General features: G+C 43.7%; 2 protein-coding genes across 2 annotated transcripts; one reads left to right on the top strand and one right to left on the bottom strand.

The window, feature by feature from the left end:
- Nucleotides 1-5,241: 5,241 nt before the first annotated feature.
- GLT8D2 (glycosyltransferase 8 domain containing 2) lies at nt 5,242-61,935 on the bottom strand. The gene is made up of 11 exons (XM_082256498.1): nt 61,802-61,935; nt 61,652-61,704; nt 52,945-52,986; nt 52,749-52,841; nt 42,509-42,674; nt 39,383-39,500; nt 32,482-32,566; nt 24,333-24,445; nt 22,886-23,052; nt 18,912-19,024; nt 5,242-5,448 (listed from the first exon to the last, which is right to left on the bottom strand). Exons 3-11 carry the CDS (start codon nt 52,961-52,963, stop codon nt 5,282-5,284), a joined length of 1,041 nt encoding a protein of 346 aa, XP_082112624.1. The 5' UTR covers nt 52,964-52,986; nt 61,652-61,704; nt 61,802-61,935; the 3' UTR covers nt 5,242-5,281.
- A 9,842-nt stretch (nt 61,936-71,777) lies between these two features.
- HCFC2 (host cell factor C2) lies at nt 71,778-116,583 on the top strand. The gene is made up of 16 exons (XM_082256497.1): nt 71,778-72,038; nt 76,584-76,732; nt 80,745-80,905; nt 82,822-83,030; nt 84,430-84,514; nt 86,214-86,320; nt 86,444-86,629; nt 86,726-86,977; nt 98,079-98,176; nt 99,892-100,042; nt 100,342-100,542; nt 102,088-102,152; nt 102,433-102,573; nt 104,717-104,896; nt 111,808-112,090; nt 115,961-116,583. Exons 1-16 carry the CDS (start codon nt 71,873-71,875, stop codon nt 115,972-115,974), a joined length of 2,448 nt encoding a protein of 815 aa, XP_082112623.1. The 5' UTR covers nt 71,778-71,872; the 3' UTR covers nt 115,975-116,583.
- Nucleotides 116,584-143,350: the final 26,767 nt, after the last annotated feature.

The following is a 143,350-nucleotide window of genomic DNA, read 5'->3' as shown; positions in this document are numbered from 1 at the left end:
AAGAAGAAGAAGCAACTGCATGGTTTTTCTATGTGTAAAATGTTAACGTCTCCTTTAGTTTGTATACTTTGACTTTTTTTACATCCAGACTGTGGAGTTTTACAATGGAGGCCTCATTGGACTAAAGAGAACATATCTGTGTAGAAATATGGGAGCTGCCATTGCTAATACCAGGGTTGGAATCCTTGCTTCGCTATTTGGTGAACTGCCCTGGAAAAAACAAGCAACCTGTCAGAGCAACTGATGTGCATGTATATCTGGGTCAGTGAGTCACTAAAGCTGGCTATACACTAGCAGAATTTTTTTGAAAGTTTTCGCTTTAAGGATGTTCGTTTAATTTCTTAATTGTTAGGTGGGTCAAAATTTATATTTTGTTTTTGGACCAGAGTGACGAGAAAATTCAAAGCGACAGGACAGAAAACTTTTCTTGAGCAAATTTCTAACATTTGTTGTGGCATTTGTTTAAGTTTTAAACAAAAAATTTTATACGACATTCATCAAGCCACTGAAGATGTACTGAGAATTTTCTTACCAATTTTAGAATTTTGGCCAAATTTTCGTTTAAGAATCTATCTAGTGCATGGGTGTCCAACCTTTTGGCTTCTCTGGGCCACATTGAGTGTAGAGAAATTTTCTCGGGCCGCATATAAAATATATACTATAGTTAAGGTATATAAGTAATAAAATGCCGCTGCGCCCTTCACGCGCCGCCACGCCACCCGCACTAATTTAACACAACTAGAGGATGATCAAATGGAATCAGTATACAGAGGTTTACTTCTGAGCGATAATATAGGAACACTCTAACCACCATGACCACTTCAGTGATTTGAAGTGGTCATGGTGGTAGGAGTCACTGCACATGCTCCCCTCCCCCCCCCCTCCCCTCTGAGGCAGCCTCTGCCGTTAGTTGGCAGCTGCTGTGGCCGTGCCCCCGACCTGACTTCCTTCCTCCCCTGCAAAAAAAAAAATTGTCAAGGGGCAGTGGGCCGCATTGCCTGAGGTTCCGGGCCGCAGGTTGGACATGCCTGATCTAGTGTATAGCCAAAATACGAGCCACAGTGCACTCATGCAGGGGGACAGTTCTATAATGTATGGCCAACAGAAGCTTGATAGTAGATCTGATATTCTATTATAAAGTTTGTCCTTTCCTCTCATATCTTGACCCAATGACTTTTAAACGGGCTCCCTGAAAAACGTTCAGAGAAACATTTTGCACTCTTCTATCTTTTGCAATTATTTTTGTGCATGTATATAATTGGGGCTTTTTATCTGAATATAGTAAACAAAAAACAACAAGGATTATGGAGACTAGCCTAGTTCAAAAAAACTGCTTATGTATTCCCGGCTTACACTCAGTCTTAGCCATTTTTTCATTCATTTCATATTTATGTTACTTTCATGTATTACTAAGCTATGTATCTATGTTGCCATGGTACTGTAAAGGCTGTTTTCAGAACATCTTGGTGTGTTATAAATATTTCTTATTAGAGAATAAAAAACACTATTGGTGAAAAGTGCTTTATTTTATTTTTTTTAAGCAAATTGATGTCAGTTAAGTTATGAATAATCCGAAATACTGGAGAAAATATGCTGCAAACAAGGTATCTTGGAAAGATAGACTGGTTTAGAGTATTTTGGTTGAGTGACTTTAAAGACCTGTTATCATGACAATGGAACAAAGATTGATTGTGGAGCAGCTAGCTTTTATAGGGTCAACTATCATCCTGCTTTATAAGAAATTACCTTGAACAGAACATTTGCTTCCAGGTTCTGTGCTGATCAGCTGGCCTGATGCATTGTGAATACAGGTGGTCCGTTACTCGGGACAGTCGCCATTTAGAGAATGCTTTGTATTTTCTGAATGAATGCAAAGAATTCTCTGATTGGATGAAGAGGGGAGCTAAATTTGTACTCTCCACCCCATCCAATCAGAGGATACTTTGCATTCATTGAGAAAATGCAAATCATTTTTTTGAAAGGTGCCCATGCCAAGCGCCCAACCTCCTGTCTTCATAGTGCATCAGGCTAACCACTCAACATAGGACCTGGAAACAAGCGATCGGCTACTTCTGTGCATTCAAGCTTCCAGGGGCATCAGCCAGGCTGGATATATACATATTGGTCCAGCTTGGACCAATGTAACTATGTAAAAATATATCATGCTTGGAATTCATTAAAAAAAAAAAAAACTAATTTTGGAAGCATAGCGATATGCCTTGAAATTTCATGTGAGTGGTTCTCCTCCAAAAATATATGATAAAGATCTCTCTGCTGTGCTCCATAAAGTATTACAGGCTCAAAACTGTGGCCTACATGTTACGAATAGGTCTCCAAAGGCAAACCATATATTGAGAAACGCATGCCGTATAACCGTCAATATTGATATCTGCTTTTCATTATAAATTGACCCATTAGTCATAAAGTGGACCTGAACTCAAAAAGTGAGAATTTTCTATATTATAGGGAACATTTAGAAATGTTATTTGTGCCTAAGCAGTACCTTTAAAACTACATTTGGTCAGAAACTCCTCCTGAGAAACGGGTGCATTTCCTGGTATGTGAGGGTGCCTAGGCATTCGTGTACCAACAGACCATTGGCTGTTTGAGGTCTAAGGTACAAGCTGCCTCTAACTGCTAGGCCAGTGATATTTGTGATGTCAAAAATGTGAAAAGAACTAAGATGGCTGCTTTCATACAGAGACACGGTGTTGAACTAGGCAGCCTCTGGAAGCTGTGCCACAAAATTAGATACAGGGTAAAGGATTAGTCCCCAGCATTCCCTTTGGGCTCCCTGCAGCTGATCTTTTCCCAATTTCTGACTTACCATTCCTTATTCTGTGTCTCTTTATGGAGGAGGCCATCTTGTTAGAGGCAAGGCTTTACTTCCTCATGTCACAACCTCCAGCAAAGAGAACAGTGAACACAGTTGCAACCGTACCAAACTTTACTCCACATCTCTCAAGATTAATAAAGGTTTAGAATCCTCTTCAGACAGCATAAATATGGGAGTAATTATTCATAAAAATGTAAGACTATTCAATTTCATACTTGAGCCCAATCATAACTGGTTCTCTTCACATGTAACACTTTCACTATTTATGAAAACCCAGTACAATACGATATCTACCTCCCCTATCCTATTCACAGTATTTTTTGCCAACTGAACTAAACTTAAATTTCCACTAAAACTGGTAATCTATCAGCAAGAGTATAAAGCTGCAACTAGAGATAAAATATATAACCAAAAGTATTGGGACGCCTGCCTTTATACCTACATGAACTTTAATGGCCTCCCAGTCTTAGTCCGTAGGGTTCAGTATTGTGTTGGCCCACCCTTTGCAGCTATAACAGCTTCAACTCTTCTGGGAAGACTGTCCACAAGGTTTAGCAGTGTGTCTATGGGAATGTTTGACCATACTTCCAGAAGTGCATTTGTGAGGTCAGGCACTGATGTTGGACAACAAGGCCTGGCTCGCAGTCTTTGCTCCAATTCATCCGAAAGGTGTTCTATCGGATTGAGGTTAGAGGTTAGAACTCTGTGCAGGCCAGTCAAGTCCCTCCATCCCAAACTCATTCATCCATGTCTTTATGGACCTTGCTCTGTGCACTGGTCCAAATCATTTGGTGGTGGGGGGATTATGGGGTGGGGTTGTCTTTCAGGCGTTGGGCTTGGCCTCTTAGTTCCAGTGAAGGGAACTCTTAAGGCATCAGCATACCAAGACCTTTTGGACAATTTCATGCCCCCTAACTTTGTGGGAACAGTTTGGGGGGGAGGGGGTTCCTCTTCCAACGTGACTGCGCACCAGTGCACAAAGCAAGGTCCATAAAGACATGGATGAGCGAGTCTGGGGTGTAGAAACTTGACTGGCCTGCACAAAGTCCTGACCTCAACCCGATAGAACACCTTTGGAAAGAATTAGAGTGGAGTCTGCGAGCCAGGCCTTCGTGACCAATATCAGTGCATGACCTCACAAATTTGCTTCTGCAAAAATGGTCAAACATTCCCATAGACACACACCTAAACCTGGTGGACAGCCTTCCTAGAAGAGTTGAAGCTGTTATAGCTGCAAAGGGTGGGCCAACTCAATATTGAACCCTACGGACTAAGAATGGGATGCCATTAAAGTTCATGTGCGTGTAAATGCAGGCGTCCCAGTGCTTTTGACAATATCTTGTATCTGCATATACCTTTATAGAGTATATTCCTGAGGAGCCTTAGGATGTTCATATAAGCAAATCTCAACTTCTGCTCTAACATTAAATTATAGCTGAAAGCAAAACTTTTTTTTTGAGAGATTAGAATGCTTGTCAGTTTTTATTGTTGTCTGTGCCCTTGATATGGAGATTCACCCTCTCTATTTGTCCTGTTTTCTATTATCATTGAAAGTAAAATAAAATCCCAAATTTTGGGTTATCCTGAGAAATGTAATAGAGGAGAAATCTTCCAATGGGGACACTAGTTCTGGTGACCTGGGGATCCCCAAACACTTCCCTTATTTGCAGGGATTTCCTCTAACTTCCTGTCTGGCTATGAGCCAGGAAGTGAAGGAAAATCTCCCCAATGGGACACAGATGGTGCAAAAACTATGCAAAATGAAAAAACAAAACCATTTGCCTATAGTTCTACTTTAAGCTCTTGCACTTGCCCATTTGAAGAGAAGTCTAGGCCCTGTATACAGTTCTGTATGCACAAAGGAACGGGTGTGCACAGGTACCAGTGAGCTCCAAAATGCACCTACATTTACTAGTTGAGTTTGTTTATACACTTTGGTGGACTGTCCACCTTAATGACATTACTGAAATCTTATCTGAAAATGGAAATGGTATTTGCATGGTTATCATGCTGACTGTTGCTTTAAAGTGACATTTAAAGCAATTTAAAAAAAAATAACAAATATGTCAAACTTACCTGCTCTGTGCAGCAGTTTTGCACAGAGCAGCCCCGGTCCTCTTCTCGGGTCCCCCACCCTCTTGTCAAGTTCCCCCAGAAAAAGCAGCTTGCAATGGGGGCACCCAAGCAGGAGTGCTCCCGAGCTGCTGCTCTACGTGTCCATAACCTGCCACTTACCCAGACCTAGATTGTGGATAAGAATCTTTGATGTTTCTTTGATTTTGCACGTTTCCAGGTCAGTGATTTAGAAAGGACAGAATACATTTTGTCAGGATAACAGCCAGCCAACTATAGCATTTTCAGAAGGGCATCTGCAATGACAGATGTACTTTAAGTACAGGTACTCTTTATTGTCCTCAGCAATATACCATCTAGGTCAGCTGTGGGTCACATTTTGTGGATCTGGAACTTTCCTGTGGGGTCTGGAATAAACCATCTCTCCCAGAGTTTACTGTGTGAGCTTGGGATTTGCCAGGGTTTGTATCTTCCATTCCAGTGAAGTAGCTTGGCATCCCTGAGGACACTCTCAGATATCTGATCATCTGGACTCCATCCTGCAAAAAAAAAAAACATACTGCTATCACAGAAACAGCAGTCCACTGAAAGTAATATATTTTATACTACTTATAAATCACATGATAAATGCCAGATACATGTTAAACATGATTCCTATGCTCATAATTGCATAGTTCAGTGTTTCTCAATCTTTTTTTCAGTCAAGACACCCTTTAAAATTAGAAACAATCACGAGGCACCCTCCAAAATTCTGGACAGTCTTAAGGTGCCCCATTCCAATAGTTTTACATAATGCAGCAACATCAATACACTTAGGACACCCAACGTTAAAGGTGATTTATTCTTCAAAGCAAATACACTTTTGCAAACTGGTACTGGCTAGTATTCCAATGTTTCTCTTCTTCCTAAGTTTTGAGACCCCCAAAGCCATTGAGACCCCAAAGTTGATGGAGAGAGGCAAGGGAGGGCCAAACAAGGATGATATGCAGGCAACTGACAGCCTACTTTTCAAATGATGATGCCATTAGTCATTAGGCAGTTGGCAGCTAGAAGGTTGTAATGGTGTACAATGAAAACTAAACTAAAAGACAGGTTTAATCCAACCACTGGCTTGTATACAATTTTTGGGGCACTTTTTAGGCATTTTTTCCAGGGCACCCCTGAAGAAACCTGAAGGCACCCTCATTGAAAAAGGCTGGCATAGTTACAGTAGTCCAGCATCATCAATAGTGTCCTGGTCCTGTGTCAAGCAGTTGCCCCATTGCACACTGACGACAGGTGGTCGCCCGATTGGCACTGCTGCCATTAACAGAATACCTTGTATTTTTTAAATAATTGAGGAGGTTCTTTAATTAGATGAGGTAGAGAGGAGGGCAGTGATGTCACAATCTCCACCTTGTCCAATGTATTTAAAGGGAAGCTCCAGTCGTTTCAGTGTTTATTCAAAGTCAGCAGCTACAAAAAAACCACACACACCCACGATCCAGCGATGGGCTCACTCTTCGATTCTCTCCCTGGCACTGGCATTTCAACTGTTGGAACCCAGCTGTAACAGCTTGCGGCTTCACACTTGGGTGCGCACTGCACCTCCTGAATGGTCCAGTAGTTTTCCTGGACCTGTGACGTGTACCAGAAGACTGCAGGGAGAGAGGGGGTCAAAACTAGGTACCCGCTCTCTCTCCCCCCCCCCCCCATAAAAAATTACATGCTAAATATGGCAGGGGGGAGGAGTACTTAAAGCAGAGCTTCCCTCTTTGGGAGGAGCTCCTCTTTAAGCGCAATCCTGGAGTAAAGCCTTAAAGTGTTACTAAACCCAGGAGCCTGCATTCACTATATCTGGTCTCCCACAGTACACAGAACATAGAAATGCAATTATTTGAGTAAATATAAAAGGATAAATACCTTTTCTCATCAGCTGTATATAACAGCCTTATGATTTCCATCAGTTCTTAGTAAACCCTCTGTCTGGACATGTCTGGACAGTGCTGATTGGCCCTGTGCTGATCACATGCACTCTCCCAAGAAAAAAATAAAAACTCTCTAGCAATACACACCAAAACTGAGCATGTGCAGCCCGTCCACTGGCTCTGTAAATATCAGGTTCATTTTTGGAGACAGTGAAAGAAGGGGAGGATCAGAGAGTCATGATCAAACAGCCTTTATACACAATGCAAAGGATTAACCCCTTAGGTCCCACAATGAGTATAACAAGCATTCTTTACTGCATATACAGACTGATTCGGGTTTAGTAACACTTTAGGCCAGCCTGCCACAAGTATTTGTATTTGTGGGGAAATAAATTCTCTCTTTCTGTTCTCTGTTCAGTGTAAGAAGAGTCCAGTACATGCTTGGCACTGGCTTTGCCATCAAACGGCCGTTTAAAAAAAAATGGTTTTGATATCACTTTTAATACAGCATATGATGGAAAGTTTACCTTTGGTAAAAAGCACAAAATTATCAGTAGACTCAAAGATTTAGGCTTCTGGAGATACATGTAGGCCTTTACTTTCTGTGAGAATCCTTTACTATCCTTTCAAACTTCCTTACTGGTCAGTGGCTCCACCCATCACATCAAAAGTTTAATAGGTTAGGCTCCACTTTTAAAATAAGTCAGGTTCAGATGGTTTTAACCATACCGCCAAACTTTTTGGGATAGAAATGAGGGAAACCTATTAGAAAAAGTATGTAGGCATAGGATACACACACCCCCTGCCACGCCCCTTTAACCTCTTAAAGACCAGGCCTGTTTCTGACATTTGTTGCTTACAAGTTAAAATCAGTATTTTTCCCTAGAAAATTACTTAGAACCCCCAAACGTTATATATATTTATATATTTATATATATATATATATATATATATATATATATATATATATATATATAGCAGAGACCTAGAGAATAAAATGGTGGCCGTTGCAATATTTTATCTCATGCATTTATCTATTTGCGCAGCTGTCTTTCAAACGTATTTTTTTGGAAAAAATAAATTTCAATGAATTAAAAAAACTAAACAGTAAAGTTAGCCCAATCTTTTTAAAAAAATGTGAAAGATGATGTTTTGCCAAGTAAATAGATACCTAACATGTTCGCTTTAAAATTGCACGCACTCGTGGAATGGCGCCAAACTACAGTCCTTAAATAGGCGATGCTTTAAAAAATATTAACAGGTTATGAGTTTCAAGTTACAGAGGAGGTCTTTAGCTAGAATTCTTGCTCTCACTTTAACGATCGCTGTGACATGTGTGATTTGAACACTATTTACATATGCGGGCGTGACTTACGTATGCGTTTTCTTTGGTGCACGAGCACGCAGAGACGGGGGAGCTATGAAAAATGTTTTTTTCTTATTTATTTCGTTTTTATTTTTACACTGTCCCTTTAAAAAAAAAAATCTGATTACTTTTATTGCTGTCAAAAGGAATGTAAACATCCTTTGTGACAGTAATAGGCAGTGACAGGTACTCTTTAGAGAGGGATCTGGGGTCTAACAGACCCCAACCCCTCTCCTCTGCACTTCAAAGTATTCATAACACCAAAATCTGCATTTTTGAGTATTTTACATTTTTTAAAATCTGCGCCGTAAATTGGATCATCCTTTATTGTTTTTTTAATACAGTTGGCCCGAGAATAGGAGGATCGGGGCTGCTCTGTGCAAAACCGTTGCACAGAGCATGTATGTATGACATGTTCGTTAGGTAAAAGGAAAACAATTATGACTTTACAATCACTTTAACTTTAGTGTATTTTTATAGAAATGTTGTGCTTGATAAACCATTGCACAAATATTGTGTAACATATAAAATTGGACCTACAACAATTTTATTTCCCAGGGTGTCTTCTTTCAGATATTAAATAATGTTTGGGGGGTTTCAGCTAATCTTCAGGCATATAATGATTGTTTAAATGTGTGCAAAATTGTATAGAACCCTGAAGACTAGAGTCAAAGGGGGTGCCAAGTAGGACCCTGAAGAGCGATTCACAATACAATACAGTACAGTTCACTTAAATCTATCTTCACTACAGTGGCAAGGTGAAGCAGCGGCCTTGCCACATCCAGTGTTAACCAGAAGTCCCAGCAAATTGTGCATAGTTGGAGTATCCCACCCATCCCTTCTCCTATCCCAGTTCTCAAATAAATCAAAAAAAAAAAAAAAAAAAAACCCTGGACTGTTTTCTGACTGAGCCAAGCACTAGAATATGCTAAATCATCAAGTTGTTGCTATAGGTAACCCAGGTTAACCCGCAACCAGCAGCTCCCACGGGAGTAGTGCTACACCAGTAAACATGGCGCATGCTCAGTCTGCCCATAATAGACTTATTGGGGAAGATGGCAGTCATCCAGCTCCCCCTATTGCTCGAAGAGGAGGCCACAGGTACACCAGAGGAAAAAGGGGGAGACTGAGTCCCCCTCTTCTCATGTCAGGAGTGAGCCAAAGAAAAAAAGAAAGGTCACGCTCTTTGAACAGGGCCAGAAGCAAAACACCTCAGCCAGCTCCTGCGGGCCCTACAATTAAGGTTACAGCGTCTGGGCAGCCTGTTAGCGTCAGGGCTGGATTAGGAACATCATGGGCCTGGTGCTGAGGATTTTGGTGGTTCAGGGCTTCAGGTATGAATGAACACTGTCAGTGATCGATAAGGATCAATACCCAGAGAGCAGGGGGAATCTGATGGACAGTCTGGGGTGAACGAGGGGAGGGGGGGGTGACAATTATAAGCACTGATCTCCCACTATGGTTCACAAAGGAAGAAGCTAAAAGCGTGGGAGGGAGAGGAGGAGAAGTAGTTTTCAGCAGCTTCATGGAGAGTCATAGAGGGATATTGGTGCTTGTAATTGACCCCCCCCCCCCCCCCACCGCACTGATAACCCCCGAATGTCATATTTCCCCTGCTGCAGGAAGTGCTGGAAGCCTCTCATATGGCCCCCTACTGGCCCAGAGCCGAATAGTCAGTCTGCCCCTGCTGCAGCTCCAATAGCCCCTACGTTAATCTGGCCCTGGTTAGCGTAGACACAAATGCTGGTGAGAAATAGGATTTTAATACTTTTTCTGAGTTGGCTAAAATAGTTGGCTCTTTAGCCAATGTACTTGCAAGATTTAATGGTCCTAATAGTGTTGGTAGTGTATGGAATGGTAGTGGCTGTGGTAAATTACCTGCGTCTGGTAAAGCTGTTTTTTCTCAAGGTAACCCTACCAGTCCTGTATGTGTTAATGCAATAAATGATAAAATGCTTTCTAAAGCTGGATACACACTATACAACTTTTGTTGGTAGATTTCCATCAGATTTACCTTCAACTATGTAGTGCAAGAGTTTGCCTGATTACATACAAATTGAAAGTGTTTAGGTCTGACCTCGTATTATATGGTTTTGGTAAGTCTGAAGGAATAAATCGAAAGAAAATTTTATAGTGTGTATCCAGCTTTACAGTAAGTCTTTTATTCCTGTCAATCCTGTATCATCTAATGCTTTGGTTTCTGAAGCTTTTCTTAAGGAGGCTCTCCCTTGCGAATTATATCCTTTAGGTTATCATTTCTCTTCTTCTGCAAAGGAGAATATATGGCGAGGGGAATACATTGACATGTTATGCTAACTTCCATCTTCAAAGGAATTTTTGCTTAAATCTGAGGAAGATAGGAGGAGGGCAATTCCTTGGACCTTCCAAAATTGGTTGCAGGCTTTCTGCATTTTTTTGCGTCAGTAATGGGCAAACGTTTTCCTGAGAAATGTTCTGGATTGTTCCAGCACTTGGCTATAGTAGCTGAAGCATACCGCCATTTTGGTGGTATTTCATGGTTTATCTATAATGAGAGCTTCAGACAAACTTACAGTTCACCCATCACTACCCGGGGGGGGGGGGGGGGGGAGTTAAAGATGTGGGCCTATGGCTCAATTTGATGTTTCCTCAAAGACCTCAATTTCTTCAGAAAGCCTCCCCTAGCACTCAACCTATTTTTCGCAAAGAAGTATGTTATGCATACAATGATTTGCAATGAAGATTCCTAGTCAGAGATAAAATCTTTCAAGAATTACAGGAGGATAAAATAGCAGGACCATACTTTTCTCCCCCCCTTTGAAAATTTCCGGATATCTCCTTTAGGCTTGGTCCCTAAGTAAGAACCTTGTTCCTTCCGCTTAATCCATCATCTATTTTTCCTCATGGCAATTCACTGAATGATGAAATATCTGATTTTGAATCGTAAGTATGTTATTGTAAGAGAGCGTTTGCTGTACAAAGACGTGTTCCCGTTAGGAACCTGACAATGGCTAATGCGCACGTGCGAATTCGCGCAGCCGCGCATGCGTGGACTCGCGCAGCCACGCACCCACGTTCGCGAATACGCAACAAATGGGCTATTTAAACCCAGCCCTTACACTGCTCCAGTGCTGCTTTGTCTTCAGCCTTGGATACCTGTTACCTGTTTACCTGCATCTTGTTCCTAGTTCCAGACCCGGCTTGTCCTGACGATTCTCTGCTCTCCGCCTGCACCGACCATGGCTTGTCCTGTGACCTCTCTTCCTGTCTGCTCCTACTGGCTTCTACGTTACCGGCTCCTGACCCGGCTTGTCTTACCACGCTCCTGTCATTCCCAGATCTGTCCATCCTGCCCAGGAGGCTCTTCAGGCTCCTCCTGTTACCCAGGAACTCCTGCTTCCAGCACCTGCTGCCTGCTCATCACCCTGCTCACCGGACTTCCCTGGCGACCCTCACCAGTGGCCATCGTCCGCTTCAAGCAAACCCCCAGGCGCTCGTGCTACTCTATACTCCGGTGCTCCCTGTCTACACTATCAGGGGTCCCGAGTCGTAGGCGCAAGAGAGGCCTTCCTCACAGTATCAGGCTCATCTCCAGGTACGTGATAGTTATGCTTCCTTTGATGAGGCACTAGTCTTGTTAAGATGTTATGGTAAATCTTCCCTAATGGTAGATTAACAAAGTCTGCATTTCGCCTTCTACCATTCATCCCATGGGTTTCAATTCACTCGGTTTTTGTTTTGACAATCAATTTTATTTTGACAAGTGTATGCTCATGGGTTTTTGCAAGTCGTGTTTTTTTTTTGAGGCTTTTTGACATTCCTGCAGTGGGTCCTTTCTCAAATTTTCTCTCAAGGGGGGGGGGGGATTTTTTATTAATTGGTCCAGCTGATTTTGACGTATGTTTAAATATGTTAAACTCCTTTTTCAGTATCTGTGATTCTTTTGGTATTATGGCACATGATAAAACAGTGGGCCCGGTCACTGTCATCAAATTTCTGGGCATTACAATAGATTCAGTTGCCATGGTATTCCGCTTATCTATGTCAAAAATATAAAGAATGAGACTACTTATTACCAGTTTTTTGTCAAAAAGGAAAGTTTTACTACGAGAGGTTCAGTCCTTGCTAGCCCTTTTCACTTTTGCGTCCAGGGTAATCCAAGTAGTGAGAGTTTTTTCTCACAGATTTGCTTTAGCCACCAAAGGTCTGAAGAAAACTTTCTCACATGTTTCACTCACTCGTTCTATTAAAGAAGATCTGAAGGTTTGGGACCAGTTCTTGATCAATTTTAATGGTTGCACTTTGTAGCAAAATTAATTTATTGAACATTTGGATATTCGCCTTTTTACTGGTGCATCAGGTTCTGTGGATTTTGGTTTCCTTTCTAGATGGACGCTGGTGTGCTGATGAATGGCATGAGTCTTGGAATTCGCCATTCATTAACCGGAATATAGTTATTTTAGAACTATTTCCACTCCTAGTCTCCATAGTCATTTGGCACAAGATTTTTCAGAACAGACCTGTCATTTTGCACACAGATGATAAAAGGTGTTTTTATGCAGTGAACTGCCTATCTTCAAAGTCTGAGTTGGTTATAAAATTAGTCAGTTTTTTAGTTTTACAGTGTATGACATAATATTTGGTTAAAAGCAAAGCATGTCCCTGGGTTTGCTAACGAAATTGCTGATTCCTTGTCTCGTTCGCAGTTCCAGAGGTTTCAAGAGCTCGCTCCTGTCAGGGTACCAGGAAACCAGACCACACGGGGATGCAGGTAAAATAAAGCAGCTTTTTGGGGAAAACAACAATAAACACACAGCAAGAGTGAGGAAGTGAGAGTAGGAACAAGCCGGAGTCAAGTCCAGAAGCAGGTAGTCATCCAAGTCAGGGTCGAGTCCAGGAGCGGGTAGTCTGCCGATGCTGGGTTGTCTGCTGATGCGGGTCGTCTGCCGATGTGGGGTCTAGAGCCAGGAGAGTTGTCAGCCAAGCTAGGTCATACATGGAGGAACACGGAGAACAGAAGACTGCTAGCAGAGATGCACCTTGGAGCGCAAATACAAGGCAAGGACTGCAACCCACCAGGTGATATATCTAGTCAGGTGTGCAACATCATCACTGAGCGATGCCCAGGCAGCAGGCAAGTGATGATGCAAACAGAGTTTCTAAGAGACAGCAGTCTGCACATGTCCAAGATGGCTGCCAACAGGAAGGCAAGGTAAGACCTTGACCGCTCTGGAGGCAGATCAAGAAGGATTTCCATGCCTGGATTTTCTCTGGGGCTTGATCTGGGATTATGTGCAGTTAGGTTAAAGATCTCTGTCGCCCCGAAAATTTGGGAGGATTATGTTCAAGCTTGGTCCAAGTGGTGTACCTTTTGTTCCATAAATAATATTTCATCCAATTCAGTTAGCGATTACTCGGCTCTTTGTTTTTTTTCTTCCTTGATCCAAGCCAGATTTAGCCCTTCTTCAGTTGACAAAATTATGTCAGGCGTTTCCTTTTTTCTTAAATTTTCAGGTTTACCTTCTTTATCTTCCTCTTTCCAGTTAAGCAGGTTTTGAAGAGTTTTAGGAGATCTTAACCTGCGGTGGATATGAGACGCCTGATTTCGTTAGTTAGTTAGTATTGAGGCTCATTCTTATTTTGGAATCAGTTTGTTTTTCTCCGTTTGAAACAGCCATGTTCAGAGCAGCCTTTGTTCTTGCCTTTTTTTGGTGCACTTAGAATTGGGGAGTTCGCAGCACCAAAAAAAAAAACAAAACGCATCCTCTTTTTTTGCTGTACTTTGATATTTTATTATCAGAGGACTCAATTAATATCTTTTTTTCGCAGGTCCAAGACCAACCAATTAAGGAAAGATTGTTGGGTTACTCCTTATAGAGCTCCTTTACAGTGTATCTGCCCTGTTTTCAGGATTTCCCAATATCTCTCTTTCAGACTGCAATTTGCAGGTTTATTTTTTATTCACATCAACCTATCTCCACTAATAAGATTTCAGTGTTCTTCTGTTCTCTCCTCTTGTCTGAAGTAGGGATAGACTGATATAGTTTTTTCAGGGCCAATACCGATACCGATATTATGGTCACAATGTGTCGGTATTAGCAGATATTTTGTACATTTAAAGTTTTGAAAAATAAAGACAATTTTTGACACAAATCTGGTACTGAACATGTTAATTTTTGTTTAATGCCTAATGGCTGGCTTGCTGGCACCCTGTGGTGGGTGGCTGGCTGGCTGGCACCCTGTAGTGGGTGACTGGCTGGCACCCTGTGGTGGGTGGCTGGCTGGCTGGCACATTGTGGTGGGTGGCTGGCTGGCACCCTGTGGTGGGTGGCTAGCTGGCTGGCACCCTGTGGTGGGTGGCAGGCTGGCACCCTGTGCTAGGTGGGTGGCACAGGGGGTGTGGGTGGCTAGCTGGTACAGGGCATGTGGGCTGCTGGCTGGTACAGTGCCTGTGGCTGGCTGGTACAGGGCCTGTGGGTGGCTGGCTGTCTGGAACCCTGTCTGTGGGTGGCTGGCTGGCTGGCACCCTGTGGTGGGTGGCTGGCTGGCACAGGGGCTGTGGGTGGCTGGCTGGCACAGGGGCTGTGGGTGGCTGGCTGGTACAGGGCCTGTGGGTGGCTGGCTGGTACAGTGCCTGTGGCTGGCTGGTACAGGGCCTGTGGCTGGCTGGTACAGAGCCTGTGGCTGGCTGGCTGCCTGGCTCGCTGGTACGATGCCTGTGGCTGGGTGGTTGGTACAGGGCCTGTGGATGTGCGTGGCTGGCTGGCACCGGGCTGCTGTGGGTGGGCGTATGGCTGTGATACACTCCCGCGAGACTAGTCCCGACTGCAGACGAGGCTGTCCAAGGTGAGGGAGGCGGCCTAAGAAGGCAGACAAAATATCGGCAATATCGGCCAGTTCTGGGGCTGATACCGATATATTGGGGAAAGTGCATATCTGCCACCGATATATAGGCTTTGCCGATAATCGGTCTATCCCTAGTCTTAAGAAACTCAATTTATCTGGTTTTCATTTTTCCTCTCAATCATTCCGGATAGGGGCGGCTACTGAAGCCAGCCTTCTTGGCTTTTCTGGTGATGAACTAAAAAAGCTAGGATGTTGGGCTAGTGATAGGTTTAAATTTTATGCTCATCCTGATCTTGTCATTGTTTAATTTTCTTTTAGGTTCTGCCAGACATGTCATTTGGCAATTGGCCATATTATTATTATTATATTCTGGGCCAAAAGAAGAGCTTTAATCAGGAATTCAGAAATTTATATCGGTTTGGATGAAAGACTATTTCACTTTTTATGGTGGTGAGTAAAGGGGCTAAGATGGAGGAATGTTAGGGATCAGTTCATTTATCTGCTAGAACTGTGGCCTTCCCCTTCCATCATTCATGCTGTGGCTAATGACCTGGACAAAATTAAGACTTGGGATCTAATTTGCGAGATGAAAAGGGATCTATCCTCTTTTAAGTTGTTATTTCCATTTACAGAATAGCTATTCTCGGAAATGATCCCTGGAATTCTTTGGTTCAGTTCAAGTAAGCTTTTAGAAAACGTTAAAACAGGACCTTACACAATTCTTTACTCTAGCTTGGCAGTTTATCATACCGTTTTTCAGACCTGGAAGGTTTTCCTCCTGGTATGTAGTTAATAAAATGAGTTATGGTCATTATGTAACTTTAGGGTTAAAATGTATGGCTGAAGATTTATGGATTATTATAATTTTTTTGGGTTACCCCTTAATAAAAGCCGTGGCCATTATAGCCCATAAAAAAGAAATGGCGTTTGTCTCTTTATTTCAGGTTAACCTTAATCCTTTGTACTGTCCCATGCGACTGCCTGCACATGGAGGCACAAAACACCAATGCACCCCGTGTGGGCAAAAATTACCCTTCAAAATGAATTTTAAAAAAAAGTGGAGATATCTGTGCCCAGGTTGGAAGCAATAAACAAGCAGCTGACAAAATACCCTGATACTGATCATAGACATACACTACATTAACAAAGGTTTTGGGACGCCTGCCTTTACATGCACATAAATTTTAATTGGCATCCCAGTCTTAGTCCATAGGGTTCAATATTGAGTTGTCTCACCCTTTGCAGTTATAACAGCTTCAACTCCTTTGGGAAGGCTGTCCGAGGTTTAGGAGTGTGTCTATGGGAATGTTTGATCATTCTTCCAGAAGCGGATTTGTAAGGTCAGGCACTGATGTTGGAGAGAAGGCCTGGCCCGCAGTCTCTGCTCTAATTCTCTGTGCAGGCCAGTCAAGTTACTCCGCCCAAAACTCGCTCATCCATGTCTTTATTGACCTTGCTTTGTGCACTGGTCAAAATTATTTTGTAGAGGGGGGATTATGGTGTAGGGTTGTTTTTTTTTTAGGGGTTGGGCTTGGCCCCTCAGTTCCAGTGAAGAGAACTCTTAAGGCGTCAGCATACCAAAACATTTTGGACAATTTCATGCTCCAACCTTTGTGGGAACAGTTTGGGGATGGCCCCTTCCTGTTCCAACATGACTGTGCACCAGTGCACAAAGCAAGGTCCATAAAGATGAGCGAGTTTTGGTTGGAAGAACTTGATTGGCCTGACCTCAACCCAATAGAACACCTTTGGGATGAAATAGAGTGGAGACTGATGTTACACCTCTGAGATAGAGAAGGGAGATTGAGGACACAGCCCACTGCCTCGGCTGCACAGAATGAAGGGATAGGAATAGCTTTGTACAGAGCTTCCTATTAAATTTACAAACTGAAGCATAGTAAATACAGTTTACTATGCCTCAGCTCTGAATGAACAAAATCAGTGATTAGTTCTGATCACTGGCTCTGTCTATTCAGAGAAAAAAAGGGGCCAATAAATGGCATAATTACCAGGCCCTTCCCTTGCTCTACATCCTGACACATTCCCCACAGCAGCCTGTAGGAGAGAAGAACCCGGCAGCGCTGCAAGAGGGCTAGGAGTGCACACAGGGGACCCAGGGGCAGCAGGACCTGGATAGGAGGGGTGGCAGGGTCAGCACCTAGAGGACCGATCCTCACCACTTTGCTCCTGCAGCTGCTGAATGCTTGCGTAGGGAGAGGAGGAGAAGCAGGCTTTCAGAGGCTGCAGGTGGAAAATGGAGGGCATCAGTTTCTCTATATGCCACAGCTCCTCCTATCCAGGTATACATGGGAGTCGCACAGGTCCCCTGGAGTATGGGGCTAAGTTGCAAATGGTACGCCCCTGCATGATGTTCCTGTACCTTGCTGCCCGGCTGTTGACCTTTTGGTTTGTGAACTGGCTTTGTCCTCACACCTCCTGTCAACACTACCAGGTGTGTTGGCCAAGAGTTGGTAGATGACAAACTGTCTCTTATCCAAAGAATAAACACTCCAGCACTCAACCACGGTGCTCCAGAAGATGCTAGGGTGTGCAATGCATTTTCAGGTGCAGCCATCCACAGTTCGGGAAATCTCTAATCAACTGCAAAAAAAACGCGAGGGTGAAACTCCTCGTGCATTACCACCATACAATTTATTAAAGTCCAAATAAAAAATGGATACTTACAAACATAAAAGATCAACAGGCTTGTAACTTATATGCTTCAGCCTTGGATGGTAAGTCCGGCCACAAAACCATCAGATGCAAAAAACTGTTGATCTTTTTACGTTTGTTGTGAATATCCATTTGTTATTTGGAATTTAATAAATTGTTTGATTGTTTGGTGGTACGAGGAGTTGCGCCCTCTTGTGTGTTTTTTTGCACATGACATACAGTGTAAAAAGCTTCCCCAGATTGCCATTTCGCAACAAAATGACATCTGATTTTTTCCTGACAGTTTAGAAAATCACAGCTGCTGAAAATCAAAAAGAAAAAAAAAAAGACCATAGTGGATTTGATTCTTATGCATATGTATTGTACGTTAGGCTGCATAATGTTATTTGCTTAGTCTTGTGAGTGGTTACTTATGGTTGTACTGTCTTACAGATATCTAACACGTTTACTTACCATGCTTGGTTATCTTTTCTTCCCTCTTTCTATTCCTGACAGGTTTACAGCTGTTGCTAGAGAAATGTCAACCTCATGCCCTTGCTTTATGCAGTCTGCCATTAGATGTCTGTCTAATCAGCATCTTGATATGCCACACCTGTGAGGTGGATGGATTATCTTGGCAAAGGAGAAGTGCTCACTAAAGCCCCGTACACACGATCAGATTATCGAATGATCTGTCGTCCGTTTTTTGTTGCATGCTAGTCTCATGTGGAAAGTGAAGAGGTTATTTTCATATGAAAATTCCCGTACGACAGAATTCTACTTCAGAAGTGATGTCATGTGTTGGAATGTTTTGTGTGTTCTTTCGTCTCTGAGCATGCCTAGTCTTGCTCTTAAGATTTTTTTCAGAACACACACAACAGACTGGCCCTTATTGCTGCACTTTCCTCCCCAACCTGAGCTTTGCTCTGCAGGAGGTCACATCAAACATTTACACTAGTTGCTTTTAAAAAATTTTATCAACTGGGATTTTTTTTTTTTTCTGCCTGGAGTTTAGCTTTAAAGGGTGATTCCAGCCACCCTCTGGTTACACATTGTGGTAACAGGGAGAATTACAAGAGGGGATAAACAAAATGACACATATTTGGGTGGGTAGCATAGTTAATCTATATGTTTAAAATTGAGCAGATTGGTTTAAATTCTATTTAAAGGTATTTGAATTGTGTATAAAATTACAGTTACATCATTTACCTAAATAGCATTCCTGCATAATGAAATGACAGGGTATACTCACCCAGGTGTCTGATGTGCCAGTTCGGAGTGATTGGGGAATATTTATCATGGAAAACGATAAGCATGGGAGGAGTAGCTACACCTCCTCCAACAGTACTGCTGTAAAGATTCTCTCTGAAAGAAAGCACAGTGTTGCTGATAAACTGTCTGGGGTATTATCTTTTTCACACTCACTACAAAGTATATTTATAAAGCAGTGAAATGTGACATTCACCAAACATTCACTGCATAGTATCTTCTTGGGGCAGGTGTTTTAAACAACAGTGATTGATTTACTTGCAGTAAGGGTTTGGTAAATGTTCCATTTAAGTTTAACACTAATGAACACTTTGTGCCGGTTCACACATATGCAATGCAGGAACCCTGCAAATGCACTGCGGGTTCCCGCATCACACTAGACTCGCAGGCAGTTCACACTGCCATATGCAAATCGTTGGGGGTGTCGATACGAAGTTAACAACACCCCCAGATCAGTTTGCATATCGCAGTGCAAACTGTCAATTCGGACATGAATTGGATCGCATAGGTGTGAAAACCCATGCGATCCCATTCTGGTGCGGACCAAAAAAAGGGTCCTGTGCGACTTTGATCCGAATGCAATGCGAATTCAGCCATTCAATCTGTATGGCTGAATTCGCAACGCACAGACATCGCATGTGATTTTCATAGCAGTGTGGTGCGAATTACATGCGGTGTCTGCCATCTCATATGTGTAAACCGGCACTAAGGGCCACTACATGTTTAAGGTGAAGACTTACCAGATAGTAGGACCTCGCATGTATAAAAGGTCATTACTCATTTGTGTCAATAAAGGAAATGCAGGACTCCTATGCCATCTGGCTTCCCACCACCCTTGATCCATAAGGATAAGGGGTACTCTCCCACAACAAAAAATAGAAAGAGAGGCTCCAAATGATGCCCATTGAAATATGCACTGGACTATGTTGATAGTCCAACAAAAATACATTTGCTGCCTTAACATAACACATGACACATAACACACTTAAATAGTAACTAAACTCAGGAAACTGCGCTTAAAAAAAGCAGACAGAGGACAAAGGACTAGTCACTAGTACTGACTGTGTGACTGTGGCAGGAGAGGACGGGGCCAGGGGGCAGGGGGGAAACTGCCCCCCAGGCCGCTTTGATGCCCTGTAAAAAGGCTGCACCGCTTCTGCCACAGACATGCCTAAATGATTCCTGGTGAAAAGAAGTAGAAAATCTCTGTCACTGACCTTCTGAGTGCGGGTTGAAGACAAGGACAGGGCGTAGGCCTCCCCCCAGCATGGATGGTGTAAACTGTCTCTGAGCAGAGGCCGGTTCCATGCCCCACTAGAGACTCTTCTGCCCTGGCCAGCCCCGACCGAGCTGTCCCAGCTCCCCCCAACTGCCCTCTGCTGATCGGGAACCTGGATTCAGCTGATAAGTAGAGAGTATCTGGAGCAGAGCTTCAGCTTGGAATGGGGGTCAGGAGGAGGATTGGGAGAGTGGGAGGGGGGGTGAGGGAAAGTGGGAGGGGGCCGAGTCGCTGCACCATGGGCCTCTGGTTTGTACTTGCCCCTTGGGCCGAAAGTTGCCAGTCTGCCCCTGGACTGTGGTCTCTCTACATCTAATCTTTCCCTATTACTGCCCATGTCTTATTCTGCACTGTGTGTCTGTATGGAGGCAGTGATTTTGGTATAGAGGCAGGGTTCTGTTTCCTCATTTCAGAACTTCCAGGTAGGAGAACAGTGTGCACAGTGGTGACATCACCAAATCTCACTTCAATTCTCCTTAATCTAGCTATGAGAGGCAGCAGTGCCTTAGATCTCACATCGAAGATACAGTATCTCACAAAAATGAGTACACCCCTCACATTTTTGTAAATATTTTATTATATCTTTTCATGTGACAACACTGAAGAAACGACACTGCTACAATGTAAAGTAGTGAGTGTACGGCTTATATAACAGTGTAAATTTGCTGTCCCCTCAAAATAATTCAACACACAGCCATTAATGTCTAAACCGCTGGCAACAAAAGTGAGTACACCCCATAAGTGTCTAAATTTGGCCCAATTAGCCATTTTCCCTCCCTGGGGTCATGTGACTCGTTAGTGTTACAAGGTCTCAGGTATGAATGGGGAGCAGGTGTGTTAAATTTGGTGTTATCGCTCTCATACTGGTCACTGGAAGTTCAACATGGCACCTCATGGCAAAAAACTCTCTGAGGATCTGAAAAAAGGAATTGTTGCTCTATATTAAGATGGTCTAGGCTATAAAAAGATTGCCAAGACCCTAAAACTGAGCTGTAGCACGGTGGCCAAGACCATACAGCGGTTTAACAGGACAGATTCCACTCAGAACAGGCCTCGCCATGGTCCACCAAAGAAGTTCAGTGCACATGCTCAGCGTCATATCCAGAGGTTGTCTTTGGAAAATAGACATATGAGTGCTGCCAGCATTGCTGCAGGGGTTGAAGAGGTGGGGGGGGGGGGGGTCAGCCTGTCAGTGCTCAGACCATACGCTGCACACTGCATCAAATTGGTCTGCATGGCTGTTGTCCCAGAAGGAAGCCTCTTCTAAAGATGATGCACAAGAAATCCCACAAACAGTTGCTGCTGAACACAAGCAGACTAAGGACATGGATTACTGGAACAATGTCCTGTGGTCTGATGAGACCAAGATAAACATATTTGGTTCGGACGGTGTCAAGCTCGTGTGGCAGCAACCAGGTGAGGAGTACAAAGACAAATGTGTCTTGCCTACAGTCAAGCATGGTGGTGGGAGTGTCATGGTCTGGGGCTGCATGAGTGCTGCTGGCACTGGGGAGCTACAGTTCATTGAGGGAACCATAAATGCCAACATGTACTGTGACATACTGAAGCAAAGCATGATCCCCTCCCTTCGAAGACTGGGCCTTATTCCAACACGATAATGACCTCCGAACACACCTCGACCACTGCCTTGCTAAAGAAGCTGAGGGTAAAGGTGATGGACTGGCCAAGCATGTCTCCAGACCTAAACCCTATTGAGCATCTGTGGGGCATCCTCAAACGGAAAGTGGAGGAGCGCAAGGTCTCTAACATCCCCCAGCTCCGTGATGTCGTCATGGAGGAGTGGAAGAGGACTCCAGTGGCAACCTGTGAAGCTTTGGTAAACTCCATGTCCAAGAGGATTAAGGCAGTGCTTGAAAATAATGGTGGCCACACAAAATATTGACATTTTGGGCCCAATTTGGACATATTCACTTAGGGGTGTACTTACTTTTGTTGGCAGTATTTAGACATTAATGGCTGTTTGTTGAGTTATTTTGAGGGGACAGCAAATTTACACTGTTATACAAGCTGTACACTCACTACTTTACATTGTAACAAAGTGTAATTTCTTCAGGGTTGTCACATGAAAAGATATAATAAAATATTTACAAAAATGTGAGGGGTGTACTCACTTTTGTGAGATACTGTATACTGTGTACATCTACAAGGTTGTGGGAACAAAGGATTTTGATTTTATTTATATGTGATTTTAAATATAAAAACATTTTTTAAATTTTGTTTGTGTATGAAAGCTCAACTCTGGGAAACCTAAATATGATCCCTTGCAGTGGGGCTGTGCCTGCACTTGTAAGGGTTAATTGCTCATTTAGGACTAGGGGACATAGAAAAGAAGAAGATCGACTCACCTGGTCCTCTGCTCCTCTGCACTGCTAGACCAATGCACACAACATCTTCTTCTGCATGCTCCTCCGGTGGTCTAAGGTCCTGATATCTTCAAGACTGATGCAGGATCCAATGATGTCTTAGTGACGATGAAGGACAGTCCAACCCCAGAGCATGGGGGAGAGCTGTCAACCAGGGGGGCAGAGGTTTGAGTAAGTGTTTCTCCTCTCCCCTAGACTAAATGAGCAGTTAACCAGTGCAGTGTGGGCACAGCCCCACTTCAAGGGATCATTTTCCCAGAGTTGGGGCTTTTTGGCATGCATTATGTGACTTACTCCACATTTTTCTTCATCCACTTTTCCAGTTTCTTTGTGATATGCTGTTGCCTCCACTCAGTCATGTTGGCTACAAATACTCCTGGGTTAAAGGAACAAGTGCTGGGACTTATGCCCAGCTTCTGAATAGTCTTCTTCCTGTAGTCTAGAAATCCCATGAAACTGTTCTGCAAAAGAAAAACACATGACGAATAGTCACTTTGCTTTGGCACGAAACTTGTTTTGTATCTTTGTCTATAGCCTATCTTTGTCTATAACCTGAATAAATCCTTGCTGCTGCCCATGTACCTCCAGACCTATTGTTAAACCCCAACTTTAGGCAACTAATTAAAACAAAAAAATTAAGAATTATTAGGTCTTCGCACCACACTTTAACATAAAATTAGTAAAATCTGACACCTGTGAGTAGTAAATTGTGTTAATCCTCAAGATGCTACTTTTGCTGGACAGCTTGATCTGGTAAAGGAATGGCGTGATCTACAGGTGACAATAAAAAAAACAAAAAAACAAGTGGAGCCACCAAATGTAACAATTGGTGAGCTGCATTATATTACTTTTTTGTTTAAGGAGGGGATACTACTTTTAAGGGAGTTTTGGAAATGTAAAGTATCCGCCACTCATACTAGCCCAACCTGCAGATCTGAATTAAAGATTTTATCATGTTGAGATTCCAAGATGTACAATCTCAAGGCACCCCATTCTAAAATGTAAAAACTAAAGTAATAGTTCTACATAAGGCAGCAACATCCATAAACATAGGTAACCCAATGTTAGAGCTGATTCATTCTTACTAAGCAAATACACCTTTGCATACTGGTACTGACTAGTATCCCAATGTTTCTCTTCGCCCTCACTCAGTTAATGTGACCCCAGTACTGATGGAGAGGGACAGGGGAGGGTCTAACAAGGATGCTATGCAAGCACCCAATGTCCTTCCTACAACCAATGACATAATTTGTTGTTGGGATGCCAGCAGTTGCAAGGATATAATGGAGTACAATGAAAACCTGCAACTTTGTACAACTTAAAGGCAGGCTTGATCCACTAACTAACTCTAACAAGGATGCTATGCAAGCACCCAATGTCCTTCCTACAACCAATGACATAATTTGTTGTTGGGATGCCAGCAGTTGCAAGGATATAATGGAGTACAATGAAAACCTGCAACTTTGTACAACTTAAAGGCAGGCTTGATCCACCAGCTGGCTTATATACAATTTTGGAGCAATTTTTAGACATGGTGCAAAGGCACCCCTGGAGAAACCTGAAGGCACCCTGGTTGAAAAACCCTGGATTAGCCAACAATGTTTACTTACCCTTAGCAGTTATGTAATAAATAGGAGAAGGAGTGTTTCAACAGTAGAAAGGATGCAATATTAATATGATCATACAGAAGGAAAATAACCTTTTAAAAAACTCCTGTGAAGTTTGGACATTGATCTAGTACCTGTATTCCTATTTTCATGGCAATTTCTTGTAGTGATGGTAAGTCACAATCATCAGAAAATGCAGCAACATGCCCCCTTGATAATTTTGTGTCATAAAGTTCTTGAATATCACCTGCGATTAATAAAAAACAAAAATTTAATGCAGAATTTGTAAGCAAAGTATTTAAACTAATTCTAAAATACATTTTTTTTTTTTTTGTTTAGATGAAAGAATTGATCTTCTGCAATAAATACATGTATTTATCCAGGTGTTCCTGGTATTATTTTGTACCACACCTAAAATAATAAATGTATTCATTGCAGAAGAGTGAGCTGCCAGCTTTCTTTTATATACATATATAGCGCCTCCCCCGCAGGAGCCCCTTAAATAAAATGGGTTTTGCACTCTGCCTCTCAATTGCAAGAACATCTCCGCCCCTCTGGCACACCTGGCAATAGTGTAAGTGCAAAGACCAATGAAAACACACACGTCATGATAAAACACAGAAATTTCTTTACTATAAGTTTTCTGTGTATAAGTAACAGTCTAACAGACAGTAATAGTGTATTCTTGAATGAATTAGCGGAAGAACAATAACTGAGATTAAGAGCAATATAACTCAAAATGTTATACCAGGCTGCTTCTAGGGGATTCCACAACCGTAAATTACCCCAGAAGCAGAGGCAAGCACTTAAACAACAATGGATCACAATATACCAACTTTACATAAGCTTGGTGACCTCTACTTAAATTAGCACTATGCGTCCAGGCAGGAGGAGAGCATAAGAATGACTTTCTCTTATGTCAGACCTCTCTCTTCTCTCCCCTGACCACAGGTCCAACTACAAACACTGTACCTAATTCAGTGCTTAGTGGCTTTACTCCCAAGTCGGACTACACTGCACATACACTACATATAGCCCTCAGTATGTGTGTGCGTGCCCATATGGTACCAGCAACTTCAGTCCCTTGGAAGAAGGATGAGGCCTTGTATCTTCGGCTAGCCACTTTTGTTGGTGCACTTAGAACTCCTGCTTGGCAAAGTGTAAACTGTGGTATGCTGACAGTATCCGCATAGCAAGGCAGACACTGTGACTGCTTAACAGGGCTTCAATAAGACCCAGGTTCTGGCAAGTGAGAGCAAAGTGAAGTAACTTTGTCTGTGTGCAGTGTCAACTCACACTTGAATGCTTCATGGCCGTTGGTGCAGGTGTGCCTGGATATGCACATGGGATTTTCCTCTCTCAGGCTGGATGGCCCAACTGACCATGGATGCAACACCTCTCCCCTGGGTCCAGTCTCTTCTCCTGCCTCCTCAGCAGACAAGATGATGTCCTTCATTCCTTCCTTGCCAGAGAAAGCTGGGGTGTGTAGTCCTGTCCCCAGTGGTTAGAATGGAGCCACCTGTGTTAGGAACTACATGTCCCAGAGTTCTTTGCAGTTCTTTAGTCCTCCCTGCAGTGCTGTATTTTGACCTAGACCAACATGCCCAGGCCTAGGGCGGCACTTTGCAGGGGGGCAGCAAAATAGCAGCTTCTGCCTCCATCTGAGACTCTATTGGCCACTGGCTGCTAGAGCTGCCTGGCGTCTAGCAACCAGTGGCGTCAAGGCCGTGACTCCCTGGCCCTGCCCATAATTCAAAGTGGAGGAGGATTTAACTTCCTCCTCCTCCTCCATGCCTAGAGCTCCCCCCACCTCCCTCTCTCTCCCACTCCCTTCTTCCTTTCTCTCCCACCCCCCTCTCTCTCTCCCACCCCCTCTCTATCTCTCCCACCCCCTCTCTCTCTCTCCCACCCCCCTCTCTCTCTCTCCTACTCTCCCTCTTTCTCTCACCCCCCTCTCTCACTCCCCTTCCTCTCTCTTACCCCCCTCTCTCTCTCTCTCTCTCTCTCTCTCTCTCATCCCCCTCTCTGTAAGATTCTGGTACCTCCGGTACCCTTAATCACCACTTTCTCTGTAATGCGTCCCACCTTTCTCTTCAGGTGGTACGCATATACCTTTAAGAACGATGATGTCACTGCTGAGCGCCGCAGAGCGGCTATTTCAACCGCCGGCGGTCTCACTCACATTGTTCGTTCAACCTGCCTTGTTATCCACATGCTTTCAAGCCTGTCTCTCGATTGGAACCTCCAGCTATTCCCTTTACCTGGAGCAGACCGGAACCTCGCTACTGATCCCTGTATCTCGCTACCGGATCATTCCTTATCTACTGGACCTCTCTAAACTACTAACATTACAAGTGATAAGTACCCCGCAGGGGAACCCTCCATAACCTTATTGCACTATCTACCTATGCACATTAAGGACTGTTACTACCTATCCATACTATCCTATCATCTGCACTGTTACATAGATTGCTAGCTCTTCAGCCTACTACCATCTATCATCTGCACTGCTGCATAGATTGCTAGCTCTCCTGTCTACTACTATCTATCCTTGCACTGGTTTAGTCTATCCTGTATTTGTCATCTGCTGTCCTCACCACCTGTTAGCATACTCAATACTAACCTATCTGCATTCCTAAATACCATCTTGAACTCTCCTATACAAAACCTATCAAGTGATTACCATCCTTGTCACTGTTCACACCTGTCCCTTCAGCACATCACCTTCATACTATCATATACATCCTATCACTCCAGGAACATCTCATTGAGTGTGTATATATCTGTATGTTGAAGCTGACAGGCCCACGGTGATGAGTCCTGGAGAGTTGGATCTGGTATTCAACACATCTCTACATGACTACTGAGTGGAGATTTTGCAGCTGCAAATCCAGCCTATAATAAAAACGCAGGAGCGTTGCACTCTCTCTCTCTCACCCCCCTCTCTCACCCCCTCTCTCTTCCCCCTCTCTCTCTCTCTCACCCCCCCCTCTCCCTCTCCCACCACCCTCTTTCTCTCTCTCTTCCACCACGCTCTCTCTCTCCCATCACCCCCCCTCTCTCCCGCCATCCTTTTTCTCTCTCCCTCCCCCCCCCCTCGTGAGATCTCAGGGGTCCTTGCTGGGACTTAAGAGTCCTTCAATTTTGGAGGGAGTCACATCCCTTAAACAGGAAGGGGTGGGGCAAATTTACAAAGGAGGAGGGGGGGGGGGGGGAGGGCGCCCAATTTTAGTCTTGCCTAGGGCATCACAAAACCAAAATACACCACTGCCTCCCTGGATTGGCTCGCTCCTTCTGCAAATGAGAAATGGGAGGGTACTGAGTGTCTGTGAATTCCCCTCACTCACTGCACAGTGAGAGGAGGAGAGGAAGAGGGGAAATTCCCCCGTAGCTGCTGGCAGGCACTCTCTCCCTTTAGTGAGAGCCTCGGTCAGCTTGGCATAGCCGCGGGAGATAAGAAGCAAACGCTACACATGTTTGCTCGTGTGCTAGGAGAACACTACAAGCCAGTGCACCGACCACTCACCACCTTGGGGAATTACTACAGGTGTTTTCTACTATATGTTTTTGTTTTTTTTAATTTGCAAGTAAAAGAGATTTGCTTGATACAACCCAACTAGTGGAAATAAACTTGGCTGACAGGCAGTGGCTGACAGGCAGGGTATTTACTGTATGACAGAAGAGACCCCATCGGTCTTATCTATCATAATTGCTTACTCCTACCTGTCAGCCATTATGTACACTGAGCCACGCAAGTGCAGCTCAGCGTACATATATGGCCCTGATCTGTGCCGCTGCAATGTGATGTCATCGCGACCCGGCCATTCAAGCGGCTGAAGGCACCGAACATGGAAGGAAGACTGGGTGAAGATGGAAGAACCCGGGACCCGGATTGATCACAGAGCAGTGCTGGATGGCTTGGTTTGACAGGTAAGTGTACCATAATATGCTAATATGCAGTGCATACTAGCACAATATGGCATAACCCACTAGGGGGGCCCCAAAATGAAGAAATGACAGCGGACTTATCTACCGCTTTAAAATGGTATATTTTCTCAGTTTAAAAGTTTGGTTTTCTATTTTTATTTGTGAATAAAATATGTGTATATGAGTGTTTGAAAATCATTGCATTCTGTTTTTTTTTGTAGATTTTACACACCTTCCCAACATTTTTTTTTGGGGTTGTATATGTATTAATGTTTTTTTTCTGTCTAAGGTTTGTAATTTTTTACAAACCATACTCGTTTGGTTATGGGTAAGCGATCATAGTGTCGTGAAACGCATCAACCTATGTACCTGTCCTGTGATGTGTCAAGTCATGTATGGAATTTGTGGTGATGAACAAACAACTTCAATGTTTCTATCTACATCGGAGTGCAGTCACTACTTTTGTGCTTGGAGTGTTGCCTGGATTACGGATCCAAATTGCACCTGATTTATTTTCTCACCCGAGCGGCTTGTCTGTGTTGGACTCTTGACAACACATATAAGCAGGCTTTATAAAAAATGTGGAGTTTCCTCTAGAAAGGTATGGGGTGCAGTAGATATGGATATGGTCCCAAGTTGTCCCATGTAAAATGACCTTGTTTGCATTCAGTGTGTTAGGCAGGAGATAAGAAATAAGTAGCTTAAACCATATGTGGATGGGAGGGACAGGTAGGGCTAGGGTTTTTGGTACCCGTGTGTAATTCCTTTGGCCTGCATGTCCAGTGAGATGTGGTGGGCTTGCGCCCTTATAGATGCTTGAAGCACCAGGTGTGTATTGGGGATTGGGTTGGGAAAGGGACTGTTATAGATAGGAGAAGGGAGAAGGAAAGGGTGAACATGGGTGCTACATAGAACCGGGATGGTATAGTGAAATGAGGTAAAAAAGGGGGTAGGGATGTGACATGAGGGTATATGGGGGTAGACCACTGGCACCCCTGGGCTAAGGTTTTATACCCCCCTCGTGGGTTTCGGGATATTGCAAGTGGCTAGCTTATGGGCAAAAAATACATGTACAGGTTTGTGTAGGGCCCTGAAGTAATGGTATTCCATGTTCTTTTTCAGGTATGGAGAGACGAGACATTATGTTCTAAAACTCGGTCATCTTTTTAATATCCAGCAGGACCACACGGTCAACAGTTCCTGTAGAATATCATTTTTTAGTATCGCTAGTGTGTAGGCGTGCACATTCTGGCAGCATTGATCATGTGCATGGCCAATGCCTTACAATAGTGCATCTGGGGAAAGTGGAGTGGTGAAGAAAGCACTCTGCCCGTATGTATATGTTAAAAGTAGGAATTGCAGAGGTGATACAGTGTACATAAAGTGGAACTAAAGGCATACATATTTACTTATTTCCCAATGGACTGCCGCCCGCAAGGTTCCTCGCCGGCAACATCACCTTCCCAATGGACTGCCGCCCGCAAGGTTCCTCGCCGGCAACATCACCTTCTCCTTGGCTTCTTCGGGGTGCCAGTCTCCAGCCATTCTGATTGGCCAGCATGGGATGACATCACTCCCACTCATGAGGTAGATTCATCCATTTTTCTACACTGCTACTGTGCCGGAAATGTAAACTTAGATGTGCATTTACATTTCTTAAAATGTAAAATGTAGATTCCTTAGCTTAGAGGATTGCGAAAAGACAGGTATGTGCAATTTATTGCAGAAGGGATATTGCATGTCTCGTTTGCTATAAAAGGCCTGCCGTTTGCAATTTTTAATTTTGTACATGTAGTTCCACTTTAATGCCAGAAGTGCTGAAGTTCTAGACATGATCAAGAAATAGTAATCGTGTAGTGTTTTTACCCTCCCCTACATGTTACAAAACGAAAAACAAAGTTTTGGTACTGTAATGTTTTTTAACTTCAAGGATGAATGTATACATTGCATATGTGCCGAAACCTCATTTCCTTTTCTCCCCAAAATCAGATGACCAATGCAATCAGCATTCAGTCATACATTTAGCAACTTGCTGGAAATGTTCTGTTTGTGAAAAAAAAACAAAAAAACACTTTTAATGCTGTAAACTAACTCGGACAGAAGGGTAGGAAGTAGATTCAGCTGTCTTGGTAACTTCAGCAGGAGAGGGGGCGTAAAAAGGGCAAAACCTGCAATATGCTTCTGGAGTAGTCCACAGCTTAGGAAGGGGAGGGGGTGCTAATTTGGCTATTTTGCCTTGGGTGCCAAAGGCCCTTGTCCTGGCACTGAATACAACTCCTGATCACCTAAAGTGAACTTTTAATCTCTCCCATCACTTTTTTTTATTAGTCCACATTTTTCAGACCGTTTCTATATTGCAAAGTTCTGCCACCTTAACCAACCTCTGAGTCACAATGTACATGTACCCAAGGTGTTATAATAATGATATTTCGATTTCCTGTTACAATGCTACCTATAACTCTGACATGAAGCATTGACTGCACAATAAATAATGAGACCTGTGTCATACAAATTAGTCCTTTTTTGCTAGGAACTTTTAGCTTTCCATAGACATCTGAAAGTCTTTTCAACAATTCCAATTTTTTAGGGCAACAAATGCTATTAACAAATCTTTTTAAGAAACAAAACAATCAGGCAGGTTAGAAAATCTTGCCTGATTGCTATTGTTTGCTACGGTACCAAAACTATCTGCATTTGTCTCCCAGTAGGGTTTCTTTTTGTGGGAACACTGGGTCAGGTCACATCATGCATGAATGTTCAGCCATTCTCTAAAGGCTATGGCCAAAATATTATAGTACAACGTGTCTTCAGATGATGTGTCATTGTTTCTTCATGCTATTGTGTGCCATGCCAAGGACATATTTGTAGTAAATCACTAAACTGTCATTTTTAAGTGAGTATTTTCTGCAATGTTTGATACACAACTCAAAAATAAAAAGTCAGCTTTTTTTTAACTGTACTGTATTCCCTCCTCATTTTTTTTTTAGAGAACTAGACATTAAACTGATATTTTAAAGACACCGAATATAAGTCATGTGGAGAAGACAGTCGCTATTAACCACTTAAGCCCCAGCCCTATTTCGGACACTTTTTGTTCACAAGTTAAAACCAGTATTTTTTCCTAGAAAACTACTTAGAACCCCCAAACATTATATATATTTTTTTAGCAAAGACTCTGGAGAATAAAATGTCGGTCATTGCAATATTTTTTGTCACGCAGTATTTGCGCAGCGGTCTTTAAAACGCCATTTTTTTTGGAAAAATGTAGAAAAATCACATTTCACTGCATTTAAAAAATACTAAACAGTAAAGTTAGCCCAGAGTAAAGAGTAAATAGATACCCAACATGTTACGGTTTAAAATTGTGTCCCCCCCGTGGGATGGCGACAAACTACGGTCAATGGAGATCTCAATAGGCGATGCTTTAAATTTATTTACCGGTTACCAATTTAGAGTTAGAGTGTAGCTCTTTTTTTTTTAAATTATTGCCCATGCTCTGGCGATCGCGGTGATACCTCACATGTGTGGTTTGAACAGCGATTTCATTCGCGGCTCGACTTCCGTATACGTTTTTTTTTTGCGCGAGCTAACGGTGACGGGGGGCGGCTAAAATTTTTTTTTTTCTTCCTATTTATTTTATTTTTGTTTTTAACTTTATTACATGTTTTTTAAAAAAAAAAAAAAATCTGATCACTTTTATTGCTGTCACAAGCAATGTAAACATCCCTTGTGACACCAATATGTAGTGACAGGTACTCTTTTTGGAGGGATCGAGGGTCTAAAAGACCCTAGACCCCTCCACTACACTTCCATGTATGCAAAACGCCGAAAATGGCGTTTTTGCATTCAGCCGTTTTTTAAATTTGCCGCTTTTTGCAGCACAGTAACCCGGAAGTGACGTCATGGACGCCGCCTCCGTGTTACGTCATCGGAGACCCGATCAAAGCCGTTTCCAGCATTGATCGGGACTCCATCCAGCCGGCGGACATGCCGGCTGGGTGCTCGGGGGTCCCGGCGGGACAGGAGCCCCGAGCAAAGTCGCGGAAGGCGGCGGGAGGGGGGGCGTCCCCTCCCGCTCACCCGGGTAACGATCGAGCGGCTCCCGAGCCGCATCGGTCATTACTGACGGAAAGCCGACCGTTGGCTGTTAACCACAGTACCGGGATGATGCCTCTAGCTAGAGGCATCATCCCGATATACCCCCGCAAGCTGTGCCGATGTAGGGATCATTCACATGATCATTATGTCATTATGTTTTAAAGACATTGAATATAAGTCAAGTGGAGAAGACTGTCGTCATTAAACACTTAATCATTCACATGATCATTATGTTATTATTGATAAAAAGAAACCCACCTAATACAATGATATCATCATCCAGATAAATGACTTTCTCGTGTTCCTGGGTGAGCAGTGGTAGGTAGAAACGAACAAAGTTCAGCTTTGTGAATAAATGAAAAAAAAAAAACATAAATAATAACATAAAACTGCTTATAATATTACAGTTTTTACAAACATATCACAGCTTCAATTAAAGCTTAGTAATTAAACTTTCTGTAATAGGAGCTTCCGAGTTTATCTCTGCTGGAAATGACGAAACTGAAATCCTCTCTCTTTCCAAGCTACAGCCTCCAGCAGAGTCTTTACATCTAAAACACTCCTGGGTATATTGAATACCCGGTCCCCTGCTACATATAAAATGGTTCATCTCTTTGGCCTTTAATGCCTAGCACACACAATCAGAACATCGGACGAAAAATACTGTTTTCAAAGCGATCGTCTGATAATCAGCTTTCGAGAGCCGATCACAACAGTTCATGCTAAATTATCCGAAGAGACAAACACAAAAAGAATGATTTTAGTTTAATCAGTATATTATTCATCCGAAAAAAACCCGGAAAACCAAGACCACGCATGCTCAGAAACAAAAGACTACATTACAATACAATACAACACATTACATCACTTCCGAAGTGGTATTCTTTTGTACAAGAATTTTCGAAACTTTAGTAACCTCTTTATTTTTTTTTTTATATGAGACTATCATGCAAAAAAAAAAAAAAAAAAGACCATCATTTGTCCAATATTCTCATTGTGTGTACAAGGCTTTAGTCACTACTGTATGCTGCAGTGATACCATTACTGTATCATGTAGTGATGTAAGAGCATCAACACTCACTAAATACACCAAATTATCAGTGACAAAAAAGTCTCCAAAATATTCACATTAAAGTAGAACAATGGAAAAAAAAATGTATTTTGGATGGAGAGAGGGAGGGCTATGTTTTTCCCCATCTGTGTCCCATTACAGAGATTTCCCTTCACTTCCTGTTCCATAGCCAAGCAGAAAGTGAGTGAAAATCCCTTCAAATTAAAGGAATTCCTTGGGGACCCCCAGGTCATCATAACTAGTGTCCCCATTTGAAAATTTTCCCCATATTACTTTTCTGGGGGCAACTCCAGGTTTGGGATTTTCTTTCACTTTCAATGATAATGGTAAACAGGACAAATAGAGAGGGTGAATCTCCCTAACGGGGGCACAGAAAGCAATAAAAACTGATAGGGGTTCTAATCCCTCCCCGTTCTATCCAAAACTAAAAAAAAAAAAAAAAAAAGGTTTGCCCTTAGTTATACTTTAAAATAAAGTGATCCAATGGATGTCCGCAGGTTACATAAATAAATACAGGGTATCCATGTCTTCATTTGCTCTCTGCCTTCCCATGTACAAAGTTTTGCACAACAGGAAGGCAAAAAATGTGGTAAAGTCTGGCCAAGGCTTTCAACCATGGTAGATGTTGGGTGTTCGGTCCATGTCGCAATTATTCTGACAAGATGTATTAAAACCATTCTCAGAGTTGCAAACATAATTTAAGATACCAGTTTTACAAATATCTGTAACTACAACATGCACTGCAGGCTCAACAGCAACATTCTCACCTAGTGTTGTCCACACACCCGCTTCTAAACACCGTATTCACTAAACCAAGTGAAAAAGGAATGATTTCACTAATCTACTCCACCTTGACAACAACAATACAAGTTTCGTCCACCCTGCCGCGCAGGAAAGTTTGGGAACGAGACTTGGGAGTTATTGATGATGAGACATGGGAGATATGTCTGCAATCTGTTCCTTCCGTCTCGGTCTTGCCTTCACATAGATTGTCCCAACTCTTTCCATTACACAGGGTGTATTGTACCTCATGGCAGCTTTATCGTTGGGGGAAAAGGGACTCGCCCATATGCCCAAAATGTTGTGGTGCAGAGGGAACACTTATACACTTGATGTGGCAATGTCCTAAACTCTTCCGATACTGCAGGGGAGTGACAGATACCATCTCTAGAGTATATACAGTATGATCAAGGTCCTATTGTACCCTATTGTCTGTATACAGTGGGTACGAAAAGTATTCAGACCCCCTTAAATTTTTCACTCTTTGTTATATTGCAGCCATTTGCTAAAATCATTTAAGTTCATTCTTCTTCCTCATGAATGTACACACAGCTCCCCATATTGACGGAAAAACACAGAATTGTTGACATTGTTGCAGATTTATTAAAAAAGAAAAACTGAAATATCACATGGTCCTAAGTATTCAGACCCTTTGCTGTGACACTCATATATTTAACTCAGGTGCTTTCCATTTCTTCTGATCATCCTTGAGATGGTTCTACACCTTCATTTGAGTCCAGCTGTGTTTGATTATACTGATTGGACTTGATTAGGAAAGCCACACACCTGTCTATATAAGACCTTCCAGATCACAATGCATGTCAGAGCAAATGAGAATCATGAGGTCAAAGGAACTGCCTGAAGAGCTCAGAGACAGAATTGTGGCAAGGCACAGTTCTGGCCAAGGTTACAAAAAGATTTCTGCTGCACTTAAGGTTCCTAAGAGCACAGTGGCCTCCATAATCCTCAAATGGAAGACGTTTGGGATGACCAGAACCCTTCCTAGAGCTGGCCGTCCGGCCAAACTGAGCTATCGGGGGAGAAGAGCCTTGGTGAGAGAGGTAAAGAAGAACTCAAAGATCACTGTGGCTGAGCTCCAGAGATGCAGTCAGGAAATGGGAGAAAGTTGTAGAAAGTCAACCATCACTGCAGCCCTCCACCAGTCGGGGCTTTATGGCAGAGTGGCCCAACGGAAGCCTCTCCTCAGTGTAAGACACATGAAAGCCCGCATGGAGTTTGCTAAAAAAAACACCTGAAGGACTCCAAGATGGTGAGAAATAAGATTCTCTGGCCTGATGAGACCAAAATAGAACTTTTTGGCCTTAATTCTAAGCGGTATGTGTGGAGAAAACCAGGCACTGCTCATCACCTGTCCAATACAGTCCCAACAGTGAAGCATGGTGGTGGCAGCATCATGCTGTGGGGGTGTTTTTCAGCTGCAGGGACAGGACGACTGGTTGCAATCGAGGGAAAGATGAATGCGGCCAAGTATAGGGATATCCTGGACAAAAACCTTCTCCAGAGTGCTCTGGACCTCAGACTGGGCCGAAGGTTTACCTTCCAACAAGACAATGACCCTAAGCACACAGCTAAAATAACAAAGGAGTGGCTTTACAACAACTCCGTGACTGTTCTTGAATGGCCCAGCCAGAGCCCTGACTTAAACCCAATTGAGCATCTCTGGAGAGACCTAAAAATGGCTGTCCACCAACGTTTACCATCCAACCTGACAGAACTGGAGAGGAATGGCAGAGGATCCCCAAATCCAGGTGTGAAAGACTTGTTGCATCTTTCCCAAAAAGACTCCTGGCTGTATTAGATCAAAAGGGGGCTTCTACTAAATACTGAGCAAAGGGTCTGAATACTTAGGACCATGTGATATTTCAGTTTTTCTTTTTTAATAAATCTGCAACAATGTCAACAATTCTGTGTTTTTCTGTCAGTATGGGGTGCTATGTGTACATTCATGAGGAAGAAGAATGAACCTAAATGATTTTAGCAAATGGCTGCAATATAACAAAGAGTGAAAAATTTAAGGGGGTCTGAATACTTTTCGTACCCACTGTATTGGGAGTAATAGACGAAGAGCTTTTCCCTCCCCACGGTAAGTATCGCTGTGATGAGGCTGCTGTGCCTTGCTAGAAAACAAATAGCCAGACTTTGGCTGTCCTCAAACATTCCCTCTGTCAAACACTGGATAGAACAGGTTAACTAGACTCTTATCCATGAAAAGTTAACTTATCAGCATAGAAATACTAACAAAAAAGGTAGCTTTATTTGGCAGGCCTGGTTGGACACCCCTGGATTAGTCCCAGCTCAGTTGATCATGCGAAGACTTTTTCAAGTCTTAGTAGGTCGCACCTAATAGTCCTCCTATTTGGAGGTAGGTATAGAGCTCTACCCACTATCACGTTATCTTATGGCAATGAGTTAAACTCAGTAAATTGATATACTTGTCTCCATGGGAAATTAAATTTCTTCCATTGTGTTTTGGCTCGTTGGCCGTTGTCTTCTGTTTCTTCCATTGCTTTTAGATTCTAGTGCCATAAAGTACTATCACACTGGTACTTCTTTTTTTTTATATACTCATATCTCACTTATCTTTGATTTAAAGGAGGAAACTTTTCAATATGGTTACCCCTTACTGTAAGTGCAATTTTTTATTGTATATTTTTGGCACAATAAACATTTCTTCTGATTTAAAAAAGAAACAATAGATTAAACAAGTGAATGATATGCTTATCTGTGAGAAGTTAACATATCAACACAGGAATGTCTCCAAAAAATGTTATGCTTTGTGGCAACCTTGAATGGATGCCCAGGACCTTGCACCACACCAATTGGTAATGAATAGATTACTTGAGGGTTGAGGTTCATCAGGGAAGAGAGCTGATCAGTCAATATTTATACATTTGAGGCTAGTCAACGTTTTTTTTTTCTCGTTTTTTTCTCGGTTTTTCCTTTTTATGTTTAGTTTCTTTTTTTCTGCTTTCAATACATGCTACAGTGCACTGTATAATTCTAATTCTGCCAACACTGTAATTTTGTATGATGTTTATATTGTCATGGATCTATGCATGGTTGAAGGACATACATGTTGGTTTTTACTCAATAGAAACTTTTTTTTTTTGATTAAAAAAAAAAGCCTGGCCAAAAGACTGTATGACATTACCTTATCCTATACTATTTGTAGTTTGAATACAATAGCGCAGCGAGAGGGATTGTCCCATCCACATCAAGTGTGGATAGGGGAATCAAGTTGTTTTCTATCGTTCAACTTGCTGGCTGAACAAAGCGAAAGAAAAAAATCATGACTCATGTATGGCCACCCTTGGGCTGAATATAATATCCAATCTGATTGTACAGTCTTATTTAGATGTAATGGAAGGGTCCACCTAACTAGCTACTGATTGATTGGTAAAGTAGGTCCTATTATTACCACTTTTTTTGGTACACGTAAAGTGGATTGTACAGTCAGACTGTATCGTGTATGGTGACCCTTAGTTTGTTACACATGACTATTACAGCAAAATAAAACACATTTTTGACAGTTTGTAATACATTTTAGCTCTAGCACAGCTGCCTTGTAGCAAAATTGCAAGCACTCACCCTTTTTATGCAAAATGTTTTTCTATTTCATACATCGTACGAAGTACAGTGGTGATCGATAGTTTGGGCACCCCAGGTAAAAATCTGTATTAATGTGCATAAAGAAGCCAAGCAAAGATGGAAAAATCTCCAAAATGCACCACATTACAGATTAGACATTCTTAAAATATGTCAACAAAAGTTAGATTTTATTTCCATCATTTACACTTTCAAAATAACAGAAAACAAAAAAATGGCGTCTGCAAAAGTTTGGGCACCCTGCAGAGTTAATATCTTGTACTGCCCCCTTTGGCAAGTATCACAGCTTGTAAACGCTTTTTGTAACGAGCCAAGTGTCTTTCAATTCTTGTTTGAGGTATCTTTGCCCATTCTTCCTTACAAAAGTCTTCCAGTTCTTTGATATTTCTGGGCTGTCTGTCACGCACTGCTCTTTTAAGGTCTATCCATAGATTTTCAATTACGTTGAGGTCGGGAGATTGTGAAGGCCATGGCAAAACCTTCAGTTTACGCCTCTTGATGTAATCCCCCGTGGATTTTGAGGTGTGTTTAGGATCATTATCCATTTGTAGAAGCCATCCTCTCTTTAACTTCAGCTTTTTCACAGATGGCATCAAGTTACCATCCAAAATTTGCTGAAATTTTATTGAATCCATTTTTCCTTCAACTCGTGAGATGTTCCCTGTGCCACTGGCTGCAATACAACCCCAAAGCATGATTGATCCACCCCCATGCTTAACAGTTGGACAGAGGTTCTTTTCATTAAATTCGGTACCCCTTCTTCTCCAAACGTACTTTTGCTCATTCAGGCCAAAAAGTTAAATTTTAACCTCATCGGTCCACAGAACTTGTTTCCAAAATGCATCAGGCTTGTCTATATGTTCATTTGCAAAGTTCAAACGCTGATTTTTGTGGTGCGGACATAGAAGAGGTTTTCTTCTGATGACTCTTCCATGAAGACCATATTTGTACAAGTATCTCTTTATAGTGGAATAGTGTACCCCAACTCCAGTGTCTGCCAGATCTTTCTGGAGGGATCGTGCAGTCAAACGTGGGTTTTGAATTGTTTTTCTCACAATCCTGCGAGCTGTTCCGTCTGATATTTTTCTTGGTCTTCCAGATCTTGCTTTAACTTCCACTGTTCCCGATGACTGCCATTTCTTAATTACATTCCGAACAGAGGATATTGACATCTGAAAATGCTTTGCTATCTTCTTATCTTCTCCAGCTTTGTGAGCGTCAACTATTTTCTGTTTCAGTTTTCTACACAACTGCTTAGAAGATCCCATGGTGCTGATTGTTGGTGCAAGGTCAGATGAGTCTGGGCATTTAAAACCTTTGAGATTGACATCACCTGGTCATCCCAGACAATGATCGATAACAATCTATGACACTGGCAGGTCTCAGCCTTGCAAAGGGGGCAGTGTATGCTATAAATTCTGCAGGGTGCCCAAACTTTTGCAGACGCCATTTTTTTGTTTTCTGTTATTTTGAAAGTGTAAATGATGGAAATAAAATCTAACTTTTGTTGACATGTTATAAGAATGTCTAATCTGTAATTTGATGCCTTTTGGAGATTTTTCCATCTTTCCTTGGCTTATTTATGCACATTAATACAAATTTTTACCTGGGGTGCCCAAACTTTCGATCACCACTGTAACTAAGAATTGGCAGTGTAATGCATTTGGTGTATCGGCTTACTGGTTGAAGAAGTTCTGGGAAAGCTGTATCAGGGCGAATTTTTCCTTTAAGGACCATTGGGTTAAATTCTACAATCTTAATTCTAATGTCAGACAGCTGAGTGCCTTCAATCCATTTCCTAAAACACAAAATCAAATTGTCACAATTAAAAAATAACTGAGTGGAGGAATATATAGAGTCTGTTATCTGGTATGCTTACATTAGCCAAGCTGCTAGAGATCCAGTTTTTTGTTTAGAAATATTTACCATACAAAACCTTGTTTATAGGCTCAATACCTAAAGATGTAGGTCTTGTTCCCATGGGTGTACTTTGGCATGTGGGGGTCACGTTTTTCTGGATGGGATGCACAGGTGTTCCATGCATCCGCGAGTATGCAGTATACAGTCCCATTTAGGTCAGCAGCTGCATGTACATAGAGGCTGCTTCTAATTTGATATCCATGTGGGTGCAGGTGTTTGTCCCTGAATTGAGACAGTGTGGGACACACACCTGCACCCACGCGGATGTCAAAATTAGAAGCAGTGGCTATGTCCGTGATACATGGAACACCTGTGTATCTCTTTCTGGCAAAGGCCCTCACAGGGGTGTACACTTAAGTATGCCCATGTGAACGAGGTCTTACATAAGGATAAGATCACATGCACACTGGTCGTGCAGCCCCAGTGCATCCAATCCTGGCATTTTCATGTGCCTGAGAAGCACATATGCAGCATCCAGCCCCGCTGCCTGCAGCCCTAAATGCAAGTACTGCTTTGTATACAGTAGTATCCAGCCGCAGCATATTTCAGCCTCTCAAAGGCTTTGACAGGTTGCAGGTGTTAGTGGGAGCATGGAAATGCTGGGATTGGATGCACAGGAGCTAAACACCTGTAGCACCCTCTCAGATAGGTGCTAGTGTAGATGTGTATAGTTTTTGGTTTCTCTGCTTAACAGGGAGGCAGCCAGGTAAATATTGGAGTTGTCTGCTTAACAGAGAGCTGTGATTGTTGGATAGAACCTGCCCAGTGTGCTCTGATGCTGCTCATCCTGGCTTGATGTTTCACACTGATCCGAAAGTGATACAGTGTATTGGACTGTGGGAGGAAATCATGCAGATGAGAGCAGGGGATATCTGTACAGCCCTGGCCAATAGGCATGGGAGGTTACCCGCTGCATGCTGGGTGACTGTACTTATATCTGAGGTGCACATGTGGCTCCTGGTATTCGGCTGGAGAGGTGGGGAGGGGGCTACTGCCTCTCCCCAGTGTAGGCTGCCATGCGGCCTCAGGTGGTTGACCTGATGGCCAGAAACAGAGATGCTGAAACCTAGGGATTTTTTTAAGGGCTGACTGAGGGAGGATGTCCACAAGGGCCTGTGAGTACAGACTTCCCACAAGGATCCTAGAGACTGTTGCTATTAAAATCCCCTCTTGGTGCTAGAAAGTCAGCGGGCCGGGTGTAGGCTAAAGGGGACACTGGCTAGTGTCCTGAAGATACAGAGTTCACTGAGTCTTCTGCTAACACAAGCAAAGGACTTATTTTTCCCATGCAAGTGCTGCTATTCAGTCCCACGTAGTGAGGCCAAGTAAGAGTTGTCCTCACCTGCACATAGTTGAATTTGGAGTATTACACCAATCTCTTCTCCTATCCAAGTTACATAGTTACATAGTTTGTAAGGCTGAAAAAAGACATCAGTCCATCCAGTTCAACCTATGATGTGTGTGTGTGTGTGTGTGTGTGTATATTTGCTGTTAACCGTACATTGTATACCCCTGTATGTTGTGGTCTTTAAGGTGACTGTCTAATAGTTTTTTGAAACTATCGTTGCTCCCTGCTGATACCACTGCTTGTCGAAGAGAATTCTACATCCTTACTGCTCTGACAGTAAAGAACCCCTTACGTAATTTAAGGTTAAACTGTTTTTCCTTTAGTGAGTGGCCACGTGTCTTATTGTATTCCCTTTCTCTGAAAAGTTTGTTCCCTATGCTAGGGTCATCCCCAGTTCAGTATTTGTACATTGATATCATATCCCCCTTCAAGCTTCTCTTCTCCAGAGAGAATAAGTTCAATGCTTGTAGTCTTTTCACATAGCTGAGATCCTCCATACCTCTAATTATTTTTGTTGCCCTTCTCTGGACTCTCTCCAGTTCCAGCACATCCTTCCTGAGGACTGGTGCCCAGAACTGGACAGATTACTCCAGATGTGGCCAGACCAGAGTCTTGTAGAGTGGAAGAATAATCTCTTTATTTCTGGAGTGAATCCCCTTTTTTATACATGCCAGTATTTTGTTGGCTTTGCTTGCAGTGGCTTGGCATTGCATGCCACTGCCAAGCCTGTTGTCCACTAGTACCCCCTGGTCCTTTTATATCTTAGATTCACCCACAGGTTCCCCCCCTGAGGAGCTTGCTTTCGTGTTTCTGATGCCCAAGTGCATTACTTTACATGTTTCAACATTAAACCTCATCTGCCATGTAGTTGCCCACCCCATTATTTTGTTCAGGTCCGCTTGTAAGGTTTTCACATCCTGCACAGAAGATATTGGCATGCTTAGTTTAGTATCGTCTGCAAATACTTCTCCAAATATTTCTTCAAATAAAACACCAAAAACGAATCCCCTAGAATGGTAATTGAAGACAACGAGCGAAAGAGTGTGTGTGCACCTGGCAGTGCTTGAAAATACCTGGTATCTGGCAAAAGGATAATCAGAGGGAGACCCAAGATAGTTCTATACTCAGGAGCTCCAGCGAGGGCAATACTATACACCCAATGTGCATGTGGCCTAAGAATCTTTCTTTTAATCATATGACTGTAAAAGTCAAACTTAAAAACTGGGCCTTTTTTAGCCATATTTTATCAATATGCCAAATATGGTGCTGCTATAGTCCGAAACTTTAGTGCCAGGTATTCTATTTTCAGACAATTAGTGCAGACTGTAAAGCATAATCTTATAGGCTAAAGTGGGTTACTACTGCAGAACAAACATTGGATGTCCTCCATAGCCACCAGTTTCTAATCTGCTAGAGTAAACTGGTATTTAGATGGTTGATAGGGCAGCGTCAGTACTTTGTGCTTGCTTTTATAAATGTGGCCCACAGTATTTATTTATTGCTGTTTATTTTACAGTCCAAGATAGATGAGTACTCACCTGATATGAACTAAACTGTTTCTTAGACCAATAATATAAAAGAGTACATTGGCATTAGTGTTGCTGTATATGCTATTAATTGCAGCAATAGTGCCCCCCATCCGGCCTGAAGGTGCACAAATGACAACAGGAATGACGTCCTCCTCTTCCACTTCTATTTCAGGATCTGGTAATAAATAAACATGAATATTAGAAATAATTTGTTGTAACCAGTTACAGTAGGAGACTAGCTAATATACAAATTTACAATTTTACAGTACCTGACACCCAACAAAATATAATTCTACACCTTTCTGTTTCATTAAATTTGTATTTAAGGATTTATAAACATATATGACAGCAAGTACAATTCTAATTAAGGATGGTGCATACACAAGATCAGTGTATGATACAATATTAGTCTGGGGCCAAGGAAGCCATGACTATATTCTCTCTAGGGGCGTAACTACAGGGGTTGCAGGGGTTGCAACTGCAACCGGGCTCCATCATGCTCCAGCGGGGCCTGTGCGGCTCCCCTGTACACCTAGCTAGTAGGGGCGGTGGGGGCAGCACAGCATGTAGAGAAATCACTGTTTCTCCTGTAGCTGCAGGAGGAAATGGAGGAGATTGGTTCCTCTGTATGCTGCCCCTGCCACTCCTCCTATCCAGTTCACTTGTGTTCTGCTGTCTCTGGGCCCCTTTTTTCTCTAAACCCTTCAATATGTAATTTACCAGCTACTTCCTTTTCTGAATGGACAGAGTCATAGTCAGTGACATTGTAAAAAAAATAAAATGATAAAAAAATAATACAATTAAAGTACCAAAAAAGAAAAACTACTGACACCAGTGGGTAAACTTCCAGGATCGCAAAGGCTACATTTGCGACCAGGCCCTGGCATTCCACCACCGTGGGGAGGCCCTAAGATGGCAGGAAGGGGGCCCACTGCAGAACTTGTGAAAGGGTCCTGCTAAGGGACCTTAATAAAGGGCCCCACAATGAGAGTAAAGGTCCCCAGGATCAGTGGGAAGAGCCCCAAGCTTGAAGGGAAGGGACCCGGCCAGGGGTCTGGGGGGCCCTTCATGGTTTCTTGCACCAGGGCCCTGAAGGTTCTAGTTACGCCTCTAATTCTCTCCAATAGAAAATCCCATAATACGCCCTAATTGCAGTAGTGATCAATTAAAGGGTAAAGAGAAGAAAGATAGAAGAAGGACAGTCTGGGGAGGCGGGGTAGGTAAGAGGTAGGGGTCTGCAGGGGGTGCATATTGTATATCACTCATTTGCCAGGTGGGGTGGTCTAGCTAGCTAGATGAAATAGTCAATGATTAAAAGTGAGTATTTAAAGTCCCTAGGTACAGTAAGTAATGTACAATTCTCAAGAGCAACCTAAATCCACGAACATCCATCTTTTAAAATCCAGGCCGCTAACTTGAGCTTCTCTGGAGATGGATGGAGAACTTGACCCTGTGCCACTGTCTGGCAACTGACAAGATTTGTACTAGATGTCTGTGAGATATAAATAGTTTGGTGCATATCCACTGTTGAAGAGAAAACCCTGAAATGGGTATCTTCTTCACTGAGCCATTCAACACCAGAACAGGAGAGACCATGGTCCCGATAGTCACCAGACATGTAGACGCTGATAGGTGAAGAGGAACACTAGGACAATTCAGTATCTTACCACCGGTATGTTCTCTAGCAACAGAGAAAGGCATACTTTGAAACATGATTAGTCAGGCTTCTAATTACAGAAGGACTGTGTAGGGGTCAGATTACCCTGTTCTTTATTTGCTAACTGCCAACTCAGACATTAAAGGATAAATCCAGGCAAAACCTAACTAAGGCTAAACCTGCTCTGTGCCACATTTTAAACCTAATCTGTTTAACCCTCTAAAGCAAAAATCGCTGTACTTACCTATTCTGCACCCGATCCGGTCCGGTCTCCAGCGACAGAAGCTGTGTGCAGGAGAGGACCGACAACGGCTGTGAAATGAATGGAAAGTGACATCACCCATAGACTTACTATAGGGCTTCCATTGTCGAGTGCCTCTCCTGCACCCACTTCTACGCTGAAGCCACCTCTGACAGCTCAGCATTGGACCAGACTGGATTGGCTGCAGAATAGGTAGGCACAGTGATTTTTTCCTTTACAGGGTTAGATAGATTAGGTTTAGAATGTGGTGCATAGCAGGTTTAGCATTGGTTTGCCTGGACTTATCCTTTAAATTTGAGGCAGAAAGCCAGACTGTCCACAATAACAGAACCTTGCTGTCTGTCAATTTAAGCTTCATCTTCTATGGACAAATGTAGTGAAGGAGTACTTCCTTGAAGGCCACATCATCTTCTAATGGTAAAGTATTATACCTGACCAATCCCATAAGGGACACATTGACCAAAAGTAATGACTATAAAAGCTGAACTCCTACCTGTTCACAAGGGCATAACTTTGACATCTGCTGTGAAAACATGCTTTTTGCAACATTCTTCTAGCATTAGCTGTAATTCAGTCACCATATGGAAATTGTAAAGCAGTCTTTGGAGGCACTTGAAATACTTCCACTGCTTTCCTTCTGTCCTAAGGCATCTCCTCAGCCTTACAAAGGAGGGCTCATGATCTGCATCTTCTTTCTTTGGAAAAGTCTGAAGAAGGTTGGTTGTCCTGAGAAAGCTCTTGAGACCAGTTGTTGGTTTTGGAAGGAAAACTGGACCTTAAAAAAATAGATGACTCTTGCACAAGGGGAGTTCAAACCACTTATTTAGAGGGTTTTGACCACATGCTTAATGAATTATCTCAACCTTATGGTCCTCGTCATCTTCATCACTGACCGCTTGAACAAATCAGGATTCATTCAGTCATGTTCATCCGCTTCCCCCTCTTTGGAAAAGTCTGAAAAGGGCTCTTTGCTTAGAAAGCAGATAGGCACTGTTACCTACCTTCTAGTGCTGGTCTTTTTTTGGGGTTGGCATTTGTTTTTGTGCAGAAGCAAAAGGCAGGCAAAAAACATTGAGCTTGTTCAAAGACATTTAAGCAGCAGTGCAGTGCCTCATCCATAAGGAAGCTCAGTATCTCTGTAATATTAGGGCAAGTGTCCACTCCAGCCATGATATTGCACTGCTTCCCCATTGAGAGTGATTTACACCTCATATGCCGCTCCAGAGACCAGCAGAGGGTCTCCCTGAAAGATGATGCATTTAGCATGTTAACACAGGGACCACATCCCAGCATAGCAGGATGGACAGCCCAAACTTTATAGCTAGGGAGGAGACATGTGCCAATTTCCTGGATTCTGTCCCTTCATGGGGTGAGTGGAAATGACTCCTTTAGAGTGTATTGACCACATGTTTAATGAATGTGACAGCCTGTTAGGTGGTGTCATCTTTATTCTTGGCTGCTTGAACCAGACAAGATTCACATAGTCATTTTCATCTATATCTTTTCTTTGGAAGAGTCTGAAGAGGATTGTTTGCCTAGGAAGGCTTGCAGACTGCTCATTGCCAGAATAGGTAGACCCTTCACAGGGGGAGTGGAAACACTCCTATAGAGTGTATTGACCACAAGCTTAATGAATGTGACAACCTGTTTGGTGTCGCAATCTTTATCCTTGGTTGCTTAAATAAGGCAGCATTCTTGCAGTCATGTTTGTCCGTATCTTCTCTTTGGAAGAGTCTGAAGATGGTTGTTTGCCTGGAAATGCTTGGAGAATGGAGACTGCTCATTGCCAGAATAGGTAACCCTTTCCCTGGGTGAATGGAAACACTCCTTTAGAGTGTATAGCCCACATACAGGGCTTGCTTGCCTAGGCATGAGTGACACAGACCCATTTTAGGCGGTGCATGATGCCTGCCAATCCGGGGGGACTCACTGGCAAGAGCCCATAGTTCACATCCCATACACCTGAAAGAAAAAACTCCTACCTTAACAGTGCCCCTTACCTTCTTTGCAACGACTGGCTACTAGGATGAGGCGACACTCATGGCATTACAGCAAACCGGCAGTAAGAAATACTGTACAAAAAAATACAGTACAGTGCACAGTTTTACTGCTTACTGCACAAGGAATTGTCTCAGTAAAAATCAATCTCTGACAAGCAGGGATACTGAGCAAGTCTAAGGAAGAACTCCACATTAGGAAAACAATATAACATGTACAATGCTACCCAAGTTATCTGGTAACGTAAGATAACTAAGATGTTTAAAAGTTACCCCTCTACTTCAAATTACAGCCCTGCAGACTAAAAAAGCAGTACAAAAACAAATTTAATGCAATAGGAATTAGTTTGCTTGGAAATAACCCGCTAAGGCACATGTGTAAAACACAAGGCTCGGGGGCCGAATTCGGCCCACCAAGCCATTTTATGTGCCCCTCGCACTTCTTCTGCAGCTTTGGCACCCCCCTCATCTCCGCTCCCACCTTGTCTCAGCAGCTGGCAAAAGAGAGGAGGACAGAACTCCTCCTACAAATCCTGCACCTCTCTATGCTGCTGCAGCAACCCTCTCTGCCTCCCTTGGTCTCAACATTCAGCAGACTCTAGCAGCTGGCTCGAGGCCTCCTTTGCTTTTCCTCCAGATCCTGCACTTTCTGCTTCCCAGCTCCACCCCCAGCATTTTTCTGGAACCCGAACAAAGTAGGGGGGTGTACTGTGTTAAAAGGGAGGGTGGGGGACTCTTGACTTCTGATGGGGGGGGGGGGTGCTCTGGACATCCAGTCTTACAGATACAAACAGCCCTTTGAGAGCAACCAAAATGCTGATGCGGCCCATGAAATTGAGTTTGATACACCTGATCTAAGGGGTTAACTACTGTTAAGAAAGGCTAAATACTGCAGCTTCCAAAACCAGAGCTCAGACATTGACCAGGTGATTTGTTCATCAAAGCCAGTCATACCAGAAGCGGGACAATGAAAATTTTTTGTTCAGGACAGAAACAAAAATGTAGGACTATGTAACAGATTATAATACTATCCTGCAATGTGCACAGATCACCCAAGGGGATAGTAAATACCTTCATTGCACATTTTAACAAAAGTGGAGTACACTTCAATAACCCACAAACAGGTGCCATTATACAACCTCAAGTAGATGTGGAGGTCAAAAAGCATCCCAGCTGCCATATGGGGATTCATACATTCTAGAGAAACAGCACTGAATGAAGTAAGATGCAGCATGCATCACAGAGACAAAAACACAATAAAATCAGGCAGAATTACATACCAGATTGCTGCACAGCCATGGTGTCACCAGGGCCAGCGCTACCTATAGGCAAGGTAGGTGTCGGCCTACAGCACACATTAGTCGGGGGCAGCAGGGTGTGCTATGTTTAATTAATTGGTGTCTTTGCAGTTTAACTAATTCCTGAACCTTGCACCCTGTACAACGCACTGCTGAACCCTACACCCTGTACAACGCACTCCTGAACCCTACATCCTGTACAACGCACTCCTTAACCTTGCACCCTGTACAACGCATTCCTGAACCTTGAACTCTGTACAACGCACTTCTGAACCATGCACTCTGCACAAATAGCACTCCTGAACCTTACATTCTGTACAACGCATTCCTGAACCTTGCACCCTGCACAATGCATTCCTGAACCTTGCACCCTGTAAAATTCACTCCTGAACCTTACACCCTGTACGAAACGCACTCCTGAACCTTGCACCCCTCACTATACACTCTGCCCCCACCCCATAGTACTCTGCACTGCTCTACTCTACAGAAGCCTGAACCCCTTACTATACACCCTGCCCTCAACCCATAGTACCCTGCACCCCTCACTATAAACCCTGCTCCCAACCCATAGAACCCTGCACTCCTCACTATACACTCTGGTCCCAACCCATAAAACCCTGCACCATCACTATACACCCTAAGTTATTTTAATTTCAAGTTTTTGAGCAGTCATTAAAAAGGTGGGGTACACATTGGCAGGGCAAAGGGGATGGAGTCAGGGGCAGAGCCAAGGGGGGAGGGTGGCAAAATGAGGTTTCGCCTAGGGTGTCAAAAATCCTTGCACCAGCCCTGGGTATCACCTTGGGAATAGCCCTGCATTTAGTGGGGCATCAATCCCAATGCCAGCCATAACACAACCACATGAAGCCTATTTAAGGGTCCGCACGGGGGGGGGGTCTGCATCTTAGGAGCAACAGGTGGTCGGCCACAAGTTTAATGCAGCCAGGTAAGGGATGCTGCTTGGTCCTACGAGGTGAGGAGGAAAAGTGGTAGGCTGACATTAAGCTGTCAGGAAATATTGTTTTTTTTTTGTTTATAGCACTTAAAATAAAAACCAGAGGTGATCAGATACCACCAAAAGAAAGCTCTGTTTGTGGGGAAAAAAAGGACATACATTTTATTTGGGTGCATCATCGCACAACCGCACAATTGTCAGTTAAAATAACGCAGTGCCGTTTCACAAAAAATTAGCTGGTTATGAAGGGGGGTAAACCTTCTAGAGCTGAAGTGGTTAAAGACCATACATTTTACAGCTACAATTATACTGCAATTATTTATAACATGAAAACTGAAAGAATAGATCCTATCTAATTTAACAAACTATGTGCAAAAAGTACAACAGTCCAATTTAGCCCTTGAGACTTTTTCCTGAACTCAGGCCTGTGACTAAGCTTCTTTTACAGCGGTAATAAAGTCTTATTTTTTTTTTTCTTTTTTTTTTTTTTTTCTTTTTTTTTTTAAGTCTTATTTTTAACTTGTACCTAAAGGTAAGCCTATAATAAGGCTTACTTGTAGGTACAGTGAATATCCTAGCAGGTTTAGGAGATATTTACACTACATGCAGCCGGTAATATCACCGGCGCATGTGCTCCTAAGGGACAGCATATCCGTGTGATCCTTTCAGAGCTCTGTGCCACGCCAACGACCATCACGGCTCAGCCAACATAAAACAATTATCGCCCAACCTTTTACATTTTTCTTGCTGTACACATACAGAGGGTTCTTCCTGTAGAATCCTTGCATAGTAGAATCCCAGTCTCTGAACTTCAATAGCTAGAGGTATAACTTGAACTCGACCGCCACCTAGCTTTGGCAAAAGATCAATCCAGATTGTACAACTAGTGAAAACAGTTCTTAGGCAACAAATTTGGTCTTTTCACTTGCAGAAATGCAGATCTGGCACCATAACCATCTTTATATCAGCATCAATGACAGTAAGGCCTCGTTCACACCATGGTGTAGAGACATCAGTTTTGCACAGAAAAAAACTGACATGAAATCAACATTGGTGTGAACAGGGTACATAACTGACATGCACAAAAACCGATGTCAACACACATGAAAACTGATGTAAACTAATGGGAAATTGATGTTCAGTTTTCATGCACGTTTGGCGTGAATGAGCCCTAATGCTCCAGTCTTGACCCCTGCATCCAATTCTCTTGAGTATTACCTTGTCTTTACCAGCTCCAATTTTGCCGGCAACTATTATACTTCTCCCAATAAATGGAAGACTCCTTGTTGTGATAAAGGATTGAGTACCCTTAGATACTCCCTCATATTGTTGTTGAACCACAGTTGTCTTTCACTCTCTATCTCCTCCTTAACATCTTTAGGGTCCTATAATTACGCTCATCCACATTCTAATCCATTGCAACCTTGACAAGTTTGATAGCTCTATTACATTTTCCATGCCTGGGAACACACAAGGCTCATTTGAGGTGCTGTGGGTCCGACTGTGCAGGGGCACTTCAGCAAGGGTGTAAAGCCATGAGGCCTTAAGTTGTCGTTCCTTATATATTTTTTTAAGATCCATTATTAAATCCAATGTTAATCTTTTTTTTTTTGGTTGCCTTTGTTGTTGTTTATTGTTAAAACTTCAAAAATAAAATCTGAATTAAAAAAAAAAAAGAAAAGACCATGGGCACAAGTAAGAGTCTGCATAGCAGCTTTACACTGGGCAGATAAAGGGGTCTCCTCTGAAGTCCCTTGCAGCTTCTCTTCTACCATCTCCCCCTAGGAGTATCCAGGGAAGGATAATGCCTCTGTCTCCCCCCTTTAACACCTACAGCAGGGCATGGAACCCACTACAGACCCCCTCCGGTTCTGTTTTTGGTGATTCTAGGTCTGATTGCCACTACCAACCGCAGAAGCCTCACCCCCCAGCAGAGATGTGGTTTTGGCTGAGCTGGCAAGGTCAGGGTTTTCTCAGCTCCTCAGTCAAGGCTCCTCTGCTGTGGCTGTAGGAGTAGCCGACTGTAATGAATTCAGTCTCAGTACCAGCAGGTACAGATAAGGTCACTTGAACCATGGGTATTTTACAGATAGGTCGGTTAATTTGTGTATAGATATAAAAAAAACATAAATACCTTTTTTTCCCCCCCTTTTTTTTTTATAAGTGATCACATTCCCTCAGTTCTCAGTTGCATAAGAGCTGGAGGAAGAGAAACAACAGTACACTGATTTTCTAAGTGTAAGGCTGTGTAGGAGGGGTGTGTCAGGACAAGATTAATCATTGGAGGAGAGCAGGCCAAGTTCGCAGCACAGTTAGAGAACTGACCAGGGTGTGTTCCCCTGCCTAGTGTGGTAAGTTTTTAATAGGAAAGCAGAGGGACTGGCAGGAACACCAGGAATTTCACACAAAGAAAGCAATACAAAGAGATCAGAATACTTTTTCATACAAGTACATGGTACAGCAGGCACATATCAGGAATATGACATGTTGGGTTTACATGCTCTTTAAATAGCTTTGCTTCACACACTTCCAGTCCCATCTGTCTGGATACCTTGTGAGAACCATTGTTCTTAATTTTTATGGATAGTCTACTGACAGGAATGGTGCCAGCTGATTAGAGTAAAGCCAAAGTGGTACCAATATTAAAAAAGGGCCCAGATATATCCCAGGGAACTATAGGCCGGGTAGCCTATTATTAGCAGTCTGCAAGATTTTGAAGGGGATGATAAGGGACTAATATACAAGACTTTAGTAATTAAAACGGTATTATTAGTAGTAATCAGCATGGATTTATGAAAAATCTTTCTTGCCAGACCAATCTATTAACCTCCTATGAAGAAGTAAGTTGCCATCTAGATAAAGGAAGGCCTGTGGATGTGGTGTATCTGGACTTTGCAAAGGCATTTGACACAGTTCCCCACAAACGCTTACTGTACAAACTAAGGTACGTAGGTATGGGCCATAGGGTGAGTACCTGTATTGAAAACTGGCTCCAGGATTGAGTCCAGAGGGTGGTGATAAATGGGGAGTACTTGGATTGGTCGGGTGTGGAAAGTGGGGTCCCCCAAGGATCTGTCTTTGGACCAATCCTGTTTAAGTTATTCATAAGCGACCTAGAGGATGGGATAACCAGCACAATCTTGGTATTTGTGGACAATACTAAGCTAAGCAGGCCAATATCTTCTATGCAGGATGTGGTAATGCTACAAGCAGACCTGAACAAAATAATGGGGTGGGCAACTACATGGCAGATGAGGTTTAATGTTGAAAAATGTAAGGTAATGCACTTGGGTTTCAGAAATACGAACGCAAGTTACTCGCTAGGCGGTGAACCTCTGGGTGAATCTAAGTTAGAAAAGGACCTGGGGGTCCTAGTAGACAACAGCCTTAGCAATGGCATGCAATGCCAAGCTTCTGCAAGCAAAGCCAACAGAATACTGGCATGTATAAAAAAGGGGATTCACTCCAGAGATAAAGAGATTATTCTCCTACTCTACAAGACTCTGGTCTGACCACATCTTGAATATGCCATCCAGTTCTGGGCTTCCGTCCTCAGAAAGGATGTGCTGTAACTGGAGAGAGTCTAGAGAAGGGCAACAAAGATAATTAGGGGAATGGAGGACATTAGCTATGAGGAAAGACTACAAGCGTTGAACTTATTCTCTGTGGAGAAGAAACGTTTGAGAGGGAATATGATATAAATGTACAAATACCGTACTGGTGACCTTAGCACAGGGAACAAACTTTTCAGAGAAAGGGAATGCAATAAGACTCGGGCCACTCACTAAAACTAGGAGAAAAGCGGTTTAACCATAAATTGCGTAAGGGGTTCTTTAAGGTAAGGAGGTAAGGATGTGGAATTCTCTTCCACAAGCAGTGCTATCAGCAGGGAGCATCGATAGTTTAAAAAAAAAATTAGATGGGCACCTTAAAGACCACAACATACAGGGGTATACAATGTACGGTTAACAGCAAACACACACATCATAGGTTGAACTGGATGGACTGGTGTCTTTTTTTCAACCTCACTAACTATGTACCAAAGTATATGTGGCTTAAAAATAACATGCATTGTTTTACCTTCATCTTTCGTGATAGTAGGCACCTTATAGATGGTGCTATACCATATGCCACAAATTGTCAACACAAGTAGAAGCAGCAGTATGTGATTAACTGCAAAATCATAAAAATATTTTGGTTACATAAGCAGAGAAAATCACAGTTTGTCTGAATCATATACAGTATTTACATGGGGTAACAACAATTAGCTACTTACGTTTCCTTAGAATAGCCATAAAGTTGAATGTTGTAGAAGCACCTACAAAACATAAAGCACATTTAAAAGCATTCAATAGTATTAAAAACTGCTATTCATTCTCTTATATAATAATAATAAAAAATAAAAAAATGTAGGATTCAGTAGAATCAGGTAGCCCAGATTACTTAAGGTGTCCATAGACACCAAATACAGCTGCCTTGCTATCTATCTGGTTTTGGATGACCAGTAAGCAGACAGTTTAGGTTTTCAGGGCTGACTGCTATTGTTAATACAAGAATAGACTGTTATAGTCTACTAGGTGCATAACACACGCAGATACCAGCAGGCACATCTATGCTAGTGTAGCACCCTCTAGGTAGGTGCAGCAAACGTAAGGTAAGGTAAGGTAAAAGCATAGTTTGGCTCACTGTAGGTAGGTCTAGGTCAGCTCCATGTGCTCTGCTGCTGCCAGTCTGCCTGATAGCACCCTCTGTATCCAGGTAACTTGAGAAGTTTCTGGATGATAGATGTGGAGCTATGCAGAGGGCAGCATGAATATTGATGCAGCCTTGGCCTGACCCTGGCTCTGATGGCAGGCTGGGAGACTGCATATGTAGCACTGCCCCCCGCAGGGACTGCTGGATATTGACTCTGCGGGCTCCCCTAGTTGAGACAGAAAAATATGACCGCACTCCGATGTAGATCAAAATTGGAGTATGTTTATTCCACGTCAAACAATAGACAAAGTTTAAAACATCACACTGTGAGTGCAGGACAGAAAAGGTAGACGCGTTTCACGATTAGAGATGTCGCTTACTCATTACCAAGTCCATGTTTTAAACTTTGCCTATTGTTTGACGTGGAATAAACATACTCCAATTTTGATCTACATCGGAGTGCGGTCATCTTTTTCTGTCTCATACGGCTTTGGGCTCCCCTAGTTACCAGCACACTGTTATAATAAGATAAAGTTCCTCAATCCCTACTTGCTGCTGTTGGCTCTTCACAGAAATAAACAGTCTAGGGGTGTTGGTTTTTTGTTGTTTATTTTGTAATTGGGATAGGAAAAGGGATTAGTGGGATTCTCCAACTGAGCTATTCACATAGATGAGGGCTTCTATCTTCAAAACTTCTTTAGTACTTAGGAACAGCTAGACTGCCACAAGTGTAGATGGGGTTAAGTCTCTTTCTCTCTTTACTCTCTGACAAGACGATTTGGCGAACAATATCTTATCTTCAGGATACTCTCTCTCTCTCTAGCATCCCCTTTCAGCTGACATCTGTCCACTGACTATCCTAGGAGCATGGGTGGCCCCCCTCAGGTCAGGCCCGTTGACACAAGTTTTTGTACTCGCTGCACTGCAGAGACAGATCCTCCAGTGACTCCCCTCTCAGTCAGCTTCCCTGGACCTCTAGGTTCAGCTCCTCACTGTTGCTCTCCATGCCCTCAGGATGACTCCCCTGAGGCCGCATGGCACCTCTACAGAGGAGAAGGCAGCCGCCCCCTCCCTCCCGAACTCCGCTCCCCAATGAAAGACCTCAAGCACATGTGCTCCCGGCTTTTATAAAGTATCCCAACATGTACCGAGGCAACTTTCCCTCTGCCAATCATCAGGACTGTATCAAAAGCCTGTGCACCCATTCGTCAGGTTTCCTCTCACGGTCCAACATGCTTCCCTATTGGACCAGTGTGAAACATAGTATAGACAAAATGAGTTGCACTCTGAGAACAATGAGCAGACTTCACTAACCGATCCTACTCTCTGGTAGGCAGAGAACAATATAGAATTACCTGCAGCTCTTCTGGTAAGCAGACAGAGCACAAACTATATTCTCTTACTAGCACCTACCTAGTAAGGGGGCAGTCCACACACTTCTCCCTGACCCTCTCCCCACCCCCTTCCATGACTCACCCCTCCTCATGAGATGCTGGAGATCGTGTGAGAAAATTCCGCCCTGCTCTATCATATAGGAGGAGCAAGGGAGGAGACTCGCTCTCACACTGATCTCTGGCTCTTCTGCCAGTGTCACTGAAGCCTCGGTGCAGACTCAGTGGAGATGCCGCGGCTGTGCGGGACACCGCTGTGTTAGGCAGACGGCGACAGACACCCTTACTGAGTCTGCACTCGGTGCGGATCGCACCTCACTTGTTACAGGTGGCGGCGGCGCCCCCTGTCAGCAGTGCGCTCTAGGCCGGCGCCTACCTCGCCTATAGGTAGCGCCGGCCCTGGGTGCTACACATATATTCTGGGAGCACACAGAGCTGAGGGTCTTTTCCCAGAGTGGATTAGTTCAGCCTGGGAGGGCATGCTGCCCTCCTAGGCAGATGCTGCTGTTGGCAAGGCCTCAGGTTCGGCAACCTGACAGGAGGAATGCTGAGACCCAGGTGTGAAGGAGAAGCTGACTGAGAAGACCTGTCTGTCAAAGAGCTGTGTGGCATTACTGGAAGGTGTCGTTTGGAAGATTAGAAGGAGGTTAACATCTGTCCTTGTGAGTACAGACATTCAGAGATCTTGGGGACCTTGTGTTCTAGCTACCCCTCTTGTGCCTTATAGTTGGTTGTGGGTCTGTTAAAGGGGACACCGGCTGGTGTCCTGAAGAGCTTTGTCTAGATAATCTCCTACTTGAAGGGACTCTGCTCTTGTAGCTCTAAATACTACTTAAGCAAAAGTCTACTGTTTTTTTTACAAGCCCTTCATTATAGCTTGCTCAGAAAGGAATACCAAGTCCTCAAGTTGCTCATAGTTCTTATCTTTGGAGTATCCCACCACTTCCCTTAACCCTATCCAAGTTCTCCAAAAATAAAAAAAACACAAAAACAACATCCTCTAGACTGGTCCTTGAAGAAAGAGTCAATGAGCCTGTTGTGTGCCTGACTGCGAAGCAGAAGTTTTGGAAGACCTGGACAGTAATTCTGCGGCTCCTATGGAAGTAGCGCTACACCAGTTTGAAATGTATTGGGACTACAGAACACTTCCCCTATCCCATATGTGTCAAACACAAGACCCGCGGGCCGAATCAGGCCCTCCAGGCCATTTTATGTGGCCCTCGCACCCCTCCTGCAGCTGCAGGAGAGTTCTAGCCCTCCTTTGGTCCTCCTCTAGACCCTGCACTTTCTGCTTCCCAGCAATGCCCCAACTTCTTCCCAGAAGCTGTGCAAAGTAAGAGGGGTGTACTATGATGTAAGGGAGGGTGGGGAGCTTTTGACTTCTCATGGTGGGGGGTCTTTTGACATCTGATGTAGGAGGGGGTGGGGTGCTCTGGACATCTAGTCTTACAGATTAAACCGGCCCTTTAGAGGGCAATCATAATGATGATGCGGCCCGCGAAGAAATTGAGTTTGACACCCCTGCCCTATCCCAATCTCCAGTAAAGAGGAAGTAATCCCTCCTCTGCAACTTGTACCTATAGGTAAGCCTATGATAAGACTTACCTATAGGTACTGTAAATATCTCCTAAACATGTACCGTTTTAGGAGATATTTACTTTGCATGCAGCCAGTGACATCACTGGCGCATGTGCTCTGAAGGAACGGCCGCTTGTGCTGTTCCTTCAGAGCCCCCCACGACCATCGGCTCCCGCGCGCATGCACGGGAGTGACGTCATTGCGGCTAGAGCCAATCAGATGGCCGGATGCCGCAAACCCGGAAGAAGGGTGACCGAACATGTCACCCATGGGACAGGTGAGCTACGGCACTGCGAGGCTTCGTTCTAAGGTAAGTATTTCATAATGAGCTAGTATGCAATGCATACTAGCGCATTATGTGTTTGTCTTTCAGGTGTTCATTTTTTTTTTTTAAATATTTCTGAGGTTTACAACCTCTTTAATGCAGGGAAGGTGTTCTGTAGTCTGCTGGGCAGGACCCATAATCGATAATGCTGATACATAATCGATAATGCTGATACATGCAGCACAGACAGAGTGCTCAGGAAGTTACACGCTTACTTGATTTCTGGCATAATCCACAGATGTTTTTTGCACTTATCGAACACATATAACAAAATGCTTTAAATTGTATATTTAACACACCAAGAGGGAGCAAATAAAAAATTATTGTTAGGGTTTATACACCCTCTAATATACAAAACGAAACAGGGCCTGTCTTGTGACAGCTGTGCATAATTTTTAAATCTAGCTGCAAATATCTACTTGTAAGTCCACATCTGTTCTCATTTATGCGTGCAGAAGCACCTGCACTCACAGGGCACAGTGATACCCAATGCGTTTTATCTTTTTGTACTCAGCTTAGACAACTAGATTCATTGCAAAGGTGCAAAGCCTATTTGTTGTAAAAAAATTGAGATTTTCAAATGAGGTATTATCTTATTATCTGCTAGGAAGTAGGCAGACACAGGACAGTTTTCATAGACATAGATGTTGTATGTAACAAAGTGGGTTTGGCATGGTATTTTGTCCTTACCCTGGCTAACCCATATACAGCTTTATTCCTGTCTGTGACCTTGCTGAGGATAGCTTACCTGTCTGTCCTTGTGACAGCAAGATAAGAAATGGGTATAACAGATGTCAATGGGACAGGACTTTTTAGTCCTGATAGAGTTTCTAGCTCTTCTCTACTCAGTCCAAAACAAAATATCATGGTCCCATATTAACTCCAGGATAAGCAAATGTTTTCTAAATACAAGAGCCAATAGAATTGATTTACTAAAGGCAAAAAGACTGTGCACTTTGCAAAGTGCACGCCGCCGGGGGCTCGCTCCCGCTGTATTCAGTCACAGCAGGAGTCGGGCCAGGGGAGGAGCAGCGGCAATCGCCGCTGCTCTTCCCCGATCGTCGGGGATCTAGTGTGGAGATCCGCCTGCTGGTGTAAACAAAGCGGGCGGATCTCCTAAGTGACAGGCAGGGTCAGATTGCAGGGTTCAGCATAGCTGAACCCTGGATCTGTCCTTGTGTCACACAGTCACCTCCCCCCACACACGTCAGTAAGCACCAGGCATACATTAACCCCTCCCTCTCCAATAAAATTAACACCTTCCCTGCCAGTGTCATTTTTACAGTAACAGTGCATATATATAGCACTGATTACTGCAGTAATGTCACTGGTACCCCCAAAAGTGTCAAAAATGTCAGTCAAGGGTCCGATCTGTCTGCCGCAATGTCGCAGTCCCGCAAAAAAAATCGCAGATCGCCGCCATTACTCATTAAAAAAAAAAACTCCAAAAATGACAGAAATCTTTCCCTTAGTTAGTAAACGCAATAACTTTTGCGCAAACCAATCAAAATACGCTTATTGTGAATTTTTTTACCAAACATAGGTAGCAGAAAACAAATTGGCCAAAAATGTAAAAAAATTTTGATTTTTACATTTTTTGGGGGGGAATTTCATATAAAAAAATGTGAAAAATATTGTTGTTTTTTCTAAATTTACGCTCTTTTTTTGTTTATAGCGCAAAAAGTAAAAATCGCACAGGTGATCAAATACCACCAAAAGAAAGCTCGGTTTGTGGGAAAAAAATGAGGTAAATTTAGTTTGGTTATGGCGTCGCACGACCGCGCAATTGTCAGTTAAATTCGCACAGCGCCGAATCGCAAAAAGTGGCCCAGACGTAAGACAGCAAAATCCTCTAGTGGTAAAGTGGTTAAGCTCTGGAGCAACTGCACTTGCAGAGGGCAACTGCACTTTGCAAAGTACACAGTCTCTTTGCCTTTAGTAAATCAACCCCAATGTATTTTTCCTTTTTAGTGTTCTTTGTTTATTTCCTCCAAATCTGTGCAGTAATCCAGTGTAAATATTGGCCTCTGTGCAGGAGCTTCCTGTAATAAAGACCTTTCGCTGCTGCTCTCTTCCCTTGTGCAGGGTGACTGGTCTTGTATCCGCCCCTTCTGTAGCTTTCTACAGGTAACCTGTAGTGGGTGGGTCTGCTGGGCCCGCGCCCACAGCTCTGTTCTCTGCACAGGCCATGTACAGCACAATGATGATTTAACTCAATGATAGATGCTATTTTAACAAGCAATATCTGGGTTTGCAAATTAATTTGATGCACACATTGCAGATTTATATTGTTCCTGAAAGTTTTTGTGCCTATAGTTGAGCTTTAAAATAAAGCCTATTACTTGCATTATACTACAGATGCCAACATAATACATTTTTAGTCAATTAATGTTCTAGTGTGCATGGTGATCTATACCTGGATTAAAGGATTTCAGGCAGAGGTGTAGACATAGCAAGTGTATTTAAATGATAATTAATAATTTAAACATTGATCATAGTTACACATACTACTCTGCAAGTGCTTATATACCAAAAGGACAGATAACTGCCTGGAGATAATGAAAGACACATCTCAGTCTCATCTGGAATTCTAATTTTATATATGGTTGTTATGTTGAATGTATCTATTCGATAAGATTTTACCCCCTTCCTGACCAGGGGTTTTTTTGCGATTTTTTACTGCGTGACTTTAACGGACAATTGCGTGGTCGTGCGACGCTGTACCTAAACGAATTTCATGTACTTTTTTTTCCACAAACAGAGCTTTCTTTTGGTGGTATTTGATCACCTGTGCGATTTTTTTGATCATGCGCTATAAACAAAAAAAGAGCGTAATTTTTGCAAAAATAGCAATATTTTTCACTTTTTTTATATGAAATTCCCCCCAAAAAAATGTAAAAATCAAAATTTTTTAACATTTTCGGCCAAATTGTTTTATGCTACATATGTTTGGTAAAAAAAATCTCAAAAAGCATATTTTGATTGGTTTGCGCAAAAGTTATCGCGTTTACTAACAAAGGGAAAGATTTTTGTCATTTTTGGTGTTTTTTTTTTTAACGAGTAATGGTGGCGATCTGCGATTTTTTTTGCGGTACTGCGACATTGCGGCAAACAGATCGGACCCTTGACTGACATTTTTGACACTTTTGGGGTTACCAGTGACATTACTACAGTAATCAGTGCTAAATATATGCACTGTTACTGCAAAAATGACACTGGCAGGGAAGGGGTTTACTGTATTGGACAGGGAGGGGTTAAGTGTGTCCTAGGGGCGTGATTCTAACTGTATTGGGACATGGCTATTGGTGTAAAAACAAAGATCAACGGTTCTACATAGTAGAACCGTCTGATCTCCATTTTTACACAGGGGAGAATGACAGGCGGCTTGTTTACATTAGCCGCTCTGCCTTTCTCCCGCTGTACCGACAATCGGCGAGTGACCGGCGGACATCGGGTCCACCGGTCACACGCCCGCTCTCCTCCCTGAACGAGCCTCAGCGGGCGCGCGCCTCAGCGGGGGCGCGCTCGCCCGCTATTGGCTCCAATGCCAGTGACAGGCGAGTGACGTAGATCTACGTCACTCTGCCTGGCCGGGGCTGACTGCCGCAGTAAATATACTGTGCGCAGTCGGCAACCGGTTAAAGGTGGTGGCATTTTAACTCTGCACGCTTCAACTTGGATCTGAACACTCCATGGTTGGACTTATACCATATCACTTTTGGACTATTATTTTTGCTTAAATATCACTAGTTTGGTGTTTGTTCGCATCACGATTTTTTTCACAATCACTTTTTGATTTCAAGTGTAGTGCAACTTATTTTTTGCATATGGTTTTAAGTGTACAGTAAACCCCCGCTCCATCGCGGTTCAGTTTTTGCGGTCCCGGTATATTGCGTTTTTTTTTGTAATGTTATTTTACTATATAAATCATTAAAAATGAAATATTTTTGTGTTTTCCATCGCTCTTGCTATGTCTCTCAGTATCTTTTATGTGTTTAAATAAGTTTCTATTGTTTTAAAAGTGTGTTTAAAGACCTTAAAATGCTTTTACACATACAGTGACAGTAAAAAAAAACATGCCTACAATGCATTTTAATAGGGTTTTTCTATTTTGTGGATTTTCACTTTTCGCGGCTGGGTCCGGAACGTAACCCCCGCAATGGAGGGGGGTTTACTGTATATCTCACTGTTAAGTTGCAGCTTATTTTAGTTTTCTATTTAGCACAGTTATTTGTGTGAATTATTGTATCTATTCAATGCCTTTACAGCTGGTTAAAACAAAACGGTGTCTGTCTTCATTTCAGGCTTCGATGCAACAAAATGTGATTCTTTTAAAGGGGAGTGATTATTTTCTATACCCACTGTATTTTTATTGTGGTTTGAATTTTCACTTACGATTTGTGACACAGCGCAGACAATCTGATTTTGAAAAAAAAAGTGGTACGCAAAGAGCAGCACCCAATCACAAATCACCTTGAGGTAGTTGGATTATATATAGGTTCTGGTAGCTAAGTACTTTTCACTTAGGAGTTAACTTCTATGTAGTAAGCGTAATAAAAAAAAAAACAGAACTATGACTATGCTTTTCATTTTTTTCTTTAGTACTGCTAAATGAAACACGTTGCACGTTTAAACAAGTGACGTGGTAAATATAAGAACTCGAGTGCTGAAAAGGTTAAGGCAGCTAGCAGACGATGACAAAACGTGATTGTTATTTCCTGTGCCCGGAGACAAAAAAACTTCAATCTAAGTTTAATTTCATGCGATGGAGGCCGTTTAGGAACTAACAATATAAAAAGTCTTCCTGAAACGGTCCTTTTGTTCTGAGTAAGCTATGTGGCTATTTTGCACAAAAACTATAGTTTCTTTATGACTTTTCTTTTACTATTGCACACTTATATTAAAAATACGCCATGTAAGCAATAACTTGCAGTCTGTTATAGTTACATTCAGTAAGAAAACATTGGGCAATTAACCAGGTAAGTTTTACATACCAAGGCGAGAGTGCTTCAGGCCGAGTTCTCACCAGACATTTCAGGGGAGTGGGCTAAAAAAAAAACAAAAAAAAAAAAATCCACATTAGTTTGTAATTATTATCAGTAATCCAAGCTGGGAGTTATCTTCATCTGTAAATGTAGGTGTACCAGGATAATATAGGCATTGACTGCAACCCAGGGCTTTTCCTTTGTCCCATCCAGTGTGATAAACTCCTCTGTAAAATGAAATGCTACATTTGCTCACAGAGACAGAAAGGAATGAGTTCCAGATGGGAGTCTTTCCAACATCTGTAAATCTCTCTAGTGTTCTGCACAGACTGGAAATTAGAACTCTGCAGCTAGAAAGCCAAACAGGCTGTACTGTATACACAAATACAGGGACAACAGCAGACCAAGGCTGTACACATAGACATTTTATTTAATCATAAGGACATCATTTTTTTTATCTTAGTAGTATAGAATGCTTCCTACAGTATCTTACAAAAGTGAGCAAACCCCCACATTTTTGTAAATATTTTATTACATCTTTCCATGTGACAACACTGAAGAAATGACACTTTGCTACAATGTAAAGTAGTGAGTGTATAGCTTGTATAACAGTGTAAATGTGTGGTCCCCTCAAAATAACTCAAAACACAGCCAGTGAATATGTCCAAATTTGGCTCAAAGTGTCAATATTTTGTGTAGCCACCATTATTTTCCAGCACTGCCTTAACCCTCTTGGGCATGGAGTTCACCAGAGCTTCACAGGTTGCCACTGGAGTCCTCTTCCACTCCTCCATGAGGACATCACAGAGCTGGTAGATGTTAGAGACCTTGCGCTCCTCCACCTTCCGTTTGAGGATGCCCCACAGATGCTCAATAGGGTTTAGGTCTGGAGACATGCTTGGCCGATCCATCACCTTTACCCTCAGCTTCTTTAGCAAGACAGTGGTCATCTTGGAGGTTTGTTTGGGGTCGTTATCATGTTGGAATACTGCCCTGCAGCCCACTCTCTGAAGGGAGGGGATCATGCTTTGCTTCAATATGTCACAGTACATGTTGGCATTCATGGTTCCCTCAATAAACTGTAGCTCCCCAGCACTCATGCAGCCCCAGACCATGACACTCATATCAGCATGCTTGACTGTAGGCAAAACACACTTATCTTTGTACTCCTCACCTGGTTGCCACCACACATGCTTGACACCATCTAAACCAAATAAGTTTATCTTGGTCTCATTAGACCACAGGACATGGTTCCAGTAATGCATGTTCTTAGTCAGCTTGTCTTGAGCAAACTGTTTGAGGGCTTTCTTGTGCATCATCTTTAGAAGAGGCTTCCTTTTGGCACAACAGCCATGCAGACCAATTTGATGCAGTGTGCGGCGTATGGTCTGAGCACTGACAGGCTGAACCCCCCCACCCTTTCAACCTCTGCAGCAATGCTGGCCGCACTCATACGTCTATTTCTTAAAGACAACCTCTGGATATGACGCTGAGCACGTGCACTGAACTTCTTTGGTCGACCATGGCAAGGCCTGTTCTGAGTGGAACCCATCCTGTTAAACCGCTGTATGCTTTTGGCCACAATGCTGCAGCTCAGTTTCAGGGTCTTGGCAATCTTCTTATAGCCTAGGCCATCTTTATGTAGAGCAACAATTCTTTTTTTTAGATCCTCAGAGAGTTCTTTGCCATGAGGTGCCATGTTGAACTTCCAGTGACCAGTATGAGTGAGAGCGATAACACCAAATTTAACACACCTGCTCTTCACTCACACCTGAGACCTTGTAACACTAACGAGTCACATGACACCAGGGAGGGAAAATGACTAATTGGGCCCAATTTGGACATTGTCACTTAGGGGTGTACTCACTTTTGTTGCCAGCGATTTAGACATTAATGGCTGTGTTTTGAGTTATTTTGAGGGGACAGCAAATTTACACTGTTATACAAGCTGCACACTCACTACTTTACATTGTAGCAAAGTGTAATTTCTTCAGTGTTGTCACATGAAAAGATATAATAAAATATTTACAAAATTGTGAGGGGTGTACTCACTTTTTTGAGATACTGTATATTCTCCTGGAAAGGTAAATACAAACAGGAAAAGGGGGAAGCAGCAGTATGAGCATAGCTCCCAACAGTCCCTGATTTAAAGGGACTGTCCCTAATTCGGACTATCCGTGATTTGGAACAAAGTCCCTCTGTCCCTCTTTTCTCCTCATTTTTCCCTCATTTTGGTCTGATCTACAAACCCGATTCCAAAAAAGTTGGGACACTGTACAAATTGTGAATAAAAACAGAAAGCAATGTGGAAATTTCAAATTTCAATATTTTATTCAGAATACAGCATAGATGACATATCAAATGTTTAAACTGAGAAAATGTATCATTTTAAGGGAAAATACGTTGATTTTAAATTTCATGGCATCAACACATCTCAAAAAAGTTGGGACAAGGCCATGTTTACCACTGTGTAGCATCCCTTCTTCTTTTTATAACAGTCTGCAAACGTCTGGGGACGGAGGAGACAAGTTGCTCAAGTTTAGGAATAGGAATGTTGTCCCATTCTTGTCTAATACAGGCTTCTAGTTTCTCAACTGTCTTAGGTCTTCTTTGTCGCATCTTCCTCTTTATGATGCGCCAAATGTTTTCTATGGGTGAAAGATCTGGACTGCAGGCTGGCCATTTCAGTACCCGGATCCTTCTTCTAAGCAGCCATGATGTTGTAATTGATGCAGTATGTGGTCTGGCATTGTCATGTTGGAAAATGCAAGGTCTTCCCTTATGGGAGCATATGTTGTTCTAGAACTTGGATATACCTTTCAGCATTGATGGTGCCTTTTTCAGATGTGTAAGCTGCTCATGCCACACGCACTCATGCAACCCCATACCATCAGAGATGCAGGCTTCTGAACTGAGCACTGATAACAACTTGGGTTGTCCTTGTCCTCTTTAGTCCGGATGATGTGGTGTCCCAGTTTTGATTCGTCTGACCACAGAACAGTTTTCCACTTTGCCACAGTCCATTTTAAATGAGCCTTGGCCCAGAGAAAACGCCTGAGCTTCTGGATCATGTTTAGATATGGCTTCTTTTTTGGCCTATAGAGTTTTAGCCGGCAACGGCGAATGGCACGGTGGATTGTGTTCACCCACAATGTTTTCTGGAAGTATTCCTGAGCCCATGTTGGGATTTCCATTACAGTAGCATTCCTGTATGTGATGTAGTGCCGTCTAAGGCCCCGAAGATCACGGGCATCCAGTATGGTTTTCCGGCCTTGGCCCTTACGCACAGAGATTGTTCCAGATTCTCTGAATCTTTGGAGGATATTATGCACTGTAGATGATGATAACTTCAAACTCTTTTTTTTTCTCTGAGAAACTCCTTTTTTGATATTGCTCCACTATTTTTCGCCGCAATAGGGGGAATTGGTGATCCTCTGCCCATCTTGACTTCTGAGAGAAACTGCCACTCTGAGAGGCTCTTTTCATACCCAATCATGTTGCCAATTGACCTAATAGGTTGCAAATTGGTCCTCCAGCTGTTCCTTATATGTACATTTAAATTTCCGGCCTCTTATTGCTACCTGTCCCAACTTTTTTGGAATGTGTAGCTCTCATTAAATCCAAAATGATGCCAATATTTGGCATGACATTTCAAAATGTCTCACTTTCAACATTTGATATGTTATCTATATTATATTGTGAATAAAATATAAGTTTATGAGATTTGCAAATTAGTCCATTCCTTTTTTACTCACAATTTGTACAGTGTCCCAACTTTTTTGGAATTGGGTTTGTATAAAGCTTTATATAAAATGCACTATTTATCTTTCAAAATGTGTTTCCCAGTGCTAAACCTTTCATCCAATTTCTAAATTGCTGCATCTGTAAATTTTAAAAGCCAATATAAAGGAATAGTAGTGGTTAAAAAAAAAGCACTTGTGGGTTTGACTAATACTTTTTTTTATAATTCTCCTTTAAGGGGGAGTGACATGGGGCTTTGTCCTATGCCTACATAGTTTTGCTAATAGGTGTCCCTCTTTCCCATCTCATACCTCTTGGGAGGTATGGTATGAGAACTCAGGTGTTATAGCACTACATTGCTGTCAGCCTATGACAGTATGACTGGAAGCTTGCTGACAGGAAGAGTGAGAAGCTTGATGACTATATCAGTAAGTTGTTGATCCCTCCAAAGCCCCGCTTAACAAAGGTGCCTGCCGTTCCATCTAAACAGCGAATTGTTGACTAATCCTCTGCTAAGTCAGATCAGAAAGGCAACAGATATCATATATGTGACATCCGCATCCATTACGTTTTTCTTTACTCCTTGCCTTGGAGGAAAAATGTACCCGCGTAATCCTTATGGGTGTAAAAACGGATGGTGCATTTGCCTATGTCTACCCACATCTGGTCAGGTCCATGAAACCAGACCAAAACTTTTTACTTTTGGTCTGAAGGGATAGACATCTGCTTACATCTGGTAGCCTATAGAAAAACATTGCAATCTATTTTTGATTCATCTATACATGGTTCCTTCAAAGGTCCGATAGACCTGAATGGATGGACATCCGCTTACATCCATCAACCTATAGTAATATTTTGCAGTCTGTTTATGATCCACCTAATCATGGGTCCATCAAGGGTCTAATGAACATGAATGAATGGACATCTGTTTACATCCAGCAGCTTGAAGCTTCTAGTAATATACTGCAGTCTGTTTATGATCCATCTAATCCTTGGTCCATCAAGTGTCTTATGAACATGAATGGATGGACATCTGCTTACATCCATCAGCCTATAGTAATATATTGCAGTCTGTTTTTGATCCATCTAATCATGGGTCCATCAAGGGTTTAATGAACATGAATGAATGGACATCTGCTTACATCCAGCAGCCATTAGTAATATACTGCAGTCTGTTTATGATCCATCTAATCCTTGGTAAATCAAGGGTCTGATGAACATGAATGGATGGACATCTGCTTACATCCAGCAGCTTTTAGCAATACTGTACATTGCAATCTGTTTTTGATCCAAAAAATCACTGGTCCTACTCCTTCATGGATCTGATGAACCTGAGTGGATGGACATTTGCTTACATCCGGCAGGCTATTGCAATACATTGCAGTCTGTTTCTGATACATCTAATCAGGGGTCCTTCAGATCTTTCTGCAAATTACCCTGCAGCTAAGAAATAGAGCCTGGTCTAGGACTGCTCCAACCTTTGAATGGACAATGAAAAAGCAGCATTTAGATTACATTATCTCTCTGATCCCTGCTCCTTTTAGGAAACTGTCACTATAAAAAGAACAGCAAGATGCCAAGCTGGTTACATTGCTGACCCTTCATCTCTCCAAACCCAAAGCTCATCTCTAAAGTCTGCCATAGATGGTTCAAATCTTGGCCGGTTCAGCGGGAATCAGCCAAGATTCAAACCATGTATGGGCAGGCGATCAATCAATTTGGGTACAAGCAGCCTGTCAGATGTATCATGCGATTATTGCCAGCAGCTATAGTTACTAGCAATAATCACTGTGTTCTCCCAGCAGGGACAGCTCTAATCCGAGTCCCAACCCCCCCCCCCCCCCACCCCAGGAGAACACAATAGCTCCACTAGAGGGATTCCTCCATCAACATTGACTGTGTTTGTAGCACTGCCCCCTAGAGGACTGCTGGACATAGCACTTTCTGGATTCCTCTGGGTTACCCATAGCTACTGCTTGCAGATACTTATAACTTTAAAGCGGAGTTCCGGCCATGAAAAAAAATCTTTCAATAAAAATACCCCCGGGACAGTCAGGGCTAGTACTTTACACAATGAATAGCCTCTGAACGGTCTCTGGTCGCACTTACCTGCAAGAAGAAATACTTACCTTTAAAATTTCTTCTCCAGCGTTGCCATCTCGGATGTGGGCAGCTGAAACCAGCGCGATCCTCTTCTGTGTCCTTTCTGTGTCCTCTTCTCCTAGAATGCGCCTGCACCGGCCCTGCTCGTCACTTCCGGTGCGGCGCCGCATTCCTCCACAGCTTCTGGGCATGCCCAGAAGCTGTTTAGCAGGGAATGCGGCGCCGCACCGGAAGTGACGAGCGGGGCCGGTGCCGGCGCATTGATTCCTGGGAGCGATAACGTTCAGCTCCCAGGAATCATTGCAAACCGGAAGTGACGGCGTGGGCGGCCGCCGAGGGAGGAAGTGGAAGAAAGGTGAGTATATTTTTCTACAATAACAAAGTAAGTAAGTAAAAAAAAAAAAATCGTAACTATCCATTTCTTTTTCAGGTGACAAATAGGAAGCGGATGGCCACAAAATCGATTATGCCGATTTTGTGGCCGGAACTCCGGTTTAAGTATTTGGCTCAGTCAATGATCAGTTCAGGGGATGTTGTTTTGTAGTTTTATTTGGAACTGGGATAGGAGAAGGGATGAGTGAGATACTCCAACTAGTAACTATTCACAGTATTGAGGACATTTGACTGCTGCTTCACCCTGCCACTGGAATCAAGGTATTTTAAGTGTTCATGCTTGTAATTATCTTCAGGGTTCTAACTTGGCACCCCCTTTCTCTCTTTCTGTGCAGCTGACACCTGTCCACTGACTCCCACACTCTGGAGTGGTCCCCTTCCTGGGCAGACCCCGGGCAAGTTCCTCTGTATTTACGGACACTTTTTTTCCAGAGTCACCGATGCCCCCAACTCCACCAGTCAGCTTCTCTTGGACCTCCGGATTCAGCCACACACTCTGGTTCACCAGGCCGACGGCCTGTGACCACCATACACTGCTGTAGAAGAGGAGACAGCCGTCATCCTCCTTCTGGGACCTGGCTTCCCGCCCAAAGACCCCTACCTTATGTGTCCTTGGCTTTATATACCCTGTCCCATAATGCACCGAGACAGCCAGTCTGTGCCAATCCCTGGGGCAGTAACAAAGGCTGTGTGTCACTGGCTGGGTTTCCTCCACTGTCCAATGTGCCTCCCCATCGGACACAGTGGGGACACTCCCTCAGCCCAGATAAATCACACACTGGACACATGGAGCAGGCCTAACTAAGAAATCCTGCTCCCTGAGAAGCAGGGAGCATATAAATTTAGCCTGCTGCTCTGCTGTTAAGCAGACAGAGCCAAAACTACTCTGCCTACCTAGCACCTATCTAGGAGGGTGCTACATCTTGATGGGGAAATCTAGCAATTTTCTTTCCTGAAACCCATGGATTCATATAATGAAAATCGCACCATCTATGGTCGGTTTAAAGCCTCATGAATACAGACGTTTATCAGCTTATGCTTGGGGACGTGTAAGCTGAATAACGTCCATCTGTGGCATTCACTTTCAGTCACAATCTTTATTCATTTCCATTTGTCAGTATTATGTACAAGGTACAGGGGTCAGGATTATGTATACATAAGGTTCAAGGAGTCAGGAATATGTAATGTACAGAGTGCAAAGGTCAGCAGTGTTTAAAGAGGAAGTATAGTCATTTATTTTTTATTACCTGAAAAGTAAAGGCATAATGTGCTAGTATGCATCGCATATTAGCACACTATGTGACACTAACCTCCAAACGAAGCCCTCATCGTCCCCGCTGGAGGCCGCATCTATCTTCACCCGTCTTCCTTCTGGGTCCCCAGACTCCGGCTGTGCTACAGCCCGGAGCTGTGTGACGTCACTCCCGCGCATGCACGTGGGAGCCGCTGGTCACGGCACAGGGCACTGAAGAAATGGCACTGACAGGCTTTCCTTCAGAGTGCATGTGCCGATGACATCATCAGTGCAGTATACAGTAAATATCTCGTAAACTGTGCAAGTTTAGGAGATATTTACAGTACCTATAGGTACAAACCCACAAGGGGGGTTTACAACCACTTTAACATAGAGATTGCAAGAGTCAAGAGTATCTAAAATGCAGAGTGCAGGGATCAGGAGTGTATAACATACTGAATGCATGGTGTAGGGGTGAGGAGTGTGTAACATACAGAGTGCAAGGGTCAGGAGTGTATAATGTACAGGGGGCAGGAGTACACATCACACAGAGTCTTGGAGTCAGCGATTTGTAGAGCACAGAATCTAAGTGTAAGAAGTATGTAAAGTACAGAGTGCAGGGATCATGAGTGTATAACATAAGGTGCCAGGAGTGTGTAATTTACAGAGTGCAGGGGACAGGAGTACACATCGTACAGAGTCTTGGGGTCAGCGATTTGTAGCGCACAGAATCTAAGTGTAAGAAGTATGTAAAGTACAGAGAGCAGGGATCATGAGTGTATAACATAAGCTGCCAGGAGTGTGTAATTTACAGAGTGCAGGGGACAGGAGTACACATCGCACAGAGTCTTGGGGTCAGCGATTTGTAGCGCACAGAGTCTAAGTGTAAGAAGTATGTAAAGTACAGAGTGCAGGGATCATGAGTGTATAACATAAGGTGCCAGGAGTGTATAATTTACAGAGTGCAGGGGACAGGAGTACACATCGCACAGAGTCTTGGGGTCAGCGATTTGTAGAGCACAGAGTCTAAGTGTAAGAAGTATGTAAAGTACAGAGTGCAGGGATCATGAGTGTATAACATAAGGTGCCAGGAGTGTATAATTTACAGAGTGCAGGGGACAGGAGTACACATCGCACAGAGTCTTGGGGTCAGCGATTTGTAGAGCACAGAATCTAAGTGTAAGAAGTATGTAAAGTACAGAGTGCAGGGATCATGAGTGTATAACATAAGGTGCCAGGAGTGTATAATTTACAGAGTGCAGGGGACAGGAGTACACATCGCACAGAGTCTTGGGGTCAGCGATTTGTAGCGCACAGAGTCTAAGTGTAAGAAGTATGTAAAGTATAGAGTGCAGGGATCATGAGTGTATAACATAAGGTGCCAGGAGTGTATAATTTACAGAGTGCAGGGGACAGGAGTACACATCGCACAGAGTCTTGGGGTCAGCGATTTGTAGCGCACAGAGTCTAAGTGTAAGAAGTATGTAAAGTATAGAGTGCAGGGATCATGAGTGTATAACATAAGGTGCCAGGAGTGTGTAATTTACAGAGTGCAGGGGACAGGAGAAAACATTGCACAGAGTCTTGGAGTCAGCGATTTGTAGAGCACAGAGTCTAAGTGTAAGAAGTATGTAAAGTACAGAGAGCAGGGATCATGAGTGTATAACATAAGCTGCCAGGAGTGTGTAATTTACAGAGTGCAGGGGACAGGAGTACACATCGCACAGAATGTAAGGGCACATACACTCACACCGACTTACATACATGCACAATAACACACACATAAGCATGCCAGCTACTGCTTCCCTTTCTCTCAAGTGCCTCTACTGGCATGGCTGGCTGTTCCTCGAACCCCTTCTACGTCCCTGCTCCTACCGGTGGGAAAGTCCTGAGGAGGGGTGACATGTTGGCTGTGCCCTGTTTAAGGCTGCTGTCCTTGTGTGTGTGTACAAAGCAAGGCCCATAAAGACACGGATGAGAGAGTTTGGGGTGGATGAACTTGACTGGCCTGCAGAGTCCTGACCTCAACCCAATAGAACAGCTTTGGGATGAATTAGAGCGCAGACTGCGAGCCAGGCCTTCTTTCAATGCCTAACCTCACAAATGTGCTTCTGGAAGAATGGTCAAACATTTCCATAGACACTCCTAAACCTTGTGGACAGCCTTCCCAGAAGAGTTGAAGCTGTTATAGCTGCAAAGAGTAGGCCAACTCATGACTGGGATGCCATTAAAGTTCATGTGTGTGTAAAGGCAGGCGTCCCAATACTTATGGTAATATAGTATCTTTGATGATCTGACAGGGTCTTGTCCACCCTGCCCTAACTGGAATAGAGACATGCACAATCTTTCTATTGCCTCCATGTGAACCTGAAGTGAAGGTTGTGTTTGCTGAGGGACCTTAGTGTTTGTACTTGGTGACTTCTTCTGCCACTGCAGTTAATCTCTAATCATGACAGGAATGAGGACATGACTGGACACCTATGAGGGCCACCTGCACCATCCCTATGGAGCCCCTTCCCTCTTTCTCTATGAGAAGTACAGAGGTTCCTGAGGGAACACTTCACATGCAGCCGCCGATTGGGTACATCCCGGCAGAGAGCTCCGCCCCTAACAAGTCTCCTCCGTGCCACAGGTGGAGTCCCCAGCCAACCCGTACTGGTGACAGTCCCCTCCTCCCCCGCCGCTGCTCGCCCTGCTGGTGACCCCGCCGCCCCGCTGCATTATGGGATGGGGGATCGGAGGAGGCGGCTCGGGATCTGATGGCGGCGGACCCCATCCGGTTAAACTGGAGGCAGGTGACCTCGGCCAGCGGTCCGGTCCCTCATTCCCGGCACGGGCATCGCGCTGTGGCAATCCGGGAGTTGATGATCATCTTCGGTGGCGGAAACGAGGGCATAGCGGAGGAGCTGCACGTCTATAACACAGGTGAGAGGGGGGACTGGGATCAGGGCCTGAGCATTTCCCGTTATCTACAATGGCGGAGAACTATGCACAATGAAGTAGTCTGCAGGTATACCTATTTATACACAGAGCTGAGAGAGGACATACGACTGTATGAGAGAGGGGGTCCCTGTGTATGAGAGGGGGTCCCTGAGCCTTCCCTATGTATGAGAGGGGGGTCCCTGAGCCTTCCCTGTGTATGAGAAGGGGGTTCTTGAGCCTTCCCTGTGTATGAGAGGAGGGGGTTCCCTGAGTCTTCCCTGTGTATGAGAGAGGGGGTCCCTGAGTCTTCCCTGTGTATGAGAGGGGGTTCCCTGAGTCTTCCCTGTGTATGAGAGAGGGGGTCCCTGAGTCTTCCTTGTGTATGAGAGGGGGGTCCCTGAGTCTTCCCTGTGTATGAGAGAGGGGGTCCCTGAGTCTTCCCTGTGTATGAGAGGGGGTCCCTGAGTCTTCCCTGTGTATGAGAGGGGGTCCCTGAGCCTTCCCTGTGTATGAGAGGGGGTCCCTGAGTCTTCCCTGTGTATGAGAGAGGGGGTCCCTGAGCCTTCCCTGTGTATGAGAGAGGGGGTCCCTGAGCCTTCCCTGTGTATGAGAGGGGGGGTCCCTGAGTCTTCCCTGTGTATGAGAGAGGGGGTCCCTGAGTCTTCCCTGTGTATGAGAGGGGGGGGTCCCTGAGCCTTCCCTGTGTATGAGAGGGGGGGGGTCCCTGAGCCTTCCCTGTGTATGAGAGGGGGGGTCCCTGAGTCTTCCCTGTGTATGAGAGGGGGGGGGGTCCCTGAGTCTTCCCTGTGTATGAGAGGGGGGGTTCCCTGAGTCTTCCCTGTGTATGAGAGGGGGGGTTCCCTGAGTCTTCCCTGTGTATGAGAGGGGGGGTTCCCTGAGTCTTCCCTGTGTATGAGAGGGGGGGGGGTTCCCTGAGTCTTCCCTGTGTATGAGAGGGGGGGGTTCCCTGAGTCTTCCCTGTGTATGAGAGGGGGGGGGGTTCCCTGAGTCTTCCCTGTGTATGAGAGGGGGGGGTCCCTGAGTCTTCCCTGTGTATGAGAGGGGGGGGTCCCTGAGTCTTTCCTGTGTATGAGAGGGGGGGTTCCCTGAGTCTTCCCTGTGTATGAGAGGGGGGGTTCCCTGAGTCTTCCCTGTGTATGAGAGGGGGGGTTCCCTGAGTCTTCCCTGTGTATGAGAGGGGGGGGGGGGTTCCCTGAGTCTTACCTGTGTATGAGAGGGGGGGGGGTTCCCTGAGTCTTCCCTGTGTATGAGAGGGGGGGGGGGTTCCCTGAGTCTTCCCTGTGTATGAGAGGGGGGGGGGGGTTCCCTGAGTCTTCCCTGTGTATGAGAGGGGGGGGGGGGTTCCCTGAGTCTTCCCTGTGTATGAGAGGGGGGGGGGGGTTCCCTGAGTCTTCCCTGTGTATGAGAGGGGGGGTTCCCTGAGTCTTCCCTGTGTATGAGAGGGGGGGTTCCCTGAGTCTTCCCTGTGTATGAGAGGGGGGGGGGTTCCCTGAGTCTTCCCTGTGTATGAGAGGGGGGGGGGTTCCCTGAGTCTTCCCTGTGTATGAGGGGGGGGGGGGTTCCCTGAGTCTTCCCTGTGTATGAGAGGGGGGGGTCCCTGAGTCTTCCCTGTGTATGAGAGGGGGGGGTCCCTGAGTCTTCCCTGTGTATGAGAGGGGGGGGTCCCTGAGTCTTCCCTGTGTATGAGAGGGGGTGTCCCTGAGTCTTCCCTGTGTATGAGAGGGGGGGGTCCCTGAGTCTTCCCTGTGTATGAGAGAGGGGGTCCCTGAGCCTTCCCTGTGTATGAGAGGGGGGGTCCCTGAGTCTTCCCTGTGTATGAGAGAGGGGGTCCCTGAGTCTTCCCTGTGTATGAGAGAGGGGGTCCCTGAGTCTTCCCTGTGTCTTCCCTGTGTATGAGAGGGGGGTCCCTGAGTCTTCCCTGTGTATGAGAGAGGGGGTCCCTGAGTCTTCCCTGTGTCTTCCCTGTGTATGAGAGGGGGGTCCCTGAGTCTTCCCTGTGTATGAGAGAGGGGGTCCCTGAGTCTTCCCTGTGTCTTCCCTGTGTATGAGAGGGGGGTCCCTGAGTCTTCCCTGTGTATGAGAGAGGGGGTCCCTGAGTCTTCCCTGTGTCTTCCCTGTGTATGAGAGGGGGGTCCCTGAGTCTTCCCTGTGTCTTCCCTGTGTATGAGAGGGGGGGTCCCTGAGTCTTCCCTGTGTATGAGAGGGGGTCCCTGAGCCTTCCCTGTGTATGAGAGGGGGGGGGGGTCCCTGAGCCTTCCCTGTGTATGAGAGGGGGGGGGGGTCCCTGAGTCTTCCCTGTGTATGAGAGGGGGGGTTCCCTGAGTCTTCCCTGTGTATGAGAGGGGGGGTTCCCTGAGTCTTCCCTGTGTATGAGAGGGGGGTTCCCTGAGTCTTCCCTGTGTATGAGAGGGGGGGTTCCCTGAGTCTTCCCTGTGTATGAGAGGGGGGGTTCCCTGAGTCTTCCCTGTGTATGAGAGGGGGGGTTCCCTGAGTCTTCCCTGTGTATGAGAGGGGGGGTTCCCTGAGTCTTCCCTGTGTATGAGAGGGGGGGGGGGGTTCCCTGAGTCTTCCCTGTGTATGAGAGGGGGGGGGGGGTTCCCTGAGTCTTCCCTGTGTATGAGAGGGGGGGGGGTTCCCTGAGTCTTCCCTGTGTATGAGAGGGGGGGGGGGTTCCCTGAGTCTTCCCTGTGTATGAGAGGGGGGGTTCCCTGAGTCTTCCCTGTGTATGAGAGGGGGGGGGGGTTCCCTGAGTCTTCCCTGTGTATGAGAGGGGGGGGGGTTCCCTGAGTCTTCCCTGTGTATGAGAGGGGGGGGTCCCTGAGTCTTCCCTGTGTATGAGAAGGGGGGGTCCCTGAGTCTTCCCTGTGTATGAGAGGGGGGGTTCCCTGAGTCTTCCCTGTGTATGAGAGGGGGGGGGGGTTCCCTGAGTCTTCCCTGTGTATGAGAGGGGGGGGGGGGGGTCCCTGAGCCTTCCCTGTGTATGAGAGGGGGGGTCCCTGAGTCTCCCCTGTGTATGAGAGGGGGGGGTCCCTGAGTCTTCCCTGTGTATGAGAGGGGGGGGGGTCCCTGAGTCTTCCCAGTGTATGAGAGGGGGGGTCCCTGAGTCTTCCCTGTGTATGAGAGGGGGTCCCTGAGTCTTCCTTGTGCATGAGAGGGGGGTCCCCGAACCTTTAACCTGTGATTTGTCACAGCATATACCCGATTACTGGGTCTCAGCCAGTGATTGACCGGCTCTGTGCTTCACCAAACACAGCTCTGTGAATGTAAACCACACAGAACTGTGTTCAGTGAATGGGGATCTAGCCATTTTTTCTTTCCCTGCTAAGCAGGGAATGAAAAACCACCCCATCCCCCAGTAAAAGCTGCACACAGTACACACACAAGCACTTGTTAGGCACATATTTAACCCCTTGATCACCCTAGATTTTAACCTCTTCCTGCCCAGTGTCAGTACAGTGACAGTGCCTAATATTAGCACTGATCACTGTAATAATGTCATGTCAGTTGCAGTTAAATCCTACTTCGTGTCAGATTGCCCGCCTTCCCGCTATAAGTTGCTGATCACTGCCATTACTAGTATTAAAAAAAAAAAATGCTAGAACTTTCACACAAACTAATTAATATACATGGATTGGAGTTTTTTCTTTTTTTAACCAAAGATGTATAGCAGTATACATTTTGGCCCAAATTTATTAGAAGATTTTATTTTTTATGGGATATGTTTTATGTTTTTTTCAAAATGGTTGGTCTTTTTTGTTTATGTAATAAAAAATAAACCCACAGGTGATCAAATACTACCAAAAGAAAGCTGTATTTGTGTGAAAAAAATATGATATAAATTTTGTTGCATGACCGTCCAATTGTCAGGTAAAATAGCACAGTGCCGCATAACAAAAAATGGCCGGATCATGAAGGGGGGTAAAATCTTTCTGGCACTGAAGTGGTTGAAAAACTGCATTGAAAGTGGAACTAATGTGCTGTCATAAACCGTGAGCAAGCATGCCTTTTATTGCAAAAGAGACATACAGTTTGACGGATGGTACGTACTACAGCTTGTGATGGGGCAGGCAACAGGCTGCTGTGCAGGAACAGGGGAGTTAGGAGACTTGACTGTGGGAAAGTTCCTTCTCTTGCCGGATACTGTGGGTATAATTTTATTTTTTAAAGAAACTGACAGTCTTTTAGGCTGTAGTGTTATGAAAATGTCTATTTAGCTTTTTTGTGACAAAAACCTTGCTCTTGATCCTGAAAACCCAAAGTGCTTGTAGTGTTTTTTGTTTTTGGTAATTTTTGTGATCTCTTCATTTTCCCTCAAAGCTATACAGACCTTAAAATGTCAAGAGAGTTCTGTTTTAACATGATGTATAATATAATACTATAACAATGCTATGCTTTTAATGCATAGGCAGTGTTGTCCACGAGGTTACTGTAAAGGCTTCTACTTCCCAAGACAACAGATTGTTACAGCTGGTAGAAGCATGGTACAAGATATGTTTTTCCTAATTATATGCATTTGTTTCTCAACAGTTACGAATCAATGGTTCCTCCCAGCAGTGAGGGGGGATATTCCCCCAGGTTGTGCTGCTCATGGATTTGTCTGTGATGGGACGAGGATTCTGGTTTTTGGAGGGATGGTGGAATATGGAAGATACAGCAATGATATATTTGAGTTGCAGGTAAGAGAAGGGTATAGTTTGCTGTGCCTAAGAAAAAATCTATAATAATAATATGCAAGTGTCTCTGCGTCCGTCCCTGTGTCCGTGGAATTGCGCTACTGCGCATGTGCCCCACAGACAGCCGTTGGGACTCACACACCGCCGCGGGAAAATTGCTGTCATGGACGAACCAAAGGTGCTGGAGACCCCAAAATTGTATCGCAGGTGGCCAAGACACTCCCCTATAGCTCATAAAAAAATTGGGGTTTTGGGGATGAAAGGGCACGGAGCAGTGACCCCGAGAACCTGGCCTCCCCCCGCCATAGACTCCAATGTTAAACCTGGTCACCTCGCGGTTAGGTCACGGTCTCTTTGGGGAGCTGTCAGGGGCGTATATGTATGTGTGTATATATATATATATATATATATATGTATGTATGTATGTATGTATGTATGTATGTATGTATGTATGTATGTATGTATGTATGTGTGTGTGGGAGAATTAGAACTCTTTATAAAGTCCAAGTGTCTCTGTGTCCAGTCCCTGTGTCCGTGGGATTGCGCTACTGTGCATGTGCCCCACGGACAGCCTTTGGGACTTGGAGCGCAGACTTCAGGCGGCCTGGGCAAAACTGTTGAAGCGGCGGGTGCGCGCTCGCGTGGACTTACTGCTAAGTCTGTTTTTACAAATGTTTGACCACATATGTTCTAGTGCCTGTTAATTTAACGGGCTTAATGTCTAGTATGACTATAATATCTCCATTTTCATTATTGGTTAGTTGTCTGGGTAATCTATTTGTGTATTTCAGGGTTGGTTCACACCGAGACTGGCACAGGAGCACACACATTCACATGCAGTTCTGTGCAGTGCGATTTCCAACGCTTTCATTTTGAATGGGCTGAAATCATACCGCATCAAAAGTAGAGCGTGTACTACTTTTGGAAACTCACTGCAAAATAATTGCATGGTACTTCTGTACCATGCCATCCAGTGCAGGCAAGCTAAATATGTTTGCGACCTACCTTTGGGGCAATATTGACACCCACTGCAGAATGCATCTGCAGTGCATTTTGAACACGCACGGAATGCGGGTTTCCTGCACTGCATTCTGGTGTGAACATGCCCTAAAAGAAATCCCAGAAAGTATATTACAGCTTTAACATTCCTTAGATATCTGCATTTGTTTTCCTTTTCTCAGGCTAAGTACGCTTTTTGCAAGTACATAAAAATGCTTGTTGATAGAATTCTAGTATGCTTGTAGAAGAGGGGGATGTTTTGTCGTCAAATTAGGAATGCAGCAGAAGGCCATCCATACACAGTTCAGCAGGAATCGGCCAAGATTCAAACCGTTAATCGGCAGGCTGCATGTACGAAATTGATCGATCAATCAACTTGGGCACAACCAGCTTGCCAGATTCACTTGTGATTATCACTAGCGGCTGCTGTAGCGATTATCACTGTCTTCTCCTGGCAGGGACGGCTTCCCTCCCCCTACCCCGCCAGGAGAAGGCAATGGCCTGGCAGGAGGGATTCCCGCATCAACACTGTCTGTGTTGATGAGGAAATCGAGAAAATATCTTTCCTGCAGCCCTTGGTTGCAGGAAAGAAATTTGCACCATGTATGGCTGGCCTAAAGGTAACAATGCAGTTTCTCCATAAAAATATAGTAAACGTTGTCATCCTAGGATAGGGAATGATGCAATCGCTGCCTTTTTATGTGCTGTATACCATGAAGAGAAACCATGTTTTGCGCGTGTAGGGCAATGCAGCATGTCCACTTAACTGCCACCCTCTCCAGCTGCATCTACTCCTCTTTCCTTTGCTCAATTTCCACCCTGTTCAGACTCTGGGATTGAACTGACATATTTGGTACTTCCAAGTTTGGCAATTATGTCACTCGCTTCCCCAACACTCATGTGGCAGGTCTGCTGCGTGACCACTCAAGGACCCAGACAGAAAGTCCTTTTCCAGTGTAAGCTCCATGTTGCAGTTTTGGAGCATAAACAGGCCTTACTCATTTCCTTGCTTCTGTTGACTGGCAGGACAGTGAAAGTAAGGCGAGTATGTACAGTTGGGGAGGGCCGCCTTTTATGTCAATCTGTTGCTTTGAACAGCATTGCAAAGCTATCAAGCAATTGTTATTGTGAGTAGTTGTACAAACATTTGCATGGGGTGAGGAGAGGGGAAGCACTGCACACTGGACTGTGATGAAATAAACCTGCATTTGGCTTGGAAAATTTGTTCTGGCTAATCAGTGTTTCCCCAATGCTGGCTTCACCATCAGGCATTAGAAGGGAAAAGGTCTATAAATATACAAACTCTCTATGATCTGACAATAAACGCCTGAATTCTGTGAACATTCTTTAAGGCCTTTTGCACACAGGTTTCAGCTTGTATAAGAGCAATGTAAACAGCAGGCTTTGACAAAGCATTTGCAGAGTTTTCAGCAAGCTTTGTTTAAGTTTCTAACAGCTACAGTTTGTAAACTTTGAATGCAGACCCTTGTGGAAGTGTTGATTGCCATTTTATGCAAGCTGCTAGCAGACTTTTAGCAGGTTTTCAACAAGCTTCTAGAAGTGCTGAAGCCTGCTAGTGGCTTGTTTAAAGGGGAAGTAAACCCTCCTCTGCAAGTTGTACCTATAGTTACTGTAAATATCTCCTAAACATGTACCGTTTAGGAGATATTTACCTTACATGCAGCCAGTGACGTCACTGGCGCATGCGCTCTGAAGGAACGGCCGCTGGTGCCGTTCCTTCAGAGTCCCGTGCCGTGACCTTCGGCTCCCGCGCGGGAGTGACGTCACCGCGGCTCTGGCCAATCAGGTGGCCGGATGCCGCGATCCTGGACGGCACGGCGGGGGCTCGTTCTAAGGCAAGTATTGCATAATGAGCTAGTATGCGATGCATACTAGCTCATTATGTGTTTCTCTTTCAGGGTGAAAACGAAAAAAAAAAAAATTGAGTTTACAACCTCTTTAAAGTGGCAATCAGCACTCCATTAGGATCTGTGTTTAACATTTACAAACTGGAGTTGAATGGTATTTTAAAAGCTTCAACAAAGCTTGCTGAAAGTTCTGCAAATGCTTTTGTCAAAGCTTGCTGTTCACGCTTCTTATACAAGCTAAAGCTTGTGTGAAACAGGCCTAAAGGCTTAGTTCACCTTTATGAAAAATCTCTTCATGCTGCTCCATATAGGTAAAGCCACATAGTGTGCTAGAATGTAGGCCAAAACCGTATTAAAAGGAAGCCTTAAAATTTTCCACAGACTGATGATTCCTTTGGACTGGAAGGTAGGTTTACCACACTATGCTTCTATACCCATATACAGTAGAACAACATAGTGTTCTTTTACAGAATCCAGGCAATCACAATCAGAACAGAGTGTTTTGTAAGTTTATCGATTTTGCTTTTGGGTAAAGGTGAACCTACACTTCTGTGGAGTTGTGATGTAACATATACAGTAATTGACCATACCTTCTCATGCTACTTGTAATATGATATAAGTCCCAGTTCACATTTGTGCGATGCGGGAACGCTGAGAATATACAGCGTGTTCCCGCATCGCATCCGCACCCCTGGCAGTTCACACTGCCATATGCGATATGCTGAGGGTGTCAATTAAAAGTTAACGACACCCCCAGATCAGATCGCATATCGCAGTGCAATCTGAAAGTTCACACAGAATCGGATGGCACTAGTGTGAACCACCATGCGATCCGATTCTGCTGCGGACCAAAAAAAGGGTCCTGTGCGTGTTTCAGTGCGATTGCGGTGCGAATTCAGCCATACAAACTGGCTAAATTTGCACCGCACAGAGATCGCATGTAATTTTAGGAGCAGTGCGCTACCGAATTACGTGTTATCTCTGTGATCGCACAAATGTGAACCGGCACTAAAGGTTGACCCTAGTAACTTAAATTTTTCAATATTGTTATTTAAAAAAAAATATATTGCCACATTTTGTTTTCATGCAAAATGAAATCACGCTTGTAAAATGTGTTTGAGTAAATAGAATGTTGGTTTACTCTTCAGGCAAGTCGCTGGCTATGGAGGAAATTAAAGCCTCAGCCTGCATCTAATGGATCCCTGCCTTGTCCTCGACTAGGGCACAGCTTTTCTCTCCATGGTAATAAATGTTATTTGTTTGGTGGCCTGGCCAACGAGAGTGAAGACACCAACAACAATATACCCAGGTAAAGATGTTTTTCTAATTCGCATAGTTGCAGACAAAGTTTTATTCTGGAATGAGGATTTAATATTTAATTGTATAACTTGGGCCATAATCCTAGGCTAGTAATGCACACCCTGACCTCCGACGTATGCTGAAGATATTCAGTTATTCTTTTTTGTTTTTACAGTGCTGTTTAGGTTCTGCTTGCTGAGGTTTATTTTTTTTACTTCATACATCAATAACTGATTTTTTTATGTGTCTCACTATGCAGTATGGAAAAAGTATTTGGTTTAACTAAGTTCATTTAGTCTTAACTATCTCATACATTTTACTGTTAGGCCATTTTCACACGGGGTGGAATCCGTCCAAGCAGATCTGCCTGCTCAGCGGGGGATCTCTTTTATGAGCCCGCTGAGCAAGTGGATGACAGGTCTGTGTTGAGCAGCCACAGACACAGCCGCCTGTTCTCTATGGGGTGGTCGGGTGGAAAGGGACTGAATGTTCGTTTTCATCCAATTGTCATCCAATCTCCCGGACAGATGGCGAACGTATCCCTATCAGTCTGTTTTTAGGGGACCGGATCAGATGCTGCCGGTTGACATGTCCGCTGACATCCACTGCCCCATAGAGAATAATTGGTGGACCGATCGGGTCAACCTGAAAATTGGATAGGCAGACCCAGTCGGTCCACTGGTGTGAAACTCCGGGCTGTTCTCTCCTGTGCTCTCCCTCCCCCAACCTGCCTTTTAACTAATTGCTGGCATGAAAAATAAAACTTCTCTAAGTTCCCTTTTTGCTCAAATCCATAGTCCTGTAATATTCAGCTTTTTCCAACTCTCCTTGCATAGGAGGCAGGGTTCTTCTTTGGGTGTCCCTGCCTGCAGTACAAGGACACTTTCTATTGACTTCCCTCTCAGGATCCAGAAGAGAATCTGTAGACTAAGTGGACACAGTCTGTGTTTAGCTTATGCAAAGCGCTGGATCGAGATCGGGCTTAGGTAAGTATTGGGGGGGGGGGCTGTACACAAAGGTTTTTTTTTTTACCTTCAAGCATAGAATAGAAAGTTAAAAAAAACTTCAGCCTTTACAACCACTTTAATGATTTAGGGAGAGTTAGAGGGAAGGGGTAGGATAGAGGTTCTATTTTGCCCAGAGTTGGCCTTTAATTTTGCTGCTTTTGAACATTTACCAGTCAACTGTGTGACCCTCTCACTGCAAAACAGCCACCTGTCAGAACCCTAGTGCTAGTGCTTGCAGCTTTGTTATATGTTTAGAAAGGGACTTATTTTGTTTTTTTATAATACTTTTTCAAAGCAAGTCATTTTTTTATTTGCTGAAGCTAAAGCAGGGTTTCACAACCAGGGTTCCTCCTGAGGTTGCTAGGGGTTCCTTGAGCAATGGACAATTTCTGCCTCTCCGTTAAGTTCCCAATGACACCATTGTTCATTTTAGCTATCTGTAAGGGGTTAATTCTTCCCAATAATGACAAGAGTAAGGAGCATTCTTCCCACTGACTGTCACACTAATGTGTCATGAGTTGTAGATTTTTATTTTTAGCAGAGGTTCCCTGAGACCAGAAAATTATTTCAAGGGTTCCTCTGTGTTGAAAATGTTGAAAGAGGCTGAGCTAAAACATCATCCTCTGCAAAATTATTATTTTAACTTCTGAAAGTTGATGTTCTTTCTTAAACCTTCCAATATATAGTGCTACATAGCATGAGAATATATACTGACTTAGCAGAGATTGGTCAGGCAGCAGTAAGTACGTGTACATGATTAGGAAAGAAAAAAAGTAATTGAAAGCTTTGCAGGTGCACTTTTGATTTAAAAAAAAAATAAAAATAAAAAATTGTAGCTTTGTGAGGAGCCTACAAATTCATTTTTTTCAAATTTTTATTTTTATATATGTATTATATTTATTTATTTATTACACATTAGGTACCTAAATGATTTTTATGAACTTGAGTTACGTCCAGGAAGTGGAGTGGTTGGCTGGAATATTCCACAGACCAAAGGAATTTCTCCATGTCCGCGAGAGTCCCATTCAGCTGTCATATACAGCAGAAAGGATAATCGGAAACCTAAGCTTTACATCTTTGGAGGAATGTCCGGATGTCGTCTCGGCGACCTGTGGGAGCTCGATATTGGTGAGCTTTGAAACATTTTCTATTCAAATATTTTTTTTCATATACAGGAAAATGCCTCCAGGAAGTGACCTTGCTGGAGTTCAATGTACAAGTCTAGAGTCTTCAAATTAACTTCACCTAAAGAAGAAAAGGCTTCAGAAAAAAAACTACATTTTTAGATGTAAGCATGTAATTGAATAGCTCTCCAGCTAGGTTTTTATTAGGTGGCCTTTGCTAAACCAGAGCACCTATCTGTGGATAATTGTATTTCTTTTTTTAGTTACTGGGTCTCAACAGTGGTAGACGTAAATTTCCCACAGATGCATTCTAGAAAATAGGAGCATGTAGCTCAGTCGGTTCATAGCCGGAGGAGCACAAGAGAGGGCAGTCTTGATAAGGCTGGCCATACATTGTACAATTTTCCTTTAGATTTACCAAAACCATATAATATGAGGTCAAACCTAAACATTTTCAATTTGTAAGCCGTCAGACAGGCCGTTGCACTACATAGTTGAAAGCAAATCTAAAGGAAATTGAATATGAATATTGTATAATGTATGGCCAGCCTTTAGTGTTTTGTCTTCCTCTTCCTCCCTTTTTTAGCTTTCAGCTTAACATATAGGCCTCATTCACAGTAGTAATCCTGCATTTAGCTTTTCTAAAGCCAGCCATAGAGAGTTCGATTCTCGGCCAGTTTAGCAGGGACCTGCCAAGATTCCAAACATATATGAGCAAGCTTAATGTACCCAAGTTAATCGATTGATCAACTTTGGTACAAACAGCCTCTCAGACATTTCATGCGCTTTATTGCTAGTGGCCATAGCCGCTAGCAATGATCACTGTGTGTTCACCCGGCCGGGACGGCTTTCCCTGTAGGGAGATCACAATAGCTCCATGTGAGGGATACCCCCATCAACACTTGACTGTGTTAACAGGGGAATCAAGATTTTTCTTTCCTGCAACCATGAAGAGAATCGCTTCATCTATAGCCAGCTTGGGTGCAGGAGAAGTCATCTGAGAATTGGGAACAACTTTTATTCCTCCCAGATCACTTTTCCTGAGTTTAGGTGTTATTGCTTTAAAGCAGGTTTAGGTGTGCTTAGAAATATTCACACTTCCTGACCTGCGTTTAGCCAAATCTAGAGTGTCTAGTCAAATCCTGGTTGCACAGAATTTTATTTTCGCTAAACTGACCGCACTTAAATGTAGGTAAATGCACCTTAAAAATCATTACATGCATTTATATGCTTGTAGAAATGTCCTACAATGCAGGTTTGACAGTGCCATGGTGAGTGAGCGCTAACATAGTAACAGAAAGTAGCATTTTACTGCACTCCACACACAACTAGGTAAATAAGGCTACATAATTGCAATTTTTGTTTTCTTTTTTTACATTTTATCTTTAATTTTGTTTTTATAGAAACTATGACCTGGAATAGTCCAGAAGCTAGAGGGGTATCACCTTTACCTAGAAGCCTGCACACAGCTAATGTGATAGGGAATAGGTATGTCCCTTTAATAATATATATATATATAATTTTCTTTAATGAAATTATACATAAATGGCATATGACCATGGTATAAATACATATTCATACATCTACAATATGGCCTAAAGTATGTGGGTAGCCTTCATATTATGGAGTCGAGATGCACAAAGCGAGGTTTTATAAGGACATATTTTTTTATTTGCTAAAGCTGGGGAGTGCAAAATCTCACGTCTGCATAGAAACCAATCTGCTTCCAGGTTTTATTTCCAAAGCTTAATTGAACAAGCTGGGGTTGGAAGCTGATTGGTTTCTATGCAGACGTGAGCCTGATTTTTGCACTTCCCAGCTACACAGAGCCTTGACCTCAACCCTATTGAGCATCCTTCAAATGAACTGGAACACCAACAGCAAGCAAGCCTGTTTTGTCTTCTAACATCAGTACCTGACCGTGCAAATGTGTCTTTGACAGAATGGGTGCAAATTCCCACGGACATTGAAGATCTTCTGGAAAGCTTCTCTGGAAGAGTAGAGGCTTTAAAGGAGATGGTGGTGGGGGCATGGCAACTCCATATTAATCCCATGTTTTTGGAATAGAATCTCTAACCAGTTTATATGTGTGATGGTCCAAGGTCCACATATGTTTGGCTCTATACTGTGCATACCCACACATATTTTGTCTGGGTGACTCTTAAAGCAGAACCACACTCAATAATTTAACTGTTTGCCAAAACCGCCACTACCAAGGCATGTTATGAATGATAAATGTCATGCCGTGAATGATACACTTGCTTGGCACCGCTGCCATTTAGAGAACTCCTTGTGCATTCTCTGAATGGACAGTTGTCTTGTGTGTTCCCACTCCACCTCCCTCTCGATTTCCTTTTTGCCTCCTTGTCCACTTTACTGCAGCTAACATTCATTCCACCCTGGACACCTTTTGCAGAACACTTCTACTGATTTTAGCTGCAGTTGGAGCCAGTGCACTTAATCACTTGCAGGGATGCAGGCAAGCTGTGGCCTGAGGCTTGGCTCAGAGCGGCATCTCATGCCTCCGAGTGTTCACCTGCACCCCTTTTAGAGTATATCCCTCTCCCACCCTACCCCTTCCCCATTCAAAAATAATTCTTTCCTCAACCAAAGAGCATTCCTTCCCACCCACCTTACCATCCCATTCACCTCACAACTCATTCCTCCCCACTCAGGGTGCGTCCCACTCTGCCCACCTTAACCCCTATTCAGAGCACACTACTCACTGGCCACCTTAGCCTTCGCTTATAGGGCATTTCCCCGATCCCATTAGCCCTTGTTCAAAGTACATCTTTCCCCAGTAACCTCCCTTTTCTCCCTGGTCTCATCTCACTTTGGTCACATTGTTCCTCAACCCTTTCAGTGTATCTGCTCTGCCACTCAGCTCTATTCTTCCTATTCTGAAGCAGGCACACTTTGAGCTAGCTATTGTTTGGTAATAATTCAAAATGGAGATTATGCAGGTTAAATAAGGTTATGTAACTTGAAAAGAGAAGCAAAGAACTGTTTGCCTAATTTCATTGCAACTTTGTATCTTTTGTATTGTGTTTTTGTCTTTTGTTGCTCAATATCTTTAAATTTTGATCTGGTTTCCTTTGGAATAATCTGTTTGATGGAAAAACATAGGATAGTTCTTGTGAAAAGTGTTATTTCTTTCTATCCTAATGCATAGTTTGATTTGTTTTAGAATGTATATATTTGGTGGCTGGGTTCCACAAAGTGAAAATGGTGACAGCTCGTCTACTCAAGAGACTCAATGGAAGTGCACTAACTCTTTTTCCTACTTGGATCTTGGTGTGTATAAATTATTTTCATATAGTTATTGGTAGCTAGATACAGTGTACAGCATGGTTTTATGTTTTTATAATTGCAAGTTGATTTTTATTTTACTATATGTGTCTCCCTTTTGTTGAGCAGACTCCATGGAGTGGACCACATTAATGGAAGACAGCTCAGAAGAGAAAGTTAACTGGCCAAGACCCAGAGCAGGACACTGCGCAGTCACAGTTGGAAAACGCCTGCACATTTGGAGTGGAAGGGATGGTTACAAAAAGGCATGGAATTACCAAGTGTGTTGCAAAGACCTTTGGTACATTGATACAGGTAGGACACACCAGACTGATAAAGGTTATCTTGTAACAATGTACTTTAAAGTCCTGGATCCAAGCACTTTTATGTATCTCTTCTTTTTTTATTTAGAGAAGCCGTCTGCATCCTCACAAGTTCAGCTAATACTGGCTACCACAAACTCCTTTCATGTAAAATGGGATGAACTGCCAACTGTTGAAAGGTATCTTCTGCAGCTAAGCCCTGAATTACCAGTGTCTTCATGTGCTGGAAAACCTGCCCACCTCAGTGAACTTTCAACACAGAGTTCTTGTATTTCGCCATACGCGGCTCCATTGCACTTACTTCAGAGTGGACTTTCATGCCCACAAAATGTGGAAGAAAGTAAGTTACTGTCTGAGAAAGCTGTTTTAATAACATGTAAAAAGTAGTACTTCCCTTGCTTCAAAGGATAGGTTAAGCTCTAGCAACATGTTACACATTGCACCCATATTTGAGATGTAACATGTTGCTATGTAGCCCCCCCCCCCCCCCCCCCTTTCACCACCTGAGGCCCTCCCCTACAAGTCCCATCTGCCACTGCAGCAGACTGCTTGTAGTTCTCAATGAACTACAAGAGCACTGACCAGCGCCATCCTACTTCATTGACATTTCCTGCAGCTGAGTAACTGTCTGCCCATATGATGGTATGGGCAGAAAGCTGTAAGAAGTGTCTGCACGAGCCTGACATTGCACTCCTGATCCACTGATTGCAGGTGCAGTTCTTTGCCAGTTGCTGTGTGTAAAACAAAAAAGTACATAAATTTAATTTTCCCCCTTATTTTACATGAGTACTGCTGAAAATGTATAGATAAGTGGATGGTAGATTTGTTGCAGAATACTCTTTCAGAATCCTGAAATATAATGGAGAAAGCCATAATTTTGACATTTTCAAGATACAGAGTCAGAGGCTTACAAAAATGGAATATTTTGCAGCTTACTGGTCCTTGCTTGTATGTGGTGGCTGCATTTGTTTTCTGTTTTTTTTTTTTTTTTTTTTTTTTTTTTTTCTTTTCAAGCTTCTCCCTTTAATTCACCTGGTATTTATGCAGATAAAAACTTCTGTGCCTTTGTGGCTACACTCCCCTCTGCAGTGTATTGATGGAGTCAGTCATTGTTGTCACACTGGCTAGCCTCTAGCCTTTGAACACGTTTGCCTTTCGTTAATCTCCATTATTGAAAAGATTGATGGGACTAATCGTTTACAGAAGAAAGATAACATTGTTTTTGCTGTTTTTTTTAGCTCACAGAAAATGACAAGGGCATTGCATTTTTGGCAAGATCAACTGATATATCGTAAAGTAGAACTATAAGGCAAAACTTTTTTCCCCATTTTTGGATGGAGTAAGGGAGGGTTATAACCCATGTAAGGTTTATTTTGGCCATCTTTGTCCCATTGAGGAGATATACCTTCACTTCCTGTCCCATAGCCAAACAGGAAGTGAGAGGAAATCCCTGCTAATTAAGGGCACCTCTTGGGGATCCCCAGGTCACTAGAACTAGTGCCCCCATTTGAAGATTCCCCTCTATTGTTTTTCTGGGGACAACCCAAAATTTGGGATTTTCTTTTAATTTCAATGATAATGTTAAACAAGGCAAATAAGGTGAATCTCCCTAATGGGGGCACAGGCTGCAATAAAAATTTTTCAGATGCTCTAATCTCTCTCCACTCTCTGTCTCTAAAACTAAAACAAAAACAAAAAACCTTTTGCCTTTTTAGTTGTTTTTTAATACAGTATAGGACACCGTAATTGATTCTTAGACCGTGGGTTATGCTTCTACTTTTAGGTGATAGGACGCTATCGAAAGCTTTGTTGGCACCACTGCTTAGTGAATCCATATAACCCCGCTCACTCCGTGAGGCTCCACTTTTTAGTTAGTATCTTTAGGTGATGAACCGCTTCTCCCATGGTGAGATTTTTATTTTTTCACCAGTTTTACCTTCTATCAAGGAAAGATTGTTTATTGACTTATGACTCGTTAGTTGTTTGCAGATTGGTTTCCCCAATGTACATTTTGGGAATTTTAAAACAGCAGGGCCGGTGTTCCGTGAAAAAACCATACCCGTGAGAAAACCATACCCTCGTTACTTCCGGTTCCGCTACGGAGGGTATGGATTTCTCACGGTAGTTAAACTTGCGGCGGGTACATTAAAACACTTCGGGTGCAACATAAATCATGTCCTCTCCTATCGCTGTAACATCCCTCATCTCCGGTAATAAATATAAAAGCGGATCACGGAGCCGCGATCGCCGTCACATTTACGTCTCATACACCCGCCGCCGCTTTTATATTTATTACCGGAGATGAGGGAAGTTACAGCGATAGGAGAGGACATGATTTATGTTGCACCCGAAGTGTTTTAATGTACCCGCCGCAAGTATAACATTAGAGACAGTGCCGTGATAAATTCATGCCCACCGAGCATGCGCACTTCTCAAATTCTTTCTTCTTCAATCACGTATCCGGGGCTCTGAGCATGCGCACTACTGCGCTGCTCAGCTGTTTCAGACCGGAAGTGACGAGGGTATGGTTTCTTCACGGGGTATGGTTTTTTAACGTTACACCGGCCTGTAATTTTTACTTTGGACATGTGGTGCAACATGGGAGTTAGTCACCGGGCCCTATATACAGTTGCATCCCATAAAATTAGAATATCATAAAAGTTAATTTTTTTTTTTTTTAGTAATTCAATTCAAAAAGTGACACTCATATATTTTATATAGATGCTTTCTAAACAGAGTAATATATTTCAAGCATTTTATTCTTTTAATTTTGATGATTATGGCTTACAGCTTATGAAAACCTAAAATTCAGTCTCTTAGAAAATTAAAATATTACATAAGACCAATAAAAAAAAAAAATGTAATACAGAAATATTGGCTTACTGAAAAGTATGTCCATGTACAGTATAGTATGCACTCGAAATCTTGGTCAGGGCTCCTTTTGCATGAATTGCTGCATCAATGAGGCGTGGCATGGAGGCGATCAGCCTGTGGCACTGTTGAGGTGTTATGGAGGCCCACGTTGCTTTAATAGTGTCTTTCAGCTCATTTGCATTATTGGGCCTGGTGTCTCTCTCATCTTCCTCGTGAAAATACCACACAGATTCTCTATGGGGTTTTGGTCAGGTGAGTTTGCTGAGCAATCAAGCCCAGTGATACCATGGGGGGGGGGGGGGGGGGGGGTGGGAGGAGGAGGGACCACAAAAGAGGACACCCTTAACATATGGACATGTATATCCAGTACCACATCCTATTAGAGAAGTTGCAAAAAAAAGAACCTATAAGCTAAATCAAGGACTTTTAACAGTACCAATTGATAAAGAAAAATGTCAAAGATTTATTTATACAAAATTTAAAGTCATAAGGACATATCATAACACAATTCCATGTACAAGGTTACATTTATACTTCATAATGTGAAAAATGGATCATCAATTCTTATTGGATCAAGTGATGAATATCTTTCTGGTACTTGGGACGCAGTTGCATTTCACTGGTCAAAGCCCACTTCCTCAGGAAAGCAAATTACAGTCAAGCTCTCAGTATATGTAAACATTGGTATAAACAATGTCAAACATCATTCATCCTACGTCCAGCTGTTGCCAACTCCCTTATTTGATGGGGCAGTCCAAAAGGGGCCTCATCCGTAGGTCATCTAGGATTAAGTCGCCAACATACGTCTTTGCCCCCCCCCCCCCTCCTATGTCAGCATGAGGATGTGATCCTCTCATCCTCGCGCTGACAGAGGAAGGGGACACAAAACCGCTCATTGTTCCCCCCCCCCCCCCCTCCCCCCATATCACCAGCTGACTTACCATACCACCCTGGGATGACACCGACCACCCTACATAGACTTTTTATATTCGATAACTAACCACAAAGACGTATGTTACCCCTTTGAGGGTTTGCCCACTGTGATGGGCAAAGCCTGGACCCTGGTGGGGAGTAGTGATATGGACAAGGTAAGACAGGGTTTACATTTACATGCTAGTTCTGTGCTTCGCTGTGTCTTGTTGGATCATTACTTGGATTTGTAGTAAACACCATGTCCTCTCTTTCTTGGGCTTCATTGCCTTCTGTGTTATTCTCACTATTCATGTCCCTCCCTGAATGCATGTCAAACAATTTGATTTACCATATGAGAAGTGGGGTGAGAGCTGTCATCCTACCTGCAGTGGCTATGCCTACCTGCAGTGTCTTCCCTTGGGAAATAAATGCAAGGATGTGAAGTCACCGGCACTCCAAATAGATGTTTCTCATGTTTATTGTGAACATAGCATCACATAAGGCATAGGAAAAAGTAGTTTCTTATGTCTTTTTGATGCTGTCTTTACAATAAACATGTGAAATACTTCTATTTGGTAACTTTGCATCTTTGCATTTGATCCTGGCATATTATTTATTGCTTGCACTTCAAGCACCCAATATCACAAGGTCCAGTACTGTGGGGAGTGTAGTTTCTATTGGGACTTCCCTTGGAAATTGACCACTTTTCTCTTACCTTACAGGGTAGTTCCTTCATGGGGCACCTCCCTCTTCCACCTGGCTGGGTGGTTATTTTGGGGGGGGGGTTTTGTTTTCTTTTTCTAGAGCAGGCCATACATGGATCTTAATTCAGGCAGTTCAGCAGGGACCAGCCAAATTTTGATCCATACATGGGCACCCTGGTTGTACAGAAGTCAATCTACCGATCGACTGCTGTACAACCAGCCTGTCTGATAAATGCTGCTCTATCAGCACAACTTGTTATACCCAGCAGCGCTGACTAGTCCCTGCTCTCATAACACAGTTGCTCGGTGGGGAGGACTCCCCTATCCACATTGAGTGTGTAGATGGGGAAATCGGGGCATCCCTTTTATTTTTTTTCTCTTTCAGCCTGCTGGTTGAAAAAAAAAAGAAGCATCGATGGGCTGCCCAGGGCATCTACCCTCATGGAATGAGCCCCCTATGTCGGTTTTCTTGGGCTTTTCACAGCATCTAGCATCTGTTGTGTTTTTTTTTTTTTCTCACAAAGTTGCATGGCCACCACTTTTGCCTTTTTTGTTCAAGGTTTCAAAACTGTTTTGTTTTTTAAACCAGGTGGCTGTTTGAGCATCTGTTGACATGTGCTTCTGTGGTCAACTGTGTGTTTGGGTCTATTGACTGACTGACCTTGTTTTTTTTCTTGCAGCATGTCGCTGCTCTTTTGACTATTTTGTTGTCCACCTCTTGAACTATTGTTTGGGGACATAATATGATGTAAGAATCCCTGCGTTCTTTACTAAATGATTATAAGTGGAATTTTATTGTACTTGTTAATTCCATATCTTAGAGTAACAGTACATGACACGGCTCCCTTCATTCTTTCTCTTGCTAAAGAAAAACTGGAGCCTCATGGAATAGGAGGAGGTATATGGATACCTTGTGGGGCATTCCCAGCAAAGCTTTTGCCAGGATACAATCACTTGAAGATAGTGGCATATAACCAGACTTGTATAAAGTACTCGAAATTTCTACTTGAGTAAAAGTACAAGTGCTCGATCAAAAAATTACTTGAGTAGAAGTGGAAGTGCTCGCAGAAAAAGTTACTTAAGTAGAAGTACTAAAGTATTCAACATTTTTTTTACTTAAGTATTGCAAGTAGTTTTTTCAAAAAATTTGCTACTTAAGTACTAAAAGTAAAAAGTACCAGTAGTTTTGAAAAAAAATTTCTACTCAAGTACTGAAAGTAGAAGTACAAGTACTGTGTTAAAGAAAGAAGTCAAAAGTATGAACATCATATTGTTTTTATTATTTCAAATGATTTATTCAAATGATTAACCTGTGTTTGTTAGTAGTTTCTTGATGCACTTTAAGCGCTGTAGCACCATTTATTTGTTTGTTTCATATTTTCTTTTTATTGGAAAGATTTGGTATAGCAGCTTTTATTATACACAGCCTTTATTTTCGTATGCGCTGATTTACAAATGACATTATACACATTTTTTGAGCTTTATGAAACCTGCCATCTACTGTTCTGGCAGTGGTAATTTTTTTAAAAGTAATGAGTAACTATGCAGCACAAAAAAAAAATACTTGAGTAGAAGTATCGAAATCATCGAAAAAATGTAGTGAAGTAAAAGTAGAAGTAGGAGAAAAAAATTCTACTCTAGGAAAGTACAGATACCGCATTTCGGTACTTAAGTACAGTACTTAAGTAGTTCTACTTCGTTACTATACATCTCTGCATATAACCCATGGTCTAATAATACATTTCAAAATTCCTCTTTTTCTGTAATTACCGAAAATGTTCCTTTAAAAAAAAAAAGAAGAAAAAAGAAATTAAACCTAATGCAACCACCACATCGAAGGACTGCAGTTTATTACATTATTGTTTTGGGTTTAGATACACTTTAAGATAAATGTAGTAATCTGCCTGCTGTGTTTAAAATTATTTTTTAAAGTTTTACATTTAGCTATTTTATTTTCTGTTTTGAATCTAATAGGGAAGGGTTAAACCTCCTGTCTGCTTGGTGGTTTGTTTTTTTGTTGTTTTTTTCATATTGATGGCAGCTGAAAAAGTTTGGACTTCCTGTCTCTCTTGGTGGCAATGTTCACCAGTACACCTACCTAGTGGGGACACATAAAAATAAAAATCTCTCTACTGTATCCACAAAAATACTTTGGCTATACAAGCACTTTAACCCTTTTGCTGCCACCAACATGACTATTATTTCGGAGGCAGCACTAGCATATACACATAGTTACATAGTAGATGAGGTTGAATAAAGACTATAGTCCATCCAGTTCAACCTGTGTAGGTGTGTGTAGCTGTAATCGTCTTGCATAGCCCTGAATGTTCTGATCCTTGAGATGTACGTCTAAGAGTCTTTTGAAAGCCACCATACTTCCCGCAGAAACCACCTCTTGTGGTAGAGAATTCCACAATCTTGTAGCCCTCACAGTAAAGAACCCCCCACGTTGCCTGAGGGTTAAAACGCTTCTCCTCTAATCGCAATGTATGCCCTCGAGTACTCATGCAATCCCTTCGACTGAACAGCTTTTTTTCTAAGCTGAGATCCCCATTGAGATATTTGTAAATTGCTATCATGTCCCCCCTCAGGCGTCTCTTCTCCAGGGAGAATAAATCAAGCGATTGCAGACGCTCTTCATAATTATGGTCCTCCAATCCCCTAATCAGTTTAGTTGCCCTTCTCTGGACTCTCTCCAGCTCCAACACATCCCTCCTGAGGACTGGCGACCAGAACTGGACAGAATACTCCAGATGCGGTCGGACCAGAGTTTTATAAAGTGGAAGGATTATAGTCTTATCTCTGGAATACATCCCTTTCTTTATGCATGCTAATATTCTGTTGGCTTTGGCAGCTGCCGCTTGACATTGCATGCTATTGCCTAATCTATCATCAACCAAGACTCCCAGATCTTTCTCCATTTTTGATTCCCCCAAGGGTTCCCCTCCTAACGTGTATTGTGTTTTTAGTCCCCTAGTGCAAAACCTTACACTTCTCCACATTAAACCTCATTTGCCATGTGATTGCCCACTCCGTTATTTTGTCCAGGTCATTCTGTAGGATATCTGCTTCATGCTGTGAAGTTATTGCCCTGGCCAATTTTGTGTCATCTGCAAAAACTGATATCAAACTACTGACCCCGACCTACTTCCAACCATTATAAAAGCTGGGAGTTTGATTAAATGTTTACATTTAGATGCCATATAGAAGTGATTCGGTGTATATAAAGCTACTCGGTTACTTACATAGAAACATAGAATGTGTCGGCAGATAAGAACCATTTGGCCCATCTAGTCTGCCCAATATATCTGAATCCTATGAATAGTCCCTGGCCCTATCTTATATGAAGGATAGCCTTATGCCTATCCCATGCATGCTTAAACTCCTTCACTGTATTTGCAGCTACCACTTCTGCAGGAAGGTTATTCCATGCATCCACTACTCTCTCAGTAAAGTAATACTTCCTCATATTACTTTTAAACCATTGCCCCTCTAATTTAAAACTGTGTCCTCTTGTGGTACTTCTATACACTTTTATAACGCTACACCTTTTTTGGTTGCAAATTGTAGATTTCTTATCGAGACCCTGTCAGTAATACAACACTGAATGGTTGTTATGGGTTGATCATGCAAAGCTGTCATTGAGAGTTTTTGGCTGCCCCTTCCTCCCTGTGTCACACAAATCTCCAGAGGATTTCAGTTTAATTATGTGGGTGGATTTTTATACAGTGCCTTGAAAAAGTATTCATACCCCTTGAAAATGTCCACATTTTGTCATGGTACAACCAGAAATGTAAATGTATTTTATGTGATAGACCAGCACAAAGTAGCACATAATTGTGAAGTGGAAGGAAAATGATAAATGGTTTTCAATTTTTTTTACAAATATCTGAAAAGTATGGGGTGCATTTTGTATTCAGCCCCCTTTACTGTGATACCCCTAACTAAAATCTAGTGGTACCAATTGCCTTCAGCAGTCACCTAATTAGTAAATGGAGTCTACCTGTGTATAATTTAATCTCAGTATAAATACAATTGTTCTGTGACACCTTCAGAGGTGCGTTGGTGAATAAACTGCATCATGAAGGCCAAGGGACACACAAGACAGGTTAGTGATTAACCACTTGCCAACCGCTCACTGAGCTGGTACTGCGGCAAAGTGGCTCGTTATCGTCTGGTGACGTAGACCTACATCACCAGACTCTCCCCTCTCTCAGCGGCACGCGCTCCTGCTGTATTCAGACACGGCGGGAGTCGGGCCAGGGGAGGAGAGGCGGTGATCACCGCCTCTCTTCCCCCGATCGTCGGGGGTCCAGTGAGGAAATCCGCCCAATTGTTTAGGAGTGTGTCTATGGGAATGTTTGACCATTCTTCCAGAAGCACAATTGTGTGGTCAGGCACTGATGTTGGACAAGAAGGCCTGACTCGCAGTCTCCACTCTAATTCATCCCAAAGGTGTTCTATCTGGTTGAGATCAGGACTCTGTGCAGGCCAGTCAAGTTTCTCCACCCCACACTCGCTCATCCATGTCTTTATGGGCCGACTCCATATTGAACCCTAGGGACTAAGACTAGGATGCCATAAAAGTTCATGTGCGTGTAAAGGCAGACATCCCAATACTTTTGGTAATATAGTGTATAATATAGTGTATATGTGATGTGTGTATACAGAAATAAAAGTGCTAATAGTTTATTTTTTTTAGACCTTAACAAAATGGAAACTGAAGAGAAATCCAAATCAAATCAATATTTGGTGTGACCACCTTTTGCCTTCAAAACAGCATCAGTTCTTCTTCTAGGTACACTTGCACACAGTTTTTGAAGGAATTTGGCAGGTAGGTTGTGCCTAACATCTTGGAGAACTAACCACAGATCTTTTGTGGATGTGGGATGCCTAAAATCCTTTTGTCTCTTCATGTAATACCAGACAGACTCAGTTATGTTGAGATCAGGGCTCTGTTGCGGCCAATCCATAACTTCCAGGACTCCTTGTTCTTTACGCTGAAAATAGTCCTTAATAAAGTTGACTGTGTGTTTGGGGTTGCCCTGCTACAGAATACATTTGGAACCAATCACACTCCTCCCTGATATAACACTATGGATAAGTATCTGCCTATTTCTCTGCATTGAGAACCCCATTGATCCTGACCAAATCTTCAACTCTATTTGCAGGAATGCAGCCCCAAATATGCAAGGAGCCTCCACCATGCTTCACTGTTGCCGGCAGAAACTCCATTATTGTACCACTCTGCAGCCCTTTGGGGGAACAAACTGCCTCCTGCTACAGCCAGATATTTTGTCAGTCCAGAGCACCTGCTGCCCATAGAGGAGACTGAAGGGTCCGATCAGGTTCGCCTGAAAAACTGACAGGTGGACCTGATCCGACACCCAGTGTGAAAGGGGCCTTCGGCTCCATGGCATGACAGGGAGAGAATGAAAAATAATAAAAGAATTTTCAGGAAAAAAAAATAATAATAAAAAACAGTTTTTCATCTTTGTGAGGTTGTAAATGGAACTGAGGCCGTTCCAACCAGCTGCCTCACATTCCCTGTCCACTCATCTGTAAAGATGGCTCCAGATCAAGCCCACAACACCTTCAAACTCTTCTCTTTGGCAAGAGATGGGCGGGCAGTGAGAGCAGGCAGGGAAAACCCTCAGCACTGCCAGTGATTATTTGTTGCAGCTCTGGCCACCACAAGAGGGCGCTAGTTCCCCATTGTAAGCTTCTCGTTCCAGCAGGCCGCAAAGCCGCAGCATCTTGAGTCCGCACGCCCGTGGGCGGGGGCTGCATGGGGAGAGGACACCTGCCTGGGGGTAGCCCAGACGCCAGGCCGTTAGTTCTAGTCACCAATGCGACCTGGCGCCTTGGGTTTGTTGAGCGCTGCTCTAATACATAGTCTGGTTAAAAATAGACCGAAGTCTGTAGTTCAACCAATAAAAGGGGGGAAAAAAAAGATACACTCCTTTACCTACAGTTGATCAAGAGGAAAGCAATTCTACAAAATCCCTGACTTTTTGCAAGTGTACAAATAGTGCAAGCGTGAGAATTGGTGCTGGTTTGAACCCAAAGGATAGTCGCACCAAATATTGATTTGATTTAAATTCTTCTTCTGTTCGGCCACTTTGGCATTTTGTAAATTGAAAACAAACAATTTATTAATATATATTTTTAAAGGCATTCTTGCATTTCTTCTCATCTGCCTAAAACTTTTGCACAGTACTGTGTAGGTGTGTATATATAATATATACACTGTTATTGCTCAACTTCTGAGAGTATTTCTAAAATGTCCTTGCTAGCTCAATTGGCCTCATGCTTGAGAGTGCCAGATCTTCCTGACTTGACATTTCAGTTGGACACATCAGTGTACTGCAGTATGGCTTAAAGTGCTACTAAACCCTCAACCGTAAAATCAGTCTATATATGCATTAAATCATGCTGGTTATACTCTCTGTGGAACCTAAGGGGTTATTCCTCTGCATTGTGTATAAATGCGGTTTGATCCTGTCTTCTCAGATCCTCCTTTCACTGTCTCCAAACAATAACCTGATATTTACAGAGCCAGGGGATGGGCTGCACATGCTCAGTTTGATGTGTATTGCTAGATTTTTTTATTTTTTTTTTCTTGCGAGCGTGCATGTGATCAGCACTGTTCAGACAAAGGATCAGGGGAGAATGAAAACTCCTACAAACTTTGCTAGAAACTGAGACAAGTCTGCTATATACTGCTGACGAGAGAAGGTATTTATCTGTTTTATATTTACTAAAATAATTGCATTTCCATGTGCTGTGGGTGACCAGATATAGTGAATACAGGTTCTGGGTTTAGTAACACTTTAAGTCAACCCACTTCACGGCTTATGGCTGCTATATTGTATATAGACTCATGAGACCATATGTTTTACATGTAATTTAATGTTTATAAAAGTGACCATATCCCTGCTAATATTATAGATGCAGATAGCCAAGTATCTCCTGCCAGCTGCATATTTCCTCCTGAACATAAAGTAGACACTTCTCACCAGAATAGCAGTAGTGGACCAGTAACCCAGGTAAGTGGCTGATACATTTTTAATATTTTACACGTATTAGGCCATATCTTTATCGGTGCCGTGCCACTAATTTGGCTTTGTGCCAATGTTTGTATATATGGGGTCCAATAAAATAGAATATATGTACAAAAAAAAATTAACCTGTTCAAATGTTACGAAGTATGCTTTTTTTTGTTTTTTATATTTTTCAACGGTGCCAATAAAATGAATCCAGGGTAGAATACATAGAAATAATTAATATAAATACCTCATTTTAATTTTTTTTTTGCACTGCGGTCATGTGACGCTGTTTGCCTACTCCACACCACACTGTTCAATAGGTGGGCCGAGCCAGTAGTGAACTCCTCAGTCTGCAGACTTCACAAACTGAGAGCTGCCCTGCAAGCCTCTATTCTGTGTCATGTTAAGCGGCTCTCAGTATAAAGCATCAATTCTGTGGCTCCACCCTGCAGTAACGTCAGCACATGTGGGTGAATAGCAGGGAAGAAGGGGAAGATACTGCCATAGAAATAGTTGAAACCTTCCCATAAGACTATGAACAAAGCCATGTGGTAGCAGCTTGAGGAGAAAAATTAGGAAGTGAGAAGCCTCCTAAAAGACAGACTGTGGAGCAATGCGCATTGTGAGTGGCAATGCAGTACATAGAGGTTCAACTGCTATTTTGTTGCCACTGAGGAGAGGGGATGTCCATGAAAAAGATAGGATCAACTAGGTATTTAAAACAAGTAAAACTAAACATTAAATTGGTTGTAAACCTCCGACATGAAAAATGAACAAAGCATATATCTCTTTAGGCCCGTTTCACACTTGTCTGATTTTTTTCCACGACTTTGCTGCGATTTTGGATGGACTTGAAGCAATGCTAATACTGAAAATCATGGGGTACGACTTGTCATGTGACCTTGCAGTCCTAAGTCGCAGGACAAGTTGCACAAGTGTTAAAGGGGTCTTCGTGTGTACTTGTCCCAATCCAGAGCATTCTGTGTAGTTTCTCTCTGCTGCCTTGTTCCTCTGTTATCTACATGAATCTCACTTCTGACCAGTTTTTGTGACAGCCTGTGATTGACCGCTATATATATATATATATATATATATATATATATATATATATATATATATATATATATATATATATATATATATATATATAATAATTATTTATTTATTTATTTTTTTCTTTTGGTGGTAATTAATCACCCCTGGGTTACTGCTAAACAAAAGAAGAAAAAAAACTAAGTAATTTTTCCATCTTCACTAATGTGCGCTGATCACTGATAGTGATCAATGATAATCCTCAGTGCCCTGATTATCATTGTAAATGTCCCCTGTTACAGAAAAGCTGGTTATCCGCTTTCCTTTCCTCAGTGACAGCGTTGAGGAAAGAAAATGCCGATAACCGACATTTGTTTAAATGTGATCAGCTGGAATTGGACACCGCTGATCCCATGGTAAAGAGCCAATGTTGTTGGCTCTTTACCTTGATCGGTGATGCCCTGTGTCCTGGGGAAACAACTCCCCACCGATCCAGGGGGCACGCATACATGGAAAAAATAGGACGTCATATGACATCCTCCTAGAACAAGAACGGTCCCTTCCTGACGTCGTTGTACAAATGTGCAGGGCAAAAAAAACGGTTAATGACACTTTAAGCACTTTTACACTTATTAACAAATATTTCCTTTTGTGTGATGGCATTTCTTTTGTCACTGAACTAGAATTCCACATCCAGTTGTTTAGTAAAGTCCACTGCTACTGACCATGCTGTTATTGGAATGAAGATAACCTTAACAGAGAAACAAGCACTTTCCAGTGGAACTGTAGAATTAAATGGCAAATTACAAGACTCGTCTGGGCCTAACACAGCAGGTGAGAATAATGTATTGGTATGTTCTAAGTGCAAACATTAGTCCTCTGTAATGTTTCTGTATTAAATGCAGAATCAAAATTTTATCTTGCATATGTTGTATAAAATTTGATATTCTGTATTCCTGAGTAAAAAGTGTAAAGGTTCTAGATGCTGAGTCAATACCATCCTTTTGTGACCATGGCTTGGTGTAAACTATATAGATACAAAAAGGTTTTACATTGCGTTGTAAATGGTCAGTTTGAGAATTGGGTAGATCCAAAGACACTTTTAATGGGTTGTCATTTACTTTGTGTCCTAGGTCCTCATACATCATCTAATTTGAATGATGTGCATGCCTTGGACATAGGAATTTTAACACCTGAGGTTTCAGCATCCTGCATTGTCTCCAGTGCACAATCTATGGTAACCCAGCAGAGCATTAAAACTGAGACATCACGTACAAATGGGGCACTTGTTAGAGATGAAACTTCACAAACTACACTCAGTACGCAACATGAAGGTTTGAAATGAGTTTCACATACTGTATTCTCAGCCATTTGTCTGTCAAAGCAGTTTGCAGAATTGCAGGGTGGACATTAACATTGCATGCGTATTCAAATGTGAATAAAGGTACCAAGTAAAAATGTTTGCATGACCTATCAGTATTTGCAGTTAACAGTATTTTTTGTTCAGCACATCAGCTATTATAGTTGATGTAAAATGTATGGTTTTTACCACCTCAAGCAGAGATGTTCCCAATTCCCATTCTCAATTTGTAATATTAATGAACACGACATTGTCCTACCACCTGCATATGATTAATGAAACATTATTACATGTCATTGACTGTTACAGCAATGGTCACCTCCACAGAAATGTTATTTTTAATGGTAATTATTTTTTTTTTTTGGGGGGGGGGGCTAATGGGATAGGCGATCATGGAAATAATTGTAAGACTAGACTAGCATTCATCAATATAGAAAACCAAAAATACTCTATTGGAGGTTTGGTAATAAATAATAATCCTGGATACACATATTCATACTGTTCTACAAAGAGCAGTTATCTATGGCCACCAATCTGTAGACTTCTTGTATCTGATTAAAATACAGTATAATTGCTAAGATATAAGGTATTAAATGTACCTCAACCTGAAATATCAGATATGGACTAACCCGTGGATAGGCCATATTCTCCTCGCCTCCTATTTGTCTTTAGAGTTTCACAAACAATGGGGAATGTGCTTTAAAGCAGTGGTCCTCAACCTTGGCCTACAGGGCTCACTAACAGGCCAGGTTTGCAAGATAACTGAAATACATCCCAGGTGATATCATTTGCTGCTCAGTGATTGCAGTACTCTAGTCTGCATCTCCCCAAGGTAATACTTAAAATCTGGCCTGTTAGTGGGCCCTGAGGACCGGAGTTGAGGACCACTGCTTTAAAGGATAAGTTCACCTTTTAAAAAAAACAAAATAAATAATTGCACATCTTTTTGCAGGAGCCTGGAAAAGCCTTGCACCCACGATCACCAGATCATGTGCCACGCGGGACTTTGCAGACTTGTCAGTGTATCTATCTACTCGTACCTCGTATAGCCAGGGAATTACACACTGACAGTAAGAGACAGTGCACTACCAGAGTGCTCAACAGTGTCCTGGTAGCTCATTGAGAACTATAAGCCAACAGCTGCAAAGGCTGTCTTTGGGTTCTCATTCACAGAACTTTATTTTTTATTTTTAGTAGGGACAGCGAGTGGGGGGAGAAGATCGCTTGCTGTCACTAAATGCAGAGGATCAGGGAGATGTTGCAGGAGTGGAAACATGTTCTATGTTCCACCCTAAAAACAAATGTGTGGAATGTGTAACAAGTTCCCAAAGGTGAACGGAATTTGTGGCAACCCATCAGGAATCATATGTTGTATATGTTGCTGAAGGGGTCCACAGTAACTGTATGTATGTATTTTGGTACACCAAAAACTAACCTCAGGTACAGATTGAAGTTTGGTACACTTTATATACAAGTAAGTTCATCTATTTGATAATTACTGAGGCATTTTTCTTTCTAGCTACAGGCTCCACATCGGCTTCACATACAAGTGAGAAAGTGATGTCCCAGTCAAAGAGCTCGCTAGTAAGTTTTACCTGTTAACAATAGAGAGACAAGTACACATCAGTATACAGAACTGTTGTTTTGACTCTTTTTTTAAGGCAAAATTTAACTAAATTAAACCCAGAATTACTGGTTACTGATACACTGGAAAACTTAAAAAAAATAAATAAGTTTTGCTCATTTTTGCTTCCTGCATTCTGGAGAATATGCCAATTTGCATAACACGTGCATGTATCTCTTCCTAGAAATGGATAATAACACTTCTGTTGGGTAAACTGAAGAATTTTTACTTTGCTGACAGGCAAATGGGCATGTTACAGAAAAGTCTGCAGTAAAGAATGGACAGAGGAAGTGGTATGATGTTGGGATCTTCCAAACCAATAGTGCTGTTGTCAGCCACTTCTTTGTGCTTCCAGAAGCGAACCAGGGCACTTCAGGCAAGGTAGTGTGTCTACATCAGATGTGTACAGTTTCTGTCTTTTAAGTTAGGTGTATATCTCAAAGGTATATCGGCAGTGTTACTTTCGTCAACGAAAATCTTTTCAACATAGTTTTTGTCATATGCATGTTTTCAGGGACAAACTCAAGGTAAATTAAGAATTAAGTCAATTGATGAAAATGAATTCCAATTAGTTGACTAAATCTAATGAGTTTAGTGAATTTGTTATGCATTATGTTTTCTCTAGAATTGTCAAACTCCTTGTATACTCCTGGAGTAAAAATATATTCATATGTTATTATTTATGGTATTCAGGTTTGAACATGCACTACAGACACAGATTTAGCCATTGGGATATAGAACGTCTTTATAAATCCACATTTAATAAACAAAAACTTTACTTTAAAAAAAAAAAAACAGAAGTACAACTTTAAAATATAAAAAATGGGGTGGGGGAAGTAAGAGGGGAAGTACACAGGGCAGAGAAATGGATGGTCTGGGGAGGATGTTTTGCACAGGGCTAAGCAATGCTACCTTGCTGGGAGGGGAAACACTCACCATTTCACATCCGGACAGATACAAATCCAACAGAGGAGTTTCTCTTATGTGGTTTGCAGGGCATTTTTCCATAACTCGCAGGCAGATAGAGGGAGGCCTGTGTCTCCCAGTCAATACAGCTTGCCGATTAGTCAGGGGATGGAGCTTTAACAGACAGACAGAGCGCCAAGGAAAGCAGAAGTTCAGGTGGGTACTGGGAATTTAGGTCCACTACAATGCAGTATACTTCGATTTTTTTTTTTTGTATGGATTAAAAAATGTATTGCCATTATACAATCTAAAGTAATACAATAAAATGCAGGGACACACAGTGGGGTTTATTTACTTAAGCTGGACAGTGCAAAACCAGACTCACTGCTGCACAGCAACCAGTTGGCTTCCAAGTTTTATTTCCAAAGCTTAAAGGAGTTGTAAAGTCAGAAGGTTTTTTTATTTCAATGCATTCTATGCATTAAGATAAAAAGCCTTCTGTGTGCAGCAGCCCCCTTAAGGCCTCATGCACACGGGATGTTTTTACAGCTGCTGTTTTTTGTGTCCGACTTTTTTTCTGCAGCCAGTAAGCTCCCCAGCATGTTATCCTATGTGTCCAAGCACACACAGGCTGTTATCAGCAGTTTTTGGCAGGAGCATTTTCTGGCTGGGAAAAAAAAAACTAGTGGGTTTTGAGAGGATTTTTTTTTCAGCTGTAAAAATGCTCTAACTCTGAGAAAAGCTTAAAAACATAGAAAAACACGACTATTCTGCGTTTATCAATGTTTTTGAGCCATAAGCCTTTGTGGGAGTACAATTTTGCTAAAAATAGCTAAACACTACAGCTGCAAAAAGCGCTGAAAACTCCTTCTACGGCTACAGCTTTCTACTGTCATTTTGATAATGTCCAGTGTGCATGTGAGGCCTAATACTTACCTGAGCCCCCTCTCTATCCAGCGATGTCCACGAGTGCCTCAGCCGTCCGGGATTGGCTGAGACACAGCAGCAGCGCCATTGGCTCCCATTGCTGTCAATCAAACACAGCCAATCGGGGGGAGAGAGGGGATGGGGCTGAACGGCGGCTCCATGTCTGAATGGATACATGGAGCTGCAGCTTTGCTCGGGTGCTCCCATAGCAAGCTGCTTGCTGTGGGGGGCACTCAACAGGAGGAAGGGACCAGGAGCTCCAGCCAGGGACCTGAGAAGAGGAGGATCCAGGCTGCCCTGTGCAAAACCTTTTCACAGAGGAGGTAAGTATAACATGTTTTTTATTTTAATAGGAAAGAAACAAGACTTTACAATCACTTTTATTGAACAAGCTGAGATTATAAGCTGATTGGTTTCGATGCAGAAATGAGCCTGGTTTTACACTCTCAGCTTTAGTAAACAAACACTATAATGAACACTACACTTTTAAGAATTTAAGATACCATAACACTGCCACATAGTGACCTATAAAATCGACATGTACATAAAACAATAGATATTAAAATGTAAGTCCTGTCCCTACACTACCCTACCCTACCCCATACTTTTACATTTTTTTAATTGTAAACTAAAGGACCAAATATGCAATCACATTCTAACAACTGAAAAACTCTTGGTTTTCTACCTCCAGGATGCTGATGCACCTTGCTACACTTTGTTAAAGAAACATGGACTTAGTCCCGGGAGTGCATACAGGTTCAGAGTTGCAGCAATTAATGGATATGGAATTGGTTCTTTCAGTAAAATTAGTGAGTTTAAGACTTGCATTCCTGGATTTCCTGGAGCTCCATCATCTGTAAAAGTCACTAAGGTGAGACTAAGAAAATACTTGCAAAAATGGCACAAAATGTATTCAGACCACACATATGAAAAATTATTTGTTGGTTTACAATAGCCTGCAACATTTACTAAGCATGTAGTCTTTAGTTTAGCAAACCTACCTTGATCTAAGCATACCGAGTCCCTTTTACAGTACATTACAGTGTCTAATAATAGCTAGACTGTTCTTTCACTGAGTACAACAGAGAGAGACATATGCCTGAGCTAGAATACATCACTGGCATGTGCGAACTACCCTACTTCTCTTCTTTTCTTGATGATTGAAGTCCCCTTTTTCTTGAAGTGTTTGCTCCATTCTTTCATATAACACATGGATTCTACCCAGAACATTTAGTCGTTGCTTGCAAGAACTGTCTCTTGTATAAACACCCTAGTTAATGAATAAAATACAAAAGGAAATGTAAAAAGTAAATAAACAAAATTAAAAAATTTATGATGGCAGATTAGTCCTTGATGGTCTGTGGCAATGCAAAATTCCACCTAAAGCACAATGGGAGAGTAAAAGACGGCCTGAGGAAGTTATTCCCAACTTTACCTTGGTAGATTGGGCCTAATGCTGTTTGCTGGGTCAGATGTACCATTAGGCACAGTAGGTCTGTGTCTATAGAATATAGTATAGAGAGTAACGGTGCCTCCCTTTTAACTGGAATCAAATGTGTATAGTGAAGCTGCCTTCAATTTAAGTACAATGGAATTAAATAAAATGAGGGAAAATGTTGAGGCGCTAGCACATGAGTATAACCAACCGTAAATATTGATCACAATAAATGGCAAACTCAATAGAACGTAATAAAAATATATCACCTCAGTGTGACGTGTATCAGTGCCAAACAAACCAAATAAGAAAATAAAAATAACAATTACAACCTGGATCAATTCTTGCCAGTGCATAAAACAGAAACAGAAAAGGGAAAAATATGATGACATAGATGGTATAAAACTTGTGTAATAATTACTTCCAGGCTCAATACTACTGGTACCGTGGGTGTGTGTACCAATAGAAAGGATTTATATTAGTGATGGAGTGCTACATGCAATAAACTGTGTCAGACAGTCTCCAGGATAAAGCAAACCTATAACTAAACTGTGAATTAGATATATGTGAATGGGTGCTGAACACAGATAAATATGACGGTGACAACAATCAAATTTAATTAGTAAAAAAATCCATATCAAAATAAACTATTCTAAAAGTAGTTAATTTAATTAGCAACAAAGTCCATATATAATTGAAAAATTCTAGGTGGAGTGGTGACAAATCTTGTGCTTTTACTCTGGGTTTCTTTTCTCTGTGAGATTTGGTGTGACATAAAAATGGCTGATCCTTCACCCAGTGAGCTGAGGTCACTTACCAGTGGCACTAAGGCCTCTGAGGACCTATAGTGCAGGTAGAACTTTGTATCTTGCAGCGACATTCTCCTCCCAGGTGAAGATTCAGGGGTGTCTTTAAACCTGTATTCTCCTATATGGGTGTCTCAGATCCCAGATGGCTCAAAAAATACATGGAGGAGAGGTACTCATGGTACAGTACTTTTATTTAAACATTAAAATCAAAAAGCAGAAAGAAACTCACATTTAAAAGTGTCTCTTAAGACACTATGCAGAAGGCAGTGGCTAAAGGTCAATGGGAACCGCTAAGCAGGATGTAAACTGCATTCCACGCTTTGGAGTCCCGCAACCTAGAAGCGACGAACAGAAATGACGTACTGGACCCTCAATGCATTTTGCCGTTAAAGCATCATCAGGAAGTTTAGTTTTGCGATATTTGTTTCTTCATGTCACTACCTCTCCAGTATGGTTTGATTCTGTCAATGACCCAAAATCTCAAATTTGATGGATCTCGGTTATGTTTCTCCATGAAATGTTTGGACACGCTATGGTTTTTGAAACCAGTTTTTATCTTGTGTGTGTGTGTATATGTATATATATATATAATGTTCATTTATCCTCTTATACAAGCATCTGGTGGTTCTACCGAAATATTTCAAACCACATGGGCACATGAGCAGATAGGTAACCTATTTAGTACCACGGGTGATGAAATCTCTGATTTTATGTTCTTTGCCATCAGATCCTCTGATTGTGGTGGTTCTTCTCTGTCTTTTGAGTAACCCTGCAGCCCTGGCATCTTCCACATTTAAAGAAGCCAGCTCTGTGTAGAGAAGTTTTTGGCTTTGGAGGATTATGATAGGCCACACATTTTTTTATATTCTTTATAATACAGTTCATCTAAGGTTTTTTTATACACTAACATTTCTTATGTTATGTTTTAAACACAACATAAGAAAAACACCCCGCTGGGACGCACACACCTGGCATGCCAGCGTCGCAGCATGCCCCTTGGCCGACAGCGCTCTCACTGCGGTGCAGAGGTAGTCTGTCAGGATGGACGCCCACCCTCAGCAGCGGGGTCTGGTAAGTACAGTACAGTCCCCCCGTCTGGTTAGCGGGCCTGGGGCGGACGTAGGCTCCTCCCATAGGTAAGTAGGACCCTTGGGTACCCATACCTCCTACCACCCTCCTCCCACTAGTCACCTGGGACCTTCCCCTCCTACCCTGGTCTCTCCCTACCCTGGGCTCTGGACCCCGGGGACATTTTTAGGGGGGGGGGTCCCCTATGTAAGTTGCTTCAGGTGCTATACCGGGTAGTGGACGGTGGGGGTGAGGCCTCGGAGGAGGGTACATGGTTGCGCCTCATACCGCTACCTCGGGGGGGGGGGGGGTTTCATCCGCCAGGATGACCCCCGCCAGGGCCCCCAGGCCTGTTAATAGGGTAGGCCTCACTAGGCCTGAATCACGTGCTCATCGGCGCGAAACTGCCATTTTGCCGTGGCCTGCAGCCTTAACAGGCCTCAGCAGCCTGCCTGGGTATCATTATCACTGTAATGCTGGTGGCCATTTTGCTGGATCCAGGGACAAAACAGCACAGGAGCTTCTGGCTCTTGTGGGCAGGGGCGTTTCCTTCTACCTTCTCTTCTCCATGCTGCTGATGGACCTTGCTGTGTTCTCCATGTGGTAACTGCTCTAGAGGAGTTTAATTAACCTGGCCTTCACCTTTTCATCTTCAGAGGGGTTTCAGGCCTTTAGGGGGCTTACGGAGCCCCCGGAGTAGCGCTGCGTGCATTGCGATCACCTCTTAAAGGCGCAGCGCACGCCAGTAACGTGGCGTTAATATTTGGCGATTGGGCGTGGATTGCTCCCTCTTAGGCCATTGCTCCTGTTTTCAGGAGAAGCTTCTGTTTAACCTCTTGCGGTGCAGGTTCCGGTGTTTCCCCGTTTCCCTGTCTGCTCTTTACATTCTTACTGTGCAATCCTTCTGTTTTGCCATATGTCTAACATGGATTCCCCAAGTTTGTCTGCGACCCCGATGTATTGTTGGGGCCCGCATCTGATGCTCATGATGTGACTTTATTGTCTGTGATGCAAGAAATGTTCAGAAAAATGGACAGTTATTGCGGCAGCATTTACTAAGAAACTCCTTCGGCCCTCGCCTGTCTCATCTCAGACCTCGGATTCTGAGGCGGATATGGTTGCTGACGACGCAGACCCCCTTTTCTGACGCGGAAGAGGATGTTTCCACACCTGCCTTGGCACAGGAAAAGGCGCTGGTAGAAGCTTTGATATCCTCAGTGAGGGACACCCTAAAAATCACGGATGCGATTTCTAAATCGCAAGGAGCCTTGGTATCCTTTTGATCCCTCAGGACAAAGAAATCGGCCAAGGTTTTCCCTTGTTTCGAAGTCTTGTCCGCCTTGGTGGAGGAACAATGGCGGCGACCTAATCGCACGCTTGCAATTCCCAAACGTTTGGCTAGACACCACCCGTTTCAGGAAGAGATCCTAATCAAATGGACGGTCCCCCCTCCGGTGGTCCCCCAGATATGCGGTATTCCCAAGGCCATGGTTTTACCGGTGGCAGGATCTTCATCTTTCCCTGATCTGGTTGACAGACATTTTGAGGTCTTATCCCGACACCTGTATACGGTAGTGGGATCTTTTCTCAGGCCTGCCCTGACTACCATTTTAGTCTCTCAGACTATGTTTGAATGGGTAAAGGCTCTGAGATAGGCACTGACGGTAACCCCATTACGGTCACCTGCACTGGAACTCGCTGACCAATTTTTGCAGACTGCAATTTATATGCGATGCTAACCTGGACGTTCTTGCGCTTGCGGCCAGAGCGTCAGTGGTAAGTGTGCTCATCAGACGTGCGTTCTGGCTAAAGTTCTGGTCGGCCGACCAGGCTTCTAAGGAGCTTTTGGCGTTACCGTTTTGTCTCGCCTCTGCTCCCAGGGTCTTCACCAAGGTGTCAGCCCCTGTCCTGGATTTGCTACGGCAGAGAGTAATAGTGATTCTGGGGTACCTGGACGATCTAAAAAATAAAGTCAGTTTACAAGACATTACTTGTACCATGTATATCTTTCTTCCTATCCATGTGAGCCATCCGTGAGGGATAGGAGCACCCTGACAGCAAAAAGCAAACCCGCTGTGTACATTCCCGGCGTAGACTATTGGCAGGCAGACTACCTGAGTCGTCAAACCCTGGATCAGGGAGTGTGGTCCCTGCATCCACAGGTGTTCCACCAGCTTTGTCTCTGGGATCCCGGATGTGGACCTGTTTGCCTCCAGACAAAACAGGAACGTTTTAAAGTTTGCTGCTCGGTCCAGAGATCCTCTGGCCGATGCAGTAGATGCCCTGGTGGCTCCCTGGAGCCAGTATGGGCTAATTTATGCATTTCCTCCGCTGAAACTTTTATCTCGCCTGCTATGCAGGGTTGAGTTGGAGGGGATTCCGGTAATTCTGGTGGCTCCCTATTGGCCCCGAAGATCCTGGTACACCGTGATTCAGCTGAAGGTCGCAGGTCCATGGACACTTCCTCAGCGGGAAGATCTTCTATCTCAGGGTCCGATCTTCCATCCTGCTTTACAGTTGCTGGCTTTAACGGCTTGGCTGTTGAGAACAAGGTGTTAAAGGACAGGGGTCTGTCCGATTCTGTGATCCCTACCTTACTCAAGGCTAGGAAGTCCACTTCTCGGAAGATTTATCATCGTACGTGGAAAGCGTACATTGCTTGGTGTGAATCGCTTAAGCTGCATCCTAGAGCCTTTGCTATCAGCAGGATCCTGACCTTTCTGCAGAAAGAGGTTGACCAACGTTTGGCGTTGGGCACTCTTAAGTGTCCGATCTCGGCCTTGGCTTTGTACTTCCAACGCCCTTTGGCTACCCACTCTTTAAATCCTACTTCAGGGGGTTTGCCATATGGCTCCCCCCCAGGAGGTCTCCGTTACCTGGGACCTTAATTTGGTTCTATCGGTTCTTCAGAAATCTCCTTTCGAGAACATCAGAAATCTCCTTTCGAGAACATAAGACACATTTCCTTGTTCGCCTTGTCGCAGAAAGTTGCCTTTTTGGTGGCTATCACCTCTGCGCGCAGGGTTTCTGAACTATTGGCGTTATCTTGCCGCTCTCCTTATCTGGTAATACACAGGGATAAGATAGGGTTACAGCCTAACCTTCCATCTGAACAAAGACATAGTGCTTCCATCACTCTGTCTGAAACCCTAACATCCTAAGGAAATTGCCTTTTCGTAAATTGGACTCTGTTTGTGAATACGGATGGATCCCGTAAGTGTCAGGCTGCCCTAAGGGCAAGGTTCCTCCTTTCCCGGTCACGGCTCACTCTAGGTGGACGTTGAGTGCCTCTTGGGCTTTCCGCCATCAGGCGTCATTGATGCAGGTTTGCAAGGCAGCCAATTGGTCGTTTGTACATACGTTCACCAAGTTTTACAGAGTGGATGTGTTGGCATCCTCGGATTCCGATTTAAGGAGCAGTATACTTTTCCTTCTCCTTTATGGTTTTGCTACAATTGAGCCCCAGTTGTTGCTTGTTGGGCTCCATGTTATATAGTTGACTATGTTAGCCTTGGGATTGGCATTCTTTTTAAGTTTGTCCTTTCCCCACCCCTCAGTGGTTACTGCTTTTGGACGTCCCATCCATCTAAGATTTAAAGCAGCAGCTACGTCCGTTGGTGGACGAAAGAGAAAATTGGATTTTTTTACTTACCATAAAATCCATTTCTCTGAGTCTACCGACGGACGTAGCTCCCACCCCTCTTTTCTCTGAAGAGTTGGGTTTTGGTTAGGATTCAATGCTTGCAACTAAACTGAAGATACAACGGTGAGGCCCGAGGTAATAATCCAGGGACCCTGCCCCCTGGGCGTGTCAAAGCCTTCACCTGGTCACTCCAGTGGGAGGGGCTTATTACCCATCCATCTATGATTTAAAGCAGCAGCTCCGTCCGTTGGTGGACTCAAAGAAATTAATTTTACGCTAAGTAAAAAATCCCATTTTTTTTTTTTCTCTGTTTAGTGGTAAATGGCTACACTTTTTTTTTTTTCCTATCAACTCTAGAAATGCAGTTATCGTCACTTCTCTTTTTATGCATCGGTAGAGTATTCTAAGCCAGATTAGGACCGATAAAACAGGAAAATGCTCTAGAAAAATAAGACAATCCTAGCAGAGTAGTGTTGCCTTAGCCACTAAAGTTTGTGTGTACATATTCCAGTGATGGTACTCCTGCCCTGGCAGTTAGTAAAAGTTTCAGCAGTAAAAATGGATGCCAGGAAAGGGCCTAGGTGCCAGATTATCTCGTCCTTCATGAGCTGTTTGGGTCTTGCACATGTTCAGAGCACCTCACCACTTTCCTCTATAGTGTAGTGTGGGGCTTCTGATCTGCTCAGGCTGCACAGGGCCTATCTATCCCCACAAGCTTAGAAGTTTCTTCCATGACATTGCCCCTGTACATTGCACCTTGTTTGCTTGATTGAAAGCTTTCCTGAATTTAGTCTGGTTATCTAATGTAACGTATGTAATCATTTCAGAGTGCAGACTGTGTCCATATTTCATGGGAAACGCCTTCTTCACCAACGGGAAACATTTTAGAATATTCTGCCTTCTTAGCCATACGTACTTCACTTCCTGAGGCTCAGAACCAACTGGCGTTCATGAAGATTTACAGTGGTGTGAAGACATCCTGCACTGTAACCTCTGCTCAGCTGGCAAATGCTCATGTTGACTGCAGCTCCCGACCTGCTGTTGTTTTCAGGATTTCTGCAAAGAATGAAAAAGGTTATGGACCAGCTATACAAGTGCGCTGGCTTCAAGGTAAGCACAGGAACGATTGTTATATGAACCTTATGCTGCCACCTTCAGGTGAATGGACAATGTACAAAAAAGATAGGAATCTCCACAGCTTTACTAATCCTCTGTTATCTCTCTTGTGGGCTCGGTTTCCATAAATGATGGCCTGTTCCATATACCCCTGATGGAATGGTAAACTTCATTCAGAAAATTTTTTACAACCAGCAGGGCAAGTGGGACTGTACCCAGACCCCAAATACAAGAGCAGGGACGGCCTGTTACATCTGCTGGTTGGTGTTGGATCCTGCAATTGGCGATCTCTGGCATACAGTGTACTCAGGGACCTCCCTGGCAGAATGATATACAGGTCCAGGGCAGAGATCCTCTTGGAGGAAAGTTGAACCTGTGAAGGCCCTGCCAAACATGAGTGCCTTTAATTGATGTGGCAGATTCCTCCGAGTGTTTCCTATGACTTGTCAATTTGTTTTTGATTGATTTGTCTTGGCAGTGCTTGAGGTGCAATATAGCAGTAGCAAAGTACTATATGGGCAGCTTGTCATTTTCAGCTTGTCCCGTGTACTGTATATGTGCATTTTGGGCTCTGAGCTAACACAGCATGGGATACTTTCCTTCTCCAGGTACAGTAAGTAGTGGGACATTGTCTACAGGGGGTGACTGCCACTCAGGGCCAACACCCTCAGTGGCTGAAGCCACTTCAGCAAGGCATGGCTTCATGGGGTGGGTGGGGGCGGGGGGGGAGCGCGAGGCAAGGAAGGATGATGGGATGGGCTACTAAATCCCTAGGGTGGACCCTCTGCAAAGTTTGCCTTTCAAAGGGGCTCCCTCAGATACCACAGATAATAGATTAGAAGCTCTCCTCTAGGTTTCCTCTCTGGTAGCAGTGATTCTGCAGCCTGGGATAACTGCAGTGGGAAATTTGCAAGCCCATTTTAGGCAGCTCCTATTAGACAATCTAAGAGCCTTGAGCTTCTGGGTTGATTCTTTGGAACAATCCATACCAGAGCTTTCTAGAGTGAGCAGAAGGGCTTTCGGATCCTATGGCTCAAATGATTGTTGGTAGGTAGAACTTCTCTGCTAGAAGTAAATTGAGTGGCTGCCCTTTGAGCGCGATCACTCTTTGCCCTAAGGAGAAGGCAAAGGTGACACCAGTGGAACCTTCAAAATTCAGTAAGAGTTCCTTTTTTAAAAAGCAACAAGCCTCGGGTTCCAAGCAGAAGCCTCCATCCGAGTTAAGTGAAAAAAAACTAGACTCCCAAATCCTTTCTCTCCCTCTTCTTTCCAAATCCTCCTCACAGTTTAGGAGCGCCCTGCACTTGCATTTGAGGGAGGCTCTTATGGGCCATGATAGCTGCTTGGAGTCAGGAAGTAACAGATGACTGGGTCTGCAGTGTTGTATCCAGAGACTGGATACTGGAGCTTTGCTTCTTCCCCCTCTATTCTTTATACATTCTAGGATATCTTTGGATCCACAATAAAGAGTATTTTCTTTGTGATCCTGGAAAGACTTGTACCAGGGGGTCATCACTCCTGTGCCAACCAGAGAGAGGTCTCATAACTTTTATTGCAACCTGTTAACAGTTCCCAAGCCAAACGTAGACTTCCAGGCTATTCTGGATCTCAAGGGTTTTAACCAGTTCCTGCAAGTACAGAAATTCAGGATTCAGTCAACCTGATCTGTGATTTGCTTTGCTCTATTAGAGGACTCCCTAGTGACAGCAGATATCAAGGATGTCTATCTTTTTATATCCCAGTTTTCCAGCCCCTACAGCGGTTTCTGTCATTTGCAGTGGACGATTGACACTATCTATTCGTGACATTAGTTTTTGACCTGTCCACAGCACCAAGAGTGTGGGCTTCAGTTCTCGGGTTAGTAAGGATTAGCGATTATTCCCTTTGGGAGATACCTGGATGACCTGCTGCTCAGGGAACATTTGACTCAAAAACTGACTTCACATGTCCAGCAGACATTACTAGAAGTCCTAGAGATGTTCGACTAGGTGCTGAACATCCAGAAGTTGGCATTGCTTTAAACACAACGTCTGGAGTACCTAATTTAGTGCTGAACATGGAGCAGGCAAAGGTGCTGCATCCACAAAAAAAATGTCTAGGTAGAGTCCCTAAAGAAAAAAAAAAAATCCCTCAATTCAGACCTGAATCAAGGTGCTGGGGAAAATGGTAGCTGCCTTTTTGATGCAATCCCCTATGTCCAGTCTCATTCCTAAGCTCTACATCTCAATTTTCTGCCAGTATGGGATATACCTCAGGAGTCCTTGAATCTACATATGCATCGGACTTTCAAAACCATGTTGTTTCTGTGGTGGTGGATATCCACCCAGATGCTGGATACTGGGAAATCACTCCTTCCCATTACTTGGAAGATCATGATGATGCTTGTCAGCCTTTTGTGCTGGCAAGGAGTTCTGGAGAACCTATCTCCAACCTTCTACCTTCAGGAGCTTCCCATCAGGGTGCAGTTGGACAATGATGATCAAAAAACAGTATTTCTCCTGCGCTCAAGTTGTGTGCAAGAAGGTGAGGGGTCTTATGGCACCACCTAAGGTCTTCCTGCCCCCTCAGGACCAAGGGTATCCAAATACACTGAAAAAAACAGACCTCGTGCATTACCACTAAAAAGGTTTATTAAAATCCAAAAAAGCAACATACATTGTAATCCCAAACGTATAATTGCACACATGCAAAGACAATGGAACCAATCGCTTTCAAGATAGCCAGGTATAACTGGTAGCACTTTTTGGCTCTGAGGAAGAGGGTCCTCCCTCGAAACATGTCAGCCAGACATAGGCGGATACCATCATGTCATCCAGCACCGTAGGAGTATCCTGGCTATCTTGGAGGTGATTGGTTCCATTGTCGTTGCATGTGTATCATACGTTTGGGAGTACAATGTATGTTGCTTTTTTGGATTTTAATAAATCTTTTTAATGGTAATGCATGAGGTCGGTGCGCCCTCCCCTCTCTGTTTTGATGTATACTACAGTCATAGCATTGTCCAACTGCAACTGTCAAGGAGGAACATGAAGTTGCAGACATGATCTTCTCTTGGACAAAACATCACATTCCAGGTCTCTCGCTATGCACATTACTGGCATGGAAAATTGGCAGGAGCGTAAGGGGCCCCTTCTGCCATTGTGCTGCCTTTTCTGGGCTTTCCTGTCCTACTGGGGAGCCTGGGGCTGCTGTGGGCAGTTGCACCTGCTGGTGCCAAATGGGTACTGTGTATCGACAGATCTGGGGTCTGTCCACTGTCCATGTTATCACAAGGGATGTTGTTTATTCCTTGTAATGACAATAAAGTTAATTTAAAAAAAAAAAAAAAGACAATAAAGTTAATTTAAAAAAAAAAAAAAAAAATGAAAGTGTCAAAATTTTCAATAAAATAAATAAAGAAATAAAGCTCCCTGAACACGTAGGCCCTTTGCGCATAGGTAACTGTTGATAAACATCAGAGTGAGAGCAATAGATTTAGCACCAGACCTCCTAAACTGGTTTCCTGTAAAGTGATATCTGTGGATAATGTATTGTATTGTAGTTCGTCACCACATGCATGTGCAGTTTTATAGCGTGACGTGTTGGGTATCTTTTTTTTTTTTTTTTTTCTATTTATCTATGTACCTTTTTTTATTGTGTGCAACATCATATTTTATAGTTTAGAAAAAATAGGTATTATATTGTTTGTGGACTAAAAATTCATTAAAATTCAGCTTTTGTTCTTAATCTGCATTTTGAAAATTGCTGCACAAATGTCATTAAAAAAAAAAAAAAAATGCAACGACATTTGGGGGGGGGGGGGTTCCAAGTAATTTTCTAGTAAAAATACGCTTATGTTAATTAATACATTATGGTTTGTTACAGCAGAGAAAACGTGAAATGTCTTGTGGAAGCGCCTTGACAAGATTAAGCAGCAAAGTGCCACTTCCAATGGATGTTTGCCACTAATGTAACTGAAAGGAATCATTTTTATCGTGTACTAAGTGTAGCTGTATGTTTTACTTTTTGTAATATTTTGTAAATCTCAGAATGTTTATTTTTACATTATGCTACCTGTTGTAAAGCGATACATAATCTAAATATATACCTTTTTTATTCATGTTTTTTTGCAAAGGATTAGTGACGTACTCAGGTGGGACTACACAGTACAGTTTCTTTGTACTGGAAACTGGCTTTGGCTTCCATTTTTTTTTTTTTTTTTTTTTTATTACCACTTAATTGTATTTGTGAGTATCTAGTTTTGAGCAATAAAATAGAGTAAAAGGGATGGACAGAAGGTTACAGTGCAATACTTTAGGCACAATGCACTTCCCTGACTGCAGGGGCTCCGTGCCTATACTTCAGCATGGAATCATTAAGGAATGTGCAAGGGGAATTGTAGAAGGTTAATTTAGGCATTTTACTTTTCTAGAAAAGTGTGTGTTAAATGACTTGCACTTTTTAAATAGCCTTTTTTATGAAATAAGTTGTATGCAAAAAGAAATGGTAAATTTATATATAAAAGAGCATCAGTCTGGTCATTCAGTATACTAGATTATTCTGGTAGTTGTACAAACCAATGTTCCTAACTAGGTTTTACTGGACTGTGCAGTTTAAAAAGGGGTCTCCGACCAAAATAAGAATTTCTAATGCTTCATGACAGATCTCAGGAAAACCCCAGTGTGATCTCCATCCATTTAGAACGGCCATTTACACAAGATTGTGTTTACTTTACATTCTTGAATGGCTGGTGCAAATAGAATCTGAACTCTAATCTTTCCATCCTGGTAAAACCGAGGAGAAAGGGCTTTCTTGCAGAATTTTCAGAGAAGTTAGAAGCAGGTGTTAAACACTTTTTTAGTTTTTCTGGAAAACCCATTTATACGGAGTAGTATCTTGTAGAAGCAGTTTAATCGCCATATCTGCACTGATCACAGGTCAGGGAAAAAACAGATGTCCTATATAATCTAGGTAGGCAGTCAATTACCTAAGCTTAGTGGACCAATTTGCTTAGCAGACAAACTTCTTGGTATGTTGTGCACTACACTGCCCAGCAGTACCTTTTTGTCAGATGAAGCGCATTTTTAAATGAATATTTTAGGGAAAAACATGTCTGCTATAAAAAATTGCAGTAAAGTGGGTTTTGCTCACTATAAGGAATGCTATATTCACCAGAGGTGCTTTAGCGCTATCGGCGTACCACAAACTCTTGTAACTTTAGGTCCATATACATGGTACTGAGCTGCTTTTTCACAGATGCAGCTGATATCTACTAAAAATGACAGTATTGACCCATGTTAGGGTAAACCTAATGCTCATTTCTCGAAGTCAGGCATGTCAAACTTTTTATTATGGGCTGCATGACGCCCTCAGCGGTTTAAAGTTCAAAACCAAACTACTAAATAAATGCACCCCTAACTGTTCTCAGTTTATTAGTTACTTATTTACATAGCTTTGTAGCTTAATCCTTTCCTATGGCCCTTTTCTTTGTGATTTAAATATAAATTGAAAAGCTTACTATGTAAGGTTCTGAAGTGTCAAAATAGTTTTCAGGAGTTAAAGGATATGTTCATCTTTCAGGAGAAAAAAATAAATGCACATATTTTTGCAGAAAAAAATAAATAAAAAGTCAAGCTTCTGCAGACATGTCCTCCAACTTTCTTGCCTGTACCTCCTGCATGGGTTTTCTGTTAGAAGCTAGAGGAAGAGTCAACCCAATACGAGGGTGCTCATCTGTTCCCTTGCAGTCCATTGAGAACCACAAGTTTGTCTGCCTCGGTGTCAGACTGGATTTGTAGTTTGTTCATTTACAGATCCCTGTGAATGAATGAGACGGCTCTGCGGGCAAATTTTTAATGTGTTACAGGCTGCAAGGCAGAAGAACCCTTCCGGCTGTCACGGATGAAGGGGGGGTTGCTGGAACATGTTACACCCTATATACAGGTGTAACATATTTCAAAAGGTGAACAACTTTTAAGTAGGCGCGGCCCCCTTTGAAGATTTAGGCCTTACAATTGTTTTATCGGAGTTTGACATGCCTGCTTATGCTGTAATACATAGGACAGGTCAGTGCTGCCATGAATTCTGGAGGTGATCTCTTGTGTCTGCCAAAGTGCACAGTAGTGCGTACTCCATTAATATGTAAATAGGGGTTGTTGTATGCCCTTCAAGAAGCAGCTTGATTTGCCACCTGTGTGTATGCGCTCTTAAGTTATACTTGAAACTTTTAGAAGTATTTGTAAGATACAGATGTAGTTCCTGTAAGCAAATATAATACTTTAAAAAAAATGTTACCCCTCTCCTTCCCCAAGATATATTATGATAGGGCCATTTAAAAGTAAGATCTAGTTAGTGCTAGGAAAGAAATCACAAAACTATATAGCAATATGTCACTCGTCCTGAAAATACAAGTGCATTAAATTTGTGGCATTATGGATTATATATTTCTACTTCTTTACTTATAAATACATATTTAAATCTATAACGTGTTTTTTTTATACAGGTATAGATAATGCATAATTTCTGATAACTGTTAATGACAGAGAACATTATAATTGTATAGAGAGAAGGCAAAATAGTGGATTTCCATGCCAGTATTTTGGAGGGTGCATCTTTCATGTGGAAGGGCTTTTTCTGTACTTTATTTATCTTGGTGTTCTTAAAATATTGGGGTAATTGTGTACATATGTTATTAGTAACATGATACACTTGGAATTGGATTTTTCCTCATTATTTGAAGTACCAACATGCTTTTTAAAAACGCTGCTTAGCATTTCAAATGTATCACTGCACTCACTCCACACCCATAGTTCATCTTAAAGAAAAGCTCTCCTGAGAGAGAACATTCATTGCTGATTACAATCTGGAAATCTGCATGTAACCTAATTACTTTTATACAGGCTGAAGTCTGTATGTACTAGACAAGTATTCAGCAAGCTTCAAGCAGATTTGTTGAAGCTGCAGTTTGGGGGGTAAATATAGATCTTAAAGTGGTTCTAAAGATGGCATATTTTACCTCGATGCATTCCTTGAGTTAAGTAATGTCCCAGTAATTGCATCGACCCCCCCCTTCCCTAGGGAGCGGGGGTGGGGCCGAGTCGGGATGTGTGTGTTTATGGACACACACTGGCTTGGGAGCAAGCCTGCAGGTGTGCCCCCATGGCAAGCAGGTTGCTATGGGGGCAAAAGAAGAGGGGGAGCTGAGAGTGCTGCTGGGGGACCCCAGAAGAGGTGGGTCAGTGCTACTCTGTACAATACAATTGCACAAAGCAGGTAAGTATAACATGTTTTTTAATTAACCAAAAAAAAAAAAAAAAAACCCTTTAATGCCAGTGACCACTGTCATTTTAAACAAGCAAGTAAGCTTTAGTACTACTTTAAAGTCATTGTAAAGGGAAAAGTTGGAAAAAAAAAAAGCTGAAAAACCATTGCACAGAGCAATGCTCCTCTTCTGGGGTGCCCTTCTGCTATGTCTGAGCCAGTGAGAGAGAGAGCAGCGATCTTGCTTTTGTGCTGGATCGACATTGGACTTGGGTAAGTATGGGCAGGAGGGAGCTGCAGAATTTTTTTTTTTTTTTTTACCTTTAATGCATAAAATGCATTAAGGTAAAAAACCTTACTTTAGAACCACTTTAAGCTTATTAAAATCCTCCTGTAGTCTGCTAGAAGCTTGTTCAATGAGACAGCACCCAATTAAAGCATAAGCAAACCACACAAAAAAAATCACAGCAGGGTAGGGTCTATTAGTAAAAAAGCATTTACAAGTCTCTTCTCCACGAAGAAAAAAAAAATCCTACTTACCTGCTAGTAGTGTTTTTTTTTTTTTTTTTTTTTATATATATAACTTTTACGCTGACTGCGGCGTATGCACAGTAGCCTGTACAGTCTTGCCGTCTTACAAATGGATGCCAAAATAATGTAACTTCAGTGTACATGCACGGGAGTTGCATCATCACAGTCTGCCTAATGGGCAAAGCAACATGACAGCAGACCAGAAAGAACAAGATGATAGCATGGCACTGGGGTGGACGGAGACTGTGGGGATCTCACACCTAAAATTGCTGCAGGAGAGCACATCCAGAAGTAAATGTGTCATGATGTGCACAAATGCTGACCATACCCACCATGGTTTTCTTCTTTCTTCCTTGAGAGCCATTCCCTGAAGTTTGCCCTAAAGGTTTTAACAAATCTACTGGAAACTTGCTGAAAGCTTTGCAAATACTGTGTAAGCCCTGGTTCACACTGGTGCAGCTTTGAAATCACACTATTTAGTGCGATTTCAAAGCCGCTGATCAGTGCAATTTGCACCTACGACTTCATTGTGGCTTGCGACTTTGTTTAACAGAGGTCTATGCAAGTTGAAAAGAAATCCGCAAAAAGTAGTGCAAGAACCTTTTTCAAAGTTGCTGCGACATGGGTTGCGGCAGTGTGAACAGTTCCATTGCTGACAAATGGAGTAATGGAGTGCGACTTTCGATTTTAGAACTATCAAAGCGCATTGATGTATACGGGGGGCTAAAAGCAAGCTGTACATACTGGTCTTTCACACACTGAACCCCATATATGTACAGGCCCTATAGATTTTGCAAATTTTCCAAAACAAATTGAGGAAATTGCTAGTCAGATTTTACATAGCTTTAGAAATGAAGTCATTCTAATACACAATTTAAATATTGTATATTGATACTTTTGTGATTTTTAATGTGAATCATTTTGGCATATAGATTATAGAATTAGTTTCCATTTATATGCCTGAGCATGAGACATTCTGTTGGACATCGAACGCGCATACTGTATCTTCTCCACAGTCAGTTTAGGGCAGATCTTGAACACTATATAGGAAATCTCCTCTGCAATAATAAAGTTTTATGTGAGGTCTGTAAATGTATATTTTATATTTACACAGAGGTTGTTTTCAACGTAGCCATTTATATTGGCTATGGAAAATGTATTTTTGCTTCCAAGTTTTGTAAACATTTGTAAAGTATATATCATAGCAATATAGATTTGCTAAAATGAGATCATGTGCTCAATGTTTGGTTTTAAAGACAGACTTGGCAGATCCTGACTGGTATGGATATGTAAACATTTTCAGGTTAATATTAGATAAGTGGACAGTTATATCATATGGGTCCTCTTTCCCCATTTCACTTGGTCGGCATCAGCTGCATGGGAAATCCGGGATCTCTTGCCACTAATGCATAAAAAGCTTGCTTGTGTCCATAAGTTACTGGATAGGAAAGTGTTAGCCCACCAAGGTCATATGAATGGCTTGGCTGTGGGATGATGGGGACTCCTGCATGTTACTTTATAGACTAGTCGTCAGTGGGTTAAAATGTCTGACCTATTTTTTTAAAATATGCACTTTTCACTGCTGTTTTATTGCCAGTGTTCCATCTGTACAGAAGCTTGTACTCTTGTTGTTTAGTGCTACAGTTGAAGTGGCTTAGTGATTGCAGTACATACTTCTATATTGTACTAGTTGCAATGTGTACCATGCTGCCTCTGTTCTGTAGTCATGAATGCAAGCCTTGCTGGTGAGCCTTATGTGTCAGTGTTTACAAAGCCATCTTTACTCCTTATACTGAGGGAATGTTGTTTGCTACTAATAGGTTTAGCGTCAAGCTTGCTTTGCACTTGTATAAATGTTAAGCTCCCACATGTGGGCTTTTTATTTTACAGCACTTTACAATTATTGTCCATTCATCTGATTTTAAGTAATCACGTCAAGGAATTTTTCATAAAGTAATTATGCAGTAGCATCATGTAGTTGTGTTCTATGTATGTATGTATGTATGCAATTGCATCTGACAGTGTTAAACCCTTATGTACAATCAGTGTGGCTGCTGTTTTTAAGCACACAAAATTTCTAGACTGCAAAACAGAGCTATACATTTAGGATAATTGACCATTTAAATGTGCAATTTCAGTTGTGGTTTCATTGTAAAGTTAGGAATTTTTGGTCTTCTGTTTGTGATGATGGTTGTGATGTGTGTCTATTCAAATGAACATGGGAAGTAAGGAATTTGATAATTAAGACTGTTAGGGCTTGTGTAGATGGTAAAATAAAGCATGCTGGCAGGTGCTTTCATGATCATTTAACCCCCTTCCTGCCTGCCTTGGCGTTCCACATATATGCGGCGTGTGGGCAATAAAGCCCAGCATTTTCCCGCCGCACATATGGGTTACTGGGGCGTCAAGGGGTTAAAGCGGAACTTCAACCAAAATAGGAAGATCTGCTCTTCCTCCTCGTGTGTGTGTGTGTGTGTGTGTGTGTGTGTGTGTGTGTGTGTGTGTGTGTGTCTATGTGTATATATATATATATATATATATATATATATATATATATATATATATATATATATATATATATATATATATATATATATATATATATACACATTATGGATTAGAACCTCTGGGGAGAGTTTTTTTTTTTTTTTTACTTTCTGTTCCATCTGACCCTTGCAGGAAGGGAGAGGGAATCTCCACTAGGGCAGTCAGAAATACAAATTCAGGGGTTCCAACTGTTCCCTACTCTGTAATAAACTATAAAATAGGTTCAAGTTGGGTTTATTGTGTGATTTGCTGCTATGGGCATATGGAGAACAATTCTTCACCTTGTACAAAGCAGCCAATGTATCTAAGCATCAGATCACTGAATAAGGGTATTTTGGAGGTATATAGTAAACCATATTCCTTACTTGTTGCTGTATGTTGCCTTACTCCTTTTATTTTTACTTTTTGCAGGGTATATGTAGTTATCATTTACTGATTGGCACTTTCAATGATCATGCATTTCAGAGAAAAATATGCTTTTATCAAGCTGACAAATATTTATATACAGTTGTCATTTTTTTTTTTTAATTTGTTCTTCATATGACCAATAAATGTTTTAAGATTGATACTCATTTGCAAAGTTAATGCTTGAAATATTATGCCATAATTGTATTAAATAAACTTGCTTTATATTGTTTACGTGATCACAGTGTTGAAATATTTTTTTTGTTTCCATCATATGTTTAAATAATAATTAAAAAAAAAAGATATTTTTAATACATTTAAAAAAAAAAAAAAAAAAAAAAAAAAAAAAAGCAGCGACATATTAGGCAATCAAAGTTTTCATGGCAGCCCAACCCAACTGACCTGTGTTGTGGACACCATGCAGAGTTGGCTTGGTTGAGGTAAAGCGTCAGTGAAATGGAGTGACAATGTGGAAACTCCACCTAGAGGAAAAACCTTGTTTTTTTTTTTTTTCCTCAACAAAAGTGATCTGTGTACATTGCAAGGATTTTTATGTTTCAATGTATTTATTGGTTTATTGATACAACGTAAGAAATCAGAAGCAAGCATATAAGTCGCCAGTGCATGGGGCTAAAGAATGATCGGGTATTAGAGGAATCCAAAAGGAATACAGATTGAACAATCGTTGTTGAAAACCTTCATGCAATTTGGATGATATTGAAGTTTAATGCAAAATGGAAAGGGGGAAAAAGAAAAAAAAAAAAAAGGGAGGGAAGGCCACACACCACACGCCATGGCCTACTCAGTCATCTCAGGAGTGGCCCAACTCCTGAGACCAACCCTAAAGGCATCTGTAAGACAAAAGAGCGAGAAAAGGGAAGTACCAGAAAAAAAGTAGGAGGGAGTAAGGGAAAGGAGAACTCAGACAGGCCGTTGGAAGCATTTTAGAGGAGGCCTGAACAAGCTGGTTGAAGTGAGGGAAACTCATGGGAAATCCATGGTTCCCAGACTTTGAGAAATTTAGGATGTGAGTCGTACACGATGCTAGACATCTGCTCATGGAGCATCAAGGCAGTCCTATATGACCCTCACATACTGTACGTGTGTGTGTGTGTGTGTGTATATATATATATATATATATATATATATATATATATATATATATATATATATACCGTATTTATCGGCGTATAACACGCACCTAAATTTTAGGGCAGAAATTTCATGAAAAAAGCTAAAATTTAAAATAAACAGCTTTGAACTCAGAATTTTTTTTGTAAAATTAAATATAGTCTTACCAGTGCCCACGAATGCAGCCTCATCAGCGCAGTGCCCATACATGCAGCCTTGCCAGTGCCCATATATGCAGCATCGCCAGCACCAGTGCCCATATATGCAGCATCGCCAGCACCAGTGCCCATATATGCAGCATCGCCAGCACCAGTGCCCATATATGCAGCATCGCCAGCACCAGTGCCCATAACTGCAGCCTCACCAGTGCAGTGCCCATACATGCAGCCAGCGCAGTGTACATACATGCAGCCTCGCCAGCGCAGTGCCCATACATGCAGCAGCGCCAGTGCCCATAATTGCAGCCTTGCCAGCACCCATAATTGCAGCCTCGCTAGTGCCAGTGCCCATACATGCAGCTAGTGCCAGTGCCCATTCATGCAGCTAGTGCCAGCGCCCATTCATGCAGCTAGTGCCAGCGCCCATACATGCAGCCTCGCCAGCGCCCATACATGCAGCCTCGCCAGTTGTCCAGAAAGCAGTCAGCGCGGAGAGGTTGAAGGGGGCGGCCGGCGCCGAGAAGAAGGAAGGACGCGCTGTTATCGGAAGTCCCGGCGCCTATGATTGACGTCGGCATAGGAGGCGGGACTTCCGATGACAGCGCGTCCTCTCCTCTCTTCTCCTCGGCGCCGCCCGCCCCCTTCTACCTCTCGGCGCTGACTGCTTTCTGGACTTTTTTTTTTTTTTTTTTGTTATATCGGCGTATAACGCGCAGTACTACTTTTTCCTCCATTTTTAGGAGGAAAAAGTGTGTGTTATACGCTGATAAATACGGTATATATATATATATAATGTTAGATGGATAATCCATAGAGCAAAATACAAAACTTACATTACCTAAAGAAGCATATTAAAAGCAAAATACAGAGAATAAAAGATAAAAAGAAGGTTCGGGAATTAATAATAAAACAATTAACGTGCCAGTCTACACTTAGGCTGCATTCACACTTGAGCGTAGCGTTTTACCGCGTTTTTTACCACGATTTTCAGGCGTTTTTGGAGGCAGGCATTGACATCTATCAAAAACGCTGGTAATCAGCCCAAAAAGAAGCTCATGTACTTTTTTCAGCTATAGGCGTTTTGCAAAACGCTCAGATGTGAACAGGGGCCATTAAAATGAATGGGGTTTTACTTGTTGGGCGTTTTTGGAACGTTTTTTTGAGCGTTTTTGGAGCTGAAAAACACTCAAACGCCCAGGTGTGAATGGAGCCTTGACCATGTGGAGTATAACTTTTAAGAAAATAAATTCACTTAGTTTCTATTTTGGATAATTCTTATACTTTGAGATTTCCTCTCCTATGGGAAGTGTAATGGTCAATTCTCATAAAGAGGGTCTTGGCTATCTTTTAAAATACATGCATTTCGGTCTGTGGCCTTAACCACTTAAGGACCAAGCCTATTTCTGACACTTGTTGTTTACAAGTTAAAATCAGTATTTCTCTTACGTCCTCTGACAGCCGTCGCCGCTCTTAATTCATTACGATTGGGTAATGGCTGTGCAGTCTAGGAGTAAGCTAGGCAGTTATTAAAACCACCTCAATACCGGCCCATAGTACAAATACGTCCTGAGTTTAAAGCTAAATACCGGTGTTATGGCAGCAGATAGCTGCCATAACCCTGGTATTTTTTTAAACTGCAGGCGATGGGCTTTCCGATAAGGGTGGTCCCAGCGGCGGATTCGCCGCGAGATCACCCTCCGGGATGGCGGAATGGGTGCCCCCCCTCCCGCCACGTCCCGGTCCTTTTCCCCGCTTACCGGACGCGCCGGCAGCGGGGAAAGCGTTTGGGTCCCGGATCCTCACAGACAGGATGTCGAGTGAGGGCAAGCTTGCCCTCACTCGACTCTATTGTCTTGGAGGACCGGAGCGACAACAAACGTCGTTAAGGTCCCTTTTTTTTTTTTTTTTCTTTCTATCTTTATTAGTGTACTTGTGAGATCTGAGGACTTTTTGACCCCAGATCTCACAAAAAAGAGGTCCTGTCATGCCTATTTCTATTACAAGGAATGTTTACAGGGCACCCAGGGTTATGGCAGCTTTTTTTGCATCACCTGATTAGAGCCAGAGGCTCTAATGGGGCGATGCAAAGGGTGGACCCGGGGCGCAGAGCAGTGCGCCCAGACTTCACCCATTGTGTGACAAGAGCGAATGAAAATTCGCTCTTGTCACACGGATCCTCCTCCCGGCCAATCAGGGAGCGGGTCTAATACCAGATTCCTGATTGGCCGCAAGGCAATCCCCATGCCATTGGCCGAGGAGGAGGGCGGGAGCGGGAGGACCCGAGGAGACGCGCTGGGGGACTGAGGAGAAGCAGCGCCGCTGCTGATGATCCAGGTAAGTGCACTGGATTGAAGGGGGCACGCATGCTGGTCTCTGCATTGAAGGGGGCATGTACGCTGGTCAATCCATTGAAGGGGGCATGTACGCTGGTCTCTGCATTGAAGGGGGCATGTACGCTGGTCTCTGCATTGAAGGGGGCATGTACGCTGGTCTCTGCATTGAAGGGGGCATGTACGCTGGTCAGTGTTTTGAAGGGGGCACGCTGGTCTCTTTGCATTGAAAGGGGGCACACTATACCTTAATTACTGAAGGCCCCTTTCACACTTTTGCGACCTCAAAGTCATGCAATTTTTTACAGCGTTTTTTGCCGCAAAGCAATGCCTATTACATTTTTCTGTTTGCGCCCCCCCAAAAAGTTTGAGCACCAGCCGCCACTGATCAAACTTAAAAAAATTAAGCAGGTGCTAGAGCATCTATATGTAAAACCCCCCATAAAGCAGTTGCATAAAGAATTGTAACTGAATAATGAGCACTATATGTATTGGGTCTTCCAACGTCGGCGCGTTTTGCCAAATACTTAATCAGGGCTGCAAAGACCACATCGTACTCATCTCTAATGACAACTGCACATGTACATACTCTCTGGGTGGGTGTGGGGACCACGAAAAAGAACTCAAACAAGGGACACCCATCTATATAGCAACCCTCCCATATGGCCATCTATTTAATCAAATTGTCAAAGTGGTGCGATTATTTGTAGATAACTGTATCCAGATGGGAAGGGAATCTCCTTAATAACGCTGTCTGTATCCACTCATAGATGCCGGCACTGGCGGACCCTCTGGGGGGGCATGTTAGTGGGACCGCCCAGCATTTGCCTTTTGAGTCTGTGGGGCTTCATTCCAGTATATGGGTGGATACAGACAAGAGTTAAAAAGGAGATTCCCTTCCCGTTATCTACAAATAATCGCATCGCTTTGGAATTTGATTAAATGGATGGCCATATGGGAGAGTTTCTATATAGATGGTTGTCTCTTGTTTGAGGTCTCTTTTCGTGGTCCCAGCGCCCACCCAGGGAGAGCATGTGCTGTTGTCATTAGAGAAGAGTACTATGTGGTCTTTGCAGCCTTGATTAGGCAAATTATGTATGCTCCCTTTTTTTTGGACCTGCACAGTCCGATATTTCTTTGTTTTCTCTTTTTTACTTGTATATAATGCAGATGATGGCCATAAATGTCACAGTTCTTTTTAAAAAAGTATTTTATATGGACGCACCAATACCAATTTAATAGCCTGTACACACTATCCAACAATCGTACGAAAAAACTGAATTTTTGTAAAATCTTACCTGTAAAATTCCTTCCTCTGAGTCCGCCGACAGTCGCCTCCTCTCCATATTCGTCACTATGGGGTTATTGACCTTTGCTCTGTAGGAGTAGCTAGGCAACAGAATATGTCAATATTAAAAGCTTTTAGCATATCCCACCCCCAGGGGGTGGTCCCCTCAGTCAATACCCTCCTGCTTCCTGTATCCATACCTCAGTTTCAGTAGAATAGCAGTACATAAACAAACCCCAAAAGAGGGGCGGGGGCGGCGACTGTCGGAGGACTCAGAGAAAGAAATTTTACAGGTAAGATTTTACAAAATTTCCTTTTTCTCTTACGTCCTCCGACAGTCGCCGCCTCTCCATATTCGTCACTATGGGGACGTCCCAAAGCAGTGCATACATGAGGGGTGGGAAACGCAGCCGCGCCTAAGGCAACGCAGGACCCACATCGGAGAAAGGAACCTTACCAAAGGAAGGAAACCAGCTGGGCAGCATGAAAAAAAACTTTGCTCAACAGGAGCAACAACCCAGGAAGAACAAATAACCCAGGGATAAAAACATCCCAAACAGCCAAGGGCCCAAAAATAAGGGACCCTAAGGTACTGCCGCACTAAGAACCTTGCGGCCAAAGGAAGCATCTGCCGATACCTGAACATCCACCTTGTAGAACTTTGAGACGGTGTGAACGGATGACCAAGTTGCCGCCTTACACACCTGGGCCACAGAAGCCCGATGATGACAGGCCCAAGACGTACTCAGAGATCTGGTAGAGTGCGCCTTCACAGGCATAGGGGGAACTTTTCCCTTCAAAACATATGCCTGCTCAATAGTCTGTCTGATCCATTTGGCGATGGTAGAAGCCGACGCCGCCAAGCCCTTCCGAGGCCCCTCAGGAAGGACAAATAGAGAATCCGTCTTGCGAAAGGATTTAGTCGCTGACAGGTAAACCCTGATCGCCCGAACAACATCCAAGGAATGTAAATCCACCTCCTTCGGATGCTTAGGCTTCGTGCAAAGTGAAGGCAAGACAATGTCCTCATTGAGATGAAATTCCGAGATCCTCTTCGGAAGAAAAGAAGGGTTAGGTCGCAAGACCACCTTATCCAAGTGAATCACCAAATACGGAGACCTGCAGGACAAGGCTGCCAGCTCCGACACTCTGCAAACCAAAGTGATCGCCACCAAAAAAGCGACCTTCTTGGACAACAGAGGCAACGAGATCTCCCTGATCTTTTCAAAGGGAGCATGTTGCAACACAGGACAGAACGAGGTTCAAGTCCCATGGAGGCAAAGGCTCCCTCCTAGGAGGGACCAGGTGTCGCACCCCTTGAACAAAAGTGCTAACCAAAGAATTAGACGCCACAGGGAGTTGAAAAAGAATGGCCAGCGCAGAAATCTGACCCTTAATCGTGGCCAATGCCAAACGCTGGTCCACACCAGTTTGAAGGAAAGACAACACCCTAGACACCGAGTATAAGCGAGGGGAAAACCCCCTGGACTCACACCAGGCAAAATAGGCCTTCCAAGTACGGTAGTAAACCTTCCCCGAAGAAGTCTTTCTAGCGTTGATCAAAGTATGAATGACCTCCGGGGAGAGACCCCTATCCCTCAGGACCTCGGTTTCAACAGCCAGGCCGTCAAAGCCAGCGACTGTAAAGCAGGATGGAATATCGGTCCTTGAGACAGAAGATCTTCTCGAAGAGGCAGACGCCATGGAGCGTCGACGGCCAGATTCACGAGGTCTGCGTACCAAGACCGGCGAGGCTAGTCTGGCGCCACCAGAATCACCGTGAGCGGTTCCGAGGACAACCTGCAAAGGAACCGGGATAGCAACTGAATTGGTGGGAATGCATACATCAGTCGATACTGATGCCACGGAGCCACTAACGCGTCTGACGCGTCTGCCCGAGGATCGCGCGTCCTTGCCACGAACCTTTCCACCTTGTGATTTAGACGAGACGCGAACAGGTCCACATCTGGGAGACCCCACTTCGCGCACAACATCTGGAAGACATCCGGGTGGAGCGACCATTCCCCCTGGTCCAGAGTCTGGCGACTCAGATAATCCGCCTGCCAGTTCTCCACCCCCGGAATGTGAACCGCCGTGATCGCCGGGACGTGCGTCTCGGCCCAAGACAGAATATCGGTCACCTCCCGAGCCGCTCGGGCACTCCTGGTGCCCCCTTGGTGGTTGATGTAGGCCACCGCTGTGGCATTGTCCGTCTGCACCCGAACCGGACGGCCCTGAAGCCTGTCCGTCCAACTTCGAAGGCAGAGATTTATCGCCCGCAATTCCAGAATGTTTATCGGAAGGGAGGATTCCCCCTCCGACCAAGTACCCTGGGCGGACAGAACGCCCAGAACACCACCCCAGCCCGACAGGCTGGCATCCGTGGTGATCACCGTCCACGAAAGAGGACGAAAAGACTTGCCCCCCGACACCGCCGGGGACTGTAGCCACCACAGAAGATCCCTTCTGGTGCGAGGACTCAACGAGATCTGAAGATCAAGAGATTGTGGTCGCCCGTCCCACCTGGACAGGATCTCCGCCTGGAGACCCCTCGTGTGAAACTGGGCAAAGGGAATCGCCTCGAAAGCCGAGACCATCAAACCTAGACACCTCATGCCCGTCCGGAGGGAGGAGCACGGAACGTCCCGGAGGGACCTGACTTCTTCCTGAAGTGTCCTGAGGTAGGAAGACCTTCGCCTGAACAGAGTCCAGGATCATTCCCAGGTAGGGAAGACGAACCGACGGGCACAGCGTCGATTTTGGAAAGTTTATCGTCCAACCAAACTCCTGTAGAGTTTGCATCGTGACGGACAGGGCCCTCACCAGACCCTGACTGGTCACAGACCGAACCAGAATGTCGTCCAGATACCCCAGGACCGAGATGCCCTGGGCTCTCAATAAAGCCAGAACCGGTGCAAGCACCTTGGTGAACACCCGCGGAGCCGAAGCGAGACCGAAGGGTAACGCCACGAATTGGTAATGATCCTCCGCAATGGCGAATCGAAGGTACCTCTGGTGACCCTCGAAAATGGGGATGTGAAGGTACGCATGCTTCAAATCGATGGATGCCATGAATTCTCCCGGAACTAGAGCAGCCACCACCGAGCGCAGGGATTCCATGCGGAACTTGCGAACCCGCACAAAGCGGTTCAGAGCTTTTAAGTCCAGAATTGGACGTACCTTGCCCTCCTTCCTGGGCACAGTGAACAGATTTGAATAAAACCCCCGAAATCTGTCCCGATGAGGCACCGGAACCACCACTCCCTGAGCCCGCAGGTCCCGCACCGCCAGGTGCAGATCCCGCAAATGCTCCGGAGACAGTTGAAGATTTGAGGGAAAAAATCTGCTTGCCGGCCGAGAAAGGAACTCGATCTTGTAACCGGACCGAACGATCTCCTGAACCCACCTGTCCCGAACGCGGGCCAGCCAGGGTTGAAGAAAACCGAGCAAACGTCCCCCCACCCCAGGACTGGGTGAGGGCGTCCCTTCAGGCCGCATTGTTATGGGCAGCGGACCCGGACTGGCCGGACTTCTGCTTACCCGTCCACGGCTTCTTTTGGGAGCCTTGACCTTTGAATGGTTTGCCCTTATAGTGCGACTGAAAGGCACGAAAGGACCCCTGAGAGGGCCTAAACAAAGCATGCTTCTTACCTTGAGCACCCTTAGCCTTGTGAGACTGGGGCAAGAGCGTGCTCTTACCCCCAGAGATCCCCTTTATCAGCGTATCCAGGGAGTCGCCAAAAAGGCGAGAACCCGTATAGGGCAGATTAGCTAAAGTTTTGCGAGAAGATTGGTCCACAGACCAACATTTCAGCCAAATCAAGCGGAGCGTCTGCACAGCCACGCTGTGCACACGTGCAGCCAAAGGGATTACATCTAATTCCGCATCACACAAATACAGGACACCCTGATGAATTTGATCCACCATAGCCAACGTTGTCGGTGGGGCAGAATCAGCCACCAGGACGCGCCTGAGCACCTGTGTCCAATCCGCGACAGCCGGAGCTGCCATAAGGGAAGCAAAAATAGCTTTTAGCATGGAACCGGTAACCGAGTAAGTATGGCGGGCAAGAGACTCCAGTCTCCTGTCCGTGGGGTCCCGGAACACCGGGGTATCTTCCGCCGGAATCGCAGTAGATTTATTCAAAACCGCCACCTCGTGATCCACCGGAGGCGGCACACACCAGCGTTCATCAGTGGCGGGCGTGAAGGGATAACGCAGCTTGAACCTACTTGGCACAGCAAAAGGCTTCTTTATATTGCGCCATTGTTCACTAACAGCGCGCTGAAAATCCTCAGTGCAAGGGAAAACCTGCAATGTTTTGCGTCTCCGCTGCGTCCCATAAGAGGCCAGGACGGCAGGAGGACACGGTTCATCCTGCAAATGCAGCGTTTGTTTGATAGAAGCAACCAATTCATCCATGATTGCAAGCTCTTCAGACGAGCCAGGGGGGGAATCATCAACCCCTTCAACCTCTGCCTCCCCTTCCGACCCTGCAAAGTCCAGGGACGAACGGGACCCCGATAAGGGAACCCCAGCCATAGCAGCCCCATCACCATCGCCCTCTGAATCAGAGGAGATTGAAACTCTGGGCCGTTTTGTGGATTGAGCAGCCACAAGCATCTGCACCTGAGCAGCCAGGTTAGCCACAATGGTAGCCAAATCGCCCCCCTCGGGGGGAGCAGCAGCAGCCCCTTGGCCTCCCATTTAAAGAGGGAGGAAATTTGCTTTCCTGAGAATCCATGCCCCTAAAAGTTTGCAGGAAAAAAAGGGTAACTGCCCCTTTAAAATCGCGGCGAGCGCAGCCCACCGCACACACACACAGCACACACCGACCCCCACAGGGATAAGTACAAACTTTGAATACAGGAATGAATACAGGAATAAGAGAAGGTAAACCTGGAGAGATCACTTAGGCTGCTGCATCGATCGCTGTGCTCAGGGAAAAGGAAGGGATGCAATAACGACCGCTCCTATAAAGCCTATGGAAGGCTACAAAAAAATGGCCGCCGGAGGAGGAATGCAAAGGCAGAGATCATGCAGCGCTGACATGAGGCTGCAGCGATCGCCGCCAAAAACGCCGCTCCCTGTATACAGTAACCGCCATCACACGCCTGCAGTATAATAAAACAATGGCGGACCGCAGCAGCGGCCGCCGCATGTATGCACAAACATGGTCACATCATGCCCCACAGCATACAGCCTGTCACACAGAAAAAGCACACAGTCTGAAACACAGAACAGTGCAGGGTAGCCCCCCTCCTTGTAGCCCACAGAAGGCAGCAAAACAGACAGGGAGCCCAATAGTGTGTACAGAAAAGCAGGGTTACACAGTCCCAGACTGACACCCACTAAACAGACAGGTCCCCACACAGATACACTTACCTTCTGAATGGCGTGGGGAGCCCGCACAAGCGATCAAGCCGCTGCACAGAGGACAGGGAGAGTCGCAGCCAGGACGCAGCAGAACTGCGGTGCGAAACCGCATGGCGTCCAGTGAGGTAGCCACCTCACCGCAGCATCCCTGCAGCGAACAGGGATGGGTCGTTCACACATGCCAGGAAAAAAACCTGACTGAACGCTCGATGGCAGGCTGGGAAGCCACTGACCCACAACCTGCGACCAGGGGGGCCAGCCCGAGACCCAGCCCGCACGATCCTCTTCATCAGAAGAACTAACTAAAGCTGAAGAAATAAACAGCTAAGTAAAGATAGAGAAAAAACACTCAAATAAAATCAAAAAGAAGATAAAGGCTGAGACAAAAAGCCCCAGCACAGAAACAGCCTGCTACTCCTGATAGCTAGACAATGAAACTGAGGTATGGATACAGGAAGCAGGAGGGTATTGACTGAGGGGACCACCCCCTGGGGGTGGAATATGCTAAAAGCTTTTAATATTGACATATTCTGTTGCCTAGCTACTCCTACGGAGCAAAGGTCAATAACCCCATAGTGACGAATATGGAGAGGCGGCTGTCGGAGGACGTAAGAGAAATACTGCTTTCGAAGCAATAGTACAATAATCTGATCATTAGTGCACAGCTTTCGAGAGCCGATTACGACATTTTATCCGATATTATCCGATCGGACAAGCACAAAAATGGTTTTGTCCAATACCAGATCGTACGATTTAAATTTTTTTAATAATCTTTATTTGTCAAAAGACAGAATACAGCGTAACACAACAAATACAAAGAAATTACAAGTGTAACAGTAAACAACAATGGCACTGGGAGAGAAAGCTGGGGCTGGCCGATGTAAAACAGAAGATCATCAGCGTAAGCCGATAACTAGTGTTCCACCGATCCTATAGTAATCCCCTTAAGGTCATTCGTGGCCCGCAGCACTTGCAAAAACAGCTCTAGGGCCAGAGCAAAGCGCAGCTGGGATAGGGGACACCCCTGCCTTGTAGCATTAAAAATGGCATCAGAGAGTAAAATATTCCCACTGACCCTGGCTCCAGGCCCACTGTACAACGCCAAGATCCATCCCAGCATCCTCGTTCCGAGGCAGAGGGTCTGGAGGACCTCCGACAGGTACGTCCAGTCAACCCTGCCGAAGGCCTTTTCCGCATCCAACAACAAGACCAGACTGGGAGCCTGGTCCGGGCCATGCTGTGCCCAATGCAGGATGTGGAGAGTGCGTATGGTGTTGTCACGGGCCTCTCTACACGGCATGAAACCAGCCTGGTCAGGATGGATCAAGGCAGCGTCGTGGTCCTGAAGGTGCAGTGCCAATACCTTAGCCATAATCTTATTGTCAGTATTAAGGAAGGAGATGGTTATCACAATAAAGGGGGCCCGGTTTGGGCAGCACAGTGATGTGGGCCAGAAGGGCCTCCGGAGGTGGGGCATCCAAAGTCATATCATTAAAATACGTAGACATATGGTCGCCAAGGACAGAAAACAATTTCTTGTAATAAAGATTTGTGAAGCCATCCGGTCCTGGGCTCTTGCCCGGGGGAAGGGCGGACATCACCCCACCCACCTCCTCCGCAGTGATCAGCGACTCCAAGTCTGCCAAAATCTCCGCAGGGAGCTGGGGAAGACCGGAGTCCAGGAGATAATATTTTATCCTTTCCACCCGGTCTCCCCTAGTGGTAGGAAGATGGTAAAGGGATTCATAGAAAGCTTGAAATTCTTCAGCTATCTGAGGGGAGCGCACCGCCTGTTCAGTCGGTGTAACCAGAGAGTGGACGCGACAGGCCTCCGTGAGTTTCTTCAACGTATGGGCCAATAGCCTGCTGCACTTGTTGCCGTGCTTATAGAAACGGTGGGCCCAGAAAAAAAGTTTGTCACGGGCCCTCCGCTCCAAGCACTGCGTCAGGGTCCCCCTAAGAGAGTCAAGCTCCAGAGTGTCCGCTGGGGCAAGGGCCCTCTTATGTTTTAGTTCCAGGACATGTATTCTCTTGAAGAGATCAGAAATCTTGCGTTGCCACTGGTGCTTTACCCTGGTACCCTGGGAAATCAAGACCCCTCTGATCTCAGCCTTGTGGCCCTCCCACAGCGTTGAAGGAGTCACCTCCGGCGTGGAGTCAAGCTCAAAATATGTGCACACCGCTTCTGTGACCGTCTCTACTATGGAGGGGTCAGTCCAGAAGGTTTTCGTTAAGCCTCCGTGTCCGAATGTTGCGGTGTGCTCCAAGCAGTGGGAAAGTAAGGGAGATCGGGGAGTGATCAGAAAGGGTAATCGCCCCAATAGCAGCAGATCATACAGAGTCCAGGTGAAACTGATCAGAAAAGAGGAGATGCAGTCTGGAATACATATCGTGGGTTTTAGAGTAGTAGCTATAGTCTTTAACACCGGGGTTAGAGACCCGCCAACAATCAACCAAATGCAGCCCTTTAAGCAATTTTTTTGTGTGTTTCTGGGCCCGGAAGGAGAGGGGGAATTGCCAGAGGAGGAGTCCAAACCTAAGTCCAAACCTGAGTCCAGGGCCACATTGAAGTCCCCTCCAAGCAAGACCATACCCTCCCGGAAGGCGGCAAGCTGCTTCAGGGTGGAGGACAAAAATTAGGCCATTGTGGTATTAGGTGCATAAAGATTATCAATTGTATACACTTGACTATGGATTAACCCCTTAAGAAACAGATACCCCTCTCCGGATCTAGCTCGGAGGTTGTCAAAACAAACGGACAATGTTTATGAATGGCAATGGAGACTCCCCTAGCCTTGGCTATCGGTGACACACTGTGGAACCACTGAGTAAACATATGAGCAGGCAACCGGGGAGTGGACGTGGCAGTGAAGTGCGTCTCCTGCAGCAATAAGACATCAGGACGTAAGTGGTGCAGTTCCTGCCACAACTTTCCTTTTATTGGGAGAGCATAGCCCCCTCACGTTAAATGAATTCACATGTAAACTGTCAGCTATTGAAAATCAGTAAGAGGGGGAAACGAAACCAGTAGGCAATATGGGCCCCTCAGTAGGAATCAATAAACAAGAGAATTAAAAACTCATTGTCAAAAAATTCCTAAAAAATGTTCTCCTGCTGGAGTGTGATAAAGTGTTCCTAGTGCAAATGATAAATAAATAAATTAATTGTGCCAGTGAAACAAGTGTATATAAAAAAAGTGAGTGTGTAACAACACACTTAATGAGATGTGTGTATGAACCAATTAATATAAGTGAGCCGTACAGTAAACCACCTCTGTACTAATAGTAAATGAATATGACAATAAATATAGCAAAAAAATGTAATATATAATAATGCTCATGCGGAGAGCATGCCCCTACCGCTTCAGATACCTGTTATTACCAATTTAATGTGAGTACCTGCTTTTATATATTTGAAATAAAGTTCTATTTAAACGGTACATCACTATATTGGCATATTCTTCTTCACATATCATCATCTACCTCATCTGATAAGGAGATCCTATACCCTGGCACAACAGGGGGATATCCCCCTTCCCCCTCCCTCAGGAGCCTCACAGACCACGCTGCAATAAGGCTCGCTACCCCTGTAGGGGTACATACCTCCGGTGAGTGCGGGAGCAATTGGAGGGGTGCACCTGTGTGTTTCACTCACCACTCATATCACCCCTAAAGGTTTTGAAGCACTTCAATGTCACCGAAATTGCTGCTGTTCACCGATTATTGAATATATATTTTTTTCACATCACTGAATCACCCAGCAAGAGAAAGACTGTTGATTTGCTGTTTTTTGGTTTTGCTGTTTTTGGGACTATTATTTCACTGCATGAGCATTATTATATATTACATTTTTTTGCTATATTTATTGTCATATTCATTTACTATTAGTACAGAGGTGGTTTACTGTACGGCTCACTTATATTAATTGGTTCATACACACATCTCATTAAGTGTGTTGTTACACACTCACTTTTTTTATATACACTCGTTTCACTGGCACAATTAATTTATTTATTTATCATTTGCACTAGGAACACTTTATCACACTCCAGCAGGAGAACATTTTTTAGGAATTTTTTGACAATGAGTTTTTAATCAACACTATAGCACTTTAAACGGAAAAAATTTATACTTCTTTAACACTTTTTATATTGGTCAGCGCCACTTCACCTCACCTTACCCACAGATTCTGATATAGCCTCAGGGCCATATTTTGAGGTAGGCTGCAGCCCTATCCCCCGTCCCCGCGGATTTCTTTATTCTTCATAATAAACAAGAGAATGCATTGCTCCGTCCCCCTTTGTCCAGCTGGGAGGCCCCAGGCCATAGGAAGAAAAAAAAGAGAAAAGAGAAAAAGGAGACGATAGAAAAAAAGGCAAAAAATACCTCCACTAAAGGAAGACATGCAGTAACGGTTCCCATCAGCCTAAAAAGCTTGGCTCAAAAAAGATCCAAAAAAAACTTGGATCAACCTACAGGGGGGGGGGGGGGATTGTGACTGAGCGCAAGGAAGAAGGAGCAATGCAACCCTGAGCACATAGTACAAAAAAAAAAAACCTTGAGAAAAAAACATGTCCTGCGGCGATGGGGGGGGAGGCCCAGGCCCCAGCGGAGCGTGGAACCCCCCCCCCCCCCCTGGTCGCGGGGGGTAAAAGCCCCCTTCAATAATCAGGCACACTAAACAAAAGCAGCAAATGGTACAATCAGATAAGATCAGGCTCCTTAAACAAAAGGCAGCAGCAGGCTAGCCCACTGAAGAGGGCATTCATGAGGTCACCGACCCCCGGTCAGGGTCATTCCTGGGCCCCTTCTTTTTGTGGGATTTGGATGAAACCCTGCGCCACCTTTCAAGCCTCTGAGGCACCGGAATAGAGCTTTGGAGCATCCAATCAGGAAAATCCACAGAAGGGATGTCTTATAGAAATGCTGTAAATCATCCTTATTCCGCAGAACAGCCAACTTGCCATTCCTGGAAGCAGTAAGGCGGAAAGGAAAGCCCCATCTGTAGACGACCTGGTGAGAGCGGAGGGCCTCCAGTAGAAGGCACAAAGAACGTCATTGCATAAGGGTCCTGCAGGAAAGATCTGGGAACAGGGAGAGTTGCGCCCATCAAAGTCAATAGTAGGCATATGTCTGGCAGCTTTCATGACCGCCTCCTTAAGGGCATACTTGTGTAATTTACAGACCACATCCCTAGGCCTTTCTCCTTCTTGGGGCAATGGAAGCAAACTCTGTCAATTTCAATAGCTTCAGGGGCCCTGTCTCCCAGCAGCTGGCAAAAAATGCCTTGGACTGTAGGCAGCAAGTCAGAGGCCCTTATGGCCTCTGGGAGACCCCTAATGCGTATGTTTTGCCTCTTGTCCCTGTTCTCATAGTCATCAAGCTGATCCATTAAGGAATTTGAAACTGTGTCATGTCTCAGGGAATTCTCCTTCAATGCTGCCATAGACTGCAATAAATCATCCTGGCCCGTCTCCAATGAGTCCTCCCTGTGCCCCAATGCTTCAGTACTTGCCCGCAGCCCCTCCAAGGCCTGTGTCACCGAGTGTTCAACTGTGGTAGTGATAAGATGTACGATTTCAGTTTTAGTAGGCAGGGACCTAATGTGGGCCTTCCAATCCCAGTCGCCCTCCTGCTCGCCATAGTCAGCTGAATAAGGCAGGAAGGGATCGGGGCTGTGCTCCTGTACCTGTAGATGCGGTGGCCCGGAGGGGGGAGACGATCCCGGGAGTCAACACACTGCGGGCTGGTTCGCCGCCACGCGCTATCCGCCCGGTTTGGCTGTGAAGAGGTGTCGGAGATCCGTGGAGCACGAGGAAACCCCGCCGGGTGGTTAAGAGAATGGTTGCTACTTTGCTGGCATAATTAAAGGTGAGTAGTGCTAGTTCTGAAGCCACAGGACAAGATTAGTGCTCGGAGGAAGCGGGAGCTCAGGGAAGATACGTACTCATTCCATCGCGGTCAGGCCACGCCCCCGTAGGATTTTCATTTAATCAGTACAGTTTTCGTTCGAAAATACAACACACATTACATCACTTACAATTTTTTATTATTCCGTCGTGTGAGAATTTTCGTAACTTTGGTAAACTCTTTATTTTCGATATGCGACTAGCATGCAACGAAAAACGGATGATCTGTCATCCGATTTTCAGATCGTGTGTGCCAGCCATTAGGCTGAGTACAAGTACCAATACTTTTTTCTCATGTAATTGCCAATACCTATTCTGCCCTTGGATGCATTTTATTTTTTACAGTTTACAGCAGTGCGATTTGTCATGTGATTTGACAGTGCACCATCTGTCTGATCCATCTGGAGATGGTAGCCGAAGAAGCGGCCAGCCCTTTTCTTGGTCCGTCTGTAACCACAATAAACAAGTCTGACCTCTGAAAGGACTCAGTAGCTGCCAGATACACCCAAATCGCATGAACCACATCCAAGGTATGCAAAGCAAATTCCTTGGGATGAGATGGCTTTGGATACAAGGAAGGCAACACAATGTCTTCATTCAAATGGAAGTCTGAGAACCACTTTATAACTATGGACCACTAAATAGGGACTGCTACATGATAATGCTGCCAATTCCAATACCCTGTGGGCTGACGTAATAGCCACCAAGGATGTCACCTTCTGGGATAACGTAGGCAAGGGAATTTCCCAAACATTCTTAAATGGAGGTTTCTGGAGACCCAAAAGTACTAAATTTAAAACCCATGGTGGCAAAAGAGACCGTACAGGTGGAGCCACATGTCGAACCCCCTGAATGAAGGTACAAACGAAAAGAGTGCCTGGCTAGCAGGTTGCTGAAAGAAGATTGCCAGGGCAGACACCTGGCCCTTGATGGTACCCAAGGCCAACTTCTTATCAGCGTCCTTTTGAAGAAAGGTTAGGATCGAGCCACAGAAAAGGATCGAGGATGGGCACCAATCGACTCACACCAAGAAATGTACGCTTTCCACATACAATGGTAAATCTTGCTGGAAGACGACTTTCTCGTCTTCACCATAGTAGGGATCACTGATCCAGACAAACCTCTATTCCTCAGTACCTGGCTTTCAATAGCGAAGCCATTAGGCGCCGCACGTACCGGCTTGTGACGTCCGTCACGCGGTCTCCTCCCTTGTGCGCATACGACGGGGGTTGGTGTACGTGCACTAAGTGAGCCGTCGGGGCGTCTTGTAAGCCGCCGACACTGAGATTGAGTATACAGATCCCGGGAGGGATAATGGGCAGGTGGTGGCTCCCATGTACTCAAAGAAAAAGCCCCTGTTACTGGAAACAGCAGGGGCTTTCCGTGCCGGGTGTTTAGTTATGTGGTAGTAAATCATACTTCATGGAGCTTACACAAGTTTTTTTATATATACACATTTTAAAGTATAAGTAAATCTTATACGATCAGACTCAAAAACTATACAAAATGGGAGAGAGAACTATCTGTGTGACAGCAGCTGGTGAATCACAGCCTGTGACTCCTGAAGTTTGTCCACAGGAAGGATCACCCTAGTCAGAATTAGAATCAGACATAGGTAAATCAAATCCCTGGACAGGGATAGGGGGACTGTAGGTAGTTTGGACATCACCTGAACCTTTGCAGGACATAAATCCGCACAAGGAGACACTCAGGACCAAAAAAACCTGAAAAAAGGACAAGCTTTGTCCCCCTTTCTGGGTACCCCCAAAAGAATCATTTTGTGGATCCCCTTGACGCTCATGAAGGAGGTCCATGAGGCTGGAAACCAGCGAAGATGCCCCCCCCCCCCACTCGAATAATGGGTGAGGGCAGACCTTCATGCCAAAGGGGTCTTGTCTGCGGGTCCAGAGAAGCTAGCTCTACGCTTACCAGACCAAGGATGCTTGTAACCTCCCGGGAAGATTTGAAAGATCTATATCCCTTATTCTCCATCCCCGAAGCACAATAGAATCCTTCCCTTTCCTAGACTATGGCAGGAAGGTACTCTCTCCCCCCCCCCCCTCCCCATAAAACCCTTAATGTCGTCAACCAGGGTAGCCCCAAACAGGCAGATCAATGAGAGCTTTCTTAGAGGCTTGGTCTGCAGACCAATTTTTAAGCCACAGCACGCACCTAATCACCACTTCTGAAACAGAAAGTTTGGACACCACAGAAGCTGTATCAAATAAACTTCAACCCATGGACCAATTGGTCTGCTAAATCAACGTAAGCAGCGGGGACCTGCTCACCCCCCAGGCCCTGGCGCAAAAGCTTGGCCCATTCAGTTAGGGTCTGAGACACCAGGGCTGAGGCAAAGAATGGTCGCAATGTCGAACCAGCTGCGTGCCACAGCCTCCGCTTTCCTGTCAGCTGGGTCCTTAAAGGACGAGGATTTCTCTACTGGGATCATGGTAGCTTTGTTTAACCTGGAAACAGGAGGCTCCACTACTGGTGGACTAGTCCAATTTTTTAAAAGCGACTCCTCAAGAAGGTAACGTACAGCAAAACATTTGGGGAGCACAAAGGGTAATTTTGGTTGTTCCCATTCCTTACAGGAAAACCTGCCAAAAAAAGGCACATAAAGCAAACACCCTTTGGAGTGCGAGGTTACTTATGTGTACCAAACTACACATCCTCCATTTTTAAAGTCTCATGCACTGCAGTGATAAGTGCATCTACCAGCTTTTAATTCGCTGCTGTGACCATGGAGGAATCATCCTCACTATGGGATGGATCTGGGGGTGTGATATTAAGCCCTGTCCATGGCGGCATCAGGCTCAGAATCAGATGAGACAGACTGGGGGGGACACTAAGGACTGCAGGACAACCATCAATGCAACCATGGGAAGCTTGGGTATCGAGGGACCTGCTATGAGGGGAAGAGAGAGAGAGAGAGAGAGAGACCTGGCCACAGTTCCATGTAAGACGGGACCCCCAAGGACTCACCCTGCCGATTGGAGGAGCGCCAAGAGTTCGGATCCAGCATCACCATGGACGCCATCCCCGTTCATATGTCCCGGGCACAGGAAGAGGAAACGGAGGAGGAGCTTTGGCATCCCCACAAGGCTTCGGTCATCTCCAGCATCTCACGGACTAAAGCTGGATACACACTATACAATTTTCTTTAGATTTACCAAAACCATATAATACGAGGTCAAACCTAAACACTTTCAATTTGTATGCAATCAGGCAAGCCCTTGCATTATATAGTTGAAGGTAAATCTAAAGGAATCTAACAACAAAAGTTGTATAGTGTGTATCCAGCTTAAGGGAAAATGGCCCCTCTGACATCATCCGGCTACACAAACATGGCCACCAGCTGAAAATGGCCCTCGTGACATTGAGCTATACAAGCATGGCCCCCAACCGGAGACCAGCCAGACTAAGGGAAAATGGCCGCTATCAGCTACGGCATGCTGCCAGGATCTTCCCTGTGCCCTCTGCAACGCTGCACCCTCTGCAAGGGGACCCCTCCTGAAGGTAGGACACACATTAGGAGAGACTCCCCTGCATCCTCTGCCTTGAGACCCCCCTCAAGACAGGGGGGAAAGGGAGTGGAGGAAGCCCAGCTCACTGAGGGATTTTTAAGGATGGGAGGCGGAAACCAGCAGGCAGGTTCGAACGTCTCTGGAGGTTACCCACGTCCACCCCAAAAAAACACCAAAAGGGGAGAAGGGGGGACTGCACTTACCATTCCATGGTGCGGATAACGCTCCAGACAGAATCCTCGCCACCGAAGTAGGGGAGCTGTCAGCCAAGGGACCGCTGGCGGCTCAGACCCAAGCTTGGTCATATGCAACCCTGCAATGCGTTTAACTCACGGGCCAGCCTGGTTGGGCTGTGGAGACCACTAGATCTAGATTATCCAGTCTATCGTTCAGCCCGGCAGTTGATGTAGATCTTCCGAGAGAAAAAAACAAAAAAGATGCAAGGAAGGAGAAAAAAATTGCTAGGACCAGAAATCCTAGCCGGGAGCCTAGGCCTTTATGCCTGACAGTTTAAAAACAGATTACCTAAGGCAGAGAGGGGGGGGGGGGGTTATATACCAAGCTGAGGACGGCCCATGGGCATAGCCAGGTGTTTTGGATTCTGCCTAGTCCTACTCCTGGAGGAGGTAATATAACCCAGTAGTTATTATCTATGGAGCGCTGTGTCCGCCGACGAACGAAAGAAATATAGATTTAACCACTTGCCAACCAGCCGGAGTAGTTTTACTGCGACAGTTCGGCTCCATGACATGAAATGACGTACCTATACGTCGCTTCGTGTGATAGTGGGGGCGCACACACGCGCATATTGAC

Source organism: Pelophylax lessonae, assembly GCF_965119305.1.
Source record: "Pelophylax lessonae genome assembly, chromosome: 4".
NCBI lineage: Eukaryota > Metazoa > Chordata > Amphibia > Anura > Ranidae > Pelophylax > Pelophylax lessonae.
This window is presented reverse-complemented; position numbering and strand designations above follow the sequence as displayed.

Bases quoted from the DNA above. Each gene is read 5' to 3' on its own strand.
- HCFC2 (XM_082256497.1), top strand. From the start codon at position 71,873: ATGGCGGCGGACCCCATCCGGTTAAACTGGAGGCAGGTGACCTCGGCC. The intron at 83,031-84,429 runs GTGAGCTTTGAA...TTGTTTTTATAG, and splicing joins CCTGTGGGAGCTCGATATTG to AAACTATGACCTGGAATAGT. The intron at 102,153-102,432 runs GTAAGTTTTACC...CTTTGCTGACAG, and splicing joins CCCAGTCAAAGAGCTCGCTA to GCAAATGGGCATGTTACAGA.
- GLT8D2 (XM_082256498.1), bottom strand. The intron at 42,675-52,748 runs GTAAAACAATGC...ATTTATTACCAG, and splicing joins TACTATCACGAAAGATGAAG to ATCCTGAAATAGAAGTGGAA. The intron at 24,446-32,481 runs GTGGGTTTCTTT...TATTAATCGCAG, and splicing joins TGATGATATCATTGTATTAG to GTGATATTCAAGAACTTTAT.